The 121896-nt window shown below is 45.4% G+C and overlaps 1 protein-coding gene, 16 non-coding genes and 6 pseudogenes across 17 annotated transcripts; 1 reads left to right on the top strand and 22 right to left on the bottom strand.

Annotated features, from left to right (window-relative positions):
* Positions 1-27838: 27838 nt before the first annotated feature.
* LOC141198619 (uncharacterized) lies at positions 27839-57328 on the top strand. Its single transcript, XM_073663056.1, has 7 exons — positions 27839-27897; positions 50239-50389; positions 50519-50698; positions 50782-50905; positions 50989-51086; positions 51285-51375; positions 54430-57328. Exons 1-7 carry the CDS (start codon positions 27872-27874, stop codon positions 55608-55610), a joined length of 1851 nt encoding a protein of 616 aa, XP_073519157.1. The 5' UTR covers positions 27839-27871; the 3' UTR covers positions 55611-57328.
* A 3600-nt stretch (positions 57329-60928) lies between these two features.
* On the bottom strand, positions 60929-61119 carry LOC141198654 (U2 spliceosomal RNA). The gene has a single exon (XR_012270512.1). It is a non-coding gene; the product is annotated as a U2 spliceosomal RNA (small nuclear RNA).
* A 5616-nt stretch (positions 61120-66735) lies between these two features.
* LOC141198653 (U2 spliceosomal RNA) lies at positions 66736-66926 on the bottom strand. Its single transcript, XR_012270511.1, has one exon. It is a non-coding gene; the product is annotated as a U2 spliceosomal RNA (small nuclear RNA).
* A 1120-nt stretch (positions 66927-68046) lies between these two features.
* On the bottom strand, positions 68047-68237 carry LOC141198648 (U2 spliceosomal RNA). Its single transcript, XR_012270505.1, has one exon. It is a non-coding gene; the product is annotated as a U2 spliceosomal RNA (small nuclear RNA).
* Positions 68238-72449: 4212 nt separating this feature from the next.
* Positions 72450-72634, bottom strand: LOC141198663 (U2 spliceosomal RNA). The gene has a single exon (XR_012270518.1). It is a non-coding gene; the product is annotated as a U2 spliceosomal RNA (small nuclear RNA).
* Positions 72635-78905: 6271 nt separating this feature from the next.
* LOC141198662 (U2 spliceosomal RNA) lies at positions 78906-79092 on the bottom strand. Its single transcript, XR_012270517.1, has one exon. It is a non-coding gene; the product is annotated as a U2 spliceosomal RNA (small nuclear RNA).
* A 6434-nt stretch (positions 79093-85526) lies between these two features.
* On the bottom strand, positions 85527-85717 carry LOC141198659 (U2 spliceosomal RNA). Its single transcript, XR_012270516.1, has one exon. It is a non-coding gene; the product is annotated as a U2 spliceosomal RNA (small nuclear RNA).
* A 1098-nt stretch (positions 85718-86815) lies between these two features.
* On the bottom strand, positions 86816-87006 carry LOC141198642 (U2 spliceosomal RNA). Its single transcript, XR_012270499.1, has one exon. It is a non-coding gene; the product is annotated as a U2 spliceosomal RNA (small nuclear RNA).
* A 1098-nt stretch (positions 87007-88104) lies between these two features.
* On the bottom strand, positions 88105-88295 carry LOC141198644 (U2 spliceosomal RNA). The gene has a single exon (XR_012270501.1). It is a non-coding gene; the product is annotated as a U2 spliceosomal RNA (small nuclear RNA).
* Positions 88296-89393: 1098 nt separating this feature from the next.
* LOC141198652 (U2 spliceosomal RNA) lies at positions 89394-89584 on the bottom strand. The gene has a single exon (XR_012270509.1). It is a non-coding gene; the product is annotated as a U2 spliceosomal RNA (small nuclear RNA).
* A 1098-nt stretch (positions 89585-90682) lies between these two features.
* LOC141198646 (U2 spliceosomal RNA) lies at positions 90683-90873 on the bottom strand. Its single transcript, XR_012270503.1, has one exon. It is a non-coding gene; the product is annotated as a U2 spliceosomal RNA (small nuclear RNA).
* A 1094-nt stretch (positions 90874-91967) lies between these two features.
* LOC141198655 (U2 spliceosomal RNA) lies at positions 91968-92158 on the bottom strand. Its single transcript, XR_012270513.1, has one exon. It is a non-coding gene; the product is annotated as a U2 spliceosomal RNA (small nuclear RNA).
* Positions 92159-93257: 1099 nt separating this feature from the next.
* LOC141198658 (U2 spliceosomal RNA) lies at positions 93258-93437 on the bottom strand (annotated as a pseudogene).
* Positions 93438-94228: 791 nt separating this feature from the next.
* Positions 94229-94320, bottom strand: LOC141198664 (U2 spliceosomal RNA; annotated as a pseudogene).
* Positions 94321-95418: 1098 nt separating this feature from the next.
* LOC141198645 (U2 spliceosomal RNA) lies at positions 95419-95609 on the bottom strand. The gene has a single exon (XR_012270502.1). It is a non-coding gene; the product is annotated as a U2 spliceosomal RNA (small nuclear RNA).
* Positions 95610-96707: 1098 nt separating this feature from the next.
* LOC141198656 (U2 spliceosomal RNA) lies at positions 96708-96898 on the bottom strand. Its single transcript, XR_012270514.1, has one exon. It is a non-coding gene; the product is annotated as a U2 spliceosomal RNA (small nuclear RNA).
* Positions 96899-97992: 1094 nt separating this feature from the next.
* LOC141198660 (U2 spliceosomal RNA) lies at positions 97993-98172 on the bottom strand (annotated as a pseudogene).
* Positions 98173-98963: 791 nt separating this feature from the next.
* Positions 98964-99055, bottom strand: LOC141198665 (U2 spliceosomal RNA; annotated as a pseudogene).
* Positions 99056-100153: 1098 nt separating this feature from the next.
* On the bottom strand, positions 100154-100344 carry LOC141198669 (U2 spliceosomal RNA). Its single transcript, XR_012270520.1, has one exon. It is a non-coding gene; the product is annotated as a U2 spliceosomal RNA (small nuclear RNA).
* Positions 100345-101442: 1098 nt separating this feature from the next.
* LOC141198657 (U2 spliceosomal RNA) lies at positions 101443-101633 on the bottom strand. The gene has a single exon (XR_012270515.1). It is a non-coding gene; the product is annotated as a U2 spliceosomal RNA (small nuclear RNA).
* A 1094-nt stretch (positions 101634-102727) lies between these two features.
* LOC141198661 (U2 spliceosomal RNA) lies at positions 102728-102907 on the bottom strand (annotated as a pseudogene).
* A 791-nt stretch (positions 102908-103698) lies between these two features.
* Positions 103699-103790, bottom strand: LOC141198666 (U2 spliceosomal RNA; annotated as a pseudogene).
* A 1098-nt stretch (positions 103791-104888) lies between these two features.
* On the bottom strand, positions 104889-105079 carry LOC141198670 (U2 spliceosomal RNA). The gene has a single exon (XR_012270521.1). It is a non-coding gene; the product is annotated as a U2 spliceosomal RNA (small nuclear RNA).
* Between the last annotated feature and the right edge of the window lie 16817 nt (positions 105080-121896).

The following is a 121896-nucleotide window of genomic DNA, read 5'->3' on the forward strand; positions in this document are numbered from 1 at the left end:
GCAGTGTACATGCCACGAGGCCATAAAACAATATTTCCCCCTTTGTCTGCTTCCTTTATCAGGAATTCCTGGTTTTTCTGCAGGCAAAGGAGGGCACGCCTCTCCATCATGGTTAAATTTTGATGAGATATGTTATTGACAGGTAATCTCCTGATCTCATCTTTCATAACCTCAAAAAATGTAGAAACTGCTGGAACCAAAGACAGGGATGGTAGAATATTAGAAGGTAATCGATGCGGAAACTTTTTCCTACCTTGGTGTGACTGGTTGTCCTCTAGGAGTTCAAGTAAGTCACGGAAGACCTGTTTATCAGTAGGGGAAGAGAGGTCTGAGAATGAATCAGATTTAGTGTAGATGACTTTGAGAATAATTCTCCTACAAAAAAGATACAAGTCTTTTAGCAAGATAAATTTATCGACCGGTACCATGGGAGAGAAAGAGAGACCCTTCTGTAATACAGACCTTTCAACATCATTTAATGTATAAGTAGAAAGGTTGATGATCTGAAGTTGGTCAGAGTTCTGACTTAAAATCTGTTCCTCTTCTTGTATGTCCTGGTGGCCATGGTCCTCACAGAATTTGATCCTGTTTTTTTGCTGCCGTTGCTTACATTTCCCCCGTCTCGTCCGCCGTCGGTATCGCTCGTTTCTGAGCTTAAAAAATGATCACTATGGCCTATACTTGACAGAGATCCTCCTTCCGTATATTTTACAGATGAAGGTTTACGCAAGTTACCCCTATGTTTCCATTTATAGGCTTGGTTCCTGTCATAATCAGCTTTATCCCTGTTTAACTTTGCTCTTTTCCTCTCCATGGTATCTTTATCAAGACGATCAATGGTGTCCCTCAACTCAGTTTGGAAGGGCACTATAAATTTATTATAATCATATTTGGACATCTGTGTTTCCAATGATTTAATACGAATTTTCAATGTCTGAAAAAGATCCCTGTCATGTTGGATTAGCATATTGACTAGGACATTAGAACACTGTGATAGACCTGATTCCCATGTGGCCTTAAATTCTGGGGTAGGTTCCCAGGCTGGAAATATCTGGACTCTCAATCCACGTGGATAGATAGAGAGTCTCTGATATTCCTCAAGGCTAGATATGTTCCACCAGACTCGTATGACTGACTTGTGCAGATCCGTCAAATCCCGTGCGAGACAATTAAATATCAGAGACTCTCTATCTATCCACGTGGATTGAGAGTCCAGATATTTCCAGCCTGGGAACCTACCCCAGAATTTAAGGCCACATGGGAATCAGGTCTATCACCGTGTTCTAATGTCCTAGTCAATATGCTAATCCAACATGACAGGGATCTTTTTCAGACATTGAAAATTCGTATTAAATTATTGGAAACACAGATGTCCAAATATGATTATAATAAATTTATAGTGCCCTTCCAAACTGAGTTGAGGGACACCATTGATCGTCTTGATAAAGATACCATGGAGAGGAAAAGAGCCAAGTTAAACAGGGATAAAGCTGATTATGACAGGAACCAAGCCTATAAATGGAAACATAGGGGTAACTTGCGTAAACCTTCATCTGTAAAATATACGGAAGGAGGATCTCTGTCAAGTATAGGCCATAGTGATCATTTTTTAAGCTCAGAAACGAGCGATACCGACGGCGGACGAGACGGGGGAAACGTAAGCAACGGCAGCAAAAAAACAGGATCAAATTCTGTGAGGACCATGGCCACCAGGACATACAAGAAGAGGAACAGATTTTAAGTCAGAACTCTGACCAACTTCAGATCATCAACCTTTCTACTTATACATTAAATGATGTTGAAAGTTCTGTATTATAGAAGGGTCTCTCTTTCTCTCCCATGGTACCGGTCGATAAATTTATCTTGCTAAAAGACTTGTATCTTTTTTGTAGAAGAATTATTCTCAAAGTCATCTACACTAAATCTGATTCATTCTCAGACCTCTCTTCCCCTACTGATAAACAGGTCTTCCGTGACTTACTTGAACTCCTAGAGGACAACCAGTCATACCAAGGTAGGAAAAAGTTTCCGCATCGATTACCTTCTAATATTCTACCATCCCTGTCTTTGGTTCCAGCAGTTTCTACATTTTTTGAGGTTATGAAAGATGAGATCAGGAGATTACCTGTCAATAACATATCTCATCAAAATTTAACCATGATGGAGAGGCGTGCCCTCCTTTGCCTGCAGAAAAACCAGGAATTCCTGATAAAGGAAGCAGACAAAGGGGGAAATATTGTTTTATGGCCTCGTGGCATGTACACTGCTGAAGTACATAGCCAGCTCAATAACACCAGATTTTATTTGAGACTTCCCTCGGACCCCACACAGGTCTTCTCGGCTAAGCTTGAACGACTACTTTTGAAGGCTTTCTCTATGGGAACCATTAATAAACAAGAGAGGGAATTTATGATAGTGAGGAAACCTACCATACCCACTTTCTATGTCTTGCCCAAAGTCCACAAAAATCTGGAATGTCCACCGGGTCGACTTATTGTGTCAGGCATAGGAAGCATTTGTGAAAAGGCATGTATTTACATAGATTTTTTCTTGCAGCCCCTCGTTACCAGTTTACCCTCTTATCTCAGAGATTCATCTCATCTGATACGGACTCTCAACTCTCTTTGCTTACCTGACCAGTTCTTATTCATCACTGTTGATGTTGAATCGCTATATTCAAATATAGCCCACAAAGATGGCATAGCAGCAGTCCTCTATTTTCTGAATGCTACAAGTGGAGGTAATCGTTTACATGACTCTTTCATTGTGGACCTCTTGAACTTCATTCTTACTCACAATTATTTTGTGTTTGATCATATCTTCTATCGACAAATCTCTGGGACCGCCATGGGGGCACGGTGTGCGCCCTCCTTTGCCAACCTTTTTCTGGGTTGGTGGGAGGACACACACGTGTACCCCTCACAGGCATACAATCGGGGGGTCTTCAAGTGGCTACGCTTCATAGATGATATCTTGATTATCTGGACGGGCACGGAAGCCGAGGCACTTACCTTCATTGATAGGCTGAACGTTAATGATTTTAACATTCATCTTACCCATTGTATATCTTCCTCTGCAGTTAACTTCCTGGATCTGGAGATCAGGAAAGTGGGTGGCTCACTTGTATCCAAATTACATAGGAAATCGACTGCCACAAACAGTCTCTTACACTACCAAAGTTTTCATCCTAGAAACTTGAGAGACAGCATACCGGTGGGACAATTCTCAAGGGCCAAAAGGAACTGTACAACACAGGAGGATTACAAAACCGAGGCCAGCAATTTAACCTCACGTTTTCGGGAGCGCGGATATCCTAAAGCGGTAATTTCCAAGGCTCACCAGAAGGTTTTGGTCAAACCACGGGAGATGTTGCTACAATCACGTGTCAATATGGAGGATACACAGATTAGATTTATCACCACGTTTAACAATCAATGGAATAAAGTGGGTAGTCTATTTCGGAAACATTGGAATATACTTAAGACGGATAGTCGTCTTTCTAGCATTTTACCAGAGAGACCGTTGTTGACGGCTAGACGCGCCCCAAATTTAAGGGATAAACTTATGCATAGTCACTATACACGCCCCAGTTGTAGTACCTCGGGCGGCAGTAAATTTAAGGGCTCATTCCCTTGTGGCGATTGTTCTGCTTGTCCATTTCTCTCTTCTGGTAAAACTTTCACTAATCCGATTGACAACCATCAATACCCTTTGAGGGACTTTATCAATTGTAGGTCCACTAATGTTGTATATGCATTGACCTGTCCCTGTCCGAAGGTTTATATTGGTCAAACGTCGCAGGAACTCCGTAGACGGGTACAGCAACATGTTTCCAACATCCATCTTGCTGAACAGGATTTGAAGAAGGGCAAAGCCATCTCTTCGGTGGCTCTGCACTTCTTCCAATGCCACTCTGGTAGCCCCAATAAATTGCGAGTCATGGGCCTCCAGAAGATGAGGCCCAATTCACGTAATTCAGATCACACCAAGGATCTATTGAGATCTGAATCTAGGTGGATCTTTGTTCTTGATACAGTGGCCCCTAGGGGTATAAATGAGGACTTTTCATTTACTGGTTACTTGGCTTAAACTCCCATGGTATCCTTGCTATTGGAATCCCGCTTTAGATTGAGGGCTCTCTGGTTCAACCTTTTTCCTCTTTATCCTTTTTATCCTTCCATCTCTTCTCGTGTGGCTGGCTTGTGCATTTCCTCCATCCCATAACAAGTTAATCCCCAGCATTCTTATCATCTTAAATGCCAGGTCCTTATTTATAATTGTACGTATATCCATATATGTTGCTGTTTGGCTTCATTAGCCACCTTTGTAATGGCCCACAATTTGTACATGATTGTTGTTTGTTCTATGTTTGTATATCCTGAGTCTTTTTTCTTCCAAACTATATTATACTATTATATCAGGTTACTGTAGCACCCCGTTTTGCTCACTATTCTATAGCAGTGCCCACCTCCTTGCAGAGGGATGTCATAACGCAGCGCCAGAGGGATGTCATAACGCAGGGCCATAGCCACTACAGAGCGGCGCACTCATCCTCTCTGCTAGGGTGAGACTTGTGGTGCACCGCGGGCCGCAGATGCCTGCCTCAGGGGCCGCATGTGGCCCGCGGGCCGCATGTTTGAGACCATTGCTTTAGATGGTAAGAAATCTACATATATGGTCATTTTGGAGATAGAAAGTCTGATGTGGAAGCTCCCTTAACATTAGTATTAATTGTAATAATTTACATGATCTTTAATAAGATATTTTATTGTAATATCTATTTACTACAATATTATCCATGATCTGTGACATGGTTTTATTAACCAATTAAAATAAATAAATTATTTTAGATAAAACCCTCGACCTTTCAAATTTTAATATTTAGTTCTTATATAGATATATTTCCTATGATTAAGACATTTAACTATGGTGCAATGATAATCTTTTAATATCCTATGTACAGGGTGGGCCATTTATATGGATACACCTAAATAAAATGGGAATGGTTGGTGATATCAACTTCCTGTTTGTGGCACATTAGTATATAGGAGGGGAAAAACTTTTCCAGATGGGTGGTGACCATGGCGGCCATTTTGAAGTTGGCCATTTTGGATCCAACTTTATTTTTTTCAATGGGAAGAGGGTCATGTGACACATTAAACTTATTGAGAATTTCATAAGAAAAACAATGGTGTGCTTGGTTTTAACGTAACTTTATTCTTTCATGAGTTATTACAAGTTTCTCTTTGTTTACAGCCATTGACATGTCACAGAGGTTAACACGTGAGGAGCGGATAGAAATTGTGTTGATGTTTGGTGAATGCAGTACCCGGGTCATTGCAGCAGATTTCAATGCAAGACACCCTATGAGATCACCCATCTCCCATGCTACATTTAGCAAATTCTTGCCAAATTTCATGAAACAGGTTCAGTGTTGGATTTGCCAAAATGTGGATGCAAGAAAACTGTCACTAATGAAGAAACATCAGTGGCTGTCCTTGCTTCATTCAGCAAGAGCCCACAGCGTAGCACTCGTCGCATGTCACCTGAGAGTGGCATCAGTCAAACATCCCTTCGATGGATATTAGCTACTCACAAATGACACCCTTACAAAATCCAGCTGCTGCAGCATCTCAACGAGGATGACCCAGATCGGCGCACTGAATTTGCAGAATGGGCAAAACAAAAATTGGAACAGGATCCTCAGTTTACACAGAACATTATGTTCAATGATGAGGCAAACTTTTTTGTGAATGGTGAACAAAACCACACACAAAACCACACACTGACACTAGCGCACAGTTCATAGATCCCTCCAAGACTGTTGGAACACAAAAATTGATGGTATTGTGTGGTATATGGGGTACAAAGATAGTGGGGCCATTCTTCATCAATGGAAACCTCAATGCCACTGGATATCTGAAATTGCTACATGATGATGTGTTGCTCTCTTTATGCACTGAAGATGGCATGTTCCCTAAGTTTTTCCAACAAGATGGTGCACCACCACATTATGGGTGTCAGGTCCGAGCATTCCTACATGAACATTTTCCTGGAAAGTGGATTGGTAGTCGTGGGTCAGTTGAATTGCCACCAAGGTCTCCCGATCTGACCCCCTTACACTTTTATCTTTGAGGTCATCTGAAAGCAATTGTCTTTGCTGTGAAGATACAAGATGTACAGCATTTGAAACAACAGATACTGGAAGCCTGTGCTAGCATTTCTTCTGCGGTGTTGCTATCAGTGTGTCAAGAGTGGGAGAAGAGGGTTGCATTGACAATCCAACACAATGGGCAACACTTTGAACACATTTTATAAGTGGTCATAAACTTGTAAATAACTCATGAAAGAATAAAGTTATGTTAAAACCAAGCACACCATTGTTTTTCTTATAAAATGCTCAATAAGTTTGATGTGTCACATGACCCTATTCCCATTGAAAAAAATAAAGTTTGGATCAAAATGGCTGACTTCAAAATGGCCGCCATGGTCACCACTCATCTGGAAAAGTTTTCCCCCTCCCATATACTAATGTGCCACAAACAGGAAGTTAATATCACCAACCATTCCCATTTTATTTAGGTGTATCATATAAATGGCCCACCCTGTATATTTTTTAGATGTCACAATTTTATCAAACTCCCGGAACATCGAGCATTTAGATCTCCATGAAGTGATTGTCTTTTTTTCTCAGAGTATAAAACTCCCCTCATTGTAATTCCAGTCACTACCGTTTTACGTTCCAAGAGAATCCATGTAGCAAGCACGGGATTCCTCTGATGTTCCCCGTCCTCTATTACCTACAGTCCCTGATAACGAAGGCTTGTAGGAAAAAGAAAGATCTCCCTGACCGGATCCCCCCGTGACGTCACCACTGCCCTAGGTGACCCCTCAGCAGATGAAATCCTTCCAAGTTAAGCACATGGCCATATATTTACTCCACCGGCCATATTCATGGACAGAGGTAAACCACGCTCTCTCCCCATATTTCACCATCACATTGTATGAGAAACTAAGTAATTAAAAAAGGAAGCGTGGAAATTATTTATAATGATATTTATTTTTCCTCTAATAAAATTATACAGGAATTGATAAAACACACTGATATCAGTATAATGACACAAAATAATATTCTGAGATATGAAACACGACAAATGGCCTGTAACCAATATAATAAACTAAAATAATATTTAGAGGAATTCGGATAAGAGCATTTTAGCTCATCAAAAAGACATTAAATAAAATAAATCAAGAATTTTTTGACATACAATGAGCTACAAGTTTTTTACACACTTTTCTCCGACCCTTGGATTTGCTTTTCTTTTTAATCATCTGCTAATTCCTAAATACACATAGCGGCTTAACGAGTAAAGAACACAGGACACAGTGGTTTTCCCTATAGAGACATAGGTTCTAGCCCAACTCCTGCTATTAGAATAAGTGAATACATACATTTATTTTAGTGAACATTTGAACTTATATATATACAATTTTTAAATAATGTCTAATAGGTTTATAGTATATGAATTGTGATACATTTTTAGGAGGTATTTCTTTGTATAATTGAAATACACACAATTTTGTTATTTTCCGATGTAATCGTTTGCCAATCCAGTGAACTTTGACACAACTCAGACAGTCATGTGTTGATTTGGTGTCTTAATTCAAACCTCAAGCCTTCACATTGTCTTGCAGGATTTTGTCTGTATGTGGTTGTCTCCTGAAGAAGAAGTGCTTGTCACTTTGCAACGCATCGAATAAAAACAGCAATTTAATAAACCTTTCTGAATTGACGTCTTCAATAAACCAGCAGCGTGGGAAGCATCCATAAATATCTCCAGATCCTGATATTCAATGATTTACCCTGCCACGTTAAGGGTGGTAGCCCGAGGTACTGTGCACTTTATTCAAGATTCATAAACCCTTCACTGGCTGGATATGAATGAGAGGATCAAATATGAAATACTCCGGGATCACATTCAGGATGTTACAAGTTGAAGATCCTGTGATACAAACCCTAATTCTTCAAAAACACCGTGATTCGCGAGTATATGGGAAGAAGTGTGTCCCTGCTTGTTGGACAGTTCTTTACAAATGTTGTTTTTTCTTCAGGTTCTATTATGATTATATCACAGTCCTTATGTATAATTGGGGTTGAATTATCCCCCAAGGAGACTTAAATTCTAGGCCAGATTCTCCCATATGTTCAACAGTGACTGAACCGCTATTTTTTCTACTTTAAAAGCGACAGCTATGGAAATACTTCACCCAGTCTCTCACCCGGAGAAAGGTGTTTTATATCTGCCTGTTATGGTTGGGGTTTTATGGGTGGTCTTTTTTTATTTTTTTGGGGTATGTTTTATATTGCAGACAATCTTGTAATATGCGCTTAACTAGCTATGTAAAACGGAAATGCTCTGCTGATAGGATATTGGAGACGACATATAATACATTAAATATGGTGGGGTCAGTGACAATACTTATCTGGAATGTAAGGGGTCTTTCTTCTAGTGTTTAAAAGGAAAAACCTGCTCTGATTTGTCCACAAGAAACACATCTTACCTCTGAGAAACTTCATCTACTAAGCAAGAAGTGGTTACAGCCGACTAGCACTCTCCATACTCTCGGGGAGTCAGTATATTAGTACACCCTAGTGCACAATGTGAGCATCTTACAGTAGGAACAGATACAGAGGGTCAGTACGTATGTTTGTTCTGTAATTTACTTACTAAATATCTATTAATAATCTCTATCTACATACCACCACCATATTCCAGGAGAATTATACCTAAAATTCTCGCTATTATTTTTGGCTTCTCGCAAATCCCCTATATTATAATAGGGGACTTTAATATTATACCGGACTCTCACTGGGATAGAGGGAGGCATGAGGCTAAGAGGGTAGAAGGCAATTGTATGGCTTCTTGCATGAATGCCCACATTTATGCAGGAAGCCATAATTATGGTGTTAGCTAAACAAGGCAAGGACACTAGCTTGCCGGCATCCTATAGACCCATCTCTCTTTTAACAGTAAACGTCAACTTCTTGCCAAGCTGCTAGCCAGGGCCAGCGTCGGCCCTGAGCCAGCGGGGCGGACCCACTCGAAGTTGGGGACATTGGCGCTCTATGGGGCCAGTGAGTCGGGGGAGCCCAGTGCCAGCGCCCGCGAGTGGGCCCCCCGCTTGCTTAGAGTGCCGGTGCTTGGAATGCTTACCTCTCTCCAATCCCCGCAACTTCTTTCTCGTCTGCTGACTTGTGACATCTCAAGTCAGAGGGAGCGATAACATCAGCGCACCCTCTGCTATGAGCATCACAGGGCAGAGAGTAGGAAGATGGCGACACTGAGTCCGGAGCTGCCGCCAGCAAGGAACGAGGAGAGGGAAGTGTTTGATTTTTTTTCATGTACACAGCATTATATGGGGCCCATCTTGCATGGAGCATTATATGGGGCCCATCATGTATGGAGCATTATATGGGGCTCATTTTTCTGTATGGAACATTATACGGGGTCGATTATTTGGTATGGAGCATTATATGGGGTCCATTATTCTGTATGGAGCAATACATAGGCCCATCATGTATGGAGCATTATATTGTGCCCATCTTGTATGGAGCATGATATGGGGCCCATCATGTAGGGAGCATTATATGGGGCCTATTCTGTATGGAGCATTATATGGGGCCTATTCTATAAGGAGCATGATATGGGGCCAATTTTTCTGTATGGATCATTATATGGGGCCCATTATTCTGTATGGGGCATTATATGGGGTCCATTATTCTGTATGGAGCAATATATAGGGATCATTATTCTGTATGGAGCATTATATGGGGTCCATTATTCTGTATGGAGCATTATATAAGGCCTATTATTCTGTATGGGGCATTATATGGAGTCCATTATTCTGTATGGAGGATTATATGTGGTCCATTATTCTGTATAGAGCATTATATGGGGCCCATTATTCTGTATGGAGCATTATATGGGGTCCATTATTCTGTATGGAGCAATATTTGGGGTCCATTATACTGTATGGAGCATTATATGATGCCCATTATTCTGTATGGAGCAATACATGGGGTCCATTATTCTGTATGGGGCATTATATGGGGTCCATTTTTCTGTATGGAGCAATATATGGGGTCCATTATTCTGTATGGAGCATTATATGAGGTCCATTATTCTGCATGGAGCATTATATAACGCCCATTATTCTGTATGGAGCAATATATGGGGTCCATTATTCTCTATGGAGCATTATATGGGGTCCATTATTCTGTATGGAGCAATATATGGGGTCCATTATTTTGTATGGAGCAATATATGAGGTTCATTATTCTGCATGGAGTAATATATGGGGTTCATTATTCTGTAAGGAGCATTATATGTGTTAGAACCTTGCTGTTAGGTTTTTTTTCCTTTGCTGGTCACATGACCTTGTTGGCCTATTTAATCCTGCTCCGCCCTTCTGGCTTTGCTGGACTTCATTGTATATCTACTTTCTAGCTAGCCTGTGCTCTGTATCTAACTCTGTTAGTTTGCTTGGTCTACGGACCTCTAGGTTCTATCTATTTTGTTTGTTCGTCTGTCTGCTACTATTTCTGTTAGGAGGTGTCCCATATTCCTCCCAGTCCTTAGTACTTGTAGGGATTCCCTCCCCAAATCTATAGGTCTCCGTACAGACTAGATTAGGACTTTAGCAGGTCTGATCGCAGGATCAGGTTCCCTGTTACATCGTAGGGATTCAGCTGAGTCTTATAGTAGGGACAGATCTCCTCTCTTTCCTTAGCTTTGGTAGCAGAACATAACAGTAAGTCCAGCCTGTAAATTCTCTAAGGAAAGATTTTTTTTTTTTGTTCCATCATGGTGTCGGTTCAGGATTTGGCTAAACACCTGCAGGGACTCTCTCTGGAAGTGGCCGAGCTCCGTCAGCACGTGAGTAACTGTCCTGGAGCATATTTCTTGGAGCCTAAGGTATGTTTGCCGGATTTATTTTTTGGTGAACATCGAGAATTTTTTTCATTTAAAAATGCTTGCTTATTGTATTTTCGTTTGAGACCCAAGTCCTCTGGGGATGAATCCCAGCGCGTAGGGTTCATAATGTCACTTTTGCGCAAAGAGCCTCAGGAGTGGGCCTTTTCTTTGCAACCTAGTGATACATGCTTCAGATCAGTGGATAGTTTTTTTTCTGCTTTAGGACTATTATATGATGATCCTGACCGTGTGGCATCAGCTGAGACTGAGTTGAGACGTTTAAAACAAGGATCAGGTAATATGGAAAAATATTGTACACATTTTCGTCGTTGGTCCACTCAAACAGGGTGGAACGATTCTGCTCTGAAAAGTCTATTTCTTGCTGGGCTCAGTGAAAAGGTTAAAGACCTGCTAATTGCTTATCCTACACCTGAGGATTTGCAACAGGCTATGCAATTAGCTATACGGGTGGACAGAAGACTGCGTGCTAGGGTTAATGAGAGCAAATCCTCTGCTATGTCAGTTTCTGGTTATGATAATGTGTGTACTAACAGTGGTGAACCGATGGAGATTGGATCGGTGGCACCTCGCTCTCAAGAAAAACACCGTCGTTTTTCAGAAGGCTTGTGTTTCTATTGCGGGAAATCTGGTCATTTGATTAAAGGCTGTGAGCTTCGTATGAAGAAAGAAAAAAAAATGGTCAGTCACGCCCGTATTGCCTGTTTAAATTCCAAGGGTATATTTTTAGCTGCTTCCACGATTGCTCAGGAAAAATTAATGGAATTTCGGGTGTTTGTTGATTGCGGGTCTACACTGAATGTTATTGATGGGGGATTCGTGGAAAAACTCAATTTAAAACCTGAACCTTTATCATCCCCCATTGCTGTGGTTTCTGTGGATGGTTCCCCTTTGAAGAATATTACTCTCAAGGTCAGTGAATTTCCTCTCACTATTAATGGTGTTCACCATGAGAAATTGGATTTGGTAGTGTTGAATAACTTGCCTTCTCCAGTAATATTGGGTTTGCCCTGGTTAAAATTTCACAATCCTGTACTGGATTGGTCTACCAGTGAAATTAAATCCTGGAGCCATAAATGTTATGACAAGTGTTATAACGGGCGTATTGCAGCTTTGGATAGGGGAGAATTGCCTGTTCCTATTCAGGATTTTTGGAGAGTTTTTTCTGAGAAAGAATCGCAGGTTTTGCCTCCCCATAGAGACTATGATTGTTCTATTGAATTTGTCCCTGGAGCGACTCTTCCTAAAAGTCGTTTATTTAACCTTACTATTCCTGAGAGGAAGGCTTTGGAGGAATACATACAGACAAGTTTGGCCGCCGGTCACATTAGGCCCTCTAAGTCTCCTGTGGCGGTTGGATTTTTTTTTGTAAAAAAAAAGGACGGCGGTTTACGTCCTTGTCTGGATTTTCGTGAGATTAACAAAATTACGGTACGCAATCCTTACCCACTGCCATTGATTCCTGATCTGTTTAACCAGTTATTGGGGGCCAAGTGGTTCTCTAAAATTGACCTTAAGGGGGCATACAATCTGTTGCGCATGAAGGAGGGTGATGAATGGAAGACTGCTTTTAACACTCCTGTGGGTCATTTTGAGAATCTGGTTATGCCTTTTGGTCTTACTAATGCTCCTGCATTTTTTCAGAATCTGATTAATGACATCCTTAGACCTTTGATCGGTAAAAATGTGGTTGTGTATTTGGATGACATTTTGATTTATTCGCCAGATCTGGAGTCTCATTGGCGGAGCGTGCGTGAGGCATTACAGTTATTAATGGACAATTCGCTTTTTGCTAAGCTGGAGAAATGTGAGTTCGCTGTACAGAGAATTAGTTTTTTGGGCTACATTATCTCCAGCAAAGGTTTTGAGATGGATCCAGTTAAGGTTCAGGCTGTGCAGGAATGGCCTAGGCCTATTGGTTTGAAATCAATACAGAGGTTTTTGGGTTTCGCCAATTACTATAGAAAATTCATAAAAAATTTTTCTAGTATTGTCAAACCTCTGACTGATCTCACCAGGAAAGGTGCTGATGCGGTTCAGTGGTCTTCTGAGGCCATTGAAGCTTTTGTGTATCTCAAGGAGAGGTTCACCTCTGCTCCCATCCTTATGCAGCCTGATGTTACTAGGCCGTTTTTGGTTGAGGTTGATGCTTCCTCTGTGGGGGTTGGCGCAGTATTGTCTCAGGATAACGGGGATGGATTACATCCCTGTGCATTTTTTTCAAAAAAATTTTCGGAGACTGAATTGAATTACGATATTGGTAATCGGGAATTATTGGCTATTAAACTCGCATTTGAACACTGGCGCCACTTCTTGGAAGGTGCGGAATTTCCCGTTCAGGTTCTTACGGATCATAAAAATCTGATATATCTTGACGCTGCCAAGCGCCTGAATGCCCGTCAGGCTAGGTGGGCACTGTTTTTCTCGCGGTTTAATTTCTCCGTTACTTACATCCCTGGTACTAAGAATGTTAAGGCGGATGCCTTGTCTCGCAGTTTTTCTCCCATAGTCGGTGCTGAGAAAGAGGAAAACATTTTACAAGAAGGTGTTGTGATAGCTGCTTTAGACTCCGTTTTGGAAGATGAGATTCTTAAAGCTCAGGAGAATGCCCCATCTAACACTCCTCATGGGAGGTTGTTTGTGCCTGGGACCTTTAGGAGAGATTTGTTTGTTGAGTGTCACGAATCTCGGTTGGCAGGTCATCCCGGAATCTCTGAGACCAAGAGACTGGTGGGTCGCAGTTTTTGGTGGCCTGGATGGCAGAAGGAAGTCATTAAGTGGGTGCGCCAATGTACTATATGTGCTAGATCTAAGTCCTCACATACTCCTGCTGCGGGGTTGCTTTGTCCTTTGGAGGTCCCCAGTGCTCCTTGGACACATTTGGCTATGGACTTTATAACTGACCTTCCCCCCTCTGAGGGTTTTACTGTCATCTGGGTGGTCGTGGACCGTTTTAGCAAGATGTGTCACTTGGTTCCCTTCGTCAAACTGCCCTGCGCTAAAACTCTCGCTAAGGCCTTTGTCAAGGAAATTGTCAGACTTCATGGCGTTCCTACTGACATTGTTTCTGATAGGGGTCCTCAGTTCGTGGCTCGTTTTTGGCGTGCCTTTTGTGACAGGTTGGGAATTCATTTGTCGTTTTCGTCCGGATATCATCCTGAATCTAATGGCCAGACAGAAAGGAAAAACCAGGATGTTGAGCAGTTCTTGCGTTGTTTTGTGGCAGACAATCAAGAGGGGTGGTCTGAGTTTCTGCCACTTGCCGAATTTGCTCTGAACAATCATACATCTTCTTCTGCTGGTTGTTCGCCTTTTTTTTGTTGTTCTGGGAGACATCCGTCGTTTGGGTCGTTCTCCAAGTTGGGATCTGCCGTGCCTGAGGAGGAGAATTTTTCCGGTGATTTGGAAAGAGTTTGGACGGATGTGCGTGGTAATCTTCAGGAGGCCAACAGAAAATCTAAAGACTACTTTGATAGGAAACGACAGGAGGTTTTGTTCGCTGTTGGTGACATGGTTTGGTTGTCCTCTAGGAATCTGCGGTTGAGGATTCCTTCTAAGAAATTGGGTCCCAAGTTTGTAGGGCCCTTTAAGGTGCTTCAGGTTGTCAACCAATCTGCTGTTAGGTTGGAGGTTCCTACCTCCTGGAGAATTAATCCGGTCTTTCATGTCTCTCTGTTAAAAAAAGCTGTTGTGTCGGATGGTGACGCCTCTGCCTCTGTTCCTCCGGTGGTGGAGGACGGGGAATATGAAATTTCTCGCATCCTTGACTCTAGACGGTATAGAGGTAGTTTGCAGTATCTTGTGGCCTGGAAAGGTTTCGGACCCGAGGATAACTCTTGGGTGAGGTCAGATGATGTTTCCGCGTCCAGACTTATCAGAGCGTTTCACAGGAGATTTCCTGATAAGCCTGGTCCTAGGGGATCCGGAGGATCCTCTTAGAAGGGGGGGTACTGTTAGAACCTTGCTGTTAGGTTTTTTTTCCTTTGCTGGTCACATGACCTTGTTGGCCTATTTAATCCTGCTCCGCCCTTCTGGCTTTGCTGGACTTCATTGTATATCTACTTTCTAGCTAGCCTGTGCTCTGTATCTAACTCTGTTAGTTTGCTTGGTCTACGGACCTCTAGGTTCTATCTATTTTGTTTGTTCGTCTGTCTGCTACTATTTCTGTTAGGAGGTGTCCCATATTCCTCCCAGTCCTTAGTACTTGTAGGGATTCCCTCCCCAAATCTATAGGTCTCCGTACAGACTAGATTAGGACTTTAGCAGGTCTGATCGCAGGATCAGGTTCCCTGTTACATCGTAGGGATTCAGCTGAGTCTTATAGTAGGGACAGATCTCCTCTCTTTCCTTAGCTTTGGTAGCAGAACATAACAATATGGGGTCCATTATTCTGTAAGGAGCATTATATGGGGTACATTATTCTGTATGGAGCATTATATGGGGCTTGTTATTCTGTATGGAGCATTATATAAGGCCTATTATTCCATATGAGGCATTATATGGAGTCCATTATTCTGTATGGAGCATTATATGTTACAGGCCAACTATCACTCCACACACTATTAGTACATCCTTTAAAGCAGGGGTCTCAAACTCAAATGGGTATATGGGCCGCACACGGAAAAAAAAATAATTTGGGGGGCCGCATTCTTTGCAGGACAAAGTGACATTTTTAGTGATGCCATTTTTTTTTTATATACACCTTTTGAACATTTTTGCTGTTTTATTTTTTATAGCTTGGGTCATTACAGATGTGGGGATAATAAAACATGCACTTTTTTTGTTTACTTTAGTTTAGATATAAAGCAGCATTTTTAGTGGCAAAATATTTTTTCATGCTTTATCTTGAAGTTTTTCTGCCAAAATCTTGTAGTAATGTGCCCCGCCCTGGTCTGCATCTTGTAATGTCCCCAATCTTGTCATAATATTCCATTCTGGTCCCCATCTTGTTGTAATGTCTCCCATCCTGGGCCCCATATTGTCGTAATGTCACATACCGGTCCCCATATTGTAGATATGTCCTCATCTTGTAGGAATGTCCCCATCCTGGTCCCCATCTTGTAGGAATGTCCCCATCCTGGTCCCTCTCTTGTAGGAATGTCCCCATCCTGGTCCCCCTCTTGTAGGAATGTCCCCAGCCTGGTCCCCATGTTTTAGGACTGTCCCCAGCCTGGTCCGCATCTTTTAGGACTGTCCCCAGCCTGGTCCCCATCTTTTAGTACTGTCCCCAGCCTGGTCCCCATCTTGGAGGACTGTCCCTTGTGCCGTTCTAAACATACAAGAGAAAAAAAAAAGATTCTTCTCACCTGTCCTCTGTTCCCTCGGCATCCTTTCTGCACCTGTGGCCCACAGGCACCATAGACCCCGATTGCGGCCTGGTCCAGGAGCTGCCGACAGCTGCGCTTCAGTTCAGTGTATTGCTGCGCAGAGACCGGCTCTCTGCATGATACAATACCAATGCCAGCCACCGGCCTATCAGAGGCTAGCAGCTGACATCTGCGCGTGTCAGTGACGTCATGCGCCATTGCGCTGTGATGCAGATGTCAGCTGCTGGCCTCTGATAGGCCGGTGGCTGGCATTGGTATTGTATCATTCAGAGAGCCGGTCTCTGCGCAGCAATACACTGAACTGAAGTGCAACTGCTGGCAGCTCCAGGACCAGGCCGCGATCGGGGTCTATGGTGCCTGCGGGTCGCATGTTTGAGATCCCTGCTTTAAAGGGAAGGTGCCATAAAAAAAAATTTTTTTCAACAATTGAAAAAATGTAAAGTATTAATGTTTTGATTTTTTTCAAAAATATTATCATTTGTTTTTAATGAAGTAAAATATAAAAAATTATTTTAAAAGGTTTGGTATTTCCACTTTTAAACACTAGGGGGAGCAGCTGCTGAGATTTGCCATGAAAACCTAGTGTACAACTAGCTCACATTACTGACTGCAGTAAATTGGGGCTAGATCTGCTCTTCTGTGTGTGATGTTGCTCCTCTCCTCCCCTTCTGGGTGCTTGTAACAGGATAAGAGAGGATGAAGTTTAGGATCACAGTGTGGAGCCATTTTGTTGGTGACTGCCAGTGATCTTGACGAGTACAGTGTCACTAAGGACGGCTGGCAGCGCTCATTCTGTTAGATGGTGCTGCTAGATGTTTCATAAGCTGGGGTTAGATACGTGGAGTGTATCGTGTGTGATTATATACGCTTAGAGTAACACACTGGGAATAGATACAGGTCTCAATGTAGTGTATCACATATGGCTGATATGGGGCCTGTGAGCTGGGTGAGGGGAGGGGCCCAGCTCCGGTTCCCTGCCCATCCTCACAAATTGAACTGTATCGACTGGTTGCCAATACGGTTGAAAGCAATGTTGAGTGAGGGAGTGTGACGCTCCCATCAATCCCCCTCTGCGTCTTACGTCACTGATGGAGACACTGACAGCGGGGGCGATGACGTCACTACATGGAGTCCACTGTGCTGAGAGGTGCGGGCGCTCGCTACAGAGACAGGAGCAGCGGGAGAACAATGAGTTCATTATGCTGTATAGAGTCCGATGCGGAGTGCATTTTACTCTGTGGAGGCCAATGGGGAGTGCATTCTACTCTGGAGGCTGATGGGGAGTGCATTCTACTCTGGAGGCCGACAGGGAGTATGATGATGGAATTGGATACATCGGTCTGGGGAACATCGCACATGATGATGGGATGAGACACACCTGTCTGTGGAGTATCGTGCATGATGATGCGATTAGATACACCGGTCTGAGGAGTATCACACATGCAGGGATTAGAGAGCTTTTCACTGTATATTGTATTTCTTACTTGAAGCTGCAATCATCTGATCTCCTCTCTATACATAGCAAAATACACATGCGCTCATACACACAGGAAAATATGCACACTCACACACACCGAAAAATGCACACGCACGCTCACACACTGAAAAATACACATGCACGCTCACACACAGAAAAATACACATGCATGCTTATACACACAGGAAAAAACATGTGGTGTAATACATGACCCCGCTCTGTCCACTTCTATGGGAGCAGTGGTGTAATATATGACCCCGCTCCGTCCACTTCCATAGGTGCAGAGGTGTAATAAGATAGAATAGATACATGTCCTGTATATATATAATTTCACATGCCCCTACATATAATAAACTTTCACTCTTTAGAGCCTTTCATGTGGCACTAAAAGGTGTTTACCCTAATAAATGAAAAAAACAGCGTGAGGTTCCCCCTCACCTATTTTTGGTAACCAGCCAAGGTAAAGCAGACAGCTGCGGGTTTATATTATCAGGCTGGAAAGGTACCTGGTTATTGGGCCTTACCCAGCCTAAAAATAACAGCCTGTAGCCGCACCAGAAGTGTTGCATCACATGCGAGAATTCTGCCGCTTTGTCCACCTCTTCCTGATTGCCCTGGTGTGGTGGCAATCAGGGTAATGGTAGTTGGGGATGATGACAGCTGTGATTTGTCAAAAATCACAGCTGCCATCAACACCTGGGGTTAGTAACGGAGAGGCGTCTATCAGACACCCCCACTACTAATTCACTAATGTAAAAAAAAACTGAAAAATAAATGTTATTTGAATAAAGACTCCCCGATACTTTACCTGGTTCACCAATTTATTTTGGAAAAAAAACAAAACAAGCAGGTCCGACGTAGTCCATGGTGTTCCCATGACAATCCCCGAATCCGACATCCAAAGGCTATGAAGCCTTGTTCACAGAACGAGGCTTTATAGGCCGTAGCAGCTGCCACTCCGAGGCCCACTGCGCTCCACGAGACCCGGCGGCTGTGATGAGCAGTGACGTCAGTAACTACACCGCTCATCAGAGTCACTGAGCCCTCTGTATAATGGCCCCATATAGTGCTCCACAGTCGAATGGCCCCACATAGTCCTACATACCGAAAAATGGCCCCATATAGTCCTCCATACAGAATAATGACCCAAATAGTCCTCCATACAGTATAATGGCCCCATATAGTGCCCTACATAATAATGGCCCCATATAGTGACTTACACTATAATGGCCCCATATAGTGCACTACAGTATAATGGCCCCATATAGTGCACCATACTATAATGTTCCCCATAGTAGAATGTGCCACATAAAGTGCATCCTGGTGTATATGGCCCCCATCATCCTCCCGGCATGCATGGCCCCATCATCCTTCTCCCTGCATGTATGGTCCCCATTCTCCTCCTACCTGTGTGTATGGCCCCCATCCTCTTCCTCCCGGCGTGTATGGCCCCCATCATCCTCCTCCCTGCGTTTATGGCCCCCATCATCCACCTCCCTGTGTGTATGGCCAACATCATCCACCTCCCTGCGTGTATGGCCATCATCCTCCTTCCTGCGTGTATGGCCCCCATCATCCTCCTCCCTGCGTGTATGGCCCCCATTTTCCTCCTACTTATGTGTATGGCCCCCATCCTTCTCCCGGCATGTATGGCCCCCATCCTCTTCCTCCCGGTGTGTATGGCCTCCATCATCCTCCTCCCGGCGTGCATGGCCCCCATCATCCTCCCTCCGTGTATGGACCCCATCATCCTACTCCCAGCGTGTGTGACCCTATCATCTTCTCGGCGTGTATGGCCCCCATCCTCCTCCCCCCTGCATGTATGGCCCCCATCCTCTTCCTCCCTGAAAGTATGGCCCCCATCCTCTTCCTCCCTGAAAGTATGGCCCCCATCCTCCTCCCTGCGTGTATGGCCTCAATTTTCCTCCTACCTGTGTGTATGGCCCCCATCCTCTTCCTCCCGGCGTGCATGGCCTCCATCATCATCCTCCCGGCGTGCATGGCCCCATCATCCTCCTCCCGGCGGATATGGACTCCCTCTCCCTGCTTGTAAGTGTCCTGCTCAGACACTTACACCCCCACCAAATTAAAATGGCAGCCCCCAGTGGCTGAAATAAAAATGTATAAATAAAAAAACTAATAAAGTGGTACATTTAATTTTGTATTAAAAATAATTGATTATATAATCAATAATTATTAATACAAAATTAAAAATCGTGGCTCCTTCCCTTTAGGACACTCCCAATGTGAGCATCTTAATAGATAATAGATGCAGAGAGTCAGTACGTATATTTGTTCTGTAAGTTATTACTAAATCTCTATTAATAATCTCTATCTACATACCACCACCATATTCCAGGAGAATCATACATAAAATTCTCAGTGTTATTTCCGGCTTCTTACAAATCCCCCTATATTTTAATAGAGGACATTAATAATATACCGGACTCTCTCTGGGATAGAGGGAGATATGAAGCTAAGAGGGTAGAAGGCAATTGGATCCCTTTTGGTCACTTACTTAAGGAGATAGGCATAATTGCTCTTTGCTTCTCGTCCACATTCTCCTCTTTGTGGAGAATGAATTTGTCTCTTGTAAATGAACGGATGCAGGGTCTTATATCTGACATCAGCTCCTGCCCAGAGCGCTATCCCATCATTCTCCTCTGTGTCTCCCTAAGCTTAATCCCCCAATGCAGTACAGACCCACAGGGAAATTAACCCCTTTTGGTTGCAAATTATAGACCTTGAGGGGAAAATTGAAGGAAAACTAAAGGAGAATCTTGTGATTAATAAAAGTACAACTTATATTTTCTATGTATGGGAAGCCATGAAGGCTGACCTTAGAGGAATATTTATAACAGAAATCTCAGCAGCTGAATCCTGGACTAAGCAGCAGGATCCATTGGTGTTTCAGGAATTGGGAGATGCAGAGAGTGCGATAATTACAGATCCAACGCCGGCTGCGCAAAACAGGCTGAAAGCAGCTCCGGACATGAGGAATCAGGGAACATTGCAGCTGCAGGGAGGAAGAAGATGTTTCACAAGATGCACTATTGTGAAGAGGGGGATAAAGCAGGTCACTTATATCTGTGATTGCTGACATCCAGAGGGACTCCGCCTTTATATCCAGTCTGCAGACTAGGGAAGGTAATGTGGTACAGTCCACAGTGGACATACTGAAAGTGTTGGAGGAATACTATGTAAAGCTGTATACTTCTCAGGTTCAACCCTCAGAAGAACAGACCCAGACCTTCCTAGATAAAGCTCAGCTTCCGGTCCTTTCCTTAACCCCTTAAGGACCCTGGGATTTTCCGTTTTTGCATTTTCGTTTTTTGCTCACCTTGCTCCCAGAGCAATAGCGTTTTTATTTTTTGGTCAATATGGCAGTGTGAGGGCTTATTTTTTGCGGGACGAGTTGTACTTTTGAACGACATTACTGGTTTTACCATATCGTGTACGGGAAAACGGGAAAAAAATTCCAAGTGTGGTGAAATTGCAAAAAAAGTGCAATACCACAGATGTTGTTTTTTTAAAAATTTTTTTACCACGTTCACTGAATGCTAAAACTGACCAGCCATTATTATTCTCCAGGTCATTACAAGTTCGTAGATACCAAACATGTACAGTGGTGGCCAAAAGTATTGGCACCCCTGCAATTTTGTCAGATAATACTCAGTTTCTTCCTGAAAATGATTGTAATCACAAATTCTTTGGTATTATTATCTTCATTTAATTTGCTTGCAAGGAAAAAACACAAAAGAGAATGAAGCAAAAATCAAATCATTGATCATTTCACACAAAACTCCAAAAATGGGCCAGACAAAAGTATTGGCACCGTCAGCCTAATACTTGGTAGCACAACCTTTAACCAAAATAACTGCGAACAACTGCTTCCGGTAACCATCAATGAGTTTCTTACAATGCTCTGCTGGAATTGTAGACCATTCTTCTTTGGCAAACTGCTCCAGGTCCCTGATATTTGAAGGGTGTCTTCTCCAAACTGCCATTTTGAGATCTCTCCACAGGTGTTCTATGGGATTCAGGTCTGAACTCATTGCTGGCCACCTTAGAAGTCTCCAGTGCTTTCTCTCAAACCATTTTATAGTGCTTTTGGAAGTGTGTTTTGGGTCATTGTCCTGCTGGAAGACCCATGACCTCTGACGGAGACCCAGCTTTCTCACACTGACTTTGAATGCCTCTTTTTTTCCTGTACACTCTATGTTGATGCTTTTTCCCAAAAAGCTCTACTTTTGTCTCATCTGACCAGAGAACATTCTTCCAAAACGTTTTAGGCTTTCTCAGGTAAGTTTTGGCAAACTCCAGCCTGGCTTTTTTATGTCTCAGGGTAAGAAGTGGGGTCTTCCTGGGTATCCTACCATACAGTCCCTTTTCATTCAGACGCCGACGGATAGTACGGGTTGACACTATTGTACCCTCGGACTGCAGGGCAGCTTGAACTTGTTTGGATGTTAGTCGAGGTTCTTTATCCACCATCTGCACAATCTTGCGTTGAAATCTCTCGTCAATTTTTCTTTTCCGTCTACATCTAGGGAGGTTAGCCACAGTGCCATGGGCTTTAAACTTCTTGATGACACTGCGCAAGGAAGACACAGGAACATTCAGGTCTTTGGAGATGGACTTGTAGCCTTGAGATTGCTCATGCTTCCTCACAATTTGGTTTCTCAAGTCCTCAGACAGTTCTTTGGTCTTCTTTCTTTTCTCCATGCTCAATGTGGTACACACAAGGACACAGGACAGAGGTTGAGTCAACTTTAATCCATGTTAACTGGCTGCAAGTGTGATTTAGTTATTGCCAACACCTGTTAGGTGCCACAGGTAAGTTACAGGTGCTGTTAATTACACGAATTAGAGAAGCATCACATGATTTTTCAAACAGTGCCAATACTTTTGTCCACCCCCTTTTTTAGGTTTGGTGTGGAGTTATATCCAATTTGGCTTTAGGAGAATTCTTTTTGTGTTTTTTAATTGAAGACAAATTAAATGAAGATAATAATACCAAAGAATTTGTGATTGCAATCATTTTCAGGAAGAAACTGAGTATTATCTGACAGAATTGTAGGGGTGCCAATACTTTTGGCCACCACTGTATAGGTTCTTTTTATTTAAGTGGTGAAAAAAAAAATCCAAAGTTTGCTTTAAAAAAAAAAAAAAAAAAAGCGCCATTTTCCAAGACCTGTAGCGTCTCCATTTTTCATGATCTGGGGCTGAGTGAGGGCTTATTTTTGTGCACCAAGCTGAAGTTTTTATTGATACCATTTTGGGGTAGATCCGATGTTTTGATCGCCCGTTATTGCATTTTATTGTGACCAAAAAAAGCAATTCTGGCGTTTAGAATTTTTTTCTCGTTATGCTGTTTACCGATCAGATTAATCCTTTTTTTATATTGATAGATCGGGCGATTCTGAACGCGGCGATACCAAATATGTGTATGTGTTTTTTTTTAATTCTTTTATTTTGAATGGGGCGAAAGGGGGGTGATTTAAACTTTTATATTTTTTTTTATTTTTTTTACACTTTTTGCTTGCTTCTATAGTCTCCATAGGAGACTAGAAGCAGCAACAGTCTGATCGCCTCAGACCGAGGGTTGTCATGCCCACCCATCAGTGATCTGCGATCACATGACGGGGTCACCGATGGGCGGGGTAAGCGACGCGCTTCCGACACGGCGCGGTTAAATGCCGCTGTCAGAGATTGACAGCAGCATTTAACATGTTAACAGCTGCCGGTGGATCGCGATTCCACCCGCGGCTGTTGCGGGCACATGTCAGCTGTTTAAATCAGCTGACATGTGCCCGGTTTAGTGTGGGCTCAGCGCTGGAGCCCGCGCTGAACAGTGGGTGAAAGCCTGGTGCGTACTATTACGCCCCAGGCTGTAAAGGGGTTAAACTCTCAGAAGTTATTAGATGAATCGCTTGATATAGAAGAGCTAGAATGGGCACTGAGCTCAATGGCCAACGATAAAGTACCGGGAATGGACGGTCTTCCAGTAGAAGTATATAAGAGATATAAGGAAGTATTACTACCAGTGTTATTGGAGGTATACAATTCAAAGGGGGATCATTGCCACATCCATGCACGAAGCCATAATTACAGTGTTACCTAAACAAGGCAAGACCCCCAGCTTGCTGGCATCCTATAGACTCATCTCTCTTTTAACAGTAGACGTCAAATTTCTTGCTAACAGACTCTCAAAAGTAAGCTCAATAATACACCCCGATCAGTCTGGGTTTATGCCAAATAAGTCCACAGCGATCAATCTCAGAAGGCTTTATATTAATAAACAAGCAAGGGCTGATAATATTGGTCAGAGGGTGATCCTGTCTTTGGACACAGCTAAGGCCTTTGACAGTGTAGAATGACAATATTTGTGAGCTACATTGCGGCAGATTGGCTTTGGTGACAAATTTATATAATGGGTGCAATTGCTTTATTCGGACTCAAAGGCCAAAATAAGAGCGAATGGCTCTATGGCTAATCGATTTTTGTTGCACAGAGGTACAAGACAAGGGTGCCCCCTGTCTCTCTTATTGTTTTTAATAGCAACTGAACCTCTTGTGGCAGTAATTAGTAAAATGTCTGAGATAAATGGATTTAAATATGGGACCAAGGAAGAGAAGGTGGCATTGTTTGCCTTTGATTTACGATTATTCCTTGGGTATGCTCGGGGGTCTCTGGAGAGCATGATGGCGACTATCTCTAGCTGACTTATTCCTTCCAAAGACCATACTAAGGACTAGGGAGCACTTATTATGGGTGGAGAAATGGCCATTCGGGCAAACAGGAAAAAGAAAGGAAAATTCAAAATAATGGGGATAATCACCATAATTACAATAAAACGGCGAGGTTCCAGCAGACTGACTGACCCGACTGTTAGGCCACGGCTCCATTGTCAGTATTTGGTCAGTATTTTTCCTCAGGAGTAGGAGCCAAAACCAGGTGAGGAACAATCAGAGAAAAGATATAATAGAAACAAGTCACCAATTCTGCATTTATCACCCACTTTTTGGCTTCCACTCCTGAGAAAAAATACTGACCACATACTAATAGTGGGGCGGTGGCCTTAAATGCAAACCCAGCAAGAAGTAAGAATGAAGTCGCAGCAAAACACTGAGCTGCAACAAAACACCTTAAAATTTGTGACAGAGATTGATTAGTTCTTTCTGTCTGACCATTGGTTTCAGGGTGGTAGGCACAGGAAAATAAATGAATTCCCAGTTTATTACAAAAAGCTCTGCAGAATTTGGAGACAAATTGCACTCTCCTATCAAACACAATGTTAAGAGGGATCCCATGTAGCCTTACTTTATGAGAAATAAAAAACCTGGAGAATGTCTCTGCATTAGGTAATCCTCTGACAAAGGAACAAAATGAGCCCATTTAATGAATCGGTCAACAGCCACCCAAAGACAGTCTTCCCACCAGACAGAGGCAAATCCGTGATGAAATCCATGGACAGATGAGTTCACTGTCTTTCTGGAATTGCAATGGAGCCAATACTCCAACCGGACAGTTTTGACAGACTTTAGCGTGTGCGCAAACTTCACAGGGAGATACAAAATCTTTAATATAATTATTCATAGATGGCCACCAAAAATGCCTAGTAATAGCTTTCTGCATAGCTGTGAACCGCGGATGACAACTCATGATTAAATCATGAAACGCCTGCAACAGAAGCAATCTTAAGGCCCCGTCACACTAAGCGACGCTACAGCGATCCCGACAACGATACGACCTGTCAGGGATCGTTGCTGCGTCGCTATGTGGTCGCTGGTGAGATGTCAAACAGTCAGATCTTCCCAACAATGCAGCAACGATGCGACGACCCGTAACGATCTGTATAACGATGCACGCCAATGTGTTTCTGTGTCTGGGTCGTTAACAAGGTCGTTGGTAAGGTGTCAAACACACCGATGCATGCTACCCAGCAGGGCTTCAACGATCAAAGAAATGTCCAGACCATTCCGACACGACCAGCGATCTCACAGCAGGGGCCTGGTCGCTGCTAAGTGTCAGACGTAGCGAGATCGCTACTGAGGTCGCTGTTGCGTCACAAAACTTGTGACTCAGCAGCGATCTCGCTAGCGACCTCGCTTAGTGTGACGGGGGCTTTAGGTACCCAAATACAAATAATTTGGACCTAGGCGTGGCGAAAGGAGCAAACGATTGGACTTTACGGATCTCCGCTTCAACCTCCAAGGATATCATTGAAACCACAATGCCCTCAGGGAGAATGGAGGTTTTGGAGGAGAAACAGAACTAAAACTGCTTGGACCCCAGCCTGAAAGTGATAGAGAAATTGAATCTAGAGAAAAATAAGGACCCTCTGGCCTGTCTAGAAGTTAGCCATTTAGATCATTCAATAAACGCTAAATTCTTCTGGTCAGTGACCACAGTGATTTGATGAACTTCTCCCTCCAGAAAATGTCTTCAAACCTTAAAGGCTAATTTAACAACGAGTAACTCACAATTTCCAACAGCATAATTTCTTTCAGCAGATGAAAATTTTCTTGATAAAAAACCACATGGCCGCAAATTGGTCAGGGTCTTGGAATATTGACATAAAACGGCCCCTACCCCGACCTCCGAAACATCCACCTCCACAATGAATGGTTCTTGGAGATGGGGTTGGATTAGAACAGGAGCAGACATAAAACACTTCTTCAATTTTTCAAAAGCCCTCAAAGCATCCGGTGGCCAAACCTGGATATCTGCCTCCTTACGTGTGAGGTCAGTAATCTGAGAAAAAAAACCTAAAGAATTTCCTATAATAGTTGGCGAATCCTACAAAATGTTGCAACACTTTCAGGTCACTAGGTTGGACCCAATCTATTATGGCTTTCACCTTCCCAGGATCCATCGTAAACCGATCAGCCGATAAAATTAACCCCAAGAATGAAACTTCCTGAACAGAAAAAAAAACATTTCTCAATTGTAACAAAGAAAGAATTCTCCCTCAACCTTTCTAATACAACACGGACATGTTCCTGGTGAGAATCCAAATCAGGAGAGAAAATTCTATATAATCAAGATAAATCACAAGAAATCTCCCAATGTAATCAGAGAAATATCATTCAGAAAGTTGTAAAATCCTGTTGGTGCATTGGAGAATCCGAATGGTAGAACGAGATTATCGAATAAAACCTCTGCTCCATACACCTCGTACACACGCAGCTCCGCTCCGTACACCTCGTACACACACGGCTCCGCTCCGTACACGCGGCTCCTCTCCGTACACCTCGTGCACACACGGATCTGTTCCATTCACCTCGTATACACACGGCTCCGCTCCGCACACCTCGTTCACACGCGGCTCCGCTCCGCACACATCGTGCACACACGGATCTGTTCCGTTCACCTAGTACACACACGGCTCCGCACACCTCGAACACACACGGCTCTGCTCCGTACACCTCGTACACACACGGTTCCACTCCGTACACCTCGTACACACACGGTTCCACTCCGTACACCTCGCACACACACGGCTCTGCTCCGTACACCTCGTACACACACGGTTCCACTCCGTACACCTCGTACACACACGGTTCCACTCCGTACACCTCGTACACACACGGTTCCACTCCGTACACCTCGTACACACACGGTTCCACTCCGTACACCTCGCACAAACGTGGCTTCGATCCGTACACCTCGTAGACACGCGGCTCCGCTTCGTACGCTTCTTACACACGCGGCTCCGCTCCGTACGCCTCGCACACACACGGCTCCGCTCCGTACGCCTCGTACACACGGCTCTGCTCCGTACGCCTCGTACACACACGGCTCCGCTCCGTACGCCTCGTACACACGCGGCTCCGCTCTGTACGCCTCGTACACGCGCGGCTCCGCTCCGTACACCTCGTACACACGCGGCTCTGCTACATCCACACTGTAAACCCCTCCTGACCCCACACATAAACTTCAGCTCATCCAGCACCATGACAACCAGCACAGCAGAGTCCTGCATCCACTGAGGCCCCTGATCATGTGACCCCTGACTCCTCCCCTCCTGTGACCTCATCACAGCTCCTGTGCGCACAGAGCAGCCATATATGTGGTGGCGGCTCTGCATGTGGAGGTATGTGGAGACCCCATTACTGGGCGCAGGGGGCATTAACCCCTTCAGCACGGAGACTCTTTTGGGGTCTTGTGTTGCCCCTTTATAAGAATCATAAGGTTTTTGTTCTGTTTCCTGTAATAGATGCATACGACCCAACTATGGAGACAGGAAGGGAGGAAACTTATTGTTCTCATAGTACAGGACCCCTTTACTGGCCCCACAGTGTAATGCCCCCATTATGCCCCTTATGCAGTATGTATGATGCCCCCACAGTGTAATGCCCCCATTATGCCCCTTATGCAGTATGTATGATGCCCCACACAGTGTAATGCCCCCATTATGCCCCTTATGCCGGATGTATGATGCCCCTACAGTGTAATGCCCCCATTATGCCCCTTATGCAGTATGTATGATGCCCCCACACAGTGTAATGCCACCATTATGCCCCTTATGCAGTATGTATGATGCCCCCCACAGTGTAATGCCCCCATTATACCCCTTATACAGGATGTATGATGCCCCCACACAGTGTAATGCCCCCATTATGCCCCTTATACAGGATGTATGATGCCCCCACACAGTGTAATGCCCCCATTATGCCCCTTATGCAGTATGTATGATGCCCCACAGTGTAATGCCCCCATTATGCCCCTTATACAGGATGTATGATGCCCCCCACGCAGTGTAATGCCCCCATTATGCAGGATGTATGATACCCCCACACAGTGTAATGCCCCTGACGCACCCCTGGGCCTGTGTCGCACAGCGTTGCGCATGCAGGAGCTTACCCGGAGCCGGATCTGTTGAGGGTTGTAGTCTCGTGGCGGTGACCCGGTCCGTGCCCAGGGAGTCAGACTAAGTGGCGTTGTATTAGCGGTAGATGTTGGACGACTACGCCACCCGTTGAATGCAGCGAAGGAGCTGCCGCTGCAGGGCAGACCGCTGAGGCCGGTGGTAGGATTGTGCAGCGTGATAGTATCACCCCCAACGGGAGGGATATGGCCTCAGGGCAGCCGACGTGGATGATGGGGGTAGCAGGAATCACTCAGAGACGATGCGGTGTAGTTCAGGGTCTTTACTGGTGATAAAGATAGACCCTCCCGGAGTACTGGCTAGCGATCGGGGCCTGGTCAGTCCTTGAGCAGATGGGATCTCCCCTGGCCAGGCGGAGTTGTAGGCCTCCCAAACTGACTGTACTCTTCTGGCTACCTTGCTAGAGGCGGGTATAAGTAGCCCACGTCCCTGAGTGTACCGTGTGGTGCTCACCCGTATGGCCGGTGACTCGGGGCCTTCTAGTAGCTTCCGCTCCACGACGGCGGTGCTGGTCCCACGCGTGTGACCGTGCCTTCGGGTTTCTTGGCCGGAGGACCTGAAATCCCCTGCCGGTCGGTTTCTGCTGCTGGGTAGAAGTTAGTCCCCACAGCCTCGGACTCCGGGTCCGGTGATAGCTTCCCAGTCAGGGCGAGCCCTGCAGCTGCCAGCCCCTGACTCCTTATAGCACTGCTCCCACAGAGCTCCTGATGTTCTTTTCCTATATCTGCTTCTCTTCTCTATCTCTACTTCTTCTCTACACACTAACCCTGCCTCAGCCCTAGGTTTATATAGGGGAAGTTCTTCCCCTCCCAGGACTGGGCAGGAGGTGTGGCATGCATAGGATCCCTGACCAAGAGACCTCCCACCTGCTCTCAGACATAACATTGCTGTTACTGTGGAAACCAGACCCCTGGGGTGCCACATTCCCCCCTAGTGAAATTTAGTACTCCGGGACTAAACATATTTTTAGAAAAACATAACAAGGTATAAACAATAATAATACAATAAGAAAAACACATAAAGATGGTTACGGCGTGTCCGCAACCGGGTGCAGTTTTGAAGAAAAGCAAGGTGTCCATTTCACCAAAACAGGGAGACGTAACCAGGTAGGGGTCTGTCCTGCCCCGAGTCCTTAACAGTCTTTAGTCCATTCCTAGGTTACGCTCCAACCAATTGTACAAGGATTCCCGGTAAATCCACCAAGGACTCCTAAAAATAACTAGAAACACATAATTATTTACAAGTAACAGACAGGTGACCACAAATAAAACAATTTAAACACTTCAAATCCTCCAACGTGCGGGTAACTGGCCTCTAGTGGACCTACAGAGCTGACTATCTGGCCCTGAACTACAGGGTGTAGGAGCTGTCAAGGGTAAACTGGGCAGCTGTCTACGGGCTCTTTGGCTCACTAGGGGTACGGCAGGCTCACTATGAGCAGAGGGTTGATCCTCCTGTTCTGCTTGTGTGGAGTCTGCTGCCTCCTGGACCGGCTGCTCTTCCAGCTCTACCTGTTGCTCCGTAGGCACTTGGGATGCTGGTTGGAGGAACGTGAGGACGGGTACCACAACTGCACCATTGACTTGAGTCCAGGACCGAGGGAAGTCTCCGAGCACAGTACTAACCATATCTTCCCTTTCCTCTACGGGTCGAGGGTCTTCTTGCTCTCCTTCTGGGTTCCGTAGCTGTTCGGGACACTTCTTCAGGTGATCCCGGGATACAATGGCTGTGGTTTCCCCTCCGTCTTTACTGATGGTACAGACCTTTGGGTTGTCGTGGCTTGAGGGCAGTACGGTGTACGGGTCCTTCTCCCACTGGTCGTCCAACTTGTGGAGCCGTCTTTTCCTCTTCAAGACCTGCTCTCCGGGTACCAGGGGAACAGCGGGAGCATACTGGTTGTAAGTTTTCTCTTGTCTTTCCCTAGCGAGACAGAGACTTCGCTCCACGCTCTCCTGTACTTTCCGGTACTGCTGCTGCCTCTCTGTGTCCCAGTCTGCTTCCGGTGAAGTGTCCTCGGGTGTCAGGACTCCCATCTCCAGGTCAACAGGTAGCTTACCAGGCCTTGCCCTCATTAGGTAAGCCGGGGTACAGTTGGTGGAACCTACAGGGATGTAGTTGTATAGGTCCACCAGGTCGGGCAGCTTCTCAGGCCACAGACTGCGTTCTTCCAGGGGCAATGTTTTCAGAAGATCCATTACCACCTGGTTCATTTTCTCACAAAGTCCATTAGTTTGCGGATGATAGGGTGTCGTCCTTATCTTCCGGCAGCCATACAGATTGCAGAATTCCTGGAAGACCTCCGCTTCAAAGGCAGGTCCCTGGTCCGTCAGCACTTGGTCCGGGTACCCGTGTGGACGGCAGAAGTGCTGCTGGAAGGCTCTAGCTGCTGTTTGAGCTGTTAAGTCCTTAACGGGGACGACAACCAAGAACCGGGAGTAATGATCCACAATGGTTAACGCGTAGACGTAGCCACTTCTGCTTGGGGTCAGTTTTACATGATCCAAGGCTACCAGTTCCAACGGCTGCTTGGTGACGATGGACTGAAGGGGGGTCTTCTGGCTGGCACGGTCCTTCCTTCTTAGGTTGCACGGGCCACAGTCTCTGCACCACCTCTCGATGGTTCCCCTCATGCCTACCCAGTGGAACCGCCCGCGCAGCAGGAACTCCAGCTTCTTCCATCCGAAGTGTCCAGCCCCATCGTGGTATGCCTCCATCACCATGGCTGCGTCTCTTCGTGGCACCACTACTTGCCAGATTAGTTCATGCGTCCGGGAGTTAACCATTCTGCGGCACAACTTCCCCTTGTAAAGGAACAGTCGACTCTTCTCAGCCCACAGTTGTTTGGCTTCCTCCGGAGCGTCTGGGTCAAGGCGAGCCTCTGGCCGAGTCAGCATCTCCTTCACCAGTCGGACGGCAGGGTCACTGTCTTGCGTTTCCTCCCAGTTGTAGTGAGGCAAGGGGTTAAACGTAGCGGCTTGCTTACTCCTTACCCGATGGGAATACTGGATAGTCCCAGGACGGTGGAACGCGGGGAGTTCGACTTCTTCCAGTCCCTCTGGATCTTCTACGTCCGGTAGGTTTGGCATCCTGGACAGGGCGTCCGCGTTGGTATTGGAGCGTCCTGCCCGGTATTTGATTGTGAACTCGTAGTTGAACAGACGGGCCATCCATCTCTGCTCTAGGGCACCGAGTCTTGCCGTGTCCAGGTGTGTCAACGGGTTGTTATCCGTGTACACGGTGAACCGGGAAGAAGCGAGGTAGTGCTTAAAGAGTTCGGTGACTGCCCACACCACTGCCAGGAACTCTAGCTTAAATGAGCTGTAATTCTCAGGGTTTCTTTCGGTGGGTCGCAGTTTTCGACTGGCGTAAGCGATTACTCGTTCTTTCCCCTGCTGGATCTGGGACAGTACGGCTCCTAGCCCGATGTTACTTGCGTCGGTGTAGAGGATAAAGGGCTGGCTGTAATCAGGGTACGCCAGGATTTCATCCCCCGTGAGGGCCATCTTCAGCTGGCGGAAGGACTCTTCTTCTAACTTCTCCCATTTGAAGGGCGGCTTCTGGTTCTTGGCCTTCCGGGACTGGCCTATCAGGAGGTCCTGCATAGGAGCTGCCTTTTTGGTGAAACCGGGGATGAATCTGCGGTAATAGCCTACCAACCCGAGGAACTGCCGCACTTCCTTTACACTGGAGGGACTTGGCCATTCCTTAATTGCGGTGATCTTATCAGGGTCGGGAGCCACTCCGTCAGCGCTCACCACGTGTCCCAGGTACTGCACCTTTGGTTTTAGGAGGTGACACTTGGAGGGTTTTACCTTTAGGCCGTAGTTTGCCAGAGCTTCGAACACTTCCGCCAGGTGTTTCAGGTGGTCCTCATAAGTCTTGGAATATACGATGACATCGTCCAGGTACAACAGGACCGTCTCGAAGTTTTTGTGGACCAGACAGCACTCCATTAATCGTTGAAAGGTTCCTGGTGCGTTACAGAGTCCGAACGGCATGCAGGTAAACTCGCTAAGTCCCATCGGGGTGGTGAATGCGGTCTTCTCCCGGTCCGCCTCTGCTACAGGAACCTGCCAGTACCCGCTAGTGAGATCCAAGGTAGAGAAGAAGTTAGCAGATCTTAAAGCAGCCAAAGACTCCTCTATCCTTGGTAAGGGGTACGCATCCTTGTGTGTGATACGGTTGATTTTCCGGTAATCTACACACATCCTCATGGTGTTGTCTTTCTTTTTGACTAAGACTAGTGGAGCTGCCCAGGGGCTACAGCTATCCCTGATCACCCCAGCCTCCTTCATGTCCCTAAGCATCCCCTTGGCGTGTTGGTAGTGTGCAGGGGGTACGGGTCGATACCTCTCTTTTATGGGAAGATGGTCTCCCGTGGGGATGTGGTGTTCTACCCCCTTGACTCGCCCGAAGTCTAACGGGTGTTTACTAAACACTCTCTCGTACTCTTGAACCACCCGATAGACTCCCTGTCTCTGGTGTGAGGGAGTGGAGTCAGTACCCAAATGTAGTTGCTGACACCAGTCCTCCATTGTTTCCTTAGAGCCGTTACCTTCCTCCGGGGAAGATGGAGGCAAGGGTTCTACGGACTGTATGGAATTTTGATTGATGGTATACAATTTGGCTAGCGTGGCATACCGGGGCAGGTACACTTCCCTCTTCCCGATATTTATTATGCGAACGGGCACCCTCCCATGGCGTACATTGACCACCCCCCGTGCTGTCAAAATGGTGGGCCTACTGTCTGAGTAAACTGGTTCTACCATTGCCTGGTAATCTCTACCTCTCAGACCAATAGCTGCCCGGCACCAAATCATCATTTCACTTTTTGGGGGCATGGCAATAGGAAAAGGGTCACACATTCTTACGCTACCAATCTCACCACCGGAGAGTTCTATCTGTTGCCGTCGCATCAGTGCCCGGATCTCTTTCTGGAGCACTCGCTGCTGGCCGGAGCTGGCGTTCTTGGCAACCTGCTGTAAAAGGAAAATCACCTCTGCAAGACAATTTTCAATTACATTAGTTCCTAGAGTTATCTTTGGGTGACTCTCGTGCTTGTCAATGTCTACAATGATCAGTCCCTGTGCCGCCAATTCGACTCTACCGATTTTAATGGTCACCTCTTTAAATCCAATCTGTGGCACGGGCTGACCATTGCTGGCGATGATACTCAAGTCGTCGTCAGGGTAGCGGGTGATATCCGAGTCATTCCAGTACTGCTTGAAGAGCACGTACGGGATAGTGGTAACCTGTGACCCGGTGTCCAGTAGGGCACTCATGGGGATGCCATCCAGTACCACAGGCAAGACTGGACGTCCTCCCACATATTTGTCGCGCCAGTTCGATGGGCCTGATGATCTTTTTCCTGGGGTTTGGCCCTCTACCCCAGGTTGTGCCAGTTTAAAGGACAGTACCTTGCCATATGTCCGGGTTGATTGCAGCGGCGGCAGATGGGTTGTCCGTCCTCGTTGTATCGGTCGCTGGGTCTTCCTCTGGCCGGTGGGGTCCTCCTTGGTCGACGCCACGGGATGTCCTCCGGTCCGGATGCCAGCTGGATCTTCCCTGGAGTGGAAACCTGTAAAGACTGCACAGTTCGGGTTAGCGCGGCAACGCTTTTAGCTAGCTCTTGGACCTGATGGTGCAGGTCTGGAGCCGGGTCATTGTTCAAAGCCTGCGCATCAGCTCCCACAGGCCCTGCCGACAAGGGTGCCGCCTCCTGGTGGTAAGTGGTAGTGGGGCGTCTGTGGGTCACAACGCCACCTGGTGCCGGTTCTCGGAGCACCCGGATGGCTCTGTCCTTGAACTGTGCAAATCCCAGATGAGGGTCCTGTAAGGCCATTGCCCGCAACTGGGTTCGGTGGGCATTGCAATATAAACCCTCTATAAATTGTTCAGTCAACAGCCTGTCCTCGTCTCCCACGCCGGCAGGGTCGGTCTGCTTAATGGCTCTCAGGGCCTCTTGTAGGTTCAGGGCATAGTCCCTTATACTCTCGTGTGCTCGCTGCTTGCACCCGTAGAATCTAAGCTTGATCTCGGCTGAGGTGCGGGTATCAAAGGTGTCCCTCAGCCGGGTTAGTATCCCTGCAACAGTCCTCCCCCCAGGTGGCCAGGACTTTACCTCCCTTTGGGCTGCCCCGGTTAATTGGGCCACCAGGATGCTCACTTTTTGCTCTTCTGTGAGGGGATACACCTGGAAGAGGCTATCCAGCTTTTCTCTAAAGTCATGCAGGGTATGTGACTCCCCTGAGTACTGGGGTAGCCAGGCCGCTCCCGGGATATAGGGCATGGTGAAAGGCATGACTGCAGCAGCGGTGGCGCTGGCGGGGGTTGAGGCAGTGAAGCTCTCCTCCGTATCCGACATCTTCCTCCCCCCTAGTGGACCGTGGCCTACCTTGCGATGATCCTCTTCCGTAGGCCGCGGCTCCGCAGTGGATCGTCAGGGTTGAGGACCTTCCGTCGCGCTCCTGTGACGTCGGCGTCTGCTGGGCTCCTTCCAGGACCTTACGCAACGTCCGGACGTGAGGCGGGGCTTCAGTTCTCGCGCGCTTTCGGAGTCCACGCCCCTCTTCTTCCCGCGCGGCGTCTTCAAGATGGCGTCCAACGGCGGGAAAACTCCACGGATGGCGGGAAGAAGGCAGAAGATGGCGCCGGATGGCGGGAAAACTTCGCGGATGGCGGGAATCTTCACCACTGGTAAGTTTGAACAGTCTTTTTCAGGCACGCAGTACCCGGTGGTTGCGGGCACGAGATCCTGCCGACTACACCAAAAATTGACGCACCCCTGGGCCTGTGTCGCACAGCATTGCGCATGCAGGAGCTTACCCGGAGCCGGATCTGTTGAGGGTTGTAGTCTCGTGGCGGTGACCCGGTCCGTGCCCAGGGAGTCAGACTAAGTGGCGTTGTATTAGCGGTAGATGTTGGACGACTACGCCACCCGTTGAATGCAGCGAAGGAGCTGCCGCTGCAGGGCAGACCGCTGAGGCCGGTGGTAGGATTGTGCAGCGTGATAGTATCACCCCCAACGGGAGGGGTATGGCCTCAGGGCAGCCGACGTGGATGATGGGGGTAGCAGGAATCACTCAGAGACGATGCGGTGTAGTTCAGGGTCTTTACTGGTGATAAAGATAGACCCTCCCGGAGTACTGGCTAGCGATCGGGGCCTGGTCAGTCCTTGAGCAGATGGGATCTCCCCTGGCCAGGCGGAGTTGTAGGCCTCCCAAACTGACTGTACTCTTCTGGCTACCTTGCTAGAGGCGGGTATAAGTAGCCCACGTCCCTGAGTGTACCGTGTGGTGCTCACCCGTATGGCCGGTGACTCGGGGCCTTCTAGTAGCTTCCGCTCCACGACGGCGGTGCTGGTCCCACGCGTGTGACCGTGCCTTCGGGTTTCTTGGCCGGAGGACCTGAAATCCCCTGCCGGTCGGTTTCTGCTGCTGGGTAGAAGTTAGTCCCCACAGCCTCGGACTCCGGGTCCGGTGATAGCTTCCCAGTCAGGGCGAGCCCTGCAGCTGCCAGCCCCTGACTCCTTATAGCACTGCTCCCACAGAGCTCCTGATGTTCTTTTCCTATATCTGCTTCTCTTCTCTGTCTCTACTTCTTCTCTACACACTAACCCTGCCTCAGCCCTAGGTTTATATAGGGGAAGTTCTTCCCCTCCCAGGACTGGGCAGGAGGTGTGGCATGCATAGGATCCCTGACCAAGAGACCTCCCACCTGCTCTCAGACATAACATTGCTGTTACTGTGGAAACCAGACCCCTGGGGTGCCACACCCCCATTATGCCCCTTATGCAGTATGTATGATGCCCCCCACACAGTGTAATGCCCCCATTATGCCTCTTATGCAGGATGTATGATGCCCCCACACAGTGTAATGCCCCCGTACGCCTCGTACACGCGCGGCTCCGCTACGTGCGCCTCGTACACGTGCGGCTCCGCTCCGTACACCTCGTACACGCGCGGCTCCGCTCCGTACACCTGGTACACGCGCGGCTCCGCTCCGTACACCTCGTACACACACGGCTCCGCTCCGTACATCTCGTACACGCGCGGCTCTGCTACATCCACACTGTAAACCCCTCCTGACCCCACACATAAACTTCAGCTCATCCAGCACCATGACAACCAGCACAGCAGAGTCCTGCATCCACTGAGGCCCCTGATCATGTGACCCCTGACTCCTCCCCTCCTGTGACCTCATCACAGCTCCTGTGCGCACAGAGCAGCCATATATGTGGTGGCGGCTCTGCAGGTGGAGGTATGTGGAGATCCCCCATTACTGGGCGCAGGGGGCATTAACCCCTTCAGCACGGAGACTCTTTTGGGGTCTTGTGTTGCCCCTTTATAAGAATCATAAGGTTTTTGTTCTGTTTCCTGTAATAGATACATACGACCCAACTATGGAGACAGGAAGGGAGGAAACTTAATGTTCTCATAGTACAGGACCCCTTTACTGGCCCCACAGTGTAATGCCCCCATTATGCCCCTTATGCAGTATGTATGATGCCCCCACAGTGTAATGCCCCCATTATGCCCCTTATGCAGTATGTATGATGCCCCCACACAGTGTAATGCCCCCATTATGCCCCTTATGCAGGATGTATGATGCCCCCACACAGTGTAATGCCCCCATTATGCCCCTTATACAGGATGTATGATGCCCCCACACAGTGTAATGCCCCCATTATGCCCCTTATGCAGTATGTATGATGCCCCCCACACAGTGTAATGCCCCCATTATGCCCCTTATGCAGTATGTATGATGCCCCCCACGCAGTGTAATGCCCCTTATGCAGTATGTATGATGCCCCCACACAGTGTAATGCTCCCATTATGCCCCTTATGCAGGATGTATGATGCCCCCACACAGTGTAATGCCCCCATTATGCCCCTTATGCAGTATGTATGATGCCCCCCACACAGTGTAATGCCCCCATTATGCCCCTTATACAGGATGTATGATGCCCCCACACAGTGTAATGCCCCCATTATGCCCCTTATGCAGTATGTATGATGCCCCCCACACAGTGTAATGCCACCATTATGCCCCTTATGCAGTATGTATGATGCCCCCCACGCAGTGTAATGCCCCTTATGCAGTATGTATGATGCCCCCACACAGTGTAATGCCCCCATTATGCCCCTTATGCAGGATGTATGATGCCCCCACACAGTGTAATGCCCCCATTATGCCCCTTATACAAGATGTATGATGCCCCCACACAGTGTAATGCCCCCATTATGCCCCTTATGCAGTATGTATGATGCCCCCCACACAGTGTAATGCCCCCATTATGCCCCTTATGCAGTATGTATGATGCCCCCCACGCAGTGTAATGCCCCTTATGCAGTATGTATGATGCCCCCACACAGTGTAATGCTCCCATTATGCCCCTTATGCAGGATGTATGATGCCCCCACACAGTGTAATGCCCCCATTATGCCCCTTATACAGGATGTATGATGCCCCCACACAGTGTAATGCCCCCATTATGCCCCTTATGCAGTATGTATGATGCCCCCCACGCAGTGTAATGCCCCCATTATGCCCCTTATGCAGGATGTATGATGCCCCCACACAGTGTAATGCCCCCATTATGCCCCTTATGCAGTATGTATGATGCCCCCCACACAGTGTAATGCCCCCATTATGCCTCTTATGCAGGATGTATGATGCCCCCACACAGTGTAATGCCCCCATTATGCCTCTTATGCAGGATGTATGATGCCCCCACACAGTGTAATGCCCCTATTATGCCCCTTATGCAGGATGTATGATGCCCCCCACACAGTGTAATGCCCCCATTATGCAGGATATATGATGCCCCCACACAGTGTAATGCCCCCATTATGCCCCTTATGCAGTATGTATGATGCCCCCACACAGTGTAATGCCCCCATTATGCCCCTTATGCAGGATGTATGATGCCCCCACACAGTGTAATGCCCCCATTATGCCCCTTATGCAGGATGTATGATCCCCCCCACAGTGTAATGCCTCCATTATGCCCCTTATGCAGTATGTATGATGCCCACAGTGTAATGCCCCCATTATGCCCCTTATGCAGGATATATGATGCCCCCCACGCAGTGTAATGCCCCTTATGCAGTATGTATGATGCCCCCACACAGTGTAATGCTCCCATTATGCCCCTTATGCAGGATGTATGATGCCCCCACACAGTGTAATGCCCCCATTATGCCCCTTATGCAGTATGTATGATGCCCCCCACACAGTGTAATGCCCCCATTATGCCCCTTATACAGGATGTATGATGCCCCCACACAGTGTAATGCCCCCATTATGCCCCTTATGCAGTATGTATGATGCCCCCCACACAGTGTAATGCCACCATTATGCCCCTTATGCAGTATGTATGATGCCCCCCACGCAGTGTAATGCCCCTTATGCAGTATGTATGATGCCCCCACACAGTGTAATGCCCCCATTATGCCCCTTATGCAGGATGTATGGTGCCCCCACACAGTGTAATGCCCCCATTATGCCCCTTATACAAGATGTATGATGCCCCCACACAGTGTAATGCCCCCATTATGCCCCTTATGCAGTATGTATGATGCCCCCCACACAGTGTAATGCCCCCATTATGCCCCTTATGCAGTATGTATGATGCCCCCCACGCAGTGTAATGCCCCTTATGCAGTATGTATGATGCCCCCACACAGTGTAATGCTCCCATTATGCCCCTTATGCAGGATGTATGATGCCCCCACACAGTGTAATGCCCCCATTATGCCCCTTATACAGGATGTATGATGCCCCCACACAGTGTAATGCCCCCATTATGCCCCTTATGCAGTATGTATGATGCCCCCCACGCAGTGTAATGCCCCCATTATGCCCCTTATGCAGGATGTATGATGCCCCCACACAGTGTAATGCCCCCATTATGCCCCTTATGCAGTATGTATGATGCCCCCCACACAGTGTAATGCCCCCATTATGCCTCTTATGCAGGATGTATGATGCCCCCACACAGTGTAATGCCCCCATTATGCCTCTTATGCAGGATGTATGATGCCCCCACACAGTGTAATGCCCCTATTATGCCCCTTATGCAGGATGTATGATGCCCCCCACACAGTGTAATGCCCCCATTATGCAGGATATATGATGCCCCCACACAGTGTAATGCCCCCATTATGCCCCTTATGCAGTATGTATGATGCCCCCACACAGTGTAATGCCCCCATTATGCCCCTTATGCAGGATGTATGATGCCCCCACACAGTGTAATGCCCCCATTATGCCCCTTATGCAGGATGTATGATCCCCCCCACAGTGTAATGCCTCCATTATGCCCCTTATGCAGTATGTATGATGCCCACAGTGTAATGCCCCCATTATGCCCCTTATGCAGGATATATGATGCCCCCCACGCAGTGTAATGCCCCTTATGCAGTATGTATGATGCCCCCACACAGTGTAATGCTCCCATTATGCCCCTTATGCAGGATGTATGATGCCCCCACACAGTGTAATGCCCCCATTATGCCCCTTATGCAGTATGTATGATGCCCCCCACACAGTGTAATGCCCCCATTATGCCCCTTATACAGGATGTATGATGCCCCCACACAGTGTAATGCCCCCATTATGCCCCTTATGCAGTATGTATGATGCCCCCCACACAGTGTAATGCCACCATTATGCCCCTTATGCAGTATGTATGATGCCCCCCACGCAGTGTAATGCCCCTTATGCAGTATGTATGATGCCCCCACACAGTGTAATGCCCCCATTATGCCCCTTATGCAGGATGTATGGTGCCCCCACACAGTGTAATGCCCCCATTATGCCCCTTATACAAGATGTATGATGCCCCCACACAGTGTAATGCCCCCATTATGCCCCTTATGCAGTATGTATGATGCCCCCCACACAGTGTAATGCCCCCATTATGCCCCTTATGCAGTATGTATGATGCCCCCCACGCAGTGTAATGCCCCTTATGCAGTATGTATGATGCCCCCACACAGTGTAATGCTCCCATTATGCCCCTTATGCAGGATGTATGATGCCCCCACACAGTGTAATGCCCCCATTATGCCCCTTATACAGGATGTATGATGCCCCCACACAGTGTAATGCCCCCATTATGCCCCTTATGCAGTATGTATGATGCCCCCCACGCAGTGTAATGCCCCCATTATGCCCCTTATGCAGGATGTATGATGCCCCCACACAGTGTAATGCCCCCATTATGCCCCTTATGCAGTATGTATGATGCCCCCCACACAGTGTAATGCCCCCATTATGCCTCTTATGCAGGATGTATGATGCCCCCACACAGTGTAATGCCCCCATTATGCCTCTTATGCAGGATGTATGATGCCCCCACACAGTGTAATGCCCCTATTATGCCCCTTATGCAGGATGTATGATGCCCCCCACACAGTGTAATGCCCCCATTATGCCCCTTATGCAGGATATATGATGCCCCCACACAGTGTAATGCCCCCATTATGCCCCTTATGCAGTATGTATGATGCCCCCACACAGTGTAATGCCCCCATTATGCCCCTTATGCAGGATGTATGATGCCCCCACACAGTGTAATGCCCCCATTATGCCCCTTATGCAGGATGTATGATCCCCCCCACAGTGTAATGCCCCCATTATGCCCCTTATGCAGTATGTATGATGCCCACAGTGTAATGCCCCCATTATGCCCCTTATGCAGGATATATGATGCCCCCACACAGTGTAATGCCCCCATTATGCCCCTTATGCAGTATGTATGATGCCCCCTACACAGTGTAATGCCCCCATTATGCCTCTTATGCAGGATGTATGCTGCCCCCACACAGTGTAATGCCCCCATTATGCCTCTTATGCGGGATGTATGTTGCCCCCCACAGTGTAATGCCCCCATTATGCCTCTTATGCAGGATGTATGATGCCCCCACACAGTGTAATGCCCCCATTATGCCCCTTATGCAGGATGTATGATGCCCCCACACAGTGAAATGCCCCCATTATGCCCCTTATGCAGTATGTATGATGCCGCCACACAGTGTAATGCCCCCATTATGCAGGATGTATGATGCCCCCACACAGTGTAATGCCCCCATTATGCCCCTTATGCAGTATGTATGATGCCGCCACACAGTGTAATGCCCACATTATGCCCCTTATGCAGGATGTATGATGACCCCACACAGTGTAATGCCCCCATTATGCCCCTTATGAAGGATGTATGATGCCCACACAATGTAATGCCCCCATTATGCCCCTTATGCAGGATGTATGATGCCCCCCACACAGTGTAATGTTCCCATAGTACCGCCATGCCCCCACACAGTATAATCAGAGGTATAACTAAGGTCTGACGGGACCCGTTGCGAGATTTCGACCACCCCCCATCCTGATACATACAGTGGGTAAGGAAAGTATTCAGACCCCTTTACATTTTTCACTCTGTTTCATTGCAGCCATTTGGTAAATTCTAAAAAGTTCATTTTTTTCTCATTATAGTACACTCTGCACCCCATCTTGACTGAAAAAAAGAAATGTAGAAATTTTTGCAAATTTATTAAAAAATAAAAACTGAAATATCACATGATCATAAGTATTCAGACCCTTTGCTCAGACACTCATATTTAAGTCACATGCTGTCCATTTCCTTCTGATCCCCCTTGAGATGGTTCTACTCCTTCATTGGAGTGCAGCTGTGTTTAATTAAACTGATAGGACTTGATTTGGAAAGGCACACACCTGTCTATATAAGACCTCACAGCTCACAGTGCATGTCAGACTAAATGAGAATCATGAGCTCAAAGGAACTGCCCAAGGAGCTCTGAGACAGAATTGTGGCAAGGCACAGATCTGGCCAAGGTTGCAAAAGAATTTCTGCATTACTCAAGGTTCCTAAGAGCACAGTGGCCTCCATATTCCTTAAATAGAAGAAGTTTGGGACCACCAAAAGTCTTCCTAGACCTTGCCGTCCAGCCAAACTGAGCAATCGTGGGAGAAGAGCCTTGTTGAGAGAGGTAAAGAAGAACCCCAAGATCACTGTGGCTGAGCTCCAGAGATGCAGTAGGGAGATGGGAGAAACTTCCACAAAGTCAACGATCACTGCAGCGCTCCACCAGTCGGGCCTTTATGACAGAGTGGCCTGACGGAAGCCTCTCCTCAGTGCAAGACATATGAAAGCCCGCATAGAGTTTGAACAAAAACACATGAAGGACTCCCAGACTATGAGAAATAAGATTCTCTGGTCTGATGAGATGAAGATAGAACTTTTTGGTGATAATTCTAAGCGGTATGTGTGGAGAAAACCAGGCAATGCTCATCACCTGCTCAATACAATCCCAGCAGTGAAATATGGTGGTGGCAGCATCATGCTATGGGGGTGTTTTTCAGCTGCAGTGACAGGACGACTGCTTGCAATTGAAGGAAACATGAATGCGGCCAAGTACAGACATCCTGGATGAAAACCTCTACCAGAGTGCTCTGGACCTCTTACTTGGCTTAAGGTTCACCTTCCAACATGCAATGACCCTAAGCACACAGCTAAAATAACGAAGGAGTGGCTTCAGAACAACTCTATGACCATTCTTGACTGGCCCAGCCAGAGCCCTGACCTAAACCCAATTGAGCATCTCTGGAGAGATCTGAAAATGGCTGTCCACCAACGCTCACCATCCAACCTGACGGAACTGGAGAGGATCTGCAAGGAAGAATGGCAGAGGATCCCCAAATCCAGGTGTGAAAAACTTGTTGCATCATTCCCAAGAAGACTCATGGCTGTACTAGCTCAAAAGGGTGATTCTACTCAATACTGAGCAAAGGGTCTGAATACTTATGACCATGTAATATTTCAGTTTTTCTTTTTTAATAAATTTGCAACAATTTCTACATTTCTGTTTTTTTTTTCAGTCAACATGGGGTGCAGAGTGTACTTTAACCCCTTAAAAGCCCAGGGCGTACTAATACGCACCTGCGCCCTAGGCTTTAAGAACCAGGTACGTATTAGTACGCCCTGTTGATTTCGCCCGCACAACCTGGGTGTCAGCTGATTGTCACAGCTGACACCCGGTGCTATGTGCTAGGAGCGGTCCTGCAACGCTGCGATTGAAGACGATCGCAGCATTGCCAGGGCAAAGGGAGGTGATCACCGATACTCACCTCTCCTGCCGGCGTCCAACGCTGTTTGCCGCGGCTTCCCGGGTGTTGCCATGACGACCCAATGTCATCATAACAACATCTGGGTCACCAGGAGGATACTTTGGTCATGCGCAGTGCACGACCAAATTATCTTCTGCATCTGCAGCGCTGACAGCCTGTATAGCACAGGGATGGTGCTCCATCCCTATGCTATACAGGCGATCAGAGTAAAAAAGTGAAAGTCCCAGAGTGGGGAAAAAGTATAAAAGTAAAAAAAGAAAAAAATTGTAAAAATATTTAAAAAAATCAAAAAAAGAATCCACCAAAAATAAAAATATAATGTACCCATCAATAAATATTATTATTATAAAAAAAAAAAAAAAAGTATACATATTTGGTATCGCCGCGTCCGGAACAACCTGACCTATAAAACTGTCCCACTAGTTAACCCCTTTATTGAACACGGTAGAAAAAATAAATAAAAAACAAAGCAAAAAACAATGCTTTATCATCATACCGCAAAAACAAAAAATGGAATAACACGCGATCAAAAAGACGAATATAAATAAAAATGGTACCGCTGAAAACGTCATCTTGTCCCTTAAAAAACAAGCTGCCATACAGCTCCATCAGCCGAAATATAAAAAAGTTATAGCTCTCAGAATGAAGCGATGCAAAAAGAATGTTATTTCTATAAAATAGCTTTTATTGTGTAAAAGCGCCAAAACATAGAAAAACTCTATAAATGTGGTACCGCTGTAAACATACTGACCCGAAGAATAACGCTGCTTTATCAATTTTACCACATTCGGAACGGCATAAAAAAATGAAAAAAAAAAAACAATTCCTGAATTGTTGTTTTTTGTTTATTCTGCCTTCCAAAAATTGGAATAGAAAGCGATCAAAAAATGTCACGTGCCTGAAAATGGCACCAATAAAAACATCAACTCATCCCGCAAAAAACAAGCCGTCACATGAATGTCGGCCAAAATATGGAAAAATTATAGCTCTCAAAATATGGCGATGCAAAAACTAGATTATGCAAAAAAAATGCGTCTTTTAGTGTGTGACAGCTGTCAATCATAAAAACCCCATATGATTCTGGTATCGCTGTAATTGCACCGACCCGAAGAATAAAGTCGTCTAATCAGTTATACTGCACGAGGAACTGCGTAAAAAATAAACTCTAGGGTTAGGGTTGGGGTTGTATTAGGGTTGGGGTTAAGGTTGTTTTTTTTTTCAAAAGTAAAAAAAAAAAGATGACGATATGGCGACTAGTGTTGAGCACAAGTGCTCGCTACTTGAGTTTGCATTGGGTGCTCAGGTATGCACTGAGTATCGCGGGTGCTCGAGTGACATGTTCGAGTCTCCGCCCCATATGCTTCGCGGCCAAAAAAACATTGCGGGGATTGCCTGTCATGCACGAACGATCTCTGCATGTTTTTTTTTGGGTGTCTTATAACTGTGAAACATGCGGGTGGGGACTTGAACATGTCACTCGAGCACGCGTGATACATGGTGCATACCTGAGTACCCGATGCAAACTCAAGTAGCGAGCACGTGCGCTCAAGACTAATGACAGCTTATTCAATATGATGACCTAATGTTATCAAATTCTGTGTTGTACCTCTGGGTTCAAAATGTTCACTATACCCCTTGAGGGGTGTAGTTTCCAAAATGGGGTCACTTGTGGGGGGTTTCCACTATTTAGGCACCCTACTATTTAGGCGTCCACTCTCAATTCCAGCCAATTTTGCATTCAAAAGGCCACGCAGTGCTCCTTCCCTTCTGAACTCAGCCGTGCTCCCAAACACTGTATTTTCTCCACATATTGGCGTACTCAGGAGAAATTGCACAACAGTTTTTGGGGTCCATTTTCACCTCTTACCCTTGTGAAAATAGAAAAATTGGGGCTAAAACATCATTGTTGTGGAAAAAGTTTGATTTTTTTATTTTCACGGCTCCATGTTATAAACTTCTGTAAAGCACTTGGGGGTTCAGGGTGCTCACCACACATCTAGATAAGTTCCCCGAGGGGTCTAGTTTCCAAAATGGTGTCAATTGTGGTGTTTTTCCACTGTTTAGGCACAGCAGGGGCACATCCGCTAATTATTCAAGCAAATTTTACATTCAAAAAGTCAAAGGTGCTCCTTCCCTTCCGAACCCTGCCGTATGCCCAAGCAGTGGTTTTCCCCCACATATGGGGTATCGGTTTACTCAGGAGAGATTGCACAACATGTTGGATGGTGCAATTTCTCCTGTTACCCTTGTGAAAATGCAAAACTGGGGTCTGAAAAACATTTTTGTGGGAAAAATGTGAACATTTTATTTTTACGGCTCAATGTTATAAACTTCTGTGAAGCACCTGGGGGTTCAAGGTGCTCACCACACATCTAGACCAGTTCCCTGAGGGGTCTATTTTCCAAAATGGTGTCACTTGTGTGGGTTTCCACTGTTTAGGTACATCAGGGGCTCCCCAAACGCAACATGGCGTCCGCTAATTATTCAAGCAAATTTTACATTCAAAAAGTCAAATGGCGCTCCTTCCCTTCCTGCCATGAGCCAAAATAGTGTTTTTTCCCCACATATGGGGTCTATTTTTTACTGTTACCCTTGCGAAAAGAAGAAAAATTGGGTCTAAAGTAACATTTTTGTGAAAAAAGTTAAATGTTAATTTTTTTCTTCCACATTCCAAAAATTCCTGTGAAGCACCTGATGGGTTAATAAACTTCTTGAATGTGGTTTTGAGCACCTTGAGGGGTGCAGTTTTTAGAATGGTGTCACTTTTGGGTATTTTCTGTCATAAAGACCCCTCAAATTGACTTCAAATGTGATGTGGTCCCTAAAAAAATGGTTTTGGAAATTTTGTTGGAAAAATGAGAAATCGCTGGTCAACTTTTAACCCTTATAGCTCCCTAAAAAAAAAAATTTTGGTTCCAAAATTGTGCAGATGTAAAGTAGACATGTGGGAAATGTTATTTATTAACTATTTTGTGAGATATAGCTCTCTGATTTAAGGGCATAAAAATTCAAATTTTGAAAGTTGAAAAATTTTCAACATTTTCGACAAATTTCCATTTTTTTCACAAATAAACGCAAGTGATATGGAAGAAATTTTACAACAATCATGAAGTACAATATGTCACAAAAAAACAATCTCAGAATCAGGGGGATCCGTTGAAGCGTTCCAAAGTAATTACCTCATTAAGCGACAGTGGACATAATTGTAAAAATTGGCCCGGTCATTAACGTGCAAACCACCTCGGGTTGTAAAGGGGTTAATGAGAAAAAAATGAACTTTTTAGAATTTACGAAATGGCTGCAATGAAACAAAGAGTGAACACTTTAAAGGGGTCTGAATACTTTCCGTACCCAGTGTATATGTATGTCCCTTATCATTGGCCCCAACCTGGTATATGTCCCCTGTTCTGCCTCGGTTCTTTAGTGTATAGAAATTAGTAAACTATTACACTCACCAGGGGCGAACATAGAAGTGATGGGGCCCCATAAGAGGAGTATAATGCACTCCCCAAAATCCTCCATACTGTATAATGGGCAGCCCATAGTCATCCATGTAGTATAATGCACAGCCCATAGTCATCCATGTAGTATAATGCACAGCCCATAGTCCGTACATGTAGTATAATGCACAGCCCATAGTCCGTACATGTAGTATAATGCACAGCCCATAGTCCATACATGTAGTATAATGCACAGCCCATAGTCCATACATGTAGTATAATGCATAGTCCATACATGTAGTATAATGCACAACCCATAGTCCGTACATGTAGTATAATGCACAGCCCATAGTCCGTACATGTAGTATAATGCACAGCCCATAGTCCATACATGTAATATAATGCACAGCCCATAGTCCATACATGTAGTATAATGCACAACCCATAGTCCGTACATGTAGTATAATGCGCAGCCCATAGTCCGTACATGTAGTATAATGCGCTTCCCATAGTCCGTACACGTAGTATAATGCACAGCCCATAGTCCGTACACGTAGTATAATGCACAGCCCATAGTCCGTACACGTAGTATAATGCACAGCCCATAGTCCGTACACGTAGTATAATGCACAGCCCATAGTCCGTACACGTAGTATAATGCACAGCCCATAGTCCGTACATGTAGTATAATGCACAGCCCATAGTCCGTACATGTAGTATAATGCACAGCCCATAGTCCGTACATGTAGTATAATACACAGCCCATAGTCCGTACACGTAGTATAATACACAGCCCATAGTCCGTACACGTAGTATAATGCACAGCCCATAGTCCGTACACGTAGTACAATGCACAGCTCATAGTCCGTACATGTAGTATAATGCACAGCCCGTAGTCCGTACATGTAGTATAATGCACAGCCCATAGTCCGTACATGTAGTATAATGCACAGCCCGTAGTCCGTACATGTAGTATAATGCACAGCCCGTAGTCCGTACATGTAGTATAATGCACTCCCCATAGCCATACATGTAGTATAATGCACAGCCCATAGTCCATACATGTAGTATAATGCACTCCCCATAGCCATACATGTAGTATAATGCACAGCCCATAGTCCGTACATGTAGTATAATGCATAGCCCATCCTCTTACATGTAGTAGTATGGCCAAGGGCACCGTGTACTCGCTGATTTAAAAAATACCAAAACATTATACTCACCTTCTCTCCGCTCTCTCGCCGCGCGGTGTCTTTTTCTGGAGCTGCCGCTGACTTCAGCTGGAAGTGACAGGAGAGGATGATGTCACTTCCATGCGCCCCTAATGACGTACATGCTGATGTCACCTGCTGGCCTCTGATTGGTCGGCAGCGTGTATTGTGGCACTAAGCTGAATGTCAGTCCGAGAACACACATCCAGCTGCAGCAGGGGTTGGTGGTGGCTGGGCCCGGTCACAGGAGCGACTGCGGTCATTAATCCTCTCAATATAATGCTCTCATAGTACCTCTATTTCCCCACACTGTATAATGTTCTCACAGTACCGCCATCTTCCAACATACAGTATAATGTTCCCAACAGTACCGCCATCTTCCCACATACAGTATAATGTTCCCAACAGTACCGCCATCTTCCCACATACAGTATAATGTTCCCACAGTACCACCATCTACCCACATACAGTATAATGTTCCCACAGTACCGCCATCTTCCCACATACAGTATAATGTTCTCACAGTACCGCCATCTTCCAACATACAGTATAATGTTCCCAACAGTACCGCCATCTTCCCACATACAGTATAATGTTCCCACAGTACCGCCATCTTCCCACATACAGTATAATGCTCTCACAGTACCGCCATCTTCCAACATACAGTATAATGTTCCCAACAGTACCGCCATCTTCCCACATACAGTATAATGTTCCCACAGTACCGCCATCTTCCCACATACAGTATAATGCTCTCATAGTACCACCATCTTCCAACATACAGTATAATGTTCCCACAGTACCGCCATCTTCCCACATACAGTGTAATGTTCTCACAGTACCGCCATCTTCCCACATACAGTATAATGTTCCCACATACAGTATAATGTTCCCACAGTACCACCATCTTCCCACATACTGTATAATGTTCTCACAGTACCGCCATCTTCCCACATATAGTATAATGTTGTCACAGTCCCGCCAACCCCAATTTTATTTTATGTATTAACACTTAGTTTTCTTTTTTTACTGTTTTTCATGTAATATATGGAAACCTATAGTAAAATGCTTTTAGAAACATAATATCCAGGTAAAAAAAACACTGTACAAGGAGACATTAGCATCAAATAACTCCTGTCTTGGTGTTCTTACAAACAAGCTCTTATAAATGAGATCTATCGTGATAAACGATTACAACCTGGGAAAGACGGGAAACATTCATATAGACAGTCGGTGATGATGAGGTCAGTGATGGACTCTGGCCAAATTTGTTTCTAGAGCCGTATTAGAAGATGAAGATGTCGTCCTCATCATGAAGTTGTTATTTCTCATGTCACGTGTAATGTATATGACGAGAATTAGCATTATGGAAGATGAGTCTATAAGAAACGTATTCAGCTGCAGACTCCAAGGAAGAAACTGCTTGTTGTCTGTGACCTAAAATATATAGGTTTTATTAGTACGTCAGGGACAAAAGCAGAATGTTGTAAAATAATAAAAATACCATTGCTGCTTGGGTTTCTGGGTGATTCTTACTGAAGCAGTGGCCAACTTAGCCAGTGATTGGAAGTATGGAGGAGATGTCTAAGTCAGCAATTCAACTTATGTTCCAGTCCATAAAAGACTAGAGAATACAACATCTACACATTCTATCTTCTGATATATTTCCCTTATTGTCTCCAGTAATTGTATTAATACACAGAATTCTTTATGATTTTACATCAGCTCTTTTTCTCATTCAGGTCTCTACAATATCGGATCCTCTCAGTGAAGATCTTCTATATTAAGAGAATTTTTCTAAATCGCCTATCAAGGATGGATATGGACAGAGACAAGATGGTGGAGAGGATATTACACCTCACCCTAGAGATCCTCTTCCGGCTTACTGGAGAGGTGAGAGATTCTGATGACGTCACATTACATCATTCTTATCTATGGGAATAACAGATGGACAGAACTGGAGAGGTGAGGACTCTGGAAATGTCTGTAATGAGATTTATTAATGTATCTCTCCATAACCAGGATTACACAGTAGTGAAGAAGACCTCTAGTGAGCGCTGTCAGGACCCTGTGTCTGAGGGATGGGGAAGACCCCTGAGCCCGATCACAGGACCTCCACCTCACCCCCTGATACATGAGGACATTAAGGACCAGAAGATCCTAGAACTCTCCTACAAGATGATTGAGCTGCTGACTGGAGAGGTGACACTATTGAGAATGCTGGGACATTATACAGTAACGCTATGAAGGGATCGGGGGGATAACGGTATCATTGTATGTGTCAGGTTCCTATAAGGTGTCAGGATGTCGCCGTCTATTTCTCCATGGAGGAGTGGGAGTATTTGGAAGGACACAAAGATCTGTACAAGAACGTCATGATGGAGGTTCCCCAGTCCCTCACATCTCCAGGTAATAGACAGGACTAAATCCACACAGCCTATAATTATCTGTATGTAAAGAATGAATTCAGTCCCTGTATGTGTTTCCTCCAGATCTATCCAGTAAGAGGACAACACCAGAGAGATGTCCCCGTCCTCTTCTTCCACAGGACTGTAAACAAGAAGACCCTAATGTTCCTCAGGATCATCAGGTAGATGGAGAGAAGGTGTCATGAGATCTCCCCTATGATGTGTAGACGGCTGTGAAGGTCTTGTGCTCAGTCTTGTTTTATCCACCAGTATTATATGTTTTATACTTGTGTAATGAGAACGGTGGAGATGGCCGGATTAGAGCTGATCATACATGTGACTTCTCCATCTGTCTGTGACTTTTACAATATTTCTTTCAGGGTGAAGATCTGACCCATATTAATACTACAGAGACATATGTGAGGGGTGATGAGTGGTGTAAAGAGGAGATTCCTACATATGACTACCCAGGTGAGTAGTAACCACTAAATGCAGAGAAGTCACAGATTCTTCTCAGTCACCGGCTGTGGCTGCTTTATCGGTGGTGTAGTCCAGCTGTATCACAATCGTGTGATCACCATTTTACCTCTAGACCACAACATTTTCCTCCATCCGAAAATGTTCACATTACTTTGTGTAATTGTAAAAGACCTTTTCTATAGAACTTACAACCTGGAGGATCCAACTACCCCCTGGGATTAGATGACGCTGTCATTACCTGCCCAGATCTGTAAAGTGCAAAGCCAAATGGCAGCGTACGTAGAATGTGCTGACAAGTGAGAAAATCAAAATTATTATGGGCCTGTAAGAGAAAGTGGAGGGTAATGATGCTGTTGGCTTCCTAGATCCCTGATATCTTATTGGATGAATCTACCTTCTCTCCCTTCTGTGCTGCTGAATGTGCTCATATGGTCCCTACAAGACCAGGTCCAGTCTTTCTGACCAAACGTCACTTTTATGATTGACAACATTAAATGTGCAGTGAGGCCAAGTGTGAATTTCTGTACAATAACAGCAGAGTTTCCCTTTATCCTGACTTTTCAATTTCTTTTTAAACCATCTAACTTCAAACAGGATCTTGATAAACTACATAAAAAAACATTACACCTGTGCCATGATATATCTCTAAGCTGTGCGTGGCTGATGGCTGTAATATACATTTATTCACGCCTGCAGGAGATATGTTGGCTCCAGCCCTGGTTTCATGGATTCACTCCACGTCATCAATTCCATTATGTTTTCCATCCTAAGGAATTCAGATTACTGCACAATCTCTCCTGAAATGGGGGCACTAATACTTTCTCTACTTTCCTGGTCAGGACTCATAGTAGCTCCAATGGTCCACCATAAATGAGTGCGACTCCGGTTTAGTGTTGGAGCTCTCCCCTCTTACATACGTTGTTGTTGGGGATGTAACATATCTTTTATTCTGTCTTTTTTTACAGGTTCACTTTGTTTGATTTTGGTGGGATCGGCCGGCCTCACTTATGTGAGTCTGTAACTCCCTGGTAGTCTTTAAAAGAAGGTCTCCATTACGTCTTCCCAATGCCCGAGATCTAAATTTAAGACACCTCAGCTCTGCACTATTATAAAAAGTTCTGTTTCAATGTGTAATATTTCTTCTTGAAACTCATTTGGCCCTTACGATAGTTTAGATTACTAACAGCCACCAAGCACCATACTGTAATTACCCCAGAGAAGTTTCACCACTAGTTACTCATTTTTTACTGATGGAGACGGTTGAGTTTGATCATTTCAGTAGATGTGTTATTGTCTATACTCACAGTTTTTGACTGCAGCAGTTAGTTCCCAAAATACTCTGATTTAACCCCTTCCTGCAGCCAGTTTTGTGTTCCTCTCTGGGCCCATTTTCAAATCTGACGTGTGTCACTTTATATGGTGATAACTTTGGAATTCTTCACAAAGGATAATGGGAAACAAATGGACCTTACAAATTATTTTCCAACTTCTCTTGAATCCAACAATACTTTATATATCGTTGTACAGGTTGTATAGAAGGAGCGCCATTTAGCTATCTGAATGCAGATCTTGCTGGAATATATTTCAGACACAATGTATTGGGGGCACTGTTCATTGTCACCTGGCAGCTCAAAAGATGGCTACCATGAACAGGCTTGGTGCTATATACTCCATTTTCCTGATCTCAGAGATTGCCTTGCTCATCACCCTTTAACCCCAAGAAGAATAGCCAGGTAGTCGGGTCAGAACCAGGAGGACAGAGAAAATACCAATCAGAAGACACAAGAGTAGTCAGTAAACGGGCCGAGGTCACAACAGAGATCAAATACACAAGCCAGGAGCTGAGCACACAGGACTGAACCAGAGGAGGACAAGGCTGTATCTGGCAGCTTCGGGCAATATGCTTCCAGCTTTAGTAGGGTGTGGTGCTTTCCGATTGGATGAAGCAGGGAGCAGATTACTCCAGCTGGACAGCACACACACCCATACTGCCAGACTGGATGGTACTACAGGTCCCAGGCTACCTAATCTTAGTGTTTGGACAGAGCCTGTGCTGCCCAGAGCTTCTGGTTCCAACGTCTCCTCCATCACCAGCGCTACCTGCAGAATGATTACGGCGGCGCCTGGTGACAGATGCAGATGTTGGAGCAGATCCCAGGGGAGATTGGACACACTATTTACAGAAGCCTTAAAAAAGTTGTCCAGTACTTTTTACAATTGCCCAATGCCCCCCAATGTATTTACCCTGTGCCCATAAGAATCTTTGTAATTACCTTCTGCTGTCCTTCTTGCCTGTGAATGACGCTATCGGGGGGGGTCACGTGATGCCTGAGAGCGGCCAGAGATAGCGCCGCTCACAGGCAAGAAGGACTGCAGAAGGTATTTACAAAAAGACTTATGGGCACAGGGAAAATACATTGGGGGACATTGGGGCAATAAAAAGTACTGGACAACTTCTTTAATATAACAAAGTGACCTCTATTTTGGAAATTATAACCCGCAGTGAATTAATCTATAGACGTAGCGATTATTTTGATTCCACAGGCACTTTCCAGAAATTAGCACACAATGAATGGTGGAGTGAAAATTGCACATTGGCCATTTTATTACCCAACACATAGTGTCCAGATTGTGCTCCAGGAGACACACACCGTAAATTAAGTGGGTTCTTCTTCTTATTGTAATGCCAAATACATGGATGCTGAATGTGGTTTGGGCACACTGTAAGGCTCAGAAGTGAGGGGGAGATTTGACTTTGGGAGAAGCGGATATTGCTGGATTGATTTATGGATGAGAAGAAGTTTTTATGGGTATCATTTTTGCCTACATAACATTTTTTGATGGCTTCTTATTCCATATTTTGGAGACAGAATGAACAATCAGTTGAACACCTCCTTCTACTGGTTCATCCTATGAGGTTTTCACGTTTCACTGTCATTCTGTCAATAACTTGACATTTCTACAGGCATTTTAAGTAGAAATGTTCAAAAATATAAATTTCAGGGATATTTTATTCAGAATTAATAATTGTTTTTTTCTTGGCAGATGACTGTACCAGGAGATCAGAGGGACAGCTGACATCTTCAATGTTTAAATCAGATGATCTTGGGATCCCACAGGATACAATTGAAGTGAATGCCATTACTCCAGATTTACCATCATCCCTTCACAGCAAAGATCTATCATCTGATCCTATGAAACAGCTCCTGTCCTCTGATTCATTACCGACTAAGGAAAATCAAAATAAAAAAATAAGCATTACAAAACAAACTGCTCATAAAGGAACAAAGTTATTTTCATGTTCAGAAAATGGAAATAGTTTTACCCTTGAAAAGTTTTTTCTTAAACATCAAAAAATACACACAGCGGACAATAGATTTTTTTGTTCCAAATATGGGAAATGTTTTAACCAGAAATCAGATTTTGTCAAGCACCAGAGACTTCACATAAGGGAGAAGCCTTTTACCTGTTCAGAATGTGGAAAATGTTTTAACCATAAATCAGCTTTGGTCAATCACCAGAGAATTCACACAGGGGAGAAGCCTTTTTCATGTTCAGAATGTGGGAAATGTTTTAACCAGAAATCAGATTTGATTAAGCACCAGAGAACCCACACAGGGGAGAAGCCTTTTTCATGTTCAGAATGTGGGAAATGTTTTAACCAGAAATCAGATTTAATTAAGCACCAGAGAACCCACACAGGGGAGAAGCCTTTTTCCTGTTCAGAATGTGGAAAATGTTTTAACCATAAATCAGCTTTGGTCAATCACCAGAGAATTCATACAGGGGAGAAGCCTTTTTCATGTTCAGAATGTGGGAAATGTTTTAACGAGAAATCAGATTTGATTAAGCACCAGAGAACCCACACAGGGGAGAAGCCTTTTTCATGTTCAGAATGTGGGAAATGTTTTAACGATAAATCATCTTTGGTTAAGCACCAGAGAACCCACACAGGGGAGAAGCCTTTTTTCTGTTCAGAATGTGGAAAATGTTTTAACCATAAATCAGCTTTGGTCAATCACCAGAGAACCCACACAGGGGAGAAGCCTTTTTCATGTTCAGAATGTGGGAAATGTTTTAACGATAAATCATCTTTGGTTAAGCACCAGAGAATTCACACAGGGGAGAAGCCTTTTACCTGTTCAGAATGTGAAAAATGTTTCAACCAGAAATCAAATTTGATTAGGCACCAGAGAACTCACACAGTGGAGAAGACTTTTTCTTAGTCTTTTTTTTTTTAATCCAATACTTTTGAGATTTTTTTCATTAGTTTTTTTTTTGACAAAACCAAGAAACCAGTACATACAATAATAAAACAACTTACCATAGGGATCACATACATTCGTCTCTCCTATATATCCTTTCAGCTTGCCCATTACTGTCTGATAACTTGCAGTTCCTAGATCTTCCAATTAACTTTCCACATTCTTGAAATCTCTTACAGTTGTGCTCAAAAGTTTACATACCCCAACAGAATTTTTCCATTCTTGGCCTTGTTTCAGAGAATATGAATGATAACAAAAAAAACTTTTTCTCCACTCATGGTTATTGGTTGGATGAAGCCCTTTGTTGTCAAACTACTGTGTTTTCTGTTTTTAAATCTTAATGACAACCAAAAACATCCAAATGACCCTGCTCAAAAGTTCACATACCCTAGTTCTTAATACCGTGTATTGCCCCCTCTAAAATCAATGACAGCTTGAAGTCTTTTGTGGTAGTTGTAGATGAGGTTCTTTAATTTCTCAGATGGTAAAGCTGCCCATTCTTCTTGGCAAACAGCCTCCAGTTCCTGTAAATTCCTGGGCTGTCTAGCATGAACTGCGCGCCTCAGATCTCCCCAGAGTTGCTCAATGATATTGAGGTCAGGAGACTGAGATGATCACTCCAGAACCTTCACTTTGTTCTGCTGTACCCAATGACAGGTCGACTTGGCCTTTTGTTTTGGATCATTGTTATGTTGGAACGTCCAAGTATGTCCCATGCGCAGCTTGCGAGCTGATGAGTGCAAATTTGCCTCCAGTATTTGCTGATAACGTGCGGCATTCATCTTTCCTTCAACTTTTACCAAGTTTCCTGTGCCATTGTAGCTCATACATCCCCAAAACATCAGCGATCCACCTCTGTGCTTTACTGTAGGAATGGTGTTCCTTTTTATCATAGGCCTTGTTGACCTCTTTTCAAATGTAACGTTTATGATTGTGGCCAAAAAGTTAAATTTTGGTCTCATCATTCCAAATTACCTTGTTCCAGAAGTTTTGAGGCTTGTCTCTATGCTGTTTGGCGTATTCTAGGTGAGATACTTTGTGGCATTTGCACAGTAATGGCTTTCTTCTGGCGACTCGACCATGCAGCCCATATTTCTTTAAGTGCCTCCTTATTGTGCATCTTGAAACTGCCACATCAATAGTTTTCAGAGAGTCCGGATGTTCAGCTGATGTTATTTGTGGGTTTTTCTTTGCATCCCAGACAATTTTCCTGGCAGTTGTGGCCGAAATTTTTGTTGGTCTAACTGACCGTGGTTTGGTTTTTACAGAGCTCCTGATTTTCCATTTGTTAATCATAGTTTGAATGCTGCTGACTGGCATTATCAATTCCTTGGATATTTTTTGTATCCCTTTCCTGTGTTATACAGTTCAACTACCTTTTCCCGTAGATCCATTGACAATTCTTTTGCTTTCCCCATGACTCACAATCCAGAAACATCAGTGGCTGGATTAAAGATGCAAGAGTCTGTCTGGATCCCAGAAACTCGCTCAGCTTTTATGCACACACACACTGATTGCAAGCAAACAGGTCACAAGTGAGGATGTTACCTTTAGTAGCCATTCAAACCCATTTGGTCAAATTCTGTGCATGTTATCAGGCCAAAATCACCAGGGTATGTGAACTTTTGCTCAGGGTCATTGAATGTTTTTGGTTGTCATTAAGATATAAAAAGAGAAAACTTAGTAGTTTGACAATAAATGGCATCACCCAACCAATAACCATGAGTGGAGAAAACAAAAAAACTTTATCATTCATATTCTCTGAAACAAGGCCAAAAAATGAAACATTCTGCCGAGGTATGTAAACTTTTGAGTACAACTGCATGTATGTATATATATTCAGGAGCTTTGCTATGCTTTATAACTGTCAGTGCTGCACTGACACCAGTTAGGTAGATCATGCACTGCACATGACCTAAATAACTTGTTAGCTCTGGTCACCCGGATGTTGTCATGATGACATCAAGTTACCATGGCAATGAGTGGCCCCTGAGGTGTGGGCTAACTAATTTCTGACGACATATGGGACATCACCGCTTTCAGGAGATATTATTTAATAAATTATGGGGTTCAGTTTCACCTATTAACCCTTGTGTACCTGACAAATTTGTAGCAAATACAAAAATTCCATTTTTACCACTAAAATGTCATATTTCCATGACTCAATGTTATAAAATTCTGTAAGGCACATATGAGTTCAAAATACTTACTACACCCCTAGATTAATTCCTTAGGCAGTGAAGTTTCCAATATGGGGTCATCTGGGGGGGTGTTCTGACATCTCAGGGGCTCAGCTAATGGAGCCCACAATCTATTCTAATGAAATCTGCGTTTTGCAAGCCAAAACCCAAAGCAGAAACACTGAACATGACGTCATAGAAGGCATATTACCTAAGTGGCCCAGGGTGCAGAGTGTGGCGCATACTCGGTACCCTGGACCACGTACAGCAGAAGTATAAGGCATATTACCTATCTTGTCTTGTCTACAAGTTTTGACCTGACCCTCATGTTGAACACGTCCTCTAACATCTAACCCCCATCTTCTGGGCACTTCTCTCCACAGCCGGTCATTTAAGCTCCTTTCTTATATATAACGCTGTCGGCCATTGATCTGGTGTTGTGTCCATTGTTTTATCCCGCCTTCCCTCTCTTTGGAATACTCCGTACCTTACATTACACTTCCTTCATTAGTCATTGAAATTTTTACAAGAGGGATTCATTCCCTGGTGCCATCAGTTGGCTCGCCGCCTGTGTGAGGCCACTTTATATCTACAATCATCTTATGCTATACAGTTAAGCTCACCTATATGTTATTATTTTTAGGCTACCCCAGGATCATTGACATGCTGCACTAGGTATATTGCTTTATATGCTTGGCCTCATTATACTTGTACATACTTGCTCCTTTGTGGTTCAGGATCACACCCGTGTCTGTGCGCGTGCACATGACATAATATTAATATATATATTTTATATTAACTATTTGTGTATATATACAATCATTGTATTTTATGTAGTGTGGGCACCCGCTTCTGCAGTGCCACCATGTAACCAATTGCTTGTGAATTAAAGGTTTTTCACTGACCTCATGTTCGGTGTTTCAGGTCTTGGAATGGAAGGAGCGCATTTGACTTTTTGAAAGTAAAATTTGCTTGAATAATTAGCAGACGCCATGTTGTGTTTGGGGAGCCCCTGATGTACCTAAACAGTGGAAACCCCCCACAAGTGACACCATTTTGGAAAATAGACTCTTCAGGGAACTTATCTAGATGTGTGCTGAGCACCTTGAACCCCCAGGTGCTTCACAGAAGTTTATAACATTGAGCCGTAAAAATACAATTTTCAAATTTTTCCCGCAAAAATGTTTTTCAGCCACCAATTTTGCATTTTCATAAGGTTAACAGGAGAAATTTCACCATACCATTTGTTGTGCAATTTCTCCTGAGTAAGCGATACTCCATATGTGGGGGAAAACCACTGTTTGGGCGCACGGCAGGGCTCAGAAGGAAAAAAGCGCCATTTGACTTTTTGAATGTAAAATTTGCTTGAATAATTAGCGGACGCCATGTCGTGTTTGGGGAGCCCCTAATGGAGCTGTATGGCAGTTTGTTTTTTGCGGGCCAAGATGACGTTTTCAACGGTACCATTTTTATTTACATTTGTCTTTTTGATCACGTTTTATTCCACTTGATGTTTGATGATAAAGCAATGTTTTTTGCTTAGTTTTTTATTTTTACCGTGTTCACTAAAGGGGTTAACTAGTGGGACAGTTTTATATGTCAGGTCGTTCCGGACGCGGCGATACCAAATATGTTTTCTTTTATTGTTGTTGTTGTTTTTTTTCCACTTTTTTACTTAGTCCCACTATGGGACTTTCACTTTCTGCAGTCTGATCGCAGCTATAATATATAGCAGTGTAGGATCACTGCTGTGCATTATAACCTGTCAGTGCAGCAGACACAAGTTACTTTGATCATGCACTGAGCATGATTCAAGTAACTTACTATGGCAACGATCGGGACCCTGTGCTGATGGCGTGGTGTGTTCGATCCAAGAGTAGAGGGGCTTCTCTGTCTCTGTTCAGTCTCTAAATGCTGCGATCGCTGGGGTTAAAGTGCGTGATCGCCATGTTGTAATAATACGTAGGTGTCATTTAACGAGTCACTCTGACTCGCGATAACCAGAATTGGTTTCGGCCCAGGGTGCCACCCTCGGATTCCGAAAAGTCCATTTGTGCAGATGGGCGCCTGGACTCCCGTTACGAAGACATATTGTCAACCGCTAGATCCCTTACATGCCTGCACTTTTCGGCTTGCTGCTGCCGCAATCCACGCGTTTGAGATCTGCATAACTCCACCTATTTTAGCACAGCACCCTCACCCTCTGCTGTTCCCGCCCGCCTCAACACCGGTGGTAGGGAGGAGAACCAATTAAGGGGGGGGGGAAACGAGCAGCTGTCTACCCTTAGCAGGAGTGTTGCTGATTACTTACCTTTCCTGCTGCTGCTGGCTGTCCAGCAGCAGACTGAAGGTGGCTGCTGCCGTGCGCAGGTATATAAAGGCTCAGAGCCTATTGTGACACGCGCAGCGTTCCATTGCCACATTCCATCTACTGCAGGCCGGATACCTGGCTGGCTAAACAGCACTGAGAAGCTCACAGAGAACACCATAAGCAACACTTTAAAAGAACGCCACAGACCAATTAACCAAACTTTTTTGGGGGGGGCTATTTTTTTATAGTCTGCAGGCTTGAAATTAAAGAAGTCAGTGTTCCACCAGAGGGAGACAACGCTTCAGAAAAACCATTGTAGCAAGCCAAAAAAGACATTTTAAGTGCAGCACAGTAACCAGCACACATACCTGTTAGCTCAGGTGAGTTTAAAAGGCTGCAGTTGATAACAAGGGCATTTGCTAAATAGATGGTGTGTGTGCAACAATATACTGAAAGAACAATTATATTGTGCAGCTTATCTCACCACCTGTAATTAGTTAGGTGAAAGCTCCAAAATGCTTGCCTAATATGGCTGTTTATCCAAAAGGAAGTAAAGAGGGAGAGCTAGATAGATAGCATTGCATTACAGTACATGGCTATGCAATGCAGAGTTGCTGAAGTTGAGCCAAAATGAGTTTGTCATCTGGCTTCTGCAACTTTTAACATGAAAAATCCAATGAGGAGAAGAAAAGCAAAGCCAAAAAGTCCATCCAAAAATCCGACAAACAAGCAAAAGCAACAAAAAGCATTGAATTCAATTCTTTCTGATTTTAGAAACTGCATTAAAGAATGAGTGCACCGGTCCTGGAAATACTGCAATAGCAGGTCAATGCGTGGAGTGGACAGAGCAAGCTCTTTTTACATCTCCCTGTTGTAAAAATCCATTTAATATATGGTCCCCAGATAGGGCACGTATCAGATATTAAACTGATAAGAACAGATACTACACTTGATCTTAGCCAAAAGGCCGAGAAGTGATAACCAGAATTGGTTTCGGCCCAGGGTGCCACCCTCGGATTCCGAAAAGTCCATTTGTGCAGATGGGCGCCTGGACTCCCGTTACGAAGACATGTTGTCAACCTCTAGATCCCTTACATGCCTGCACTTTTCGGCTTGCTGCTGCCGCAATCCACGCGTTTTAGATCTGCATAACTCCACCTATTTTAGCACAGCACCCTCACCCTCTGCTGTTCCTGCCCGCCTCAACACCGGTGGTAGGGAGGAGAACCAATTAAGGGGGGGGGGAACGAGCAGCTGTCTACCCTTAGCAGGAGTGTTGCTGATTACTTACCTTTCCTGCTGCTGCTGGCTGTCCAGCAGCAGACTGAAGGTGGCTGCTGCTGTGCGCTGGTATATAAAGGCTCAGAGCCTATTATGACACGCGCAGCGTTCCATTGCCACATTCCATCTACTGCAGGCCAGATACCTGGCTGGCTAAACAGCACTGAGAAGCTCACAGAGAACACCATAAGCAACTCTTTAACTGCTTCCCGACCGCCCACTGTAGATAAACGTCCGCGCTGCCTGGGCTCTCTGCAGCGCAGACGTTTAAAAACGGTGGGTGGTCTCGCAGTGCTCAGGACCCCCTGGGTCCTGCAAGCGCTGTGAGAGCGGTGCAGAGCGTTAGCTCTGACAGGGAACATCATCGGGACCTGATTAGATCAGGTCCCAGTGATGTTAACCCTTTGCTGTCTTCTATATGCTGCGATCTATAGTGATCGCGGCATATAGGAGACAGCAGGAGGAGAGGGGGTCGTCCACTTACCTCTCCGACGACCCCTTGATTGCTTTCAGGACCTGGCGTTGCTATGGCAGCTGGAGGTCACATGACCGCCTCCAGCTCTGCCATATATGGTGTCCTTCCTGTCTGGCTTCAGCCTGTAGCTGATGCCAGACAGGAGACTGTGAAACAGTCAGTGAAGATCTCATATAATGTAATATATGTCTATTACATTACATGAGATCAGGGATCAGAAAAATAAAAATTAATGTCCCATACAGGGACTAAGTAAAAATGTAAAAAAAAGTAAAAAAAAATGTTTTGAAACTGTTAAAAAAAACAAAACAAAATAAATAAAAATAAATAAATAAAATATTAAACCGATAAATCCATATAGTTATGCAAAAATAAAAAAAGTAAACATATTTGGTATTGCCGCGTCCGAAACAACCCGAGCTATAAAACTGTCACACTAATTAACTCCTTATGTGTACACCGTAATAAAAATAAATAAAAAAACGGAGCAAAAAACTATGCTTTTTCCTCATATCGCCAAACAAAAAGTGGAAAAAAATGCGATCAAAAAGCAAAATGGAAATAGAAATGGTACCGCTGAAAACGTCATCTTGTTCCGCAAAAATCAAGCCGCTATACAGCTCCATCAGCCAAAAAATAAAAAAGTTATACCTCTCAGAATAAAGCAATGCAAAAAAAAATATTTTTTCTATAAAATTGTTTTATTGTGTAAAAGCGCCAAAACATAAAAAAATATACAGTAAGTGTAGTATCGCTGTTAACGTACTGACCCGAAGAATAACGCTGCCTGATCACTTTTACCACACGCAGAACGGCATAAAAAAAAACCTCAAAAAACAATTCCTGAATTGTTGGTTTTTGTTAATTTTACCTCCCAAAAAAACGGAATAGAAAGCGATCAAAAAATGTCACGTACCCACAAATGGTACCAATAAAAATGTCAACTCGTCCCGCAAAAAACAAGCCATCACATGACTCTGTCGGCCGAAATATGGAAAAATTATAGCTCTCAAAATATGGCGATGCAAAAACTAGATTTTGCAAAAAAAAAGCGTCTCTTAGTGTGTGACAGCTGTCAGTCATAAAAACCCGATATAAATCTGGTATCTCTGTAATTGCACCGACCCGAAGAATAAAGTAATCTAATCAGTTATATCACACTAGGAACGGTGTAAAAAAATAAATAAAACCAATTTTTCACCTGCTACTGATTTGTTTATTATGTCTCCCAAAGATCGCAGTATGGCTCGGCACACATTTATCCTGCGCTCTGCGCTGAGCACTTACGCCAGAGTTTCCGTGTAAATCTCTGAAATACGTGATTCAGACGGAATCCATGACGGAAGATTCCCTGTAATGAGGCAGATATAGGCCACTGTGAATGCCGTCTGGCCTGTGATCCCACGGTGTCATTTGTTTTAGGCGTGCATAAAAGTGCGGTTGGCCACAGTTTTGTGCACTTCTGAAAAAAAGGACACCGCTACACAGAGGCCAGACGGAGTCCAGAGTAACTCTGCTGCCTCATTACAGTGAATGGATCCCGCAGGGGTTTCATCTGAATTACATCACTTGGAAATTTAGATGGAAACCCCGATGTAAGTGCTCAGCCTAGAGCGCCGGATAAATGTTACGTAAAATGTTCCCAATAAAAGCTTCAACTCAGTCCTCAAAAAAAGCTAGTCCCCACTCAGGTCTGTCATCTGTTAAAAATATAAGGGACTTCGAAGTTACTGGTACCAGAAAGGCTCTGGAAAAGCGAAATGGCCCTTGCCCCCCAAAAGAAATTCAAAAAAATTTGTGCTCCCAAATCCAAATGCCTATTCTACAATAATTTGTTCTCCAATTGTCAAATAGCACTCCGTCCCTCCCAGATCTCGCCGTATGGCTGAGCGGTACGATACAGCCACATATGGGGTATTGCCACTTTTAGAAGAAATTGTGTGACACATTTCGGCACCATTTTTACCCGTTGCCCTGTGTGAAAATGTAAAATCTGAGGGTAAAACATTTTTTTGTGGTAAAAATATAATTATGCTTTTTTCACTGCGCAATGGTATAAATTTAAAAATTAAAAAATACTCACTACTTCCCTAGATGAATTCCTTGAGAGGTGTAGTTTACAAAATGGGGTCACTTGTGGGGGTTTCTGCTGTTTCTGCATGTCAGCGACTCTTCAAATGTGACACGGTGTCTGTTGCCTATCCCAGCCAACATAGCGCTCCTTTCTCTTCCGAACCCTGCCGTACACCAAAGCAGTGGTTTTCCCCCACATATGGGGTATCGGCGTGTTCAGGAGATATTGAACAACAAATTTCATGGTGCAATTTATCCTGTTACCCTTATGATAGTACAAAATTAGGGAAAGGAGAACATTTTTTGTGGGAAAAATGTGAAAATTTTATTTTTATGGCTCAATATTATAAACTTCTGTGAAGCAGCTGGTGGTGCAAGGTGCTCACCACATATCTAGATAAGTTCCCTAAGGGGTCTAGTTTCCAAAGTGGTGTCACTTGTGGGGGGTTTCCACTGTTTAGGCACATCAGGGGCTCCCCAAATGCAACATGGCGTCCGCTAATTATTCAAACAAATTTTACATTCAAAAAGTCAAATGGCGCTCCTTCCCTTCCGAGCCCTGCCGTGCACCCAAACAGTGGTTTGCCTCCACATATGGGGTATCGGCGTGTTCAGGAGAAATTGCACAACAAATTTCATGGTGCAATTTATCCTATTACCCTTATGATAATACAAAATTAAGGGATGAAAAACGTTTTTGCGGGAAAAATGTGAAAATTTTATTTTTACAGCTCAATATTATAAACTTCTGTGAAGCACCTTGGGGTTCAAGGTGCTCACCACACATCTAGATATGTTCCCTAAGGGGTCTAGTTTCCAAAATGGGGTCACTTGTGGGGGGTTTCCACTGTTTAGTCACATCAGGAGCTCTCCAAACGCAACATGGTGTCTGCTAATTATTCAGACAAATTTTACATTCAAAAAGTCTAATGGCACTCCTTCCTTTCCGAGCCCTGCCGTGCGCCCAAACAGTGGTTTTCCCTCACATATGGGGTATCAGCACGCTCAAGAGAAATTGCACAAAAAATTTTGGGGTCCATTTTTTCCTGTTACCCCTGTGAAAATAAAAAAAATTGGGTCTAAAGTAACATTTTTGTGAAAAAGTTAAATGTTAATTTTTTTCTTCCACATTCCAAAAATTCCTGTGAAGCACCTGAAGGGTTAATAAAGTTCTTCAATGTGGTTTTGAGCACCTTGAGGGGTGCAGTTTTTAGAACGGTGTCACTTTTGGGTATTTTCTGTCATAAAGACCCCTCAAAGTGACTTCAAATATGATGTGGTCCCTAAAAAAATGGTTTTGTAAATTTTGTTGGAAAAATGAGAAATCGCTGGTCAACTTTTAACCCTTATAGCTCCCTAACAAAAAAAAATTTTGGTTCCAAAATTGTGCTGATGTAAAGTAGACATGTGGGAAATGTTATTTATTAAGTATTTTGTGTGACATATCTCTCTGATTTAAGGGCATGAAAATTCAAAGTTTGAAAATTGCAAAATTTTCAAAATTTTCGCCAAATTTCTGATTTTTTCACAAATAAACGCATGTGATATCAAAGAAATTTTACCAATATCATGAAGTACAATATGTCACGAAAAAACAATCTCAGAATCAGGGGGATCCGTTGAAGCGTTCCAGAGTAATTGCTTCATAAAGTGACAGTGGTCAGAATTGAAAAAATTGGCCCGGTCACGAAGGCAAAAACAGGCAGATGGGCGCCTGGACTCCCGTTACGAAGACATGTTGTCAACCTCTAGATCCCTTACATGCCTGCACTTTTCGGCTTGCTGCTGCCGCAGTCCAAGCGTTTTGGATCTGCATAACTCCACCTATTTTAGCACAGCACCCTCACCCTCTGCTGTTCCCACCCGCCTCAACACCGGTGGAAGGGAGGAGAAACAATAAAGGGGGGGGGGGAACGAGCAGCTGTCTACCCTTAGCAGGAGTGTTGCTGATTACTTACCTTTCCTGCTGCTGCTGGCTGTCCAGCAGCAGACTGAAGGTGGCTGCTGCCGTGCACAGGTATATAAAGGCTCAGAGCCTATTGTGACACGCGCAGCCAGTGTTCCATTGCCACATTCCATCTACTGCAGGCAGGATACCTGGCTGGCTGAACAGCATTGAGAAGCTCACAGAGACCGCTATAAGCAACACTTTAAAAGAACGTCACAGACCAATCAACCAAACTTTTTTTGGGGGGGCTATTTTTTTATAGTCTGCAGGCTTGAAATTAAAGAAGTCCGTGTTCCACCAGAGGGAGACAACGCTTCAGAAAAGTCATTGTAGCAAGCCAAAAAAGAAATTTTAAGTGCAGCAGAGTAACCAGCACACATACCTGTTAGCTCAGGTGAGTTTAAATGGCTGCTGTTGATAACCAGGGCATTTGCTAAATAGATGGTGTGTGTGCAACAATATACTGAAAAGACAATTATATTGTGCAGCTTATCTCACCACCTGTAGTTAGTTAGTTAGTTAGTTAGGTAGGTGAAAGCTCCAAAATGCTTGCCTAATATGGCTGTTTATCCAAAAGGAAATAAAGGGGGAGAGCTAGATAGATAGCATTGCATTACATTACATGGCTATGCAATGCAGAGTTGCTGAAGTTGAGCCAAAATGAGTTTGTCATCTGGCTTCTGCAACTTTTAACATGAAAAATCCAATGAGGAGAAGAAAAGCAAAGCCAAAAAGTCCATCCAAAAATCCGACAAACAAGCAAAAGCAACAAAAAACATTGAATTCAATTCTTTCTGATTTTAGAAACTGCATTAAAGAATGAGTGCACTGGTCCTGGAAATGCTGCAATACCAGGTCAATGCGTGGAGTGGACAGAGCAAGCTCTTTTTACATCTCCCTGTTGTAAAAATCCATTTAATATATGGTCCCCAGATAGGGGACGTATCAGATATTAAACTGATATGAACAGATACTACACTTGATCTTAGCCAAAAGGCTGAGAAGCGATAACCAGAATTGGTTTCGGCGCAGGGTGCCACCCTCGGTTTCCGAAAAGTCCATTTGTGCAGATGGGCGCCTGGACTCCCATTACGAAGACAAGTTGTCAACCTCTAGATCCCTTACATGCCTGCACTTTTCGGCTTGCTGCTGCCGCAATCCACGCATTTTAGATCTGCATAACTCCACCTATTTTAGCACAGCACCCTCACCCTCTGCTGTTCCCACCCGCCTCAACACCGGTGGTAGGGAGGAGAACCAATTAAGGGGGGGGGGAAACGAGCAGCTGTCTACCCTTAGCAGGAGTGTTGCTGATTACTTACCTTTCCTGCTGCTGCTGGCTGTCCAGCAGCAGACTGAAGGTGGCTGCTGCCGTGCGCAGGTATATAAAGGCTCAGAGCCTATTGTGACACGCGCAGCAGTGTTCCATTGCCACATTCCATCTACTGCAGGCAGGATACCTGGCTTGCTAAACAGCACTGAGAAGCTCACTGAGAACACCATAAGCAACACTTTAAAAGAACGCCACAGACCAATTAACCAAACTTTTTTTGGGGGGGCTATTTTTTTATAGTCTGCAGGCTTGAAATTAAAGAAGTCAGTGTTCCACCAGAGGGAGACAACGCTTCAGAAAAGCCATTGTAGCAAGCCAAAAAAGACATTTTAAGTGCAGCACAGTAACCAGCGCACATACCTGTTAGCTCAGGTGAGTTTAAATGGCTGCTGTTGATAACAAGGGCATTTGCTAAATAGATGGTGTGTGTGCAACAATATACTGAAAGAACAATTATATTGTGCAGCTTATCTCACCACCTGTAGTTAGTTAGTTAGTTAGTTAGGTAGGTGAAAGCTCCAAAATGCTTGTCTAATATGGCTGTTTATCCAAAAGGAAATAAAGGGGGAGAGCTAGATAGATAGCATTGCAGTACAGTACATGGCAATGCAATGCAGAGTTGCTGAAGTTGAGCCAAAATGAGTTTGCCATCTGGCTTCTGCAACTTTTAACATGAAAAATCCAATGAGGAGAAGAAAAGCAAAGCCAAAAAGTCCATCCAAAAATCCGACAAACAAGCAAAAGCAACAAAAAGCATTGAATTCAATTCTTTCTGATTTTAGAAACTGCATTAAAGAATGAGTGCACTGGTCCTGGAAATGCTGCAATACCAGGTCAATGCGTGGAGTGGACAGAGCAAGCTCTTTTACCATCTCCCTGTTCTAAAAATCCATTTAATATATGGTCCCCAGATAGGGGACGTATCAGATATTAAACTGATAAGAACAGATACTACACTTGATCTTAGCCAAAAGGCCGAGAAGCGATAACCAGAATTGGTTTCGGCCTACGGTGCCACCCTCGGATTCCGAAAAGTCCATTTGTGCAGATGGGCGCCTGGACTCCCGTTACGAAGACATGTTGTCAACCTCTAGATCCCTTACATGCCTGCACTTTTCGGCTTGCTGCTGCCGCAATCCACGCGTTTTAGATCTGCATGACTCCACCTATTTTAGCACAGCACCCTCACCCTCTGCTGTTCCCACCCGCCTCAACACCGGTGGTAGGGAGGAGAACCAATTACGGGGGAGGGGGGGAACGAGCAGCTGTCTACCCTTAGCAGGAGTGTTGCTGATTACTTACCTTTCCTGCTGCTGCTGGCTGTCCAGCAGCAGACTGAAGGTGGCTGCTGCCGTGCGCTGGTATATAAAGGCTCAGAGCCTATTGTGACACGCGCAGCAGTGTTCCATTGCCACATTCCATCTACTGCAGGCCGGATACCTGGCTGGCTGAACAGCATTGAGAAGCTCACAGAGACCGCTTTAAGCAACACTTTAAAAGAACGCCACAGACCAATCAACCAAACTTTTTTTGGGGGGGGCTATTTTTTTATAGTCTGCAGGCTTGAAATGAAAGAAAAAACCCAAACTAAAGTCTAGTAGGTATCTAAAGGTAAGTCAGACAAGTAGAGATATAGCATGAAGAGAAATATAAATAGATACCCAAGACACATTGGAGATCTATACAAAGCATAATCTTTATTCATAGCAACATATTATTCTAAATAAAAACATCACATAAAGAGGTATTGGGAAAAGAGCAGCTAAAACAGTAAGGGATACAGGGTATATAAACCCAAAATAGTAATGAGACCGTAACTAAAGCCCCAGATTAGTATAAATACCACATAAATAATGATTTCATATAGATAGAGTATAACAAGAATGACTAAATTATTTATGCTAGAGTGAAGCACATAAGACAGTGATTGAAATCAGAATAAAACAACCACTGAGTGCAGTATACCATGCTGGCTCAAGGTAAGTATAAAAATCTAAAGTATCTCAGTCTATCTAGGTAGAAGTGAGAGGTCAGGAACTGATACGAATAGACAGCCTGACATTAGTTTAGTCATGTAGCAATATACCGACCTATGCCATGTAAATAATTACCTTGAGTCATGATAAAGATCAGGGGCTCGTGATAGCGGTCTGCAAAACGCCTCGACGCGCCTTTCGCCTCAGCTTCGTCAGGAGGCGTGGTTAGAGTAAGAGGTGGGTCCTTTTTATGTGAGTGAAACGTGCATTACTGCCAATCGGCGCGCTATCCCCCGCGATGCCGCGCCCCCAGCGATGACGTGGACCGGCGTGCAGCCCGCCGGATGAGGAGGAGGAACGATGTCATCCCCCCCATCACTAAGGCAACCACGCACAGGCCCCGACGCCGCCGGAGCGCCGCAGCGCGCGAGTGAGAGCGCATCCACAGATAAACAGACCGGAGAGACAGAATACAAACACAGGTACTCAATACTCACTAGTGGCATCATTGCTGCCAGGGGGTGGCCAGTCCCCTGCTACCAACGAGGACAGATAGGAGGACAGAGGAAAATAATAATAACAGCCTGCCCTGACCTATAATATGACAGTAGAGGACATAAGTCCAATATCTAATAAATCATACCAGATGCCATAGGGTTCTGAGTTATACTCAGGATTAATCACCCAAGTGCTATCCACAATATGTCTGAAAATATTTGCATAATTAGTGATAGACCAGTGGAAAAAAACAATACAGTAAATATAAATACAGTAATTATATAAATAACTTGATACATGTACATAAACAGATGGGCTACAAGTAGATAGAGATCTTGATAGGAGACCATCTGGAGAGATCACTCGAAGGATGTATAGTACTTTTTCCTTTATTTAGTAGAACGTCAGAGCTTCATGTCAGAATAGACAAAGACAATGATGGAGTGATAGCCAGTAAATGACAGAGCACTAGAAATGTCAAAGGACATAAAATCAATAATGAATAAATACAACACAACTCATAAAGGGAATAAAAGAAGAGACCCTTTGGTAGGAACCCATCATTAAAATAGCGCAGCAGCAAAATATTTACAGAAAAGACTTGAAGCTAACAGACTCATTCAAACCAGAGGGCATAACCCTGTCCAATGTGATAATCCAGCGTGTCTCTTTTTGGAGCAATTTTTGTTTAGTATTGCCTCCCCTAATGCCCATGTAGACTCTATCGATGCCCCGAGCTGAAAGGCCCTGAGGGTTACAGTCGTGGGCATCGAAAAAGTGCCTGGGGATAGATTTAAGTTGTTGGGGGTCTAAGCTGGAAGCGGCATTTTTTATGTCTCTAATATGTTCCTGGATGCGGATTTTAAGGGGTCTTGTGGTCATTCCTATGTAGACTAAATCACACGGACATCTAATGTGATAGACAACCGCTTCCATTTCACATGTAATGTGATGTAAGATTTTAAAATTTTTATTCCTACCAGAGTCTGAAAATTCACCCGTTTTGGTGATGTATTTACAGATTGAGCATCTGCCACAGGCGAAACAGCCCCATGGTGGACCCTTACTACCAGGAAAAAATTGTTTTTTTGGAGGGACATAGTGACTTCTGAAGACGATATCTCCAAGGGTCTTAGCTCTACGCCATGTTATAAGTGGTTGTTTAGTAAGCTGACCGCATAGATCACGGTCCGTAAGTAAAATTGGCCAGTGTTTAGAAAAAATCTTTTTAATATTAATCCAATTGGTATTGAATGTAGTAATGAATCTAGGTGATATGTCAGTGTTCGATTTCTTTTTAGAATTAGACAGTAGGCTTTGTCTACTGGTGGCTTTGGCTCGTAAGAAGCCGCGTTTAATGTCCTGCTTTGGATAGCCCCTATCCTGAAATCTACAAGATAGATCGTATGCTTGATGATGAAAATTATTATCGTTAGAACAGATGCGTCTTGCCCGTAAAAATTGCCCTACATTTCACTCACATAAAAAGGACCCACCTCTTACTCTAACCACGCCTCCTGACGAAGCTGAGGCGAAACGCGCGTCGAGGCGTTTTGCAGACCGCTATCACGAGCCCCTGATCTTTATCATGACTCAAGGTAATTATTTACATGGCATAGGTCGGTATATTGCTACATGACTAAACTAATGTCAGGCTGTCTATTCGTATCAGTTCCTGACCTCTCACTTCTACCTAGATAGACTGAGATACTTTAGATTTTTATACTTACCTTGAGCCAGCATGGTATACTGCACTCAGTGGTTGTTTTATTCTGATTTCAATCACTGTTTTATGTGCTTCACTCTAGCATAAATAATTTAGTCATTCTTGATATACTCTATCTATATGAAATCATTATTTATGTGATATTTATACTAATCTGGGGCTTTAGTTACGGTCTCATTACTATTTTGGGTTTATATACCCTGTATCCCTTACTGTTTTAGCTGCTCTTTTCCCAATACCTCTTTATGTGATGTTTTTATTTAGAATAATATGTTGCTATGAATAAAGATTATGCTTTGTATAGATCTCCAATGTGTCTTGGGTATCTATTTATATTTCTCTTCATGCTATATCTCTACTTGTCTGACTTACCTTTAGATACCTACTAGACTTTAGTTTGGGTTTTTGGTTTAGTGATTTGGAGATGGCATTTCACCTCTGGTGATCTGCTTTTGTTTTGGTCATTACTTGAAATGAAAGAAGTCAGTGTTCCACCAGAGGGAGACAACGCTTCAGAAAAGGCATTGGAGCAAGACAAAAAAGACATTTTAAGCGCAGCAGAGTAACCAGCGCACATACCTGTTAGCTCAGGTGAGTTTAAACGGCTGCTGTTGATAACAAGGGCATTTGCTAAATAGATGGTGTGTGTGCAACAATATACTGAAAGAACAATTATATTGTGCAGCTTATCTCACCACCTGTAATTAGTTAGGTGAAAGCTCCAAAATGCTTGCCTAATATGGCTGTTTATCCAAAAGGAAATAAAGGGGGAGGGCTAGATAGATAGCATTGCATTACAGTACATGGCAATGCAATGCACAGTTGCTGAAGTTGAGCCAAAATGAGTTTGCCATCTGGCTTCTGCAACTTTTAACATGAAAAATCCAATGAGGAGAAGAAAAGCAAGGCCAAAAAGTCCATCCAAAAATCCGACAAACAAGCAAAAGCAACAAAAAGCATTGAATTCAATTCTTTCTGATTTTAGAAACTGCATTAAAGAATGAGTGCACTGGTCCTGGAAATGCTGCAATACCAGGTCAATGCGTGGAGTGGACAGAGCAAGCTCTTTTTACATCTCCCTGTTGTAAAAATCCATTTAATATATGGTCCCCAGATAGGGGACGTATCAGATATTAAACTGATAAGAACAGATAAGGTTTCAACATAATTTTTATTGTACATAAGTCAGATTACAAGATAATAAATGCGAAACCTTTCAAGTACAAAAAACATAACAACATTTAACAATTATACATTACAGAGAATAAAAATAATCAATAAAAAATGGAATTCCAGATATAAAAGCACCATCTACGGTTCGCTTCCTTCTTGCTCATATCTTTTACATTTTTTAAATAGTAAACATACATTTCACTAAAAGCCAGTTTAATACAATCAAGCACAGAAATAAAATCACGATTAAACAATAAAATATTCCTTGCTTTCCAAATTGCATTCTTGGCACAGTTTATTATACACCAGCAGATTTCAGATTGGTATGCAGTAGGGCAATTAAAAAGTCCGTATAAAACATATTCATAATAAAAGTCCTTTAAACCGCAAACCCACTTTAAAAGAATCCCCAATTTCCCCCAGAGTTCTTGTGCAAAGGTGTAGTTCCAAAAAAGGTGCATAACGGTCTCATCACAATGGCAAGAGTCTCTTGGGCATTTTGCCCGTGCCACCAGGCCTCTCCGGTGTTGAAATTCTCTGGTTGGGAGGCACTGGTGGACGGACATCCAGGCAAGGTCTTTATGGACATTGGCGAGGAACTTCCCGAAGACATTCCTCCACACACGTTTGGATCTGTTCCATGAGTAGTTACAAACTGGGGATGTCTCTTCTTCTCTCCTCAAGTGGACAAATAGCTTCTTCCGGTCCAGAAGGATGTCAGCTCCAAGGTCTTTTAAATTATGAGTCTTTATAACTTTTTCTAAAATAATAAGGTGCTTTGGTGGACACAATAAAACAGGCGCTGATAAGGATGGCCTAAACCATCTCTTAAAGATAAAACCACACGTGTATTTTAAAAACAGGCCAAAAGTACTATCAGACTTAAAAGCTTTAAAACAAAAACAGAAAATATTTACATATAAAAACAGGCGAAGATCGGGAACATCTTTTCCTCCATTCTGCTTTCTCTTATACATTTCTGATCGTTTAAGCTTTTCCATTTTAGAGCCCCATATAAACATAAAAATACAACGAGTTAGTTTTTTTAGCATTAAGGCAGAGGGAGGATACACCATGGCAATATATAAAATCATAGGTAATAAAACAGATTTAATAACAAGGACTTTCCCTTCGATCGAAAGATTCCTCAGGGTCCAAAAGGAAAGTTTCTTTGCCATTTTATCTTGAACCTCTCCCCAACTCACAAGCCCATCATTATTTGCATCAAATACAACCCCTAAAATTTTCACATTGTCATATTTCACATTAACAGTCGATAAGTCATTTCTATCCCACGCACCCATAATCAAACACTCAGTTTTATTAAAATTCATTTTAAAACCAGAAGCTTGACTAAAAAGATTGGTGCACAATACTACTCTCCGGAGTGAAGCAGGATCAGTACAAATAGCCGTCACGTCATCCATATATCCAAGCACTTTAACCTGAGCCCCTCCCCCACCTGGGACAGGAACCCCCCAGACTACCTTGTCTTTCCGGATCATGCATAAAAGGGGTTCCATAGCGCAAATAAACAGAATTGGGGATAATGGACATCCCTGCTTCACTCCGGATTCCAGTGGGATAAAATCAGTTAAAAAACCATTGACAGAGATTTGTGAAAACATATTGTTATATAAACTCTTAATGCGAGATAAAAACCAGTCTGGGATTGCCATTTGTTTTAATACTTTAAAAAGATATTCATGAGAAACCCTGTCAAACGCTTTCTCGAAGTCTAGCGCTAACAGGGCCAGCCCTTGATCCCTGTCTTTACAGTACCATATTACGTCTCTGATCGTATTTAGGGTCTCTGTAATACTCCTCCCTGGTACACCACATACTTGTTCGGGTTGTATTAACACATTAATAACAGTTTTAAAACGGCATGCAATAATCTTAGCTAAAACCTTGTAATCCATGTTAAGGAGGGTGATAGGTCTCCAATTTTTGAGGTCGTCCCGAGCGCCCTTCTTCTTGTATATTAAGGACACTATCCCCCTCCTCCATGACTTGGGTAACTTATCACACAAAAAAACCTCTTTAAAAAGTGCTAAAAGATCCTCTTTTAAAATATCGCAAAAGGATAAATAAAATTCCACAGGAAGACCATCAGCTCCTGGGGCTTTCCCTCTTGAAAAACTTTTAAAAACACTAAAAAGTTCTTCTAAAGTAATATCTTTTGTTAAAAACCCCTGATCTGCAGAATTTAGCCTAAAATCCAGGACATTAAGAGCATCTTGTAAAAACACATTATTAACACTTTTTTTGCTAAAAAGGTTTCTATAAAAATTAAAAGCTACCCTCTTCATACCTTGTATTGTGCTATCTCCATCTAGGCAGGTAATCGTTTCTTTCCTCTCCACCACTTTTTTGAAAAAGAAACGTGTACACTTTTCCCCTTCTTCTAAAAATTGCACCTTAGAATTAAATATTATTTCCTTCCCTTTTTGTTCAAGGTATGACTGTATCTCATTTTTAAGGCTTACAATATCATCATGCACCCCTAAGCCTATCTCTTTGAATTTAAGGAGAGTCTGCAGTCTAGTATTCAAATTTGCATAGCCCTGCTTCTTCTGCCTCGCCTTCCTCTTCCCAGCCCTGATAAAAAAATGTTGGATCTTGTCTTTAATCCCTTCCCACCAGGACAGCATTTTAAAATATGGGGGTTTGAGCTGCCTCCATTTTTGGTACTTTTTGATAAAATCTGACCTTACTAGGGGGTCTTCCAATAGGTGTACCCCCAGGCGCCACAACCCTCTATTAACCTTTAGTTCCCCCTGGTATTCTAACTCTAATTTTAAAATGTTATGGTCAGAAAATAAATTAGGAATTAAAACAAAATACACAAGGCTAAAAACTTCAGATAAAAAGATAAAATCGATCCTGGAGGCCACTCCCCAACCGGACCACGTAAATCCCGGGTCCGTCGGCGATAGCGACCTCCAGGCATCGCGCAACTTAAAATCTGTCTGCAAATTGCTTAATAAAAAACACGATTTATCTAATTTACAGATCGGGTCCCCTCCTCCTCGGCGCTCGTTTACACTGAGGCAATTAAAATCCCCAGCTACCAAAAGAGGAGATGACCCTACACAGAACAACGGTAAAATCTCAAACAACTGTATCCGCTCTTGTTTATCTGGCGGGGCATACACATTTATAACACGAAAGTTAAAATTATTAAAACATAAATGTACTAATATAGCTCTGCCGGGCACAATCTCAGTGACAGAGGAGATTATAAAAGCATTACCTCGGCAGAGCAGACCCACACCAGCTGATTTATTCTCATTAGAGCCGGACCAAATGGAGGGCCCTAGTTTCCAGTCTTTCTTTAGCTCATTATACCGTAGTCCGTGTTGCAGACCGCATTCCTGTAGTCTAATGTTTTGAAATAATCAAAGAGAGCAGCCCTGCGGACAGGGCTCTTTAAAGATCTCACATTGAGTGAGAGACACTTAATAGATGGCATTTGTGTCATGGGGGAGGGGAGTCATCCATTATATCCCCTGCAGCGCCCGTCAAGTTCTCGAGTGTAGAGGAGAAGCAAAGAATATTCTGGGACTCCGAACCAGATATCGGATACCCGGAGGAACCGGGTTGCCATATATCATCCCTGGCAAGGCACACATCAGGCGAGTCTGGATTAAATGCCGGAGGATCGTCCGCTCTTAGCTTTTTCCCACACGGCTCAATCACGTCGCTCGTGCAGTCATCCTCCGCTATTGCTGTGTGGCCTCTCACTTCCTGAAGACTCTCCAGGTCAGACATAAAAAACTCGCCATCATTGCCACCTGCTGAACAAAGAACCGTGGTCTGCTGGCACGAGTCCCTAGGTATGTCTGGGGTCTTCGACACAGAGCCCCCCACCGCCAACTCATTGGGTGCGCCCTGCTCCAACACACCAGGGACCATCGACGCAGTGGTCTTCTCCCTGACGGGAGAGTCCCTCTGCTCCGGTCTTTGGGTGGTCCGCCCTCCGCCCTTTTTCTGGGACTTCGCCACAGGAGGCTCTCCACGGGGGAGACCCGACTCCTGCTCCGTCCTCTCCGTCTCCTTCCTCGCGCCCTTGACCTTCTCCGCCACCTCCTCTGTTGTGGAAACAGAAGGACGAGGCTCAGGTCCTTTACTGGTCTCCGGAACACGAACTGGTCCTTCCCGTGGCATAGGTCCTCCAGCAGCCTCCGCATATGTTCGGGTCTTGGTCTTCAGTGGGCACTCCCGAAATATATGGCCGTCCACTCCACACAGGTTGCAAGAATCCTTATGGGGGCAATCCTTAAATAAATGTCCTAGTAGACCACAGTTATTACAACGGAAAGCCTTGGACTCCGCACAATTGCTCTGGACATGCCCCATTTTCCCACAATTTCGACAGTACATAGGCATGCCAGCATAAAATAAATACCCCCGACTTTTCCCAATAGTGATAGTAGAGGGGGGTGATGTGTTCCTCCATAGCCCTGGGGATCCTCCCGCAACCGCACAAGAAACCTCCGCTTCCCACCCCAGAAGCCAACAGAGTTCTTCACAGGCCCAAGGTATCTCACCTCATCACAGTGACGGCTCAAACAGGTTTGAATGTCCTGCATCTCCACAAAGGGGTTGGGAAAATACGTTGTTATTTGTACCTCCTCATGGACGAAAAGTAGGGAAAACACCAGGCCATCCATCTCATCTCTCCAGCCATTCTCGTTCACCTTCTGGACCAACTGTTGGCAGCATCCTTGGTTCTTAAAAGTGATGGTATAAATACCTTTGAGTTCATTGTCCTGGAAACAAAAGATGTCATCTCTGTCGAACTCCAGGATCCCAAGGAGGATGGTATTGCAGACGAAGCGGATTCCTTTCTGCTCTCTGAAACTTTCCAAGACCTCAATACAGACTGTGTTTCTCATCCGGGGCTCCCCCGATGCAAAAGAAATTGTAGCAGGCATCCTTCCACGAAAGCGTACCAACTACAGAAGAAAAGAAAAAAGGCGTGAGCCTTTTTAAGGGATCGCAACACGTTGTAAGGGGACTAAGCCAGCTCCCTAATAGCAGCAGGGGGGTGAAGCCCCACCGTAAGGTGGGACGATCCCCCCAGGCCAAGGAGCCGGGTACCCCAAACACCTATCAGCCAAGACCAGATGCAATGCCTAAACACCACACCCGATCTAAGCCAAAAGGCCGAGAAGCGATAACCTGAATTGGTTTCGGCCTACGGTGCCACCCTCGGATCCTGAAAAGTCCATTTGTGGAGATGGCCACCTGGACTCCCGTTAAGAAGACATGTTGTCAACCTCTAGATCCCTTACATGCCTGCACTTTTCGGCTTGCTGCTGCAGCAATCCACGCGTTTTAGATCTGCATGACTCCAACTATTTTAGCACAGCACCCTCACCCCCTGCTGTTCCCACCCGCCTCAACACCGGTGGAAGGGAGGAGAACCAATTAAGGGGGCGACGAGCAGCTGTCTACCCTTAGCAAGAGTGTTGCTGATTACTTACCTTTCCTGCTGCTGCTGGCTGTCCAGCAGCAGACTGAAGGTGGCTGCTGCCGTGCGCTGGTATATAAAGGCTCAGAGCCTATTATGACACGCGCAGCCAGTGTTCCATTGCCACATTCCATCTACTGCAGGCAGGATACCTGGCTGGTTGAACGGCACTGAGAAGCTCACAGAGACCGCCATAAGCAACAGTTTAAAAGAATGCCACAGACTAATCAACCAAACTTTTTGGGTTGGGTTATTTTTTATAGTCTGCAGGCGTTAAATGAAAGAAGTCAGTGTTCCACCAGAGGGAGACAACGTTTCAGAAAAGGCATTGGAGCAAGCCAAAAAAGACATTTTAAGTGCAGCAGAGTAACCAGCGCACATACCTGTTAGCTCAGGTGAGTTTAAATGGCTGCTGTTGATAACAAGGGCATTTGCTAAATAGATGGTGTGTGTGCAACAATATACTGAAAGAACAATTATATTGTGCAGCTTATCTCACCACCTGTAATTAGTTAGGTGAAAGCTCCAAAATGCTTGCCTAATATGGCTGTTTATCCAAAAGGAAGTAAAGAGGGAGAGCTAGATAGATAGCATTGCATTACAGTACATGGCTATGCAATGCAGAGTTGCTGAAGTTGAACCAAAATGAGCTTGTCATCTGGCTTCTGCAACTTTTAACATGAAAAATACAATGAGGAGAAGAAAAGCAAAGCCAAAAAGTCCATCCAAAAATCCGACAAACAAGCAAAAGCAACAAAAAGCATTGAATTCAATTCTTTCTGATTTTAGAAACTGCATTAAAGAATGAGTGCACTGGTCCTGGAAATGCTGCAATACCAGGTCAATGCGTGGAGTGGACAGAGCAAGCTCTTTTACCATCTCCCTGTTCTAAAAATCCATTTAATATATGGTCCCCAGATAGGGGACGTATCAGATATTAAACTGATAAGAACAGATTTTTTTTGACTTGGAATGTACCCAAACATAGGTACACCCGTTTATTGGATAAAACTTAATTACAATACATTAGATATAAACATAAAATCGTTACATTTTAAAATGCATTCGTACATAAATTGATTTCAGTTCAATAAGGCAGTAAAATTACATTAAAATACAGACAATGTGTTTAGATTGCTGTGTTCCATTCTTTTACCAGCCATTGTTTTGATAAAATTACATTTCTCTTTTTATCCAATAAATAATACATATACATTTCACTAAAAGCCAACTCTAAAACATCTTTCACAGATAAAACATCGTGTTTAAAAAGAAGGATGTTCCTGGCCTTCCATAGAGCTTCTTTGATGGTACTGATTGTCTTCCATGCGATGATCCTCTTGCTGGCGTTGGGGCACTCCACACGACCAAATAAGACAGTTTCAAAAGTAAGATCCTTAATGTTTGTCATTTTTTGAAGTAAAGGAAATATTGTAGTCCATGTTTGTCGCGCAAAGTGACAAGTCCATAAAACATGTAAAACAGTCTCATCTCCGAGGCATCTTTGTCTTGGACATCTGGCAGTTCTCACGAGTCCTCTTCGGTGTTGGAATGCCCGACATGGAAGACAATCATGCACACAGCTCCAGGCCAGGTCCTTCTGGGAATTAAAAAGATAGGGTTCATTAATAACTTTCCATATGTCAGTACATTTATTATCATTAAAATTCCCTATCTGTGCAATTGATTCCTTTTGTTTGAAACCATTTAAAATCATCTTGCTATCTTTTAAGTCTTCTGCACTTTTCCCTTTTAAGTCATACGTGTTTACAATAGTTCCTAAAATCTTATAGCTTTCTGGTGTATTAAGAGCATATGGGGAACTTAAAACTGTTTCAAACCATCCATGACGTTTCATAAAATAACCTGTGTTAAAACGGATAAAATATGACCAATAACTATTTTTCGACAGTGCATTAAAACATAAAACAAAAAATCTTATTAAAACAAAAGCTCTAAAATCGGGGAAATCTTTACCGCCTTTCTCTTTAGGCTTGACCACTAATTCTCTTCTCAATATCTCCATCTTGGAGCTCCAGAAAAAAGTGAAACAAGCTTTGATTATTTTCGTAAAGGTATGTGTGGGGGGGGGAACACCAAACTTAAATACAATAACAAAGGCACAATTACCATTTTTATAATTAGTACCTTCCCTTCCATTGTTAATTTCCTCAACCTCCACATACATAGTTTTTGATTTACCTTTTGTGCCACAAGATCCCAGCTTTCTTTACCTTTGTTTGTTTCGTTAAAAATCACACCTAGAATCTTTACAGAGTCACATTCAGGAACCGGTACATCATTTAAAATCATATTCCCCACATTTAAAATACAGCTTTTGTTAAAATTTACTTTAAAACCAGATCCACCACAGAAGTATTCCACTTGCCGTAGTGTTTTCCGGATAGACAGGGCATCTTTACATGTTATGGCTACATCATCCATATATCCAGTAACTTTTGCTTCTAGCCCTCCCCCACCTGGCAAATGGACGCCTCGGATTTGCTTGTCTCTCCTTAAGACACTGAGTAGGGGTTCAAGGGCACAAATAAATAACAAGGGGGACAGAGGGCAACCTTGTTTTACACCAGAATTTAAAAACACATCACTTGTCTTAAAACCATTTACTAAAACCTTACTAGTGCAACCATGATAAAATGCTTTGAGAGAGCATAAAAAACCTTCTGGTATACCCATTTTAGCTAAAACATTAAAAAGGAATTGGTGTGACACTCTATCAAATGCTTTTTCAAAGTCGAGAGACAGGACCGCCAGCTTACTTCCCCTCGACTTTGTATCATCTATTACATCTTTGATTAGATTCAAATTTTCCCAAACACTCCTTCCTGGTATGCCACACACTTGGTTTGGGTGGATTATGTTACCTATTACCTTTTTAAGTCTATTTGCACAAATTTTTGCCATTATTTTGTAATCACAATTTAGAAGGGTGATAGGTCTCCAATTTCTTAGTTGCGTTTTGTCTTCCTTTTTGTATATAAGGGAGACCTCACCTTTCTTTCAGGAGTTCGGTAGGGTTTTTGTATTAAAAACCTCGCTAAAAACATAAAATAAATCCTCCTGTAAAATATCATAAAAAAACCTTATAAAATTCTATGGGTATACCATCAGGCCCCGGTACTTTACCATACTTAAAGCTTCTTATGGTCTCAGATATCTCATCTTCAGTTAGACTCTGTAATAAAACATCTTGTGAGACAGGATCTAAAACAGTTGTAATTTCATCCAAAGTACTTTTCATAAAATGGTCATCAACAGATTTTGTGTTAAAAAGCTCGGAATAAAATTCATGCACTTTAGCTAAAATACCCTCTATGTCTTGTTTACCTTCCATTGATTCAATAAAAACACGATTTTTCACCATACATTTAAAAAAATATCGTGAACAGGTTTTATTATTTTCTACATGTTGGACCTTTGCATGGAAGATTAACTCTTTACCTCTCTGTTCTAAGGTATGCTGAATTTCACTTTTTAAGTCACTAATTTCTTTATCTACTTCAATCTCATGGCTCTTCAATTTATATAATGTCTCCAATCTAGTGTTGAGTTGCCAATAAAATTCTCTTTTCTCTCTAGCTTTCTGGACCCCAACCTTCATAAAAAAATCTCTTATGTTCTTTTTCATCTTTTCCCACCACCTACTTATAGGGATATGGGGGTCTCTTATTCTTTTAAAATGTAAATAAAATTCAGTAAAATCAGATAAAACTTGGGGGTCTTCTAAAAGGGAAATGTTTAACTTCCAGGTACCTTTTCCTTTTTTCTTAAAATCATTACATTTCACATAAAAGGATAAAAGTTTGTGATCAGAAAAAACATTAGATAAAAGCTCACATTTAAAAGGCAATACATTTTTAGAGCAGAAAATAAAATCAATCCTGGAGCTACAGTTCACGTTGCTCCAGGTTACCCATTCCTCTGCAGGCAAGTCTTTATTACATTCCTTAAAAACATCTGTTAAATTAAAATCCTGTATGACATTTTTTAACATAAAAGACGTTTTATCATAATTCCTACTTGTGGAGCTTGAGAACCTTTTTTCTCCACCTAAAATGCAATTAAAATCACCTGATAAAATAAGAGGGACAGAATCATTAATAAATAAGGGTAACATATTCAACATATCAGCTCTTTCTTGCTTATCTGTGGCTCCATAAAAGTTTAAAAATTGCCATTTAAAACCATCAATAAAAGATTTTACTAATAAAATTCTACCTGGTAAAACCTCTTGAACAGAGTCAATAAAAACATTCCCTTTAAAAAGAATGGCGACCCCTGCTGACCTGGACCCGTTTGATCCTGACCATACTGAGGGTCCATGTGCCCAATCAGTCTCATATTCTGTATAATTTAAACTGTGTGGGATGCAGCATTCCTGTAAAAAGAAAACTGTAGCTGTTAGAGAGGATAAAAAATCAAAGAGAGCAACTCTTCTGGTCTTAGTTTTCAACCCTCTAGCGTTAAGAGAAAAACCGCTAATCCCTGCCATAAGAGAAAAAAAGGAAATTTAGCATTCTTTCAAACTCTTACTTCAGCTGGTTTATATTTCTACTCCAGGAGATGAGGGATCATTGATCGTCAACAGAGAGCCCGTCACGGAGGACTCCTCATCTGTTAGTGTCCCAGACCGTAGACCTCCCAGGATATACTCTTGTTCCATTCTGTCCAACTCTGCTTGGTCGTATTGCCTGCCTCTTTGCTCACGAACCCCCATTTGGACCCCTATCAAGGCACCATCTGGGGGAATCATATCGAGAACATTTATCTCAGACGTTGACCACTTATTTTCAGGAGTTTCCAGGATCACTGAGTCAGCCATCTCCATCTCCCCCTCCATTTCTGAAGGGGGTGGGACATTGGCAACCTCTTCACCCTGTAAAGGCACCGTTTGAGGTTTCCCACTTCCATCCGGGGGTTCCGGTGGGGGTACTTCCTCAGGTGCCCCATCCACTCTGTGCAACCTGCGTTTTTTTGGCCTAGACTTTTCGCGCTCTTGAGTATTCCCAGGAGGATTCGAAGGTGAGGATTGGCCTGTAGCACCCACCCTCGGTCCCTCCGCAGGGGTTTCTGTTTGTGGGTTACCACGCCGTTCCCTCTTTTGCTTCGAGTTTCCTACAGTACACCATGGCTCACCATCCTCGGTCGGTATTTCCATACTCTCCCCCTCATTCTCCTTCTCCGTGGGCTTGTCCGAACCAGCCGAGGGTTGGTCAGGGGGTGAGGGCTTTTCTGGTTCAGGGGGTGAAGGTCTCTCTCTTTGCCCAGCTTGAGCTCTCTTTGAGGCATTCCTAAAAGGACAATGAGAAAAAGCATGACCTCTGGAAACACAGTTGCTACAAAAAATTCCAGTTGTACAATTTTCAGTTTTATGGTCTTTGCTCTCACAGGCTGCACAAGTAATCTCACAGTTAGAATGGCCGTATTTTTTGCATTTCCTACAGAATACTGGCATCCCATTAAAAAAGAGGTCACAATTCGTGTTTCCAATTCTAAAACGTGCTGGGGGAAGTCTTATGTCCCCCGGGCCTGAAGGGTCCTTAATACATGTTACCGTAAATTTCCACTTACACGCCCAAACTCCGCACTCATTCATTACTTTTTCATGGCTTACCACCTTGCTGAAATAATTGGATAAAAATGAAATAACATCACTTTCTTTTGTATAAGGAGAGTAAATTTTAACAATTATAGTTTTTATCACGTCTAATTCATGTTCGACAATTTTAACACCTTTAAAGATTGGCTTTCTCTGGTAAACTATATCAGGATCATTCATTTTACGGCAAAAATCTTGGTGGATACCTTTTTCAGTGAATGTGACATCATATACACCACGCTTCGGGTAGTCTTGTATTGCCAGGATCTCGGATTTCTGGATTGAAAAAAATTTCACAAGAAGTTCATCTACAATAAAACGTAAACCTCTGTTATCTTTACCTCCCTCATGGAAGTAAAACCGCACCGTATGCCGTAACCGGGCATAGGTCGGAATTTCACCTGGATCTGAATACATGGTGAAACAAGGATTTCCGCAACAGGAAAACGGGGATTTCCGCAACCAATAATGGGGGATTTCCGCAACTAAGGAGTCGCTGAACAATCCTAGGACTGTCCAGCTGGGATCGCAACCCGTTGCCCAGGGACTAAGCCCACCTCCTTATAGCAGCAAGGGCCTAAGCCCCACTACAAGAGTGGGACCCGAACCCAAGGCCAAGAGGCGGGGTACCCCAGGCACCTTCCAACCACAACCAATGCCAGTAAAAAACCAACACTGGATCGCAGCCAAAAGGCCGAGAAGCGTTAACCAGAATTGGTTTCGGCCTACGGTGCTACCCTCGGATCCTGAAAAGTCCATTTGTGGAGATGGCCACCTGGACTCCCGTTAAGAAGACATGTTGTCAACCTGTAGATCCCTTACATGACTGCACTTTTCGGCTTGCTGCTGCAGCAGTCCACGCGTTTTAGATCTGCATGACTCCAACTATTTTAGCACAGCACCCTCACCCCCTGCTGTTCCCACCCGCCTCAACACCGGTGGAAGGGAGGAGAACGAATTAAGGGGGGGACGAGCAGCTGTCTACCCTTAGCAGGAGTGTTGCTGATTAATTACCTTTCCTGCTGCTGCTGGCTGTCCAGCAGCAGACTGAAGGTGGCTGCTGCTGTGCGCTGGTATATAAAGGCTCAGAGCCTATTATGACACGCGCAGCCAGTGTTCCATTGCCACATTCCATCTACTGCAGGCAGGATACCTGGCTGGTTGAACGGCACTGAGAAGCTCACAGAGACCGCCATAAGCAACAGTTTAAAAGAGTGGCACAGACTAATCAACCAAACTTTTTGGGTTGGGTTATTTTTTATAGTCTGCAGGCGTTAAATGAAAGAAGTCAGTGTTCCACCAGAGGGAGACAACGTTTCAGAAAAGGCATTGGAGCAAGCCAAAAAAGACATTTTAAGTGCAGCAGAGTAACCAGCGCACATACCTGTTAGCTCAGGTGAGTTTAAATGGCTGCTGTTGATAACAAGGGCATTTGCTAAATAGTTGGTGTGTGTGCAACAATATACTGAAAGAACAATTATATTGTGCAGCTTATCTCACCACCTGTAATTAGTTAGGTGAAAGCTCCAAAATGCTTGCCTAATATGGCTGTTTATCCAAAAGGAAGTAAAGAGGGAGAGCTAGATAGATAGCATTGCATTACAGTACATGGCTATGCAATGCAGAGTTGCTGAAGTTGAACCAAAATGAGTTTGTCATCTGGCTTTTGCAACTTTTAACATGAAAAATGCAATGAGGAGAAGAAAAGCAAAGCCAAAAAGTCCATCCAAAAATCCGACAAACAAGCAAAAGCAACAAAAAGCATTGAATTCAATTCTTTCTGATTTTAGAAACTGCATTAAAGAATGAGTGCACTGGTCCTGGAAATGCTGCAATACCAGGTCAATGCGTGGAGTGGACAGAGCAAGCTCTTTTACCATCTCCCTGTTCTAAAAATCCATTTAATATATGGTCCCCAGATAGGGGACGTATCAGATATTAAACTGATAAGAACAGATACTACACTTGATCTTAGCCAAAAGGCCGAGAAGCGATAACCAGAATTGGTTTCGGCCTACGGTGCCACCCTCGGATCCTGAAAAGTCCATTTGTGGAGATGGCCACCTGGACTCTCGTTAAGAAGATATGTTGTCAACCTCTAGATCCCTTACATGCCTGCACTTTTTGGCTTGCTGCTGCAGCAATCCACGCGTTTTAGATCTGCATGACTCCAACTATTTTAGCACAGCACCCTCACCCCCTGCTGTTCCCACCCGCCTCAACACCGGTGGAAGGGAGGAGAACCAATTAAGGGGGGGACGAGCAGCTGTCTACCCTTAGCAGGAGTGTTGCTGATTACTTACCTTTCCTGCTGTTGCTGGCTGTCCAGCAGCAGACTGAAGGTGGCTGCTGCCGTGCGCTGGTATATAAAGGCTCAGAGCCTATTATGACACGCGCAGCCAGTGTTCCATTGCCACATTCCATCTACTGCAGGCAGGATACCTGGCTGGTTGAACGGCACTGAGAAGCTCACAGAGACCGCCATAAGCAACAGTTTAAAAGAATGCCACAGACTAATCAACCAAACTTTTTGGGTTGGGTTATTTTTTATAGTCTGCAGGCGTTAAATGAAAGAAGTCAGTGTTCCACCAGAGGGAGACAACGTTTCAGAAAAGGCATTGGAGCAAGCCAAAAAAGACATTTTAAGTGCAGCAGAGTAACCAGCGCACATACCTGTTAGCTCAGGTGAGTTTAAATGGCTGCTGTTGATAACAAGGGCATTTGCTAAATAGATGGTGTGTGTGCAACAATATACTGAAAGAACAATTATATTGTGCAGCTTATCTCACCACCTGTAATTAGTTAGGTGAAAGCTCCAAAATGCTTGCCTAATAAGGCTGTTTATCCAAAAGGAAGTAAAGAGGGAGAGCTAGATAGATAGCATTGCATTACAGTACATGGCTATGCAATGCAGAGTTGCTGAAGTTGAACCAAAATGAGTTTGTCATCTGGCTTCTGAAACTTTTAACATGAAAAATACAATGAGGAGAAGAAAAGCAAAGCCAAAAAGTCCATCCAAAAATCCGACAAACAAGCAAAAGCAACAAAAAGCATTGAAATCAATTCTTTCTGATTTTAGAAACTGCATTAAAGAATGAGTGCACTGGTCCTGGAAATGCTGCAATACCAGGTCAATGCGTGGAGTGGGCAGAGCAAGCTCTTTTACCATCTCCCTGTTCTAAAAATCCATTTAGTATATGGTCCCCAGATAGGGGACGTATCAGATATTAAACTGATAAGAACAGATACTACACTTGATCTTAGCCAAAAGGCCGAGAAGCGATAACCAGAATTGGTTTCGGCCTACGGTGCCACCCTCGGATCCTGAAAAGTCCATTTGTGGAGATGGCCACCTGGACTCCCGTTAAGAAGACATGTTGTCAACCTCTAGATCCCTTACATGCCTGCACTTTTCGGCTTGCTGCTGCAGCAATCCACGCGTTTTAGATCTGCATGACTCCAACTATTTTAGCACAGCACCCTCACCCCCTGCAGTTCCCACCCGCCTCAACACCGGTGGAAGGGAGGAGAACCAATTAAGGGGGGGACGAGCAGCTGTCTACCCTTAGCAGGAGTGTTGCTGATTACTTACCTTTCCTGCTGCTGCTGGCTGTCCAGCAGCAGACTGAAGGTGGCTGCTGCCGTGCGCTGGTATATAAAGGCTCAGAGCCTATTATGACATGCGCAGCCAGTGTTCCATTGCCACATTCCATCTACTGCAGGCAGGATACCTGGCTGGTTGAACGGCACTGAGAAGCTCACAGAGACCGCCATAAGCAACGGTTTAAAAGAATGCCACAGACTAATCAACCAAACTTTTTGGGTTGGGTTATTTTTTATAGTCTGCAGGCGTTAAATGAAAGAAGTCAGTGTTCCACCAGAGGGAGACAACGTTTCAGAAAAGGCATTGGAGCAAGCCAAAAAAGACATTTTAAGTGCAGCAGAGTAACCAGCACACATACCTGTTAGCTCAGGTGAGTTTAAATGGCTGCTGTTGATAACAAGGGCATTTGCTAAATAGATGGTGTGTGTGCAACAATATACTGAAAGAACAATTATATTGTGCAGCTTATCTCACCACCTGTAATTAGTTAGGTGAAAGCTCCAAAATGCTTGCCTAATATGGCTGTTTATCCAAAAGGAAGTAAAGAGGGAGAGCTAGATAGATAGCATTGCATTACAGTACATGGCTATGCAATGCAGAGTTGCTGAAGTTGAACCAAAATGAGTTTGTCATCTGGGTTCTGCAACTTTTAACATGAAAAATACAATGAGGAGAAGAAAAGCAAAGCCAAAAAGTCCATCCAAAAATCCGACAAACAAGCAAAAGCAACAAAAAGCATTGAATTCAATTCTTTCTGATTTTAGAAACTGCATTAAAGAATGAGTGCACTGGTCCTGGAAATGCTGCAATACCAGGTCAATGCATGGAGTGGACAGAGCAAGCTCTTTTACCATCTCCCTGTTCTAAAAATCCATTTAATATATGGTCCCCAGATAGGGGACGTATCAGATATTAAACTGATAAGAACAGATACTACACTTGATCTTAGCCATAAGGCCGAGAAGCGATAACCAGAATTGGTTTCGGCCTACGGTGCCACCCTCGGATCCTGAAAAGTCCATTTGTGGAGATGGCCACCTGGACTCCCGTTAAGAAGACATGTTGTCAACCTCTAGATCCCTTACATGCCTGCACTTTTCGGCTTGCTGCTGCAGCAATCCACGCGTTTTAGATCTGCATGACTCCAACTATTTTAGCACAGCACCCTCACCCCCTGCTGTTCCCACCCGCCTCAACACCGGTGGAAGGGAGGAGAACCAATTAAGGGGGGGACGAGCAGCTGTCTACCCTTAGCAGGAGTGTTGCTGATTACTTACCTTTCCTGCTGTTGCTGGCTGTCCAGCAGCAGACTGAAGGTGGCTGCTGCCGTGCGCTGGTATATAAAGGCTCAGAGCCTATTATGACACGCGCAGCCAGTGTTCCATTGCCACATTCCATCTACTGCAGGCAGGATACCTGGCTGGTTGAACGGCACTGAGAAGCTCACAGAGACCGCCATAAGCAACAGTTTAAAAGAATGCCACAGACTAATCAACCAAACTTTTTGGGTTGGGTTATTTTTTATAGTCTGCAGGCGTTAAATGAAAGAAGTCAGTGTTCCACCAGAGGGAGACAACGTTTCAGAAAAGGCATTGGAGCAAGCCAAAAAAGACATTTTAAGTGCAGCAGAGTAACCAGTGCACATACCCGTTAGCTCAGGTGAGTTTAAATGGCTGCTGTTGATAACAAGGGCATTTGCTAAATAGATGGTGTGTGTGCAACAATATACTGAAAGAACAATTATATTGTGCAGCTTATCTCACCACCTGTAATTAGTTAGGTGAAAGCTCCAAAATGCTTGCCTAATATGGCTGTTTATCCAAAAGGAAGTAAAGAGGGAGAGCTAGATAGATAGCATTGCATTACAGTACATGGCTATGCAATGCAGAGTTGCTGAAGTTGAACCAAAATGAGTTTGTCATCTGGCTTCTGCAACTTTTAACATGAAAAATACAATGAGGAGAAGAAAAGCAAAGCCAAAAAGTCCATCCAAAAATCCGACAAACAAGCAAAAGCAACAAAAAGCATTGAATTCATTTCTTTCTGATTTTAGAAACTGCATTAAAGAATGAGTGCACTGGTCCTGGAAATGCTGCAATACCAAGTCAATGCGTGGAGTGGACAGAGAAAGCTCTTTTACCATCTCCCTGTTCTAAAAATCCATTTAATATATGGTCCCCAGATAGGGGACGTATCAGATATTAAACTGATAAGAACAGATACTACACTTGATCTTAGCCAAAAGGCCGAGAAGCGATAACCAGAATTGGTTTCGGCCTACGGTGCCACCCTCGGATCCTGAAAAGTCCATTTGTGGAGATGGCCACCTGGACTCCCGTTAAGAAGACATGTTGTCAACCTCTACATCCCTTACATGCCTGCACTTTTCGGCTTGCTGCTGCAGCAATCCACGCGTTTTAGATCTGCATGACTCCAACTATTTTAGCACAGCACCCTCACCCCCTGCTGTTCCCACCCGCCTCAACACCGGTGGAAGGGAGGAGAACCAATTAAGGGGGGGACGAGCAGCTGTCTACCCTTAGCAGGAGTGTTGCTGATTACTTACCTTTCCTGCTGCTGCTGGCTGTCCAGCAGCAGACTGAAGGTGGCTGCTGCCGTGCGCTGGTATATAAAGGCTCAGAGTCTATTATGACCCGCGCAGCCAGTGTTCCATTGCCACATTCCATCTACTGCAGGCAGGATACCTGGCTGGTTGAACGGCACTGAGAAGCTCACAGAGACCGCCATAAGCAACAGTTTAAAAGAATGCCACAGACTAATCAACCAAACTTTTTGGGTTGGGTTATTTTTTATAGTCTGCAGGCGTTAAATGAAAGAAGTCAGTGATCCACCAGAGGGAGACAACGTTTCAGAAAAGGCATTGGAGCAAGCCAAAAAAGACATTTTAAGTCCAGCAGAGTAACCAGCGCACATACCTGTTAGCTCAGGTGAGTTTAAATGGCTGCTGTTGATAACAAGGGCATTTGCTAAATAGATGGTGTGTGTGCAACAATATACTGAAAGAACAATTATATTGTGCAGCTTATCTCACCACCTGTAATTAGTTAGGTGAAAGCTGCAAAATGCTTGCCTAATATGGCTGTTTATCCAAAAGGAAGTAAAGAGGGAGAGCTAGATAGATAGCATTGCATTACAGTACATGGCTATGCAATGCAGAGTTGCTGAAGTTGAACCAAAATGAGTTTGTCATCTGGCTTCTGCAACTTTTAACATGAAAAATACAATGAGGAGAAGAAAAGCAAAGCCAAAAAGTCCATCCAAAAATCCGACAAACAAGGAAAAGCAACAAAAAGCATTGAATTCAATTCTTTCTGATTTTAGAAACTGCATTAAAGAATGAGTGCACTGATCCTGGAAATGCTGCAATACCAGGTCAATGCGTGGAGTGGACAGAGCAAGCTCTTTTACCATCTCCCTGTTCTAAAAATCCATTTAATATATGGTTCCCAGATAGGGGACGTATCAGATATTAAACTGATAAGAACAGATACTACACTTGATCTTAGCCAAAAGGCCGAGAAGCGATAACCAGAATTGGTTTCGGCCTACGGTGCCACCCTCGGATCCTGAAAAGTCCATTTGTGGAGATGGCCACCTGGACTCCCGTTAAGAAGACATGTTGTCAACCTCTAGATCCCTTACATGCCTGCACTTTTCGGCTTGCTGCTGCAGCAATCCACGCGTTTTAGATCTGCATGACTCCAACTATTTTAGCACAGCACCCTCACCCCCTGCTGTTCCCACCCGCCTCAACACCGGTGGAAGGGAGGAGAACCAATTAATGGGGGGGCGAGCAGCTGTCTACCCTTAGCAGGAGTGTTGCTGATTACTTACCTTTCCTGCTGCTGCTGGCTGTCCAGCAGCAGACTGAAGGTGGCTGCTGCCGTGCGCTGGTATATAAAGGCTCAGAGCCTATTATGACACGCGCAGCGTTCCATTGCCACATTCCATCTACTGCAGGCAGGATACCTGGCTGGTTGAACGGCACTGAGAAGCTCACAGAGAACGCCATAAGCAACAGTTTAAAAGAATGCCACAGACTAATCAACCAAACTTTTTGGGTTGGGTTATTTTTTATAGTCTGCAGGCGTTAAATGAAAGAAGTCAGTGTTCCACCAGAGGGAGACAACGTTTCAGAAAAGGCATTGGAGCAAGCCAAGAAAGACATTTTAAGTGCAGCAGAGTAACCAGTGCACATACCTGTTAGCTCAGGTGAGTTTAAATGGCTGCTGTTGATAACAAGGGCATTTGCTAAATAGATGGTGTGTGTGCAACAATAAACTGAAAGAACAATTATATTGTGCAGCTTATCTCGCCACCTGTAATTAGTTAGGTGAAAGCTCCAAAATGCTTGCCTAATATGGCTGTTTATCCAAAAGGAAGTAAAGAGGGAGAGCTAGATAGATAGCATTGCATTACAGTACATGGCTATGCAATGCAGAGTTGCTGAAGTTGAACCAAAATGAGTTTGTCATCTGGCTTCTGCAACTTTTAACATGAAAAATACAATGAGGAGAAGAAAAGCAAAGCCAAAAAGTCCATCCAAAAATCCGACAAACAAGCAAAAGCATCAAAAAGCATTGAATTCAATTCTTTCTGATTTTAGAAACTGCATTAAAGAATGAGTGCACTGGTCCTGGAAATGCTGCAATACAAGGTCAATTCGTGGAGTGGACAGAGCAAGCTCTTTTACCATCTCCCTGTTCTAAAAATCCATTTAATATATGGTCCCCAGATAGGGGACGTATCAGATATTAAACTGATAAGAACAGATGCTACACTTGATCTTAGCCAAAAGGCCGAGAAGCGATAACCAGAATTGGTTTCGGCCTACGGTGCCACCCTCGGATCCTGAAAAGTCCATTTGTGGAGATGGCCACCTGGACTCCCGTTAAGAAGACATGTTGTCAACCTCTAGATCCCTTACATTCCTGCACTTTTCGGCTTGCTGCTGCAGCAATCCACGCGTTTTAGATCTGCATGACTCCAACTATTTTAGCACAGCACCCTCACCCCCTGCTGTTCCCACCCGCCTCAACACCGGTGGAAGGGAGGAGAACCAATTAAGGGGGGGGACGAGCAGCTGTCTACCCTTAGCAGGAGTGTTGCTGATTACTTACCTTTCCTGCTGCTGCTGGCTGTCCAGCAGCAGACTGAAGGTGGCTGCTGCCGTGCGCTGGTATATAAAGGCTCAGAGCCTATTGTGACACGCGCAGCCAGTGTTCCATTGCCACATTCCATCTACTGCAGGCAGGATACCTGGCTGGTTGAACGGCACTGAGAAGCTCACAGAGACCGCCATAAGCAACAGTTTAAAAGAATGCCACAGACTAATCAACCAAACTTTTTGGGTTGGGTTATTTTTTATAGTCTGCAGGCGTTAAATGAAAGAAGTCAGTGTTCCACCAGAGGGAGACAACGTTTCAGAAAAGGCATTGGAGCAAGCCAAAAATGACATTTTAAGTGCAGCAGAGTAACCAGCGCACATACCTGTCAGCTCAGGTGAGTTTAAATGGCTGCTGTTGATAACAAGGGCATTTGCTAAATAGATGGTGTGTGTGCAACAATATACTGAAAGAACAATTATATTGTGCAGCTTATCTCACCACCTGTAGTTAGTTAGGTGAAAGCTCCAAAATGCTTGCCTTATATGGCTGTTTATCCAAAAGGAAGTAAAGAGGGAGAGCTAGATAGATAGCATTGCATTACAGTACATGGCTATGCAATGCTGAGTTGCTGAAGTTGAACCAAAATGAGTTTGTCATCTGGCTTCTGCAACTTTTAACATGAAAAATACAATGAGGAGAAGAAAAGCAAAGCCAAAAAGTCCATCCAAAAATCCGACAAACAAGCAAAAGCAACAAAAAGCATTGAATTCAATTCTTTCTGATTTTAGAAACTGCATTAAAGAATGAGTGCACTGGTCCTGGAAATGCTGCAATACCAGGTCAATGCATGGAGTGGACAGAGCAAGCTCTTTTACCATCTCCCTATTCTAAAAATCCATTTAATATATGGTCCCCGGATAGGGGACGTATCAGATATTAAACTGATAAGAACAGATTTTTTAGATCGAAAGCCCGAATTTGTGTACAAAACCGGAGTGCGCTTAAAAAAGTGACAAGTGCCACAAAAAAAGTGCACTAGGATGCTGGTCTTCTTGAAACCCTCTCCAAAAGGAGAAGGGTCCCCCAAACCATTCCCCGTCCCTCCGAGCCAGAAGGCCACAGCGAGGAACAGGGACAAATAGCCACCTCCAGCCTAAGCCAGAGGCGACCCAATCTTACCCCCAGTACCTGCCCGAGTTCTCACCCGAGCAAGGCACTGGGAGCCAAAGACTGTGCTCCCCTCCCGGAAGAGGGGAGCCAACATCGCTCTCCTCCCGAAAGAGGAGAGCCAGGGGGGTTCAGGGGTGAGCGGAACCTGATGGCCACACACTCCCCCCCTAGACCTGCCAAGAGAGGGACCCGTTAGGGAACCGCATCCCAACAAAATCCTAGTAAGGACGTGGACACACGTGAATAAGTGGACACACAGTGACAAAAAAATTAAATAAATAGTGAAGGTTTCACAGTATAATACTGCCCGGACCTTCGACCGGGAATTGAAAAATTCCCCATCCTAAGGCCAGAAGGCCCGGAATAAGGGTGTGTGCGAAGAAAGAAAAATTGAAGTGCTTGTGCAAATGTGCCAAGAACTCAAGTGGGGTTCCCAATCCCAGTGAGATAAGGCACCCCAGAGTCACCACTCCTGGGGCACTTCACACTTCGGGCTTTCGATCTTCCCCGGCCCAATGGCGTCGATCCTGGGGGGCCATGCTTTCCACCAGATGAATATATTAGCCACCTGGCGTACTAACAAGCGCCTAAACCCCAGTGTGCATAATGTATCAATCTATTAGGGCGGCCAACATCCAAAACCGCCTTTTCGAAAGATACTACACTTGATCTTAGCCAAAAGGCCGAGAAGCGATAACCAGAATTGGTTTCGGCCTACGGTGCCACCCTTGGATCCTGAAAAGTCCATTTGTGGAGATGGCCACCTGGACTCCCGTTAAGAAGACATGTTGTCAACCTCTAGATCCCTTACATGCCTGCACTTTTCGGCTTGCTGCTGCAGCAATCCACGCGTTTTAGATCTGCATGACTCCAACTATTTTAGCACAGCACCCTCACCCCCTGCTGTTCCCACCCGCCTCAACACCGGTGGAAGGGAGGAGAACCAATTAAGGGGGGGACGAGCAGCTGTCTACCCTTAGCAGGAGTGTTGCTGATTACTTACTTTTCCTGCTGCTGCTGGCTTTCCAGCAGCAGACTGAAGGTGGCTGCTGCCGTGCGCTGGTATATAAAGGCTCAGAGCCTATTATGACACGCGCAGCCAGTGTTCCATTGCCACATTCCATCTACTGCAGGCAGGATACCTGGCTGGTTGAACAGCATTGAGAAGCTCACAGAGACCGCCATAAGCAGCAGTTTAAAAGAATGCCACAGACTAATCAACCAAACTTTTTGGGTTGGGTTATTTTTTATAGTCTGCAGGCGTTAAATGAAAGAAGTCAGTGTTCCACCAGAGGGAGACAACCTTTCAGAAAAGGCATTGGAGCAAGCCAAAAAAGACATTTTAAGTGCAGCAGAGTAACCAGCGCACATACCTGTTAGCTCAGGTGAGTTTAAATGGCTGCTGTTGATAACAAGGGCATTTGCTAAATAGATGGTGTGTGTGCAACAATATACTGAAAGAACAATTATATTGTGCAGCTTATCTCACCACCTATAATTAGTTAGGTGAAAGCTCCAAAATGCTTGCCTAATATGGCTGTTTATCCAAAAGGAAGTAAAGAGGGAGAGTTAGATAGATAGCATTGCATTACAGTACATGGCTATGCAATGCAGAGTTGCTGAAGTTGAACCAAAATGAGTTTGTCATCTGGCTTCTGCAACTTTTAACATGAAAAATACAATGAGGAGAAGAAAAGCAAAGCCAAAAAGTCAATCCAAAAATCCGACAAACAAGCAAAAGCAACAAAAAGCATTGAATTCAATTCTTTCTGATTTTAGAAACTGCATTAAAGAATGAGTGCACTGGTCCTGGAAATGCTGCAATACCAGGTCAATGCGTGGAGTGGACAGAGCAAGCTCTTTTACCATCTCCCTGTTCTAAAAATCCATTTACTATATGGTCCCCAGATAGGGGACGTATCAGATATTAAACTGATAAGAACAGATACTACACTTGATCTTAGCCAAAAGGCCGAGAAGCGATAACCAGAATTGGTTTCGGCCTACGGTGCCACCCTCGGATCCTGAAAAGTCCATTTGTGGAGATGGCCACCTGGACTCCCGTTAAGAAGACATGTTGTCAACCTCTAGATCCCTTACATGCCTGCACTTTTCGGCTTGCTGCTGCAGCAATCCACGCGTTTTAGATCTGCATGACTCCAACTATTTTAGCACAGCACCCTCACCCCCTTCTGTTCCCACCCGCCTCAACACCGGTGGAAGGGAGGAGAACCAATTAAGGGGGGGACGAGCAGCTGTCTACCCTTAGCAGGAGTGTTGCTGATTACTTACCTTTCCTGCTGCTGCTGGCTGTCCAGCAGCAGACTGAAGGTGGCTGCTGCCGTGCGCTGGTATATAAAGGCTCAGAGCCTATTATGACACGCGCAGCCAGTGTTCCATTGCCACATTCCATCTACTGCAGGCAGGATACCTGGCTGGTTGAACGGCACTGAGAAGCTCACAGAGACCGCCATAAGCAACAGTTTAAAAGAATGCCACAGACTAATCAACCAAACTTTTTGGGTTGGGTTATTTTTTATAGTCTGCAGGCGTTAAACGAAAGAAGTCAGTGTTCCACCAGAGGGAGACAACGTTTCAGAAAAGGCATTGGAGCAAGCCAAAAAAGACATTTTAAGTGCAGCAGAGTAACCAGCGCACACACCTGTTAGCTCAGGTGAGTTTAAATGGCTGCTGTTGATAACAAGGGCATTTGCTAAATAGATGGTGTGTGTGCAACAATATACTGAAAGAACAATTATATTGTGCAGCTTATCTCACCACCTGTAATTAGTTAGGTGAAAGCTCCAAAATGCTTGCCTAATATGGCTGTTTATCCAAAAGGAAGTAAAGAGGGAGAGCTAGATAGATAGCATTGCATTACAGTACATGGCTATGCAATGCAGAGTTGCTGAAGTTGAACCAAAATGAGTTTGTCATCTGGGTTCTTCAACTTTTAACATGAAAAATACAATGAGGAGAAGAATAGCAAAGCCAAAAAGTCCATCCAAAAATCCGACAAACAAGCAAAAGCAACAAAAAGCATTGAATTCAATTCTTTCTGATTTTAGAAACTGCATTAAAGAATGAGTGCACTGGTCCTGGAAATGCTGCAATACAAGGTCAATGCGTGGAGTGGACAGAGCAAGCTCTTTTACCATCTCCCTGTTCTAAGAATCCATTTAATATATGATCCCCAGATAGGGGACGTATCAGATATTAAACTGATAAGAACAGATGCTACACTTGATCTTAGCCAAAAGGCCGAGAAGCGATAACCAGAATTGGTTTCGGCCTACGGTGCCACCCTCGGATCCTGAAAAGTCCATTTGTGGAGATGGCCACCTGGACTCCCGTTAAGAAGACATGTTGTCAACCTCTAGATCCCTTACATGCCTGCACTTTTCGGCTTGCTGCTGCAGCAATCCACGCGTTTTAGATCTGCATGACTCCAACTATTTTAGCACAGCACCCTCACCCCCTGCTGTTCCCACCCGCCTCAACACCGGTGGAAGGGAGGAGAACCAATTAAGGGGGGGACGAGCAGCTGTCTACCCTTAGCAGGAGTGTTGCTGATTACTTACTTTTCCTGCTGCTGCTGGCTTTCCAGCAGCAGACTGAAGGTGGCTGCTGCCGTGCGCTGGTATATAAAGGCTCAGAGCCTATTATGACACGCGCAGCGTTCCATTGCCACATTCCATCTACTGCAGGCAGGATACCTGGCTGGTTGAACAGCATTGAGAAGCTCACAGAGACCGCCATAAGCAACAGTTTAAAAGAATGCCACAGACTAATCAACCAAACTTTTTGGGTTGGGTTATTTTTTATAGTCTGCAGGCGTTAAATGAAAGAAGTCAGTGTTCCACCAGAGGGAGACAACGTTTCAGAAAAGGCATTGGAGCAAGCCAAAAATGACATTTTAAGTGCAGCAGAGTAACCAGCGCACATACCTGTTAGCTCAGGTGAGTTTAAATGGCTGCTGTTGATAACAAGGGCATTTGCTAAATAGATGGTGTGTGTGCAACAATATACTGAAAGAACAATTATATTGTGCAGCTTATCTCACCACCTGTAGTTAGTTAGGTGAAAGCTCCAAAATGCTTGCCTAATATGGCTGTTTATCCAAAAGGAAGTAAAGAGGGAGAGCTAGATAGATAGCATTGCATTACAGTACATGGCTATGCAATGCAGAGTTGCTGAAGTTGAACCAAAATGAGTTTGTCATCTGGCTTCTGCAACTTTTAACATGAAAAATACAATGAGGAGAAGAAAAGCAAAGCCAAAAAGTCCATCCAAAAATCCGACAAACAAGCAAAAGCAACAAAAAGCATTGAATTCAATTCTTTCTGATTTTAGAAACTGCATTAAAGAATGAGTGCACTGGTCCTGGAAATGCTGCAATACCAGGTCAATGCATGGAGTGGACAGAGCAAGCTCTTTTACCATCTCCCTATTCTAAAAATCCATTTAATATATGGTCCCCGGATAGGGGACGTATCAGATATTAAACTGATAAGAACAGATTTTTTAGATCGAAAGCCCGAATTTGTGCACAAAACCGGAGTGCGCTTAAAAAAGTGACAAGTGCCACAAAAAAAGTGCACTAGGATGCTGGTCTTCTTGAAACCCTCTCCAAAAGGAGAAGGGTCCCCCAAACCATTCCCCGTCCCTCCGAGCCAGAAGGCCACAGCGAGGAACAGGGACAAATAGCCACCTCCAGCCTAAGCCAGAGGCGACCCAATTTTACCCCCAGTACCTGCCCGAGTTCTCACCCGAGCAAGGCACTGGGAGCCAAAGACTGTGCTCCCCTCCCGGAAGAGGGGAGCCAACATCGCTCTCCTCCCGAAAGAGGAGAGCCAGGGGGGTTCAGGGGTGAGCGGAACCTGATGGCCACACACTCCCCCCCTAGACCTGCCAAGAGAGGGACCCGTTAGGGAACCGCATCCCAACAAAATCCTAGTAAGGACGTGGACACACGTGAATAAGTGGACACACAGTGACAAAAAAATTAAATAAATAGTGAAGGTTTCACAGTATAATACTGCCCGGACCTTCGACCGGGAATTGAAAAATTCCCCATCCTAAGGCCAGAAGGCCCGGAATAAGGGTGTGTGCGAAGAAAGAAAAATTGAAGTGCATGTGCAAATGTGCCAAGAACTCAAGTGGGGTTCCCAATCCCAGTGAGATAAGGCACCCCAGAGTCACCACTCCTGGGGCACTTCACACTTCGGGCTTTCGATCTTCCCCGGCCCAATGGCGTCGATCCTGGGGGGCCATGCTTTCCACCAGATGAATATATTAGCCACCTGGCGTACTAACAAGCGCCTAAACCCCAGTGTGCATAATGTATCAATCTATTAGGGCGGCCAACATCCAAAACCGCCTTTTCGAAAGATACTACACTTGATCTTAGCCAAAAGGCCGAGAAGCGATAACCAGAATTGGTTTCGGCCTACGGTGCCACCCTCGGATCCTGAAAAGTCCATTTGTGGAGATGGCCACCTGGACTCCCGTTAAGAAGACATGTTGTCAACCTCTAGATCCCTTACATGCCTGCACTTTTCGGCTTGCTGCTGCAGCAATCCACGCGTTTTAGATCTGCATGACTCCAACTATTTTAGCACAGCACCCTCACCCCCTGCTGTTCCCACCCGCCTCAAAACCGGTGGAAGGGAGGAGAACCAATTAAGGGGGGGACGAGCAGCTGTCTACCCTTAGCAGGAGTGTTGTTGATTACTTACTTTTCCTGCTGCTGCTGGCTTTCCAGCAGCAGACTGAAGGTGGCTGCTGCCGTGCGCTGGTATATAAAGGCTCAGAGCCTATTATGACACGCGCAGCCAGTGTTCCATTGCCACATTCCATCTACTGCAGGCAGGATACCTGGCTGGTTGAACGGCACTGAGAAGCTCACAGAGACCGCCATAAGCAACGGTTTAAAAGAATGCCACAGACTAATCAACCAAACTTTTTGGGTTGGGTTATTTTTTATAGTCTGCAGGCGTTAAATGAAAGAAGTCAGTGTTCCACCAGAGGGAGACAACGTTTCAGAAAAGGCATTGGAGCAAGCCAAAAAAGACATTTTAAGTGCAGCAGAGTAACCAGCGCACATACCTGTTAGCTCAGGTGAGTTTAAATGGCTGCTGTTGATAACAAGGGCATTTGCTAAATAGATGGTGTGTGTGCAACAATATACTGAAAGAACAATTATATTGTGCAGCTTATCTCACCACCTATAATTAGTTAGGTGAAAGCTCCAAAATGCTTGCCTAATATGGCTGTTTATCCAAAAGGAAGTAAAGAGGGAGAGTTAGATAGATAGCATTGCATTACAGTACATGGCTATGCAATGCAGAGTTGCTGAAGTTGAACCAAAATGAGTTTGTCATCTGGCTTCTGCAACTTTTAACATGAAAAATACAATGAGGAGAAGAAAAGCAAAGCCAAAAAGTACAGCCAAAAATCCGACAAACAAGCAAAAGCAACAAAAAGCATTGAATTCAATTCTTTCTGATTTTAGAAACTGCATTAAAGAATGAGTGCACTGGTCCTGGAAATGCTGCAATACCAGGTCAATGCGTGGAGTGGACAGAGCAAGCTCTTTTACCATCTCCCTGTTCTAAAAATCCATTTAATATATGGTCCCCAGATAGGGGACGTATCAGATATTAAACTGATAAGAACAGATACTACACTTGATCTTAGCCAAAAGGCCGAGAAGCGATAACCAGAATTGGTTTCGGCCTGCGGTGCCACCCTCGGATCCTGAAAAGTCCATTTGTGGAGATGGCCACCTGGACTCCCGTTAAGAAGACATGTTGTCAACCTCTAGATCCCTTACATGCCTGCACTTTTCGGCTTGCTGCTGCAGCAATCCACGCGTTTTAGATCTGCATGACTCCAACTATTTTAGCACAGCACCCTCACCCCCTGCTGTTCCCACCCGCCTCAACACCGGTGGAAGGGAGGAGAACCAATTAAGGGGGGGACGAGCAGCTGTCTACCCTTAGCAGGAGTGTTGCTGATTACTTACCTTTCCTGCTGCTGCTGGCTGTCCAGCAGCAGACTGAAGGTGGCTGCTGCCGTGCGCTGGTATATAAAGGCTCAGAGCCTATTATGACACGCGCAGCCAGTGTTCCATTGCCACATTCCATCTACTGCAGGCAGGATACCTGGCTGGTTGAACGGCACTGAGAAGCTCACAGAGACCGCCATAAGCAACAGTTTAAAAGAATGCCACAGACTAATCAACCAAACTTTTTGGGTTGGGTTATTTTTTATAGTCTGCAGGCGTTAAATGAAAGAAGTCAGTGTTCCACCAGAGGGAGACAACGTTTCAGAAAAGGCATTGGAGCAAGCCAAAAACGACATTTTAAGTGCAGCAGAGTAACCAGCGCACATACCTGTTAGCTCAGGTGAGTTTAAATGGCTGCTGTTGATAACAAGGGCATTTGCTAAATAGATGGTGTGTGTGCATCAATATACTGAAAGAACAATTATATTGTGCAGCTTATCTCACCACCTGTAGTTAGTTAGGTGAAAGCTCCAAAATGCTTGCCTAATATGGCTGTTTATCCAAAAGGAAGTAAAGAGGGAGAGCTAGATAGATAGCATTGCATTACAGTAAATGGCTATGCAATGCAGAGTTGCTGAAGTTGAACCAAAATGAGTATGTCATCTGGCTTCTGCAACTTTTAACATGAAAAATACAATGAGGAGAAGAAAAGCAAAGCCAAAAAGTCCATCCAAAAATCCGACAAACAAGCAAAAGCAACAAAAAGCATTGAATTCAATTCTTTCTGATTTTAGAAACTGCATTAAAGAATGAGTGCACTGGTCCTGGAAATGCTGCAATACAAGGTCAATGCGTGGAGTGGACAGAGCAAGCTCTTTTACCATCTCCCTGTTCTAAGAATCCATTTAATATATGATCCCCAGATAGGGGACGTATCAGATATTAAACTGATAAGAACAGATGCTACACTTGATCTTAGCCAAAAGGCCGAGAAGCGATAACCAGAATTGGTTTCGGCCTACGGTGCCACCCTCGGATCCTGAAAAGTCCATTTGTGGAGATGGCCACCTGGACTCCCGTTAAGAAGACATGTTGTCAACCTCTAGATCCCTTACATGCCTGCACTTTTCGGCTTGCTGCTGCAGCAATCCACGCGTTTTAGATCTGCATGACTCCAACTATTTTAGCACAGCACCCTCACCCCCTGCTGTTCCCACCCGCCTCAACACCGGTGGAAGGGAGGAGAACCAATTAAGGGGGGGACGAGCAGCTGTCTACCCTTAGCAGGAGTGTTGCTGATTACTTACTTTTCCTGCTGCTGCTGGCTTTCCAGCAGCAGACTGAAGGTGGCTGCTGCCGTGCGCTGGTATATAAAGGCTCAGAGCCTATTATGACACGCGCAGCGTTCCATTGCCACATTCCATCTACTGCAGGCAGGATACCTGGCTGGTTGAACAGCATTGAGAAGCTCACAGAGACCGCCATAAGCAACAGTTTAAAAGAATGCCACAGACTAATCAACCAAACTTTTTGGGTTGGGTTATTTTTTATAGTCTGCAGGCGTTAAATGAAAGAAGTCAGTGTTCCACCAGAGGGAGACAACGTTTCAGAAAAGGCATTGGAGCAAGCCAAAAATGACATTTTAAGTGCAGCAGAGTAACCAGCGCACATACCTGTTAGCTCAGGTGAGTTTAAATGGCTGCTGTTGATAACAAGGGCATTTGCTAAATAGATGGTGTGTGTGCAACAATATACTGAAAGAACAATTATATTGTGCAGCTTATCTCACCACCTGTAGTTAGTTAGGTGAAAGCTCCAAAATGCTTGCCTAATATGGCTGTTTATCCAAAAGGAAGTAAAGAGGGAGAGCTAGATAGATAGCATTGCATTACAGTACATGGCTATGCAATGCAGAGTTGCTGAAGTTGAACCAAAATGAGTTTGTCATCTGGCTTCTGCAACTTTTAACATGAAAAATACAATGAGGAGAAGAAAAGCAAAGCCAAAAAGTCCATCCAAAAATCCGACAAACAAGCAAAAGCAACAAAAAGCATTGAATTCAATTCTTTCTGATTTTAGAAACTGCATTAAAGAATGAGTGCACTGGTCCTGGAAATGCTGCAATACCAGGTCAATGCATGGAGTGGACAGAGCAAGCTCTTTTACCATCTCCCTATTCTAAAAATCCATTTAATATATGGTCCCCGGATAGGGGACGTATCAGATATTAAACTGATAAGAACAGATTTTTTAGATCGAAAGCCCGAATTTGTGCACAAAACCGGAGTGCGCTTAAAAAAGTGACAAGTGCCACAAAAAAAGTGCACTAGGATGCTGGTCTTCTTGAAACCCTCTCCAAAAGGAGAAGGGTCCCCCAAACCATTCCCCGTCCCTCCGAGCCAGAAGGCCACAGCGAGGAACAGGGACAAATAGCCACCTCCAGCCTAAGCCAGAGGCGACCCAATTTTACCCCCAGTACCTGCCCGAGTTCTCACCCGAGCAAGGCACTGGGAGCCAAAGACTGTGCTCCCCTCCCGGAAGAGGGGAGCCAACATCGCTCTCCTCCCGAAAGAGGAGAGCCAGGGGGGTTCAGGGGTGAGCGGAACCTGATGGCCACACACTCCCCCCCTAGACCTGCCAAGAGAGGGACCCGTTAGGGAACCGCATCCCAACAAAATCCTAGTAAGGACGTGGACACACGTGAATAAGTGGACACACAGTGACAAAAAAATTAAATAAATAGTGAAGGTTTCACAGTATAATACTGCCCGGACCTTCGACCGGGAATTGAAAAATTCCCCATCCTAAGGCCAGAAGGCCCGGAATAAGGGTGTGTGCGAAGAAAGAAAAATTGAAGTGCTTGTGCAAATGTGCCAAGAACTCAAGTGGGGTTCCCAATCCCAGTGAGATAAGGCACCCCAGAGTCACCACTCCTGGGGCACTTCACACTTCGGGCTTTCGATCTTCCCCGGCCCAATGGCGTCGATCCTGGGGGGCCATGCTTTCCACCAGATGAATATATTAGCCACCTGGCGTACTAACAAGCGCCTAAACCCCAGTGTGCATAATGTATCAATCTATTAGGGCGGCCAACATCCAAAACCGCCTTTTCGAAAGATACTACACTTGATCTTAGCCAAAAGGCCGAGAAGCGATAACCAGAATTGGTTTCGGCCTACGGTGCCACCCTCGGATCCTGAAAAGTCCATTTGTGGAGATGGCCACCTGGACTCCCGTTAAGAAGACATGTTGTCAACCTCTAGATCCCTTACATGCCTGCACTTTTCGGCTTGCTGCTGCAGCAATCCACGCGTTTTAGATCTGCATGACTCCAACTATTTTAGCACAGCACCCTCACCCCCTGCTGTTCCCACCCGCCTCAAAACCGGTGGAAGGGAGGAGAACCAATTAAGGGGGGGACGAGCAGCTGTCTACCCTTAGCAGGAGTGTTGTTGATTACTTACTTTTCCTGCTGCTGCTGGCTTTCCAGCAGCAGACTGAAGGTGGCTGCTGCCGTGCGCTGGTATATAAAGGCTCAGAGCCTATTATGACACGCGCAGCCAGTGTTCCATTGCCACATTCCATCTACTGCAGGCAGGATACCTGGCTGGTTGAACGGCACTGAGAAGCTCACAGAGACCGCCATAAGCAACGGTTTAAAAGAATGCCACAGACTAATCAACCAAACTTTTTGGGTTGGGTTATTTTTTATAGTCTGCAGGCGTTAAATGAAAGAAGTCAGTGTTCCACCAGAGGGAGACAACGTTTCAGAAAAGGCATTGGAGCAAGCCAAAAAAGACATTTTAAGTGCAGCAGAGTAACCAGCGCACATACCTGTTAGCTCAGGTGAGTTTAAATGGCTGCTGTTGATAACAAGGGCATTTGCTAAATAGATGGTGTGTGTGCAACAATATACTGAAAGAACAATTATATTGTGCAGCTTATCTCACCACCTATAATTAGTTAGGTGAAAGCTCCAAAATGCTTGCCTAATATGGCTGTTTATCCAAAAGGAAGTAAAGAGGGAGAGTTAGATAGATAGCATTGCATTACAGTACATGGCTATGCAATGCAGAGTTGCTGAAGTTGAACCAAAATGAGTTTGTCATCTGGCTTCTGCAACTTTTAACATGAAAAATACAATGAGGAGAAGAAAAGCAAAGCCAAAAAGTACAGCCAAAAATCCGACAAACAAGCAAAAGCAACAAAAAGCATTGAATTCAATTCTTTCTGATTTTAGAAACTGCATTAAAGAATGAGTGCACTGGTCCTGGAAATGCTGCAATACCAGGTCAATGCGTGGAGTGGACAGAGCAAGCTCTTTTACCATCTCCCTGTTCTAAAAATCCATTTAATATATGGTCCCCAGATAGGGGACGTATCAGATATTAAACTGATAAGAACAGATACTACACTTGATCTTAGCCAAAAGGCCGAGAAGCGATAACCAGAATTGGTTTCGGCCTACGGTGCCACCCTCGGATCCTGAAAAGTCCATTTGTGGAGATGGCCACCTGGACTCCCGTTAAGAAGACATGTTGTCAACCTCTAGATCCCTTACATGCCTGCACTTTTCGGCTTGCTGCTGCAGCAATCCACGCGTTTTAGATCTGCATGACTCCAACTATTTTAGCACAGCACCCTCACCCCCTGCTGTTCCCACCCGCCTCAACACCGGTGGAAGGGAGGAGAACCAATTAAGGGGGGGACGAGCAGCTGTCTACCCTTAGCAGGAGTGTTGCTGATTACTTACCTTTCCTGCTGCTGCTGGCTGTCCAGCAGCAGACTGAAGGTGGCTGCTGCTGTGCACAGGTATATAAAGGCTCAGAGCCTATTATGACATGCGCAGCCAGTGTTCCATTGCCACATTCCATCTACTGCAGGCAGGATACCTGGCTGGTTGAACGGCACTGAGAAGCTCACAGAGACCGCCATAAGCAACAGTTTAAAAGAATGCCACAGACTAATCAACCAAACTTTTTGGGTTGGGTTATTTTTTATAGTCTGCAGGCGTTAAATGAAAGAAGTCAGTGTTCCACCAGAGGGAGACAACGTTTCAGAAAAGGCATTGGAGCAAGCCAAAAACGACATTTTAAGTGCAGCAGAGTAACCAGCGCACATACCTGTTAGCTCAGGTGAGTTTAAATGGCTGCTGTTGATAACAAGGGCATTTGCTAAATAGATGGTGTGTGTGCATCAATATACTGAAAGAACAATTATATTGTGCAGCTTATCTCACCACCTGTAGTTAGTTAGGTGAAAGCTCCAAAATGCTTGCCTAATATGGCTGTTTATCCAAAAGGAAGTAAAGAGTAGTGTTGAGCCACCCCCGTAGTGTTCGAGTTCGGTTCGGTTCGTCGAACACCTTCGAACACCGTTAAAACCAATGGCAGGCAAACAAAAACACATAGAAACACATAGAAAACACCTTCAAAGGTGTCCAAAAGCTGACAAACTGCTCTGAAGACACAACTAACACATGGAAAAGTGACAAGTACATATAGTCATGCGAAAAGAAAAGAGGTGGAGGAGTAAAAGGAGGGGGAGACACAGATATAGGCATGTCATGCCCTTCTAAAATCCAAAAAGTGAGAAGCCGACACGTTCAGTCCGCTCCTGCCCGTGCCACCTCTGTGTCGCCGGGTTTGTGCCAGAGCCGCGGTGAACCCTGACGGCCAGCCCCCCTCTCCCGATACTGGTGCCTGTCCGCTGGTGGGTCGAGCGAGCCCCCCTGTGGTGGAGGCAGCTCTAAGCTTTTTAATTTAAATTGTCTCTCTAATTTGAATGAATACACTTTAAATCCATTTACAAGGATCTATTGGAGGGCAAGTCTCATGCCAGCAGCCGCGTAATTCCAGCTCCAGTAGCATCCACTAAAGCTGCTGCAGTTAAAAAGCTTTTATAAGGATCGAGCTCGGCTGTCCACCGCAAGGCATCCTACTGCCAGTCCCAGCCCCTATGCCTTGGGGTGCCTCCTGATGCTCTTCACTGAGTATCCCGTGGTCCCGAAGCATTTCCTTTGAAAAAATTAAGTGTCAAAACTACAGGTGGTGTAGCTTGCTTAACAGCCGGGATAATCCGCTGACTAGCAGACACTGCTACTAGGCACAAAGTATTTCCTGGGCTAGATGCAGTTAAAAATTTGTAATTAGATACTCTCGTTGGATGCTGAGAAAGCATTCCATAGAGTCTCCTGGCACGCCATATATGATTCTATTAAAAAGCTTGGGGTAGGGGTCTAGGGGACCCTTTTATAGCCAAAATCACGGCCCTGTATCGCAATACGTCACCTAGGCTGAAGATAAATGGAACTGTATTACCCTGAGGGCTCGGTTGCTACAGAGGTATTGCACCTCACCCAGAGGTGTGATATCTCACTCTCAGGTAAGGATGGAGTGTGGATCAGGACCCGACACCTGCATGCATTACACCACATTGCCGTGGGGCAGGGCGACCAATATGCCCCTGAGATGGGCACGACAGTCCCTGTCCCTGGCTGGATTGTGGGGAGGGAACACTGAGGAAGGGGAACCCTGTAGTGCAGGAGCAGGGAGGAAGCAGTTCCTGGGTGCATTGAGAAGGGAGTATAAAAGGTGGGCACCATCTTAGTTCAGTGCAGAGAAGTCTGAGCAGAAGTGGCAGGGAACAGGGGCTCTGCATGAGCTCTGCTCCGGAGGTGGGCCTAGTAACAGAGGCCCAGGCCTGGAAGAGGGAGAAGGAAGGAAGAGGAGCGGAGAAGGCTCCAGGAACGAGGAATGAAGGGATCCCAGGGGTGCGGACGGGCGAGTCGCCACCGCACGCCCGAATCCACCTGCGTGGAGGGGTCAGGCCAAAGGGGGAGACCGGTCCCCGAAACTAGTGGAGGCAGGAAACGACCCTCAGCTAGAAACCGGAGGCTGTGACATTTTATGTGGCGCAGCCCCTCGCTACACCCGCTAGGAAGGCACCACATAGGGTCAGGGAAACTGGCGCCAAGTTTACCAAGAGGAGGCCCGAGGCAGCCGGACAGAAGGGTTGGTAAGAAAGGCCAGACAAAGGACACACAAAGGGGGTCCTGTGAAGCGCTCCAAAGTTATCTGGGAGTTGTCTGAGCCCCTCACCTGGTGAGCACAGTACGACGTGGGCAGCCGTTACCTGCAGACGTGGTCTGGATAATAAGAACTGTGAGTATAGGCCCTGGACTGCATCACTGACTCCGTGTCGTTACTGCTGCTGCCCTGCACCATCACCCCCATCCTCCGCATACACTGCCCTGAGGCTATACTCCTCCCGTGGGGAGTTATGCTACGCTCTGCTGCACCCACAACACCAGCCTCAGCGGTCTGCCCTGGAGCGGCGGTTCACTCTGACCGCAATCCACGGGTGGCGTAGTTGGACATTTAAACATCAAAACCACATAAATAGTTCCGCCACTGGTTTGACCGCCCTGAGCCACGGAACCAGATCGCCGCCACGGAGACTACAACCACCAGCATCCATCAAAAAGGGTCCGGCTCCGGGTGTCCCAAGGCCCAGGGGGCGCGTCAGAACATTTTCATCACCTTTCACAATCACCAATGGCACAAGGCAGGGATGTTCTCTGTCCCCTCTCTTATACATCCTAGTGACGGAGCACCTGCTCTCATCAATTCGCCATAACCCCAATATTAGGTGGATTGAGGTGGGAGGCACCGAGTACAAGTGCTCTCTATTTGCTGATGATGTCCTAGTATATATCACTCAATCACATATATCCATCCATGCTGTTATGGCTGAAATAGATCACTTTGTTACATGGTCAAATTTTAAAATCAATGCAGCGAAGTCTGAGGCCCTCGATGTGTCCCTCCCCAAATCCATATAGGATTCCATCCAGTCCAACTTTCCCTTTGCCTGGCCCTCACAGGGTATCAAATACTTAGGAATTCCTATTCATAGAGACCTCTCCCATCTATGTTATCCTAATTTTGGGCCCTTTATTGAACAACTCCATACAGACCACGGTTGGCAAGTTAGAACTGTAAGATTCACTACGTGAACCACTGGTGTTTTGTGGAAAAGCACATGTACACTGTGTTCCAAATTATTATGCAAAAAGTGTTTAGGAGTGATAAGGGAAGAATTTGTTTGTGACGCGCCCCTGGGCCTGCTGTGTCGTGCGGCATCGCGCGCACGGGGGCTTACCCGGAGCCGGATCAGATGGGGGTAGTAGTCTCGTGGCGGTGACCCGGTCCGTGACCAGGGAGTCAAACTGAGCGGCAGTCTTTAGCAGTAGATGTTAGAATGTTCGACTACGCCACCCGTTGAATGCGGCTATGAAGCCGCCGCTGCAGGGCAGACCGCTGAGGCCGGTGGTACGGATGTGCAGCGTGGATGGTATAACCCCCAACGGGAGGGGTATGGCCTCAGGGCAGCAGATGTGGATGATAGTGGTAGTGATGGTGCAGCAAGGAAGCTCAGAGACGTGTGGTGCAGTTTCAAGGCTTTTACTCACAGGTGTTGCTCCGGTCACTTCGGCCAGCAGTGACCACCCGAGCCGTGCTGCGTCCACCAGGTGCGGGACTCGGCCAACTCCCAGGCAGTTCCAGAGCGTGGTCCCAAGCTCCCCTCTATTCCTTCCTACAGGCCGTCCTCACCAGGGACCCCCCTTTGTCCGGCTCCCTCGGGTCTTTTGGTGGCGAAACCTTTCCCGGCTTCCCTGACCCTATGCGTGGTTTGCCTTCCTGGTGGATATGGTGAGGGGTCGCGCCAAAACTTGTCCACGACCTCCGGTTCCTGGCTAAGGATGTTTAGCCTCTACCAGTTTGGGATCCGGTACCCTCTGCTGCCAACCCTTCACCCGTCTTAGTTCACTTGTGGGATCTCAGGGTTCCCTCTGCTTGTGTCTCTGGGCCTTTCTTGGTGTTTCTGTTCCTCCTCTCTCTGCTTCAGGCCTGGCTCTGGAGCTGGGCCCAGCCGGAGGCACAGCTCCCTGTCAGCCTTCTCTGGCTGAGCTCCTCTCTGCACAGGCTCTCCTCTGAACAGGACCCTGTCTAAAGATGGTGCCCACCTCTTATACTCCCTCTGACACCCGAGCCCAGGTGACTAGCACCCAATGGGCTCCTTCCTATGCCCAGAGTCCCTCCCCTCTCTGCTCCTACACTACTGGGATGTCCCCCCCCCCCCCACTCCAGCCAGGGACAGACGCTGTCGTACCTGCACATCTACCTAGTGGGAGTACCGTTGTTCTGTCCCCCGGAAATGGGATGAGTGTAGTGCATGCAACTAACTGAGCTTGGTCCCACACTCCATCCTTACCCGGGAGTGGAATACCACACCTCTGGTTTGAGGTGCAATACCCCTGTAGCAGCCGAGTCCTCGGGGTGCTACATTCCCCCCTGGTAAACCACAGCACGTCCTCGGGCTGTAAAAGAATAAAACAAAACATACAAAATTTTTAAAGTATACACCAACATATAAAACATTAACTACAAACTCATCCCTTTATGGGAGGTACTTTTCTCTTTTAACCTTACGGGTATAAAACATTACGAAAACATTATCAGAAAAATATCATTAACTCTCTTAGCATCATAAACTTTTGATATAAAACTTTTCCATATAAAGCATTCTTGTTCCTCCAGCCACGGTGCAACTTATGACCGGGTAAAGTGCAACAGTCACTAGAGAAAAAACAGTTCTTTATAAAACCAGAAGGGGGCGCTTTAGGAAGCGCAACTATTTACAGGATATGGCCGCTCTCAGTCCTCGGCCAGTGGGGAATAGGGAAATGGCTGCTCACAGTCCTCAGCCTGGTAAGGGATAGGGGCACACAGGAAACAGTTCTTTTAAACAGTTCCACACTAGTCCCAACGGGGACCATACTCTGATTAGCAGCATGTCAAGTACCCTTACGGGTAACTATTTACAGTACTTTATTTGGGCTACTTCCCTTCAGTAGCGGTGTCTTCTCCTTGTCTCCTCCTGAGGATAGTCTTCAGACCCGTCCGGGTCCTCTTGATCTTCCTCATACCGCAACTCCTCCTCCGTCAACCGGTGCACGTGAAGGGCATATGGTCCTTTGGCACACTGGTGCCGGGTGAAGGTAACCTCATCACCCGGGTAGAGTTCACGTCCTCGGTGTCCCTCCGGCAGGTGGCTCTCAACATCCCTGCGGGTAACAAAGACGTCGCCGGGGGTTCTGTGATCCCGGATAAAGCCCTAGCCGTGCTCCATTTGAAACTTTATTACAGTCCCGGTGGCGCGGGGACCGTGGGCCGCATGGCGGCTTCGTCGGGTCCGGCTTTTCTGCTCCGCGCTTTGGACCTGCAGCCGCTCCTCGCGGACCCGCCTCTCTCGCCGTTCCCTCTGAAAGACTTCCAGTTGTTGTCGGCAACACTCCTCACGTTGGGCTGCGGCCGCCCGGGTCTCTTGAGTGAACCCCATGAGGTCTTCGCCGGTGGGGTCCCACGCAAATTGGGCCTCTTCCAATGGGAGCGAGACAATGTTGGCGGGCGCCGGAGCCGGGATCAGAGGCTCACACTGGGGCCACTCCTTCCGGAGTCGGGGGTTGGCGTACTCCGGTGGCCACACGAAGGACTGCCCATCCGGGCAAGTGTGCTGTGCGAATAGGTCTTCACCCAGGGGCAGCACTGTGGAGGTTGAGGGCGCGGTGGGGGCAGCGGCGCCCGGATTCACCAGGCCTTGCGACCAGGCCGGTGGCACTGTGGAGGTAGAGGGCGCTGTGGAGACGGCGGCGCCGTGGGGTACTCGGCCTTGCGACCAGGACGGTGACGCTGTGGAGGTAGATTGCGCTGTGGAGACTGCGGCGCCCGGGGGTACTCGGCCCTGCGACCAGGCCGGGGGCCCTTCCTCTTTTGCCGCGCTCAGGGTCAAGGGGCGTGGCGTAACAGAGGGCACGACCGCGGCTCCTGCCGCTTGAGGCCTAGTTGGAAGCAGCGGCAGTGCGGCAACGGGCGCGGTAAGTGGAACTTCGGGCTCTGCGACGGGGAGCTGGGGCAGGCTTGCGGCTACGGGGCACGGGGTGATGACGTCCCCATTACCTGCTTCCATCTCTGCGGCTCCCTCCGCGGCGTCGTCTCCGGCCTCCGTTCCTCCTGCACCATCCTCAGGGGCAGACACGCTCCACGTTGCGGGTGGCATCCTCTGCTGGCGGGTTCCAGCCTGCTGGATCATCTCTCTCCTCCACTCGGCCAGCGCTTCTTGCTGTACCCGGGCCATCTTCCGGGCCAAGGCCTCCAGCGCGGTCTGTGCACGCTCCCGATTTCTGGGGAGCTGTGCCAGGATCTCCACCAGGCCTTCTGGGGTGGCAGCCTGTAACATGTTCCGGACCACAGGGTCGGTGCTGATCGACTCTCCCTCCATCTCCGGGTGCGATCTGTCCAGACTTCTCCAGGCCGCACCCATCTTCTCTGTTTTGTTCTGTATCCGCCCCCATTGAGGGTGGTCCCGGGGCAACTTAGTGATTGTCAGTTCCAGGGGCAGCCCTCTCACGCTGATGGACATTTCTATCATTGCAGTCTCTGCTGGTGGGGGCGGTTTCCGCTTTTGGCGCCATTCCTGGACCTGGCCCACGATGGGAGGTGGCCTCTTGCCACCCTCTGGCACGCCCATAATGGAGTCCGCTCTGCCAGGGCGGGAAATTGTCTCAGATGGCGGGAATCGTCTCCTTATGGCGGGAAACTCCGAGGATGGCGGGAAAAGGCTGCAGATGGCGGGCAAACGGCGGGAAACGATCCGAGATGGCGTCCGATGGCGGGGACCCTCCGGAATTGGCGGGAGACTCCTTTTTACGGTAAATGTGAACTTTTCTTCAGGCACGCAGTACCCGTCGGTTGCGGGCACGTAATCCTGCCGACTACGCCAAAGTTGACGCGCCCCTGGGCCTGCTGTGTCGTGCGGCATCGCGCGCACGGGGGCTTACCCGGAGCCGGATCAGATGGGGGTAGTAGTCTCGTGGCGGTGACCCGGTCCGTGCCCAGGGAGTCAAACTGAGCGGCAGTCTTTAGCAGTAGATGTTAGAATGTTCGATTACGCCACCCGTTGAATGCGGCTATGAAGCCGCCGCTGCAGGGCAGACCGCTGAGGCCGGTGGTACGGATGTGAAGCGTGGATGGTATAACCCCCAACGGGCGGGGTATGGCCTCAGGGCAGCAGATGTGGATGATAGTGGTAGTGATGGTGCAGCAAGGAAGCTCAGAGACGTGTGGTGCAGTTTCAAGGCTTTTACTCACAGGTGTTGCTCCGGTCACTTCGGCCAGCAGTGACCACCCGAGCCGTGCTGCGTCCACCAGGTGCGGGACTCGGCCAACTCCCAGGCAGTTCCAGAGCGTGGTCCCAAGCTCCCCTCTATTCCTTCCTACGGGCCGTCCTCACCAGGGACCCCCCTTTGTCCGGCTCCCTCGGGTCTTTTGGTGGCGAAACCTTTCCCGGCTTCCCTGACCCTATGCGTGGTTTGCCTTCCTGGTGGATATGGTGAGGGGTCGCGCCAAAACTTGTCCACGACCTCCGGTTCCTGGCTAAGGATGTTTAGCCTCTACCAGTTTGGGATCCGGTACCCTCTGCTGCCAACCCTTCACCCGTCTTAGTTCACTTGTGGGATCTCAGGGTTCCCTCTGCTTGTGTCTCTGGGCCTTTCTTGGTGTTTCTGTTCCTCCTCTCTCTGCTTCAGGCCTGGCTCTGGAGCTGGGCCCAGCCGGAGGCACAGCTCCCTGTCAGCCTTCTCTGGCTGAGCTCCTCTCTGCACAGGCTCTCCTCTGAACAGGACCCTGTCTAAAGATGGTGCCCACCTCTTATACTCCCTCTGACACCCGAGCCCAGGTGACTAGCACCCAATGGGCTCCTTCCTATGCCCAGAGTCCCTCCCCTCTCTGCTCCTACACTACTGGGATGTTCCTCCCCCCCCCACTCCAGCCAGGGACAGACGCTGTCGTACCTGCACATCTACCTAGTGGGAGTACCGTTGTTCTGTCCCCCGGAAATGGGATGAGTGTAGTGCATGCAACTAACTGAGCTTGGTCCCACACTCCATCCTTACCCGGGAGTGGAATACCACACCTCTGGTTTGAGGTGCAATACCCCTGTAGCAGCCGAGTCCTCGGGGTGCTACATTTGTTTGTCAGTTAAACTCATTGATGGTGATGTGTGTCAGGGCTCTTTATATCACTGTAAGCAATTGCAGACACCTGTGCTAATTAGTTTGGCAGGTGTGTCCAATGAAAGGCAAGACTACTTAAGAAGGCTGTCTCACATTATTAAGCAGCCTACATTTTCTGCCAAAATGGGAAAGAAAAAGGATGTGTCGGCTGCTGAGAAGCAACAAATTGTGGAGTGTTTAGGTCAAGGCATGACTACAATCAACATTGTGCGATGATCAGGATGAAGTGTCTTGTCAATCAAGAAGTATGTAGCTGATTCACAGTACACACGTGTGTGTGCTGATAAGGGCAAATTGAGGACTCTTTCCTACAAGCAATTACGTCAGGTTAAAAGAGCAGCGGCAAAAAAGCCTTGTCATAGCAGCAGACAAGTTTTTGAAGCTGCTGGTGCCTCCAACGTCCCTCGAACAACAAGATGCAGGGTCCTTCAGAGGTTTGCAGCTGTGCATACGCCATCCTGTCGACCTCCTCTATCCACTTCACACAAGCAGAAACGGCTCCAGTGGGCCAAACATTACATGAAGACTGATTTCAAAACTGTTTTGTTCACGGATGAGTGCCGTGCAGCGCTCGATGGTCCAGATGGATGGAGTGGAGGATGGCTGGTTGATGGACACCCCACGCAAACACGGCTACAGCGCCAACAAGGAGGAGGTGGAGTAATGTTTTGGGCTGGAATCATGGGGAGAGAGATTGTCGGCCCCTTTAGGATCCCTGAAGGCGCTAAAGATGAACTCCATAATGTATGTGGATTTTCTCAAACAGCACTTCCTGCCATGGTTCAAGAAGAAGAACCGTGTATTTCACAGCAAGATCATTTTTTTGCATGATAATGCACCATCTCATGCTGCACATAAAACATCTGCATCTCTGGCTGATATGGGCATAAAAGGGGACAAACTTATGGTGTGACCCCCATGCTCCCCTGACCTCTACCCCATTCAGAACCTCTGGAGCATCATCAAAAGGAGTGTCTATGATGGCGGGAGGCAGTTCACATCTAAGCAACAGCTCTGGGAGGGTATTCTGTCCTCATGCAAAACAATTGAAGCAGAAACCATCCAAAACCTGACAAATTCAATGGACGAGAGAGTTCAGAAGCTCCTTTCGAACAAGGGGTCCTATGTGAAAATGTAACATCACCTAGAATAAAGTTTTGAGTTGAAAACTGTTTGATTTCAGTTTCTAATAACCTGCTAATGCTTATAATTTCAAAAATGACCATTTTTTTGGTCTTTATTAAAATGAAAAGGTTGATCGAAAAGTTTGGCGGATCTAAGAGTGTGGCAACCCAGTAGTCATGATTACTTCGAATTCTGACAATATGAGGGTCATGTTGCAGGTAGTGCAGCAAGAAGGCACTTATGTGTCTTGCGCATCTCGGAGCCCCAAAATTATTTTCCGGGCTAGATGCAGCTAAAAATTATTATTAATTTTAAATCTGGTGGAGCTTAGTATAGATGGCCTAATAGGATCAGTGCTGCACACTGCTACAAAGCCCAAATTATTTTCCAGCCAAGATACAGATAAACATGATTAGTAATTTTAAATCTGGAGAAGCTTATTATAGGTGGCCTAATAGAATCAGTGCTGCACACTGCTACAAAGCCCAAATTATTTTCCAGCCAAGATACAGATAAACATGATTAGTAATTTGAAAGCTTAAAACGGTTGGTAGGGTGATTTTAACCAATCATCCATCTTTTACTCTCCCCAGGATGACACAGGGGTAGAAAAGTCGTTTCGGATCCATGATTTGTTCATCTTTCTGAACGTGAGTCTGTCTACATTATCAGTGGAGAGCCGCGTGCGCTTATCTGTCAGCACACCACCAGCAGCGCTGAACACACATTCAGACAGAACGCTGGCTGCGGGGCATGACAAGATCTCCAAGGCGTAAGTGGCTAGCTCCGGCCATTTATCCAGATTGGAAGCCCAAAAAGAGCAAGGATCCAGTGACACAGTCATGGCTTCAATGTTTACTTGGAGATACTCCTGTACCATCGTCTCTAGGCGTTGACTATGTGTCAGACTTCTTGTCTCCTGTGGCCTTGCAAAGGATGGGCTAAAAAAGTGGTGAAATGACTGCGCAAACTTGATGTTACCAGCAGATACTGTGGTTCTGTTATGGTTTGAGTGCTGAACACTTGACGGTCCCACGGTTGGCAAGTTGGAACTGTGAGATTCACTACGTGCACCACTGGTGTTTTGTGGAAAAGCACATGTAAGATTCTGCAACAGTCTCTGCTGATACTCCTGCATGCATGCATCCCTTTCTATGGCAGGAATAATTTCTGCAAATTTACTTTTGTACCAGGGATCTAACAGTGTGGAAACCCAGTAGTCAGGATTATTTCTAATTCTCCCAATTCGAGGGTCATGTTGCAGGTAGTGCAGCAAGAAGGCACTCATGTGTATTGCGCATCCAGGACCACCAAGTCCCTGTTGTGTTGGTGGCGAGGTAACAATCATGCTTCCTTCCTCTGTCCTCTCCTCCCAACCTCGCACAACAGAAATGTGATCAAGGTCTCCCTCATCTGATGAGTCTTCCATCAGTTCGTCCTCCACTTCTTCCTGGGCTCCTGCACCTTCCTCACTAGTTTGGCTGCTACCATGCGCCCTGGTAAAACCATCTCCCCCACCCTCACATGCCTGCCTCCTTGGTGCTGTCGACCGTCTGGACCTTGCAGATGTTAGCCCTTCCGCATACAACTCCTCCTCCTCTACTTCCTCCACCTCCTCTTGTGCCACCACCTGACTCCGAATTCTGTTTAACATGTGCTCCAGCATGTAAATCACCGGAATAGTCATGCTGATAATGGCATCGTCAGCACTAAACATCTTCGTCGCCATTTCAAAACTGTGCAGAAGGGTGCATAGGTCCCTGATCTGAGACCACTCCTCCAGCGTGATTTGCCCCACGTCTGGATCTCGTTGGCCCAGGCTATACGTCAGAACGTATTGCACCAGGGCTTGTCGGTGCTGCCACAGTCGCTGCAACATGTGCAGAGTTGAATTCCACCGGGTAGGCACATCGCATTTTAGCCGGTGAAGTGGCAGGCCCAACGACTTCTGTAGAGATGTAAGTCGCTGAGCTGCGGGATGCGAACGGCGGAAGTGAGCACACAGCGATCGTGCCCTCTGCAGAAGGCCATCTAGTCTGGGATAGTGGGCTAAAAATTGCTGGACAACCAGGTTCAACACGTGAGCCATACAAGGCACGTGTGTGACATTGCCCCGGCGAAGGGCCGCACCCAGGTTTGCAGCACTGTCGCACACGGCCTTCCCTGGTTTCAGGTCCAGTGGAGACAACCATTCATGAAATTGGTTCTCCAGAGCTGACCACAACTCCTCAGCTGTGTGACTCACATTTCCCAGACATTTCAAAGTAAAAACCGCCTGATGACGTTGAGCCCTACTGCCAGCATAGTAAGGAGGTGTGCAGGATCCCTTCTGCGCAGTTAGAAAGCTTGTGGCATGACCAGACAGGCTTTGGGTGCAGGTGGAAGACCGAGAGGAGGTTGAGGAGGCAGAAGCAGTGGAGGAACTTTGACATAAAGAGGATTGACGCACAACTCGTAGGGACAGCAAGACTTGGACAGCAGCCCCTTGTCCTGCTGTCACCATAGTTACCCAGTGCCCAGTCAGCGACATGTAACGCCACTGTCCATGCCTACTCGTCCAAGTGTCTGTGGTGAAATGCACCCTGTCACACACAGAGTTTCTCAAAGAAGCGGTGATGTTGTGTGCGACATGCTGGTGGAGCGCAGGCACACCTTTCTTTGAGAAGTAGTGCCGACTGGGCATCTGGTACTGGGGCACTGCGACGGACATAAGGTCTCGAAAATCCTCTGTGTCCACCAGGCGGAAAGGCAGCATTTCTGTAGACAAGAGCTTGCAGATGGTGAAATTCAACCTCTTAGCTTTCTCATGGCTAGGAGGAAATGGTCTTTTACTTGTCCACATCTGAGGGACCGAGGGCTGGCTATTGTGCTTAGACGGGGTTGATAAGGGTGTCCCCGGCAAACTGCCGGTCTGTGAGGAAGATGCAGGCGGACATGTTAGGTTGCCTTGATCCAAAGGTGGTGCTATCGATGTCGGACAGCGCTCAACACCAGCTGGTGTTACCACCTCCAAAGAAAATGATGACCTGCCAATCACGCTGGCTGTTGCGGGTAAAGAGGTGGCAGGTCTGCGCCCCAAAACAGGTGTGACTGCTGTCCCCCCAGTCACAGAGGATGAAGAGGCCGCGGATGCACAAGATATGGCAGACGGTGGTTGGCCCGGCCGGCTAGGCCGCATTGTAGCACACTGAGCTTCCCACTGCAACTTATGCTTCATGTCCATGTGCCGGTTCATGCATGAAGTACTCAAACTATGTATTTTTTGGCCTCTACTTAGCTTTTGCTGACAAATGTTACAGATAACACGAGTTGGGTCATCTTTATCGATCTGAAAAAATGCCCAGGCTATGCAAGGCTTAGCACCCATGCGACCTGAAGAGCCACCACGACTTGTGGTGAGAGGCAGAGTTGTGTTTGAGGATGCAGTTGTTGACGTGCTTCCAGTACTACGTCTCTGTCCAGGAAGGCGCAACCTGACCTCGTCGTCACTAGCATCTTCCTCCACCTCCTCTGCTGACCTCATCTCTTGGCTGACTGTGGGTTGACAGTAAGTGGGATCTCCAACCTCATCATCATCACCCTGTGCGTTATCACACCCGTCGTCCTCAGAGCCAACCTGTTCCTGCCCTGACAAAAAACTAAAGTTGTCGCTCCAATCAGGTATTTGAGTCTCATCATCGTCTTCCTCATTGTCTCCACCAACAGGAGTTACAGTTTGGGAATGAGGGTCTACATTATGGTCAGAACCTTCTGCGTCTGGTCCTGGATCCGACTCATAAAGATTCTGGGCATCAGTGCAGATCATTTCCTCGTCTGGATTCACAGAAGCGCTGGAGTCGACCTCTGATTCCCAGGCTATAGTATGAGTAAACAGCTCTGCAGACTCAACCATCTGTTCTACCTCATACTCAGACGGGCAGCTGGAGATTTGGGAGCTGTGAGGAAGCAAGTGCGATTGGGGTGACACCTTTGAGGACTGGAGTATTTGTGATGTTGAAGTTGATGTGGAGGAGAGCCCACTTAAAGGAGCACTTGATATCCGTTGAAGCACCTGCTGTTTTTGTGCCTCATCTGGAATTTGTAGTGATTGGCGTGGCCGTAAGAAAGGGATCTTATCACATTGTCCGCTAAAAGAAGTAGACATTTTAGTTTGGCTGGAAGATGGTCTTTCTTCTGCAGATGTTACTGTTGCTTTAACACCTACCCCATGGACACAACCTTTTTTACCCTTCCCAACACGCCTATTCCCCTTTCCACCAGCAGCAGGCCTTTTTCCACTCATTTTGGTGGTTAACTAATTCACAACTCTGGAGTTGTTTGCACAAAAAAACAATGGATGGGAACCGAGCAGAGCTGAGTGGCCAAACTGTGGTATTAGGCCAAAACTATTGGCTGGGTTAGATGCAGAAAAAAATTATATTCAATTTGCAACCTGATGGAGGTCAGTATAGATGGACTAATAGAACAAGTCCCACACACAGCTAGAAGCAAAAATATTTTTTCAGAAGTAGATGCAGAAAAAAAATATATTCAGTTTGCAACCTGATGGAGGTCAGTATAGATGGACTAATAGAGAAAGTCCCACACACTGCTAGAAGGCCAAATATTTTTTCAGAGCTAGATGCAGAAAAAAATTATTTTCAGTTTGCAACCTGATGGAGGTCTGTATAGATGGATTAATAGAACAAGTCCCACACACAGCTAGAAGCCCAAATATTTTTTCAGAGGTAGATGCAGAAAAAAATATATTCAGTTTGCAACCTGATGGAGGTCAGTATAGATGGACTAATACAACAAGTCCCACACACAGCTAGAAGCCCAATATTTTTTCAGAGCTAGATGCAGAAAAAAATTATATTCAATTTGCAACCTGATGGAGGTCAGTATAGATGGAGTAATAGAACAAGTACCACACACAGCTAGAAGGCCAAATATTTTTTCAGAGCTAGATACAGAAAAAAATTATATTCAATTTGCAACCTGATGGAGGTCAGTATAGATGGACTAATAGAGAAAGTCCCACACACTGCTAGATGGCCAAATATTTTTTCAGAGCTAGATACAGAAAAAAATTATATTCAATTTGCTACCTGATGGAAGTCAGTATAGATGGACTAATAGAATGATGCTATGCCCAAAAGATTTTACTTCACTAGGTGCAGTAAAAAAATTGGTATTCTATACACAGGTGGTATATCTTGCAACACAGATAGGCTACTCCACTGACTAACACACTCTGCAATAGGCCAAAAAGGATTAGCTTTGCTAGATTCAGCCAAATGCTGTGAAAAAAACTTGCAGAGCACTGGCCCAGACCTGCCTGGCAAAAACTGATAGGAACTGATGTAACCTAGTCCTGAAAAGGACTGCAATTACAATTAGTCTTTACTCCCACAACCTATCTATTTAAGAGCACAGACCTGCCTGATAAAAGTCGTAGGAAATGCTGTAACCTAGTCCTTAAAACGACTGCAATCACAACTATTCCCTACTCCCAAGCTATCTGTAGATTTGTGCGAAAATTGGCTTGAAATTAACAAGGTATAGCGCACACAGCAACAGCGGTGCCGTCTAACACGCAGCTGCAGCAGTGAGAAAATGGTGGCGACGGGGAAAATGGCTTGGTCTTATAGGGCAAGGACATGTGACATACACTGCCAATGACACATGCCCTTGCTTGTGTGAAAAAAAGCACTTCGCTCCTTGTGTGCGCTGCTGATAGGCTGACAGATTGCACCTCCCCACTGTAAATGCGGGAAAGAGAAAAAAAAATGGAGATCTTCATTATTCCTGCAGAGATCCATCCCCTGCCCCTCCCCCCACCCCGCTGTACACTCAAACTGCGTATTAACATTAATTTTCATCATTACTGAGAAAAAATCCAGTTATGATTTTGGTGCACGAACAGTTATCGAACATAACCTCGAACAGCCGAATTTTTCTCAAATCGTTCGTGTTCGCCGAACGGCTCGAACACCGCCCAAAACAGCTCGAATTTGAGATTGGCGAACAGTTCGAGTAGAACAACGCTCATCTCTAGTTGACAACATGTCTTCTTAACGGGAGTCCAGGTGGCCATCTCCACAAATGGACTTTTCAGGATCCGAGGGTGGCACCGTAGGCCGAAACCAATTCTGGTTATTGCTTCTCGATGAAAATTAATGTTAATACGCAGTTTGAGTGTACAGCGGGGTGGGGGGAGGGGCAGGGGATGGATCTCTGCAGGAACAATGAAGATCTCCATTTTTTTTTCTCTTTCCCGCATTTGCAGTGGGGAGGTGCAATCTGTCAGCCTATCAGCAGCGCACACATGGAGCGAAGTGCTTTTTTTCACACAAGCAAGGGCATGTGTCATTGGCAGTGTATGTCACATGTCCTTGCCCTATAAGACCAAGCCATTTTCCCCGTCGCCACCATTTTCTCACTGCTGCAGCTGCGTGTTAGACGGCACCGCTGTTGCTGTGTGCGCTATACCTTGTTAATTTCAAGCCAATTTTCGCACAAATCTACAGATAGCTTGGGAGTAGGGAATAGTTGTGATTGCAGTCCTTTTAAGGACTAGGTTACAGCATTTCCTACGACTTTTATCAGGCAGGTCTGTGCTCTTAAATAGATAGATTGTGGGAGTAAAGACTAATTGTAATTGGAGTCCTTTTCAGGACTAGGTTACATCAGTTCCTATCAGTTTTTGCCAGGCAGGTCTGTGCCAGTGCTGTGCAAGTTTTTTTCACAGCATTTGGCTGAATCTAGCAAAGCTAATCCTTTTTGGCCTATTGCAGAGTGTGTTAGTCAGTGGAGTAGCCTATCTGTGTTGCAAGATATACCACCTGTGTATAGAATACCAATTTTTTTACTGCACCTAGTGAAGTAAAATCTTTTGGGCATAGCATCATTCTATTAGTCCATCTATACTGACCTCCATCAGGTTGCAAATTGAATATAATTTTTTTCTGCATCTAGCTCTGAAAAAATATTGGGCTTCTAGCAGTGTGTGGGACTTGT

This window comes from Phyllobates terribilis, unplaced genomic scaffold, assembly GCF_046119375.1.
Source record: "Phyllobates terribilis strain yellow unplaced genomic scaffold, ASM4611937v1 Scaffold_98__1_contigs__length_5973952, whole genome shotgun sequence".
NCBI lineage: Eukaryota > Metazoa > Chordata > Amphibia > Anura > Dendrobatidae > Phyllobates > Phyllobates terribilis.

What these genes read in the sequence shown, in the direction of transcription:
- LOC141198619 (XM_073663056.1), top strand. Translation starts at nt 27,872, where the DNA reads ATGTGGTGGCGGCTCTGCATGTGGAG. An exon ending in TCTTCCGGCTTACTGGAGAG is followed by an intron (nt 50,390 to 50,518) that starts GTGAGAGATTCT and finishes CTCCATAACCAG; the next exon opens with GATTACACAGTAGTGAAGAA. An exon ending in TCCTACATATGACTACCCAG is followed by an intron (nt 51,376 to 54,429) that starts GTGAGTAGTAAC and finishes TTTTCTTGGCAG; the next exon opens with ATGACTGTACCAGGAGATCA.